General features: G+C 40.4%; 6 protein-coding genes across 15 annotated transcripts in view; 3 read left to right on the forward strand and 3 right to left on the reverse strand.

Moving 5' to 3' along the window:
- Positions 1-6,028: 6,028 nt before the first annotated feature.
- AFF4 (ALF transcription elongation factor 4) lies at positions 6,029-99,324 on the forward strand. Of its 8 annotated transcripts, none has more exons than XM_070234346.1 (22): positions 6,129-6,660; positions 36,134-36,225; positions 36,684-36,810; positions 38,773-39,567; positions 40,933-40,977; positions 44,875-44,961; positions 67,175-67,211; positions 71,138-71,186; positions 73,359-73,413; positions 73,860-73,897; positions 74,314-74,476; positions 76,472-77,389; positions 80,583-80,671; positions 81,296-81,536; positions 85,692-85,786; positions 86,407-86,470; positions 86,583-86,719; positions 86,987-87,058; positions 88,184-88,277; positions 89,323-89,366; positions 90,595-90,815; positions 93,498-99,324. In XM_070234346.1, exons 3-22 carry the CDS (start codon positions 36,688-36,690, stop codon positions 93,623-93,625), a joined length of 3,495 nt encoding a protein of 1,164 aa, XP_070090447.1. In that variant the 5' UTR covers positions 6,129-6,660; positions 36,134-36,225; positions 36,684-36,687; the 3' UTR covers positions 93,626-99,324. The 8 variants fall into 8 exon arrangements, with proteins under 8 accessions (XP_023473468.1, XP_023473470.1, XP_070090449.1 ...); XM_023617701.2 differs by having other exon boundaries at positions 6,270-6,660; positions 80,583-80,695; XM_023617700.2 differs by lacking the exon at positions 36,134-36,225 and having other exon boundaries at positions 6,029-6,660; positions 80,583-80,695.
- A 609-nt stretch (positions 99,325-99,933) lies between these two features.
- On the reverse strand, positions 99,934-101,023 carry LEAP2 (liver enriched antimicrobial peptide 2). The gene is made up of 3 exons (XM_003362819.5): positions 100,874-101,023; positions 100,539-100,678; positions 99,934-100,221 (listed from the first exon to the last, which is right to left on the reverse strand). The coding sequence occupies exons 1-3, from the start codon at positions 100,928-100,930 to the stop codon at positions 100,185-100,187; spliced, it is 234 nt and encodes a 77-aa protein (XP_003362867.1). The 5' UTR covers positions 100,931-101,023; the 3' UTR covers positions 99,934-100,184.
- A 5,169-nt stretch (positions 101,024-106,192) lies between these two features.
- Positions 106,193-107,545, reverse strand: UQCRQ (ubiquinol-cytochrome c reductase complex III subunit VII). The gene is made up of 3 exons (XM_023617706.2): positions 107,412-107,545; positions 107,072-107,248; positions 106,193-106,391 (listed from the first exon to the last, which is right to left on the reverse strand). The coding sequence occupies exons 2-3, from the start codon at positions 107,223-107,225 to the stop codon at positions 106,297-106,299; spliced, it is 249 nt and encodes an 82-aa protein (XP_023473474.1). The 5' UTR covers positions 107,226-107,248; positions 107,412-107,545; the 3' UTR covers positions 106,193-106,296.
- Positions 107,546-108,309: 764 nt separating this feature from the next.
- GDF9 (growth differentiation factor 9) lies at positions 108,310-112,725 on the forward strand. The gene is made up of 2 exons (XM_001504427.5): positions 108,310-110,233; positions 111,414-112,725. The coding sequence occupies exons 1-2, from the start codon at positions 109,837-109,839 to the stop codon at positions 112,370-112,372; spliced, it is 1,356 nt and encodes a 451-aa protein (XP_001504477.1). The 5' UTR covers positions 108,310-109,836; the 3' UTR covers positions 112,373-112,725.
- A 16,880-nt stretch (positions 112,726-129,605) lies between these two features.
- On the forward strand, positions 129,606-137,530 carry SHROOM1 (shroom family member 1). Of its 3 annotated transcripts, XM_070234349.1 has the most exons (9): positions 129,634-129,739; positions 130,171-130,330; positions 133,781-134,797; positions 134,890-134,945; positions 135,157-135,366; positions 135,554-136,126; positions 136,215-136,356; positions 136,463-136,735; positions 136,865-137,530. In XM_070234349.1, exons 3-9 carry the CDS (start codon positions 133,823-133,825, stop codon positions 137,195-137,197), a joined length of 2,562 nt encoding a protein of 853 aa, XP_070090450.1. In that variant the 5' UTR covers positions 129,634-129,739; positions 130,171-130,330; positions 133,781-133,822; the 3' UTR covers positions 137,198-137,530. The 3 variants fall into 3 exon arrangements, with proteins under 3 accessions (XP_023473475.1, XP_070090451.1, XP_070090450.1); XM_023617707.2 differs by lacking the exon at positions 130,171-130,330 and having other exon boundaries at positions 129,606-129,739; XM_070234350.1 differs by lacking the exons at positions 130,171-130,330; positions 135,554-136,126 and having other exon boundaries at positions 129,606-129,739.
- Positions 137,531-142,253: 4,723 nt separating this feature from the next.
- Positions 142,254-143,059, reverse strand: part of SOWAHA (sosondowah ankyrin repeat domain family member A) — a 4,364-nt gene continuing 3,558 nt past the window's right edge. The window contains exon 1 of the mRNA XM_005615173.4: positions 142,254-143,059. This exon is cut by the window's right edge and continues 3,558 nt beyond it. The gene's annotated coding sequence lies outside the window, so the exon portion shown is untranslated.

Raw genomic sequence — 143,059 nt, forward strand, 5'->3', positions numbered from 1 at the left:
ATGGACACTTACGTCACTTTCACCTTTTGGCTATTGTGAATAATGTTGTGAGATGGAAGTTTTCATGAATGAGTACTCCCCTCAATCAGTAGTGAGAACTAAATGGTTTAGAAGTTAGCTTTTGCTGAAGACTCCATAATGCTTCTTAATGAGTTCAATCTAAAATTACAAGGCAAACTGTTTATATGTGAAACTTTTACTGCAGTAAAGTCATTTCAACAACAACTTTTTTTGAGTCACAAGTAATCAAGTTGCTTTATATACTTCCTATGCTGTCAAAAGTTATAATAAGGAGTAAAATGTCTACTACCACACAAATTTGCAGCATATATCTTTGCTGAGCTCAAACTATACTGCCTACAGTGTTTTTTGGACTTCACTTCAGATGTAAAGGAAAATTTCATTTTCAAAATCCACTTAACTGTACAATTAGGGATCCCTCATTCAATCTTCAATTGGAGGTGATTAATCTTTAATGTAATGATATATTCTAAGGTGTATGTCAAGATAAGAATCTAATACAATTCTATAAATTTCTTCCAAGCAATGACTATTCTTTTTTTTTTTTAAAGATTTTATTTTTTTCTTTTTCTTCCCAAAGCCCCCTGGCATAGTTGTCTACTTTTGGTTGTGGGTCCTTCTAGTTGTGGCATGTGGGACGCTGCTTCAGCATGGCTTGATGAGTGGTGCCATGTCCCCACCCAGGATCCTAACCAGTGAAACCCTGGGCCACTGAAGTGGAGTGAGGAAAATTAACCACTCGGCCACGGGGCCAGCCCCACAGTGAATATTCTTAATTAATATCACATGCCAGTGGATTGATATTAGTATTTGGCAGCACCTATCTATATGAAAAGATGTTTCAAAAACGAAATACATAAAATTTCATTACAGATTAGCCTTAACAGAAGAATATTTGAAGTCACTTTTGATGATAGGAAACACTAACTTTGAATCCCAATTAAGTAAAATGTTATCCCCATTCTCCACCAAAAAAGAAAAATTATTCTCATTGGTAGAATTACAAAACTTACTCAATTACTATATTTTTAATTTCATCAAAAAATTTACATAAAAAATCTAAATCTGTTATTATATAAGTACATAAAATCCTTGATTTTGCCACTTGGCCTGCAAAGCCTAAGTATTTACTACCTGGCCTTTACAGAAAAGTTTGCCAATCCCAGAGAGGAAGGAAAGAGCTCAGAAAGAAAAGAGCTAAAGCCCAAGTCTTAGGACACCTCTATTCAGAAGTCAGGAAAAGATAAGGGATATCCTGCAAATGAGACCGAAAAGCAGCAGCCAAGGAGGTAGGAGGGAAACTCACAGAGTGTGACGTCTCACAAACCAAGAGAAGAAAGTGCTTCAAATGAGAGAGAATTGTTAAGTGTGTTAAATGCCACTAAGGTGAAGACAAAGATTCAATTTCTGGATTTGGCAGTGTGGAAATTGTTGGTGATCTTGGTGAGTGGTTTCAGTGGCATGGTGGTAGTAGACAAGACAGAGAGGAAAAAGGTAAAGATTAAATAACACATCTACAGTGTTCAGCATTGTGCCTGGCACATAGTATGTACAGTAATTGTCACTGAAGCAGAGACTGTTGGTGCCCTGTCCTTATCCCTTCACCTCTACCATTTCAGGAATGTCAGTCTGACTTTCAACTGTGCAGATGTTTCTGATTTTATTTGCCTGTAAACTTTCTCTGATTGCTGGAGCCTGCTCTGTTCACATATAACAGGCTGGAGCTTCTGGGGAATTAACATCCCCCAGAGCAGTTCTCAACAGTCATCAAAAGCAGTAGTTGTATAAATACTCCAGCTCCCTTGCCCCTCAGATGGGGTAACTCTGAGGCATGTGTTCTCCAGTTTTCCCCAGAGATCCTCAGCTGGTTTAAGAATAGAAAAACCTGACACTTAGGCAATTTGAAACTACCGCCCCCAGAAATTTGATTTGTAATTGTGACATCCCAAGTAACCGAGAAGGTTTGGATTGATCATGGCCCCAGATGTTAATGGGCTCCAGTCTAGGCTAAAGAATGACTATCAAGTGGGACACTGAGAATTGAAACCAGCTACATCCACAGAGATTACTGTCAATATTAACAAAATTTTACTATTTCATTGTCATCTTCAACACAACTACTATTCCAGGGACATTTTGACCAGGAAGAGAAAAATTGCAAGTATCTTTATTGTTCATTTCAGGAACTTTCAAAACCCCATTTAAATAGACATCAAACTGCTCAACTCTTCAATAGATGACTTTAAATGACTGCTTATACTGTGTGGTATGCAGAATACGGCCCCCCAAAAGTGTTCATCTACTAAACCCTGGAACCTTTGAATATACTGTTACATGGCAAAGGGGAATAAAGGTGGCAAACAGAATTAAGGTTGCTAGTTCACCTGACCTTAAAATAGGGAGATTACCCTGGATTATCTGAGTTGGCCCACAGTCGTCACAAGGGTGCTCATAAGTAGAATAGGGAGGTAGAATAGGTCAGAGTGATATGATTTAAGAAGGACTCAACCAGTCATTGCTGACTTTGAGGTTGGAGGAAGGGGGCAGGAGCCAAGGAATGTAGGCAGCATCCAGAAGCTGGAAAAGGCAAGGAAATGTACTCTCCCCAGAGCCTCAAGAAAGGAGCAGTCTTGCCCACACCATGATCCTAACCCAGGGAAACCTGTGTCAGGCTTCTAACCTACAAAATTATAAGGTGATAAATTTGTGTTGTTTTAAGCCTGCAAGCTTGTGGTAATGTTGCAGCGGCAATAAAAACTAATACACTCTCCAGACTCTTTAAAACCCTTGCCTTGCTGTGTCCACTAATCCTAACCTATTATACTATGATTCTTACTCAGTCCTATTCAAGCCCCCTGAACTGAAAAGCCCACTTAAACCAGACCCTAAAACCTTATAAATATTCCTAAGTTCCCCTTGGAAATGCTACTGAGACTGTCAAGATACGTGTCTCTTTTATCAGTAATAAACTCAGCTTTGCCTTATCAACACATTATTTTGACAGTATTTTTTGGGAGCCAACATTTGATAATTGCTTTATCCATGTGCCTAGAATAGTACTTGCTATATAGTAGGTGTTTAATAAACATTTGATAGATAATGAATAAATTATCTGTTTCTAAAATAATATGGAATAATGTTTAAGGTAGACACACCTGTGACTTGGTATTTCCTATATCTAGATGTGACTTTCAGAAAAATCATTTTAAAGCCTGAATGAAAATTTGTACATAGATGTTTATATCAGCTTTATTCACAATAATTGAAAACTGGAAAACAACCCAAATGTCCTTCAACTGGTGAATGGCTAAACAAGCTCAAGCTGTGTTATATCTATATAATAGAATACTACTTAGCAATAAAAAGGAATAAGTTACTGATACATGAAACAACAATGGATGAATCTCAAAGGCATTATGTTTAGTGAAAGAAGCCAGACTTAAAAGGCTACACACTGTATGATTCCATTTATGTGATATTCTGGAAAAGACAAAAGTATAGGGACAGAAAGTACATCAGTGGTTGCCAGGAACTGGGGTTGTGAAGAGGGATTCACTACAAAGCGGAATGAGGAAATGTTTGCGGGTAATGGAAATGTTCTATATCTTGATTGTAGTGGTCATTACACAACTTTATGCATTTGTCAGAACTCACAGCACTGTACATTTAGAAGGATGAATTTCACTGTATGCAAATCATACCTCCAAAATCTGACTTAAAAAAAACCCCCAGAACTCTACTAAGAATTGCTACTGTTACAACATACATTGAATACTTTGTTAAAATCTTCCATGTTAATAAAACAATTATATTTTCTTTGAGATTTTTTTCTCTTATAGTTTATGGTTGGTATTTTCTGGTATTTCTCCATTCTGTGCAGTTGACTTACCTTGTTCTGGAACATAAAATTAGAGACAGAAAATTCACTTTGCTAAAACAGATGCAACTGATTAAAATGATAGAGTATTAAAATGTTACAAACTGAGAAATAATTGTAGGAATTTTTTCTTTCTCTCATTGCTGCAAGGGAAGGAAATTCTTATTTGCAGAATAATCCCAAGGAAAAGTCTACATTTTCCATGTTCACATCTCCCCTTTTAGGTTTTTAAGTAAGGTCTCATTTTATATTGAAAAATTATCATGATTCTTTATGGAACAAAAAACATTATCATTTGGCTGGCCAAATAACATTTACTCCAACATAAGTAAAGGAACTTTCTTGTAAAGTTTATTCAATGTCTTTAATTTGCATTTTGATACTTCTTGAATTATTGTATAACATGATAAATAATCTTCCTTGTTGCTACTTTCCATCCCCACTCCCTCCTAGTACAATATTGTAAACCTTCCTAGGCAGAATTTGAAAGCAAGCACAACTTCTATGGAGGACAATTTGGCAATATCTATCAAAATTAAAAATACCTTTGCTCTGGGGCCGGCCCTATGGCAGAGTGGTTAAGTTTGCGTTCTCCACTTAGGCAGCCCAGGGCTTTGCAGGTTTGGATCCTGGGAGCGGACCTAGTATAACTCATCAAGCCATGCTGAGGCAGCATCCCACATAGTGGAACCAGAAGGACCTACAACTAGAATATACAACTGTGTACTGGGGGGCTTTGGGGAGAAGAAGAAGGAAAATAAAAGACTGGCAACAGATAGCTCAGGTGCCAACCTTTAAGAAAAACACAAAACACCTTTGCTCTAAAGATTCTAATCTAAGGATTTACTGGTAAAATTGCCTACTGTATGGGGTTGTTAGTTGCAGCTTAGTTATGTAATAGTGATGGTTTGGCAACAAGCTAAATGTCTACCTGTAGGGGATTGGTTAAATAAGTTATGATATTTGCATACGATGGAATATTATATTGCCTCCAGGAAGAAAGAGGCATTTCTTTATGTAGTGATATGGAAGAATATCCAGGATACTTTGAGAAAAGTAAGGAACTTAACAGTGTATATAGGTCATCTTTTGTGTAAAAAGAAGTGTACTATATTTCAATGTATAACATACCTTGGGAAAGATACATTAGAAGATGCTAAGTGATTGCCTCTAGGACTGGATTGGTTGAAGGGCAGGGATGGGAGCGGCAATTATTTTTCACTCTAGTTTGTCATAATTCATTTCGAGTTTTGATTAATACATTTCCTAATTTATATAGACATGCAGATAAAATCTCTATATAGATAAAGAGAATGAGGCTTAAAAGAAATAATAGGAGATCAGTTAGGAATTTTAAAAAGGAAAAATACAATTCTACTGTTGCTAGTGAATTACCAACTTTTAGGGCTGATAAAAACATTTTCATCTGCACATTCCTTATAATAGTTTATCTTCTCAAAACTCCTGAATTTTATTAAAAACCTTTAAAATGCTTGCTTGAAAACTAGTAGAAAGCAAAAAGATCAAAAAAAAAAAAAAACCCAAACCAGCTTCAAGAGGCTCCTTCATAGAAAGAAAATACGTAAGAGGCAGGAGACTATAAAGTGTTTTTCAAATGATGAATTACATAGGTAGTTTCTCTGGACAGTTACCGTCCTGGGTTCTACGAGACCCTTTGAAAATCCGGTCTAGGCTATAACTATTATTTTACTCTCGATTAAATTATAGCTTGCCCTGACTGGCAGGATGTTAAGAGGTGAAGGAAAATGTTCAAAATGATATCCTGAAGAAAAATATTAATGGCAGAAAATGTTTAGATGATGAAGGGCTGGCTTGGCTTCACGGGAGAAGTTCGAGCGAGGCGCTCAGCAGCCTCCCGCAGAAATGCTCGGCAGACTCCCTTTCGACCTGTTGAGGGCCGCTGGCCTCGGGGCTTCAATGTCAGCACCGAGAAGCAGGTCTAGGGGGCTGCGGCTCCGGACAGACCCCCCAGGCGGGGCAGCCGGCCCGATCCCCTCCACCTGAGCCGCAGAACCGGTCGATCCGGCTCAGCCCGGCCCCGCCCTCCCGAACCTGGCCAGCGGCTACGCGCAGGAGGGTGTGCGCGCGGGGCTGTGCAGGCCGGGTCCTGCTCGGCCCGCCCTGTCCGACGCGGCGGCCGGGCCGCGGCGCTCCGGCCTAGGCCGCTCGGGGCCGACGCTCGACCCGCCAGGGGACGCCGGACCCCGCAGCCGCGCAAGTCCTCACCCCCGGCGCCGCCTCCCGGCCCCGCAGGCCCGCCGCCCCGCAGCCCCGCAGCCCCGCAGCCCCCAGCTTTTCTGGCGGGAGGGGCGCCGCGTCGCCACGTGACGCCTCGCCCCCGCCCAGCCCTGGTCACATGGGTGGCGCGGCCGCTGCGTCAGTCCCAGTCCTGGCTGCGGGAGTCGAGCCGCCGCCGCCGCCGCCGCCGCCGCCAGCGGACGGGGCGGGGATCCCGGTGCCAGGTCCTCGTCAGCCCGCCCCTGCCTGCCCCCTCGGCCGTCCCGGGCTGGGCCCACCGTCATGGAGCCGGGCGGGACCTCGGCCGGTGTCGCGTGAGGTGCGTCGCCGCCGCCTGCGCCTTCCGAGCCTCGAACCCCCGCCGCCGCCCGGAGCCCCTCGCCCTTGGCAGCCTGTCGCCGCCCCCCGGCGGGCTCGAGTGCGCGTCCGGTGAAGGTGCAGGCCCGGCGCCGCCGCTGTCGCAGCCGGGAGATGGTTCGGGCCTAGCGGAGCCGGGACTGGAGGTGAGGAGGGCCGACGGACGGACGGACGGACGGACGGAGGCCGGGCCGGGCCGCGGCGGGGGGGCGGGGCGGGGAGAACGGGGGCCGCCGGGGGCTCGGGAGACCCTCCCGGCCGGGCTGCGCGAGCCGCTTCGGGCCTCAGCTTCGCGTTCTACTCCCCCCCATAAATAAATAAACAAATCAATAAAAAAGGCTAACCCAGTCCTAACAAAAATTCCCAGAAATCCATCTTTTCACCGTTTCTCCTTTCCCTTGTTGTTCCTTAATCTGTTCCGTCTCTCAGAAATTCCATCGACTGATGTGTTACTTTTTAATACCTTCTTCAATTTCAAGTTATTTCTAGTTAAAGACAAAATAGGCCTAGATTCTGGCTATCATTACCCAACTAGTTCTCGCTTCTCGCGATCCTGCGCACGTTTCCCCCCCACCCCCCTCCTCTGCAAAAAAAAAAAAAAAAAAGGAAAAAAATTTCCGCCTTCGACTAGCAAAGGGGGATGACTAAAAATGGGAATGTGGGGGTGTAATACTTGAATGCCCCCCATAACTTCCGAATCGGTCTGTTAGCTAGTTATCCCGACAGCTTGTATTTGGATATTGATGTTTAGGCCTTTCCTCCAGCTGCCTGTGCCCGGGGTTAATCTCGTAATTGACGTCAGTGCTTTGTTCCTTCCACTTTGCTGTTCCTTCCACTCTTTGAGGATGGATCGTGAGGTATGGGAGTTTGAGGAGTATCCTTATTGCCTTTTCTTCCCCAAACCACATCATTTATAGGAAGTTGAGAGTACAAATCTCACTGCTTCTGTATGGAGTTCAAACTCAGACGAAGAGTTCCATTTGGGGTTCTCTTAGTCAGTTGCGATTCAGAACTGTGCGATTTCTTTCCTGCTGGCCGTACGGAGATTTTAAACTAAGGCCCTTTTCCAGTGACCGGTACTTTTTTTTCACGGAATCTAAGCTATAGGTGCCTGTGAAGAGGATGTTTGTATATGTGACATTTAAAAGGTGTTGGTTTTTAGGGCTCAGATGTTCAAAGCTGGAAGCTTTGTTTTCGTATTGATTTTGCAAAGCTTTGTAAATTGCTTCTTTTACTTAACTGTCCTTTAACTCATCAAAAGTGAAATATTTATGAGAACTTTTCAAATTTGGCATTTGATAAAGAGCCTTTGTGGCCTGTGAATCTGCCTAGAATCATCTTTGGTCATATATGCATAAAGAAGTGTTGGCAAGCGGCCACTTGGTTTTTAACAAAGCTGGCTTTTTAATATTTCTCAGGTTTATTTTCCTTATTCATCACTGCATCTTTTGGTCTCCAAACATAAAAAAACTGTCAAGTTATTTTTAATTATCTTTAGAGATAATTTACCTAGAAGCAATCAATTTTTTTTTAAATACCAGCTGTTTCATTCAGTTTGTGGTGGCTTGCAGGCTGATGACTTTGGTTTTTGTTAACTCTGCAGGAACAGTAGGCACATTTTACTTTAAATAAGATTTTGCCTCAAGTGGGAACAAGATAGAATGTGAATGACCCAACCTTTACTGTTTGATTTAAAAAAAAAAAAAACAAGCTTAGCTGTGTTAATTGGAAAGTAGTCTACCCTTTTGGGGCATAAAGGTGATTCTACAGTGCTTGGGTGAAGCTGTGTAATTAAGAATTCTTAAAGAGAGAATATTTTCATTCAGATTCACTTTCTACTTGTCAGATGACATACGTTCTTTTCTCTGTGCTCTTCGGTTATTGTATCCCTTTCCTAACAGTTGATCCATTCTGCTTTATATTCTAATTTTCTTATAGGTCTGTTGTGTCTGTAGAGCAAGAACTATATTTATACCTCTCTGTATTCTGCCCAGTATTTTGCACAATTATTAGATTGAATTTGAATGTGATATCCAACCTAAGATTTCACAAAAGGGTAATCTAAAGCAGCTTTATGAGCAAGTGATCAGTAGTTGAAGGGGAAAAAGTGACTATCAGCTGCAGAAGATGACAGAAGATGAAGACTTCTAAAAGTTATGTATCTTACCTTTTTTGAAGAGTTAAGGTAAATGTCATGGTTTTATGTATAAATCAGAGGAACAAAGACAACAGGTATTTCTTCTTTTGTGGCCATCTACTGGTTTAGAATGGAGTCCAAAATGTATGAGGCCTTCTCTTTGTAGTAATTTTCATAAAATCAAGAGACGTTCTTAAGTATTAAAGGCACACCTGGACAGTGACCCAGAAGTGGAGCGTGTATCATAAAAATTGGTGACTTCGGGGCCAGCTCCGTTGGCCGAGTGGTTAAGTTCATGTGCTCCACTTTGGCGGCCCGGGGTTTTGCTGGTTCGGATCCTGGGCGTGGACATGGCACTGCTTGTCAGGCCACGTTGAGGTGGTGTCCCACATGCCACAACTAGAAGGACCCACAACTAAAATATACAACCACATACTGTGGGGATTTGGAGAGAAAAAGCAGAAGAAAAAAAAAAGATTGGTAACAGTTGTTAGCTCAGGTGACAATCTTTAATAAAAAAAAGAAATTGATGACTTAGATTTTATTTTTTATTTTAGCTCTATTCTACAGATAACTTACTATAAAAACTTTCCTATATGATGTAAAATTCTCAGCTTTGAACCCCCAATCCTCATTGCGTTTTACCTTTTTCATTTTTTCTGATAAGTTGGAACAATCATATTTGATTTCTGGGAGGGTTTTTGCCAGTCCCAGTTAATGTGAAAGAAGGTGTAGTCAGTGCCTAAAGACTGCTTAAAGCTAACCTGACCTGTTACCTTGCTTCTTTTTCCTTTGGTTTAAGAAAAGCACCCCTTCTTGTGGTAACTCCCTACACCCGCTCATCTTGGTGGTTTGAAGTGATACTCTAGTGCATGGACGAGGTCAGTAATAAACATCCCAGTTAGTGAGTTTTGGCTGATCATCTGCATTCCTGTTTCTCTTGATGTTCAATTTCACTGGCATCCTATCCTGGGAATTTTAATGGTACTGGCACATAGAAAATATTAGAACCACTGAATTCTTTTCCAAAATATTCCAAAAACATTTTAATATTGGGACCACTTACTAATTCTATTTTTGGAGGGAAAAAAAATCTTATTTACAGTTTACCTGCTTCGTCAGCTATACTTTATTAAAAACTCTGTAACCTGAGGAATGTTCTGAGGGTAGGAACTTCATGTAATTTAATCTCTCTTTGAGTGTCTAATGAACCATAATGGTGGCTTTTAGGTAGGTAGACAAACTTATTAGTGCATACTGTTTTAAACTAATTATTTTGATCATCATTTTCCAGAATAGGTAAAAGAACCTCAAGCATTTTTTTTTTTAAAGATTTTATTTATTTTTTCTTTTTCTCCCCAAAGCCCCCCGGTACATAGTTGTATATTTTTAGTTGTGGGTCCTTCTAGCTGTGGCATGTTGGATGCTGCCTCAGCATGGCCTGATGAGTGGCTCCATGTCTGTGCCCGGGATCCTAACCGGCGAAACCCTTGGCCACCGAAGCAGAGTGTGCGAACCCAACCACTCGGCCACGGGGCCGACCCCAAGCATTCTTCTCCCAAAGTTGTGTGTGGGGAAAAAAAAATCAGGGACTGACATGAATCTATTGCCCTGGAAAGCCAGTATTGTTTGGCTACCCAGATATTGTCATGATCTGTCCTGGGACTGGACTTCCTGGGGCTGCTTTGGGGCTGAATGGGTCTCCCGTGATTTTGTGAATTTCGAGCTGCCTAGTGGGTTATGCCTTTTCATTTTGACTTTTCGTTTTCATGCCCTCGGGTAGGGACAGTTTTATGGAGAGGTAAGTAGAGGCCAATACTCTGCATAGACAGGCCTTCTTACCTCTTTGTAATTGCTTCCATTCCTTTCATCTGGAATATCACTTTTCCTCTGTTGTTCCCTATGTGTTAAAGTTTCATCATCTTTTTATTTTTTGAGGAAGATCAGCCCTGAGCTAACTACTGCCAATCCTCCTCTTTTTGCTGAGGAAGACTGGCCCTGACTAACATCCATGCCCATCTTCCTCTACTCTGTATGTGGGACGCCTACCACAGCATGGCCTTTGCCAAGCAATGCCATGTCCGCACCCGGGATCCGAACCGGCGAACTCCGGGCTGCCGAGAAGCAGAACATGTGAACTTAACCGCTGTGCCACTGGGCCGGCCCCAGTTTCGTCATCTTTTAAGGCCCAGTGCAACTACCACTACTTTCCTGAAGTTTTGCTTGATTCCCCACCCTACTCCAATTGTGACCTACCTCCTTTGAATCCCTGCATCATTTTGTATCTCTCTTAATGATTCGTTGTGAGACTGTAGCCTGCTGGGTGACACTGAGCACAATGTATCAGGGAAGATATGTTAATAAAGTAAAGACTGTGTTACAATCGTGTATTGCTTAACGATAGGGATCCGTTCTGAGAAAGGCATTATTAGGCAATTTCATCGTCATGTGAACATCATAGAATGTACTTAGGCAAACCTAGCTGGTATAGCCCACTATATACTGAGGCTCTATGGTACTAATCTTATGAGACCACTTTTGTATTTGTGATCTGTGGTTGACATAAATACATGTGGGAATGTTATGTGATGCATGACTGTGTACTATTTCATTATGTATCTCTAAAAAGTAAAGATTAAAACAATAATCCAACCTAAGACTTCACCAAAAAAATTAACGTTAATTAATATCGTCACATACCCAGTCTGTTCAAAAAATAGTAATTTTTGTTTTAACAGTTTGTTTGAGTTAGGGTCCAAATAAGGTACGTACATATGAGTCTCACCCCCCCCCTCCTTTTTTTCCGCTCTGTAGGTTCCTGTCTATCTTTTTGTTCTTGTTCCCATACAGTTGGTTTATTAAAGAAACCAGGTCTTTGCCCTGTGAGGTTTCTCATAGTCTGAATTGTGTTAAGTGCATCCTTGTGGTTTCATGTAATATGTTCCTCTGTTCCCTGTTTCTCTTGTCAGTTAGTAGTTACATCTGGAAGCTGCATCCAGTCTAGGCTTGAAACTGTTTTTTTTTTTAAGATTTTATTTTTTCCTTTTTCTCCCCAAAGCCCCCCAGTACACAGTTGTATATTCTTTGTTGTGGGTCCTTCTAGTTGTGGCATGTGGGACGCTACCTCAGCGTGGCCTGATGAGCAGTGCCATGTCCGTGCCCAGGACTCGAACCAATGAAGCAGTGGGCCGCCTGCAGCGGAGCACACAAACTCAACCACTCAGCCACGGGGCCAGCCCCCTAGGCTTGAAACTTTTTTTAATGGCAGGAATACTTCATAGTAAGTGTTGCGCACTTCCTACTCACTCTTAACCCTTCAGCTTGGTTTCTCCTCCTCTATCATGCTGGTGAAATTGCTGTTAGCAAGGCCACCTGTGACTTCTGTATTGCCAAATTGTATGGTCATTGCTTAGTCCTTTACTTCTTTCTATACTTGATATTGTTTTACCGTTTTTCTCCTTGATATTCTTTTCTTCCTTGACTTTTATGACTCTGTCCCCTCCCTACTTTCTTTCTACTAGTTGCATTGCAGACTCTTCGTTTTCTCCTAGCCCCTTGATATTGATAGTTCTGAATTTTAGCCTTGGCCTTCTCTTTTCATTATTCTGGGTGATCGCATTCATTTGTATTGCTTTAGCTGTCATCTCTAAGTGTTTTGTGGGCACCTGAACTCTTTCATCCAACTGAATACTCCCCTGTAGATGTCCAGTAGGCACTTTGTTTTAGTTAGGAGAGTGACACATACCTATCTTAAGCAAAAAGAGGAATTTATTGGCAGCATACTGGGTATCCCACAAATTCTAAGAAAGGCAATCAAGCCATAGGAAGGCAATTAGAACTCAGGAACAGCTGGATCCATGGGCTCCAAATATAGTTAGGAGTATCTTTTTGTCTCTCATGAGATGCTCTTTGTGTGTTCAATCAGTTCTTTCTTGCTGCAGACCAACTTTAACACTAAATCTTCTGAGTTTTAAATCTTAAATCTTCTGTCTTCAGAGAGAGACTGACCTGACTCTCAATCTCAGATCCCAGGAAAGGGATTCATTAGGTTATATGTCCACCTCTGGACCACAACTTTGGCTAGGGGTCTACATTGTAATAACATGCTCTAGGTACAACATCCCAGAGAGAAGTGGAGTAAAGGGCACTTTGAAACGTAGTTGTCTACCTCATTCATTCCATGGCTATTTAGTTCACATACACATTGCTACTTTTTCTCATATATATAAAATATATTTTTTTAATATAATCTAACTTTATATACCAGGAAACACCCTAATCTCTTCTATGGAGACAACCCAAATTCATATCTAGCTACCACATCTGAAAGTCATTGTTCTAAGTCCAGATTCTGAAGGTGATAGCCTAGATATGCTTTGTCATGTGTCTGAAAATGGTGGGCTAAATACTAAATTCAATCATCCTTAACTGTGGTAGGAAAAAACCTTAATATTCTTATGAGGGGAGAGTAGAGGAAGATATCATTGTTCCAAAACTCATGCCATATCTTGCTGGACAGGTACAGTATAAGGTGAATGATAAAACCAGCAAATTGCATGGGCCTTCATTCGTTGCCTTACTTCCTTGCAAATGGAGTAAGTTCTTTGGTCAGCCAAATGAAGATTTTCACTTCTGTCCACTCGGGAGATTTTCCTTGTCTGTTGTGTTAGGTTAAGGTTAACACTGTGAGGACATTTGGAAGGAGTGTTAGGGGAGGGCAGTTCTGTGTTGCCTTAGACAAGGTTTGGCAAGCTATGGTTAGTAGGCCCAACGCTGCTTGCCTTTTTATGCCCTGTGAGCTGAGAAAGGTTTTTACGTTTGCAAATGGTTGGGAAAAATCAAAAGAAGAATATTTTGTGGCAGGTGAAAATTATAGGAAACTCAAATTTCAGTGTCCATAAATAAAGTTTTATTGGAACACAGCATACCTATTTGTTTATGTATTGTCTGTAGCTGCTTTTGCTGCTACAGTGGCAGAGTTGAGTAACTGATTCTGTGGCCTGCAAAGCCTAAAATATTTACTGTGTGGCTTTAAAAGTCTGTCAGTTCCTATCTTAGCAGATTACATGGGCCTTAGTGGATACTTGGGTCTGAGGATTGCCTTAGGGTTGAGCAGTTGGTTACAAGGTCCTTATTTACTGTGGTGGTTATTAGGGTTTTTTGTTTGGTTGTAGAATATGTGTGTATGTGTGTGTGTATGTGGATATGTATATACATAAAACAGGTGGGTTATGGGCATTGGCCTAGCTTTAGTTAGGGATTCAGACTTCATGGGTCAACTGTACCCTGAAGGTAGGATCACACTGTAGGTTACATTGTAACATGGTTGCTCTTAGTACAGCTATGTGAATGGGGGAGATAATTTCCAGAAAACCTGGGGATGAGATGAGGCTAGGAGCTGATTGGATAGTCTCTATAAGTGTTCATTGTGTACAAATGAACTATTCTACTACTTCTCAATCCCCTTACACACAAATCCTACTCTTTTCCTTGCCTTGGAGAATACACCACTGTCATTGTTTTTTCCAGAAACCTGCAAGTTGTCCTTGATTCCTGTCTTACTTCTCATTATCTGGCTGGCCCCAAGGTTCTGCTTCCTTAGCATCTTTGAATCCAAACCTTTTCTCTGCATTCTTACTCTTACCGCCTTAATTTAGGCTTTAATTTCTCACCTGAATTATTGCAACAGTCTTCTCATTTGTTTCTTTATTGCCAGTCTAATCTACTCCACCTTGTACCAGAGTGTTTTCCCTCTAAACTGCAGGTCTGATTTTGTCATTTCTCTTCTTAAAACTCCTTAATAATGTTCCATTTTCTGCAGTATTCTTCTAATTGGGAATTCTTTGACATTAATGAATTTTATATAATTTCTGAAGGACTGCTGCTGTATAGTCACATACTCCCTTGGGTGTTGGTTGCTGTGTTTAGATTTTGTTTATTATTGTGTTTGTGCCAAATTATCATGCATTATGCTAATGATGATTTTTCAGTGGCAGGCAAAGATGGTAAAATTGGATCATATCATGGTATGTGTTAGTATAGGCAGGCCAAACCCAAAAGAACCCTGGCTTAGTAGATGGTGTCATATTTTCACTGTTAGATGTGTCTGGTGGATCCCATCTTTGTAATTAGTCAACATGAAACAATTTGTTTGCAGTATGAGTGTTTTGTTCCAAACTTCAGCAGTGGTTATACTAGATACACATTTAATGTAGATTTCAGTAACGTACTAAACCACAAATGAATGAGATAGATTGCCAGAATTAACAAGTGAGACTTCTTTAAAAAAGACCTTTAAGGACTACTAGCTGGTATAGTGGTATAACATTGTATTTCCCTAAACTAGCAAAGAAACACTCGTGGTTAATAAATCCATTTAGTATAAGCCTTTTCTGCATTAGTATTAGTGAAGTGAAATGACGGAAGTGTTTTAAAATATAGAGCCAGACCTGAGACTACATATTTCTAGGATTGAATGTATCATTGGTCTCGTTTCTACAAAACAACATAATCTGTTACATTAATGTTATTTTAAACTTGTTTTGTATTTAATTTTTAAAGTTGTTTTAATTTTACAGTTGCATAAGAGCCTTGAACATAATGAGTTCCTACTTAGTTTTATATTTATACTATTTTATTAACAATAAAAGTCATCACTCAAGATCTGGGAGATTTCGATTTCTTGAAAAGCTATCCTTATATCTTTGAGATTTGAGAAACAAATCCACAGGGCTAGTCTCATTCCATGTCTCTCTCCAGTCTTGTCTTTTATTTTGCACTCCCCCAACTCTATTTTCCAACTACACTTGATCCACCTTATTCCCTGGGGGTTCTGTGCTCTCTCTTTGGGGCTGTTGCACATGTTGTTCTCTTTGCTTAGAACCAACCAACCAACCTCCTTCCCTCCCTCCCTCTCTCCCTCCCTCCTATCCTCCCTCTCTGCCTCCCTCCCTCCCTCCCTCCTATCCTCTCTCTCTGTCTCCCTCCCTCTCTCCCTCTCCTTTCTTCCCCCTTCCCTCCTGCCACATCTTTCTAGTCAGACTAGTTGTAGCCAAATCTTGGAGATAAGGGTTACTTTTTTTCTTTCTATGAGGAAGATTGGCCCAGAGCTAACATCTGTTACCAGTCTTCCTCTTTTTCTTGAGGAATATTGTCACTGAGCTAACATCTGTGCCAGTCTTCCTCTGTTTTGTATGTGGGACACTACCACAGCATGGTTTGATGAGTGATATGTAGGTCCGCACCTGGGATCTGAACCTGCAAACCCTGGGCCGCCGAAGTGGAGCATGCAAGGGTTACTTTTATTTTTTATATCCTTAGCCCTAGTGCTGTGTTTGGCACAATATATGCACTGGTTAAATAGTTGTTGAATGAACTAGTGTTAACATTGTACCTTATATATAGTGTAGGTCTATACTGAAGAGACAGATTTTAAAATCAGAGTTGTAAAGCCTTAGGAATTCCTTCTGAATTCCTTCTGAATTCTGTTTAAGTATGTTACAAGTTTGAATTAGAAAATATTTTGAGGGGCTGGCCCCGTGGCTGAGTGGTTAAGTTTGCGTGCTCCGCTGCAGGCGGCCCAGTGTTTCGTTGGTTCGAATCCTGGGCACGGACATGGCATTGCTCATCAAACCATGCTGAGGCAACGTCCCACATGCCACAACTAGAAGGACCCACAACGACGAATATACAACTATGTACTGGGGGGCTTTGGGGAGAAAAAGGAAAAAAATAAAATCTTTTAAAAAAAAAGAAAAGAAAATATTTTGAAAGTAAGTTTATTATCACTCACAAATTGGTCTTTCAAAGTAAATATTCTCTGTGCCATAATAAATAACTAATTTGTAATTTATTAGTTTGTAGTCCAATGATTAAAGCCTTAAATGGCCTTAACCTTCTTAAAGCAATATTCTTGTTTACATTTTAGTAGAACTTTGTTAACAGAATTTAGAGTAATTAGCACAGGGGCTGATTTAAGTTTTCAAGCCTTGTGTACATGATTTCTTCATTCAGTACATTAGCATTTTCCCTCTTTTTTTTTTTTTTAAATAGTATTCTAAGGAACTAAATATAGTTCAAGAAATCCAGGTACTTTGTTACCACCTATCTTCCATCTATGCAAATAAAGATGAAATTAATGAGAAATAATTCCTTTTTGGTGTAAACTCTAAGGAGCCTTTGCTGTGTAGTGCTTTTTAACTTTTGTTTAATTTGCTATAAGCATTTTTAAGTAATGAAATTGCTTGTGTTTTGCCATTTGGACTTGTATCATTTTCTCTTGGCTTCCTCAGGTACTACAAGTGAAAGCAATCTTGCAGTGCTCTGTTGAGTAGATCATTTCTTTGTGGATGTTGTAGACGGAAACATTCAGTTTTTACGCCTTCTCAGTTTGCCAAGTATGATTCTGAGATTTTTACAGTCTAGCGCTTATATTTGGTGAACATTTGAGAATACAGCATTTAAGTAAAAATAGAAATTGATCATTTCTGTACATATGTTTTTTTTCTTGTACATATGTTGTTTTTCTTTTAGATAAACTTTTAGAAAAATTGCTTTAAAAGAACAATTCATTTAGTAGCTCTTATGCTTTTATTGGGTTGATAACATATTGAATGTAGAAAAAAGAAGATCTACTCTCTTACTGTTATCAAATATCGCCAAAAGTCTTAGGGAGAAAATGGGAGACTGTCTGTGGATAGAAACTCAGCTTTTAGTGAGCACTCCCGCTGACTGTTTGGCTCTTGAGGCAGTAACGCTACAGTTGTGACCTTTATAAAATTCATCAAGTGTTTTAAGTATCTGTTGTATGCCAGCCACTGTGTTAATCACTGGAGGGGAGAGCAGGGAAGTTAAATTATATCTATAGTTCTTACTGTCCAGAGACTTATGATATGGAGGTGAGTAGGGAGGGCAGATAGAAGAATAACAATAAATAATCCTAATGTAAGGCAAGTGTTAAGTGCCGAATGAGATACAAAGAAATGCTTTCGGAAGTAAGTGATTTCAGTGGCAGAGGAATCGTGGAGGGCTTCTTGGAGGAAGTGGGATATGTGGGAAACTTTGAAATGGATGTGTTTAGAAATGAGAAGGAAGGACGTTCTGAAGTAGAGGGACTAGTTTGAGTAAAGACCTGGATCTGAATGTATGTAGGTTATTTTCAGGGTCAGATAAATCCTGAAGGAAAAGTAGCTAAGAATTGAACTGTGGGCAGCTTTAAATCCTGGAGTGAGAATTTTGGACTTAGATTTTCCGTAGAGCTTTTAGTTATTGATGACTTTTAAGCAGAAGACTGTCTTAATTAGATCTGTTTTATAAAGATATAAAAGTAATCATCAACGTACATGTTATGGAAGTTTCCAATAAGATACCTTTGTGGCCTTTAGATACTTGTATGCTTTTAAAGTAAGAAACTGAGTCAAAAGATTGGTTTCATATAAAAGAAACTGTAAAATTTGACTTTTAACTATTCTCTCCACCCATTTATTTATCTTTCAAGATGAACATTGACTTCTCAGTCTCATTGATTTTTCCATATGCTTTTAAAGTTTGGTAGCAACAATTTTCAAGATAAGTTTAAACCAATTAAATTTGTTTTACACATTTCTCAAATATTAATACAGTCCCAAGAGATATAATTTAATTTGGTTTTCGTTCAGAAACAGCTATATGACAAGTAACCATGCAGGACTATAGGGGCAAGTAGTATTACTGAGAGAAACATTGTCTAAAGGGAGGCAACTGGTTACCAGTAAAATGAATACTTAGATTCTTATGCTTACCCTTAAGTGTGAGCATGCTTGTGTATGTAATAAACATTTCTTCTCTTCAATTGAATCTTGAATTTTCTCTTGAATCTCTTTAAATTTTCTAGTATTTTATTTTATTTTTTTAAAGATTTTATTTTTTTCCTTTTTCTCCCCGAAGCCCCCCCGTACATAGTTGTATGTTCTTCATTGTGGGTCCTTCTAGTTGTGGCATGTGGGACACTGCCTCAGCGTGGTTTGATGAGCAGTGCCATGTCCGTGCCCAGGATTTGAACCAACGAAACCCTGGGCCGCCTGCAGCAGAGCGCGCGAACTTAACCACTCGGCCACGGGGCCAGCCCCCTTCTAGTATTTTAAAAATAACAAATCGGTTTATTAGTAGTCAGTTTGGCAAATACTGTCTCAAATTAGTTATTGAACAATCGAATATCTGCTTAATGACATAATAAACATTGATTGTGATTCTGTTTGGCCTCTAAGATGAGGAAATAAAGTTTTCCTTTATCAGAAAAAGCTTCATGGAGGAAGTGAATTGAGTAATAGATAAAGGATAAGAGTTGTATAGCTTGATAGCTGAGTAAAGAACTATGTTTCAGTTCTAGTCTATCTAAAATAACTGCAAATGTTGAGTCTGCTAAATTAAAATTTGTTGTAGAATGGTGTCTGATTTTAGTGTAATATGAAGTCCTAATTATTTCCATTTTTTAATATTAGTATTTTGTGATATTAAGTAAAGAATATCATGATCTCTAGGTATTATTTCCTGGTAAGTGAGTGAATCACTCCTTTTTAACTAGGCTGTGAAGTTCCTTAATCTACTCATTCAAGTGATTGTCTACTAGGTTATGTTCTAGGTATGCAGTGCTCAACAAAACAAACACATTCCTGATTATTGTCTAATGGGAGAGAAAATATTAATGAACATGAAAATAAATATATTAATATATTAATTGTGATCAAGTATTCTGAAGGAAAAGGGAGCATCTACATGAATTTCCTGAAGCTGGAAAGAGTGCCACAAGTTCAAGAAGCCCCAGAAAGGCCCTTGGAGGGAACTGGAAGGGAAGGTTTATAGTAAGATATAAAATGAATCTGATGAGGTAGGCAGAAGTCAGATCAAGTAGAAAGTCGGATCATGGCTTTGTAGGTCATGTTAAGGACCTTAAAGTTTATCCTCAGGTAAATGAAAAGCTTATTAAAAATTTTAAGCAGGGATTGGGTGACATGATCTGGTTTGTGTTTTATAAAGATCACTTCAGCTGCTCTATGAAATATGGATTAAAGAGAGACCAAGGCACCAGGAGTCCAGTTAGAAGGCCATAGCATTTACCCAAGTTGGAGATAAAATGATGGCTTGTTTTGAACAATGGCAGTGGAGAAAGAAGGGAACAGATAAATTCAAAATATATTTTGGAGGCGATGGTTGTGGATTGGATGTGGAGAGAGGGTGAAGGGAGGATTCAGCAAGAGCAGCTGGTTGGTAGGATGAGGATCACTGGAGCAGGAGTTGTTGGAGGTAGGAGAAAAGAATCAATTCCGGTTGTATTGAGATTGAGATTCCTCGAGACATGCTCAAACAGGTCCCTGGATATGTGGTTCTGTATGTCAGAAGAGAAGGGTGGTGGTGTGGAGCATGTTTGGGTATTTGGGTTGTTGGCATATTGATGGTATTTTATACCATGAGAATGTGGGGAGAAAATGTAGACTGAATCAGAATACGACATGACTGAGCTCAGAGGAGCACCAAGCTTTAAGAAGTCCAGTAGGTATAATGAGAGGAGTCAGAGGTGCTGGGTTAACTGGAAGGGCTGGGTTAGAGAAGCCAAAAGTATATTAAGGAGACATTAGTGGCTAAATGTGTTGAATGGTAGGTCAACTAAAATGATAAAGTGTCTGTTGGATTTAGTAACATGCAAATCACTAGTGATCTTGGCTAGGAGTGGAGTGTGAGAAATTGGAAACAATGTTGGGAAGTTGGAAACAGTAGAATGTTGAATAGTGACTGGATACATTTTGGAAAGCAATTTATCTTTAGCTACTAAAATTAGAGATGTTTACACTCTGCATCCTAGCAGTTCCACTTATAGGTATCTATCCTAGGAAAACTCTTACTTATTGGTACAGGGAGAAATGTGTAAAAATGATCATTACAGGGTTATTTGCAATGGTAGAAAATAAGGGAAACTAACTAAATGACCATCAGTTGGAGAGTGGTTAAGCAATTTGTGTGGATACACAGCAGTGAAAATAAATGAACTATACCAACATGTATCAACCTGGGTTAACCTGGTAATGCTGAAAATTAGAAAGGCTTGGAGTTTTTAGAGTATACCATTTTTAAAAGTTGAAAAATATGCAAAACAACTCAATGTCTTATTTAGGGATACGTACATATATAGTAAAAGTATAAAGAAATCTATGAAAATGATTAACACCAAAATCAGAATAGTGGCTACCTCTTGTAGGGGGAGAGAGCATAGGAGATGTGATCCAGGAATGCTGTATTTCCTAAGGTGGTTCAAGTGTTCACTCTATGGCTCCTTACATCTTTTTGGCTAATTTTTTTATAAAATGAATGGTTGCAGAGTAAGTGGAGAATCACCAACAGTCCTTTTGAGAAACTTGGCCATAAACAACATAGAGAAGAGATAGAGTGGTAGCTAGAGAGAGAGATGGGGTGAAGGAAGATGTTCTTTTTTAAAAAAAGAGTATATTTGAATGCTGATGGAAAGAATTCATCAGAGAGGGAGAAGTTGAAGTTGCTGGAGAGAAGTCAGTAACTGATAAAGTTCTAGGAGAAAATAGCAAAATGGACATAATTGTTCTTTGATAGAGATAGATTTTTTCTTTTTTAACCAGAGGAAAGAAGAGAATGGATACAAATGCTGGTGGTTTGAAAGTTGATGGTTGGTTGATGAGAAGATTCCTCTCTGATTTTTAATCTTCTATTTTTAATCTTTGTCCACTAAGACAAAGGTCATTTGTGGAATGGAAGTTAGGAGGGAGAGTCATAGGATTCCATGAAAATACTTGTGAGGGGGCCGTCCTGGTGGTGCAGCGGTTAAGTGTGCATGTTCCTCTTCCGGTGCCCGGGGTTCCCTGGTTTGGATCCCAGGTATGGACATGGCACCGCTTGGCAAAGCCATACTGTGGTAGGTGTCCCACATATAAAGTAGAGGAAGATGGGCACGGATGTGAGCTCAGGGCTAATCATCCTCAGCAAAAAGAGGAGGATTGGCAGCAGATGTTAACTCAGGGCTGATCTTCCAAAAATAAATTAATTCATTAATTAAAAATAAATGAATTTTTAAAAAAAGAAAATACTTGTGAGGAATAGGAAGGAACATTCATCAGAGAAAGACAGCAAAATTTCTGGGAAGCTTTGAGGGCCTGGTTGAGAGTGATTTATGAAACATGATTATGAGAAATTCAGATAGTATATAAAGATTCAGATTTAATTAATAAATCTGAATTAATTTAATTCAGATATAATTGACGAAGAAAGCAAAAATGGTATGGCATTACTTTTGCTTCCATGTTTTTCACAACATCATTTTAAACCTGAAGGCTGTAGAAGTCTCATAACTAACTTGGGGCAGGTCCTTCTATGCAAAATACTGTCTTGGGACCTGATGTTTTGTTAGTATTGGCTTTGATCTCCGGGTGTACAGCCTTTGTTTCCCTGCCTTGTAGGAAGTGACCTGTTCAGACTCTCTCATGGGTAGAGAAATCCTACCAAATGAGGCCAAGAGGGATTTCTCTACTCATGAGGCTTTTTGCTTTAACATAGTGCATTGTGATAAAGTTACAATTTATTTATTTATTTTTAGTGTTTAAAATTTGTTTTTGTTAGAGAAGAGCATATATTTAAAGTGAAACTTCCTTTCCCTTCTCTCTTATCCCATGGTCTACTCCCAAGCTGTTACCACTTTTAATAATTTCTTCTACGTAATTAACTTTTAAAAGTTGCTTAAATTATTATAATTATCATTATTTTATACAGTGGTTAGAGTTTACCATACTGATGCTATTTCTTTTTTTTTTAATTGCAGTAACATTGGTTTATAATATATAAATATCAGGTGTACATCATTATATTTCAGTTTCTGTGTAGACTACGTCATGTTCACCACCCAAAAGCTAATTACCATCCATCACCACACACATGTGCCCAGTCATCCCTTTCACCCTCTTCCCTCCCCCTTCCCCCTCTGGTAACCACCAATCTAATCTCTGCATCTATATGTTTGTTTTTGTTTTTATCTTCTGTTTATCAGTGAGATGATACAGTATTTGACTTTCTACGTCTGACTTATTTCACTTACTATAATACCCTCAAGGTCCATCCATGTTGTTGCAAATGGCAAGGTTTCGTCCTTTTTTATAGCTGAGTGGTATTCCATTGTGTATATGTACCACATCTTTATCCATTTGTCCCTTGATGGACACTTGGGTTGTTTCCAAGTTTGGGCTATTGTGGATAAAGCCACAATGAACATAGGGGTGCATATGTCTTTACTCATTTGTGTTTTCATGTTCTTTGGATAAATACCCAGTAGTGGAATAGCTGGATCAATATGGTCAATGGATCAATTTTTTGAGGAATCTCCATACTGTTTTCCATAGTGGCTGCACCAGTTTACATTCCCACCAGCTGTGTATGAGAGTTCCCTTTTCTCCACGACCTCTCCAACGCTTGTTATTTCTGGTCTTGTTAGTTATAGCCATTCTGATGGGCATGAGGTGATATCTCGTAGTTTTGATTTGCATTTCCATAATAGTGAGTGGTATTGAACATCTTTGCATGTGCCTCTTGGCCATCTGTGTATCTTCTTTGGAAAAATGTCTCTTCAGATCTTTTGCTCATTTTTAAATCGGGTTGTTTTTTTGTTGTTGAGATGTATGAGTTCTTTATATATTTTGAATATTAACCCCTTATCAGATATATGGTTTACAAATATCTTTCTCAGTTGTTAGGCTGTCTTTTCGTTTTGTTAATGGTTTCCTTTGTTGTGCAGAGGCTTTTTAGTCTGATGAAGTCCCATTTGTTATTTTTTCTTTTGTTCCCTTACCTGGTCAGACATGGTATTTGAAAATATGCTGCTAAGACTGATCTCAAAGAGCAATACTGCCTATGTTTTCTTCTAGAATTTTTATGGCTTCAGGTCTTACATTCAAGTCTTTAATCTATTTTGAGTTAATTTTTGTGTGTAGTATAAGATAATGGTCTACCTTCATTCTTTTGCATGAGCTGTCCAGTTTTCCCAGCACCATTTATTGAAGAGACTTTCCTTTCTCCATCGTATGTTCTTAGCTAAAGTTACAGTTTAATAGCAGTTATAATAAACTATATTCTAAAATAATTGAAATCTTAGCTTGAGTCTCTTGAACTTTTGGAGTTTACATCATTTAATAATCTAGTAATTGAACAGCTTTATTTTCAGTAGAACAGTTGTTCTAAGACATAAATTGAAAAGAAATTAACAACAGATTCTGAACACCACTTGAAGGAGGCAAGTTAAAGGTCACATTTTACTCTTTAAACTATTTTTAAAATTACAAATTTAAAAGATTTTAAAACTAATACATGTGTTTATTAAAAGAATTGTAGAAGATCAATTTCTGGTTCACTGGGAATGTACATTAAAATTTTTTTACTATGTGCTTACTGTAATTTTTTTATTGTAAAATATACAAAACATAAAATTTATCATTTAAGTGTACAGTTCACTGACATTAAGTATGTCTTGTGTAACCATCACCACTGTCCATCTCCAGAACTTTTCATCATCCCGAACAGAAATTCTGACCCATTAAACAATAATTTCCCATTATCTCTTACCCCAATCCCTTTGCAACCACGATTCCTATTTTCTGTCTCTGTGAATTTGCCTTTTCTACATACGTTATGTAAGTGAAATCCTACCGTATTTGTCTTTTTGTGACTGGCTTATTTCACTTAGCGTAATATCCTAAAGGTTAATCCATGTTGTATCATGTGTCAGAATTTCATTTCTTTTTAAGGCTAGATAATATTCCTTTGTATGTATGCACCACATTTTGTTTATGCATTCATTTGTTGATGGACGCTTCCATCCCTTCCACCTTTTGAGTGGTAGAGAATGCTGCTTTGAGCATCAGTGTCCAAATATCTGGCTGAGTCCCTGCTTTCAGTTCTTTTGGATACGTATGTGTATGTGTAATTGCTGGAACACTTGGTAATTCTTTGATACTTTTTGAGTAACCACCAAATTGTTTTCCACGGCAACTGCACCATTTTACGTTCCCACCAGCATTGTGCAAGGGTTCATATTTCTCCACATTCTTGCCAACACTTCTTTTTAAAAAGTTTTTGAGGGGCTGGCCCCGTGGCCGAGTGGTTAAGTTCGTGTGCTCCGCTGCAGGCGGCCCAGTGTTTCGTTGGTTCAAATCCTGGGTGCGGACATGGCACTGCTCATCAGACCACGCTGAGGCAGTGTCCCACATGCCACAACTAGAAGAACCCACAACAAAGAATGCACAACTATGTACCGGGGGGCTTTGGGGAGAAAAAGGAAAAAATAAAATCTTTTTTTTTGTTGTTGTTGTTTTTTTGGAGGAAGATTAGCCCTCAGCTAACTACTGCCAGTCCTCCTCTTTTTGCTGAGGAAGCCTGGCTCTGAGCTAACATCTGTGCCCATCTTCCTCTAGTTTATACGTGGGACGCCTACCACAGCATGGCTGCCAAGCAGTGCCATGTCCGCACCCGGGATCCGAACCAGCGTACCCCGGGCCGCCGAGAAGCGGAATGTGCGAACTTAACCGCTGCGCCACCGGGCCGGCCCCGGAAAAAATAAAATCTTTAAAAAAAAAAAAAAAAAAAAAAAGTTTTTGAATAGCCATCTTAATGGATGTGAAGTGGTATCTCATTGTGGTTTTGATTTGCATTTCCCTAATGATGTTGAGCATCTTTTCATGTGCTTATGAGCCATTTGTATATCTTCTTTGGAGAAACATTTATTCAAGTTCTTTGCCCTTTTTTTTTTTAAAGATTGGCTCCTGAACTAACGTCTGTTGCCAATCTTCTTTTTTTTTTTTTTCTTCTTCTTCTCTCCAACCCCCCCAGTCCATAGTTGTATATTCTAGTTGTAGATCCTTCTGGCTCAGCTATGTGGGACGCTGCCTCAGTATGGCCTGATGAGTGATGCCATGTTTGCGCCCAGGATCCGAACTGGCAAAACTGCAGGCCGCTGAAGCGGAGCTTGAGAACTTAACCACTTGGCCACAGGGCCGGCCCCATCATTGCCCATTTTTTGATTGAGTTTGTCTTGGCACTCTTGTGGAAAATCAGTTATAAATGTGAGGTATATTTCTGGACTCTCAATTTTATTTTATTGATCTATATGTTTATAGTAAGTTTTGAAATTGGGAAGAGTCTTCCAATTTTGTTCTTTTGCAAGATAGTTTTGGCTAATCCATATGAATAGAATGTGAATTTCCAATTCATTTGAATTTCCATATGAATTTTAGCATCAGCTTGTCAATTTCTGCAGAGAAGTCATCTGGGATATTGATAGGGATTGTGTTGAATCTGTAGATCAGTTTAGGGAGTATTTCCATCTTAACAATATCAAATCGTCCAATCCATGGATATGGGATGGCTTGCCATTTATTTAAGTATTCTTTAATTTATTTCAGTGATATTTTATAGTTTTCAGAGTATAAGTTTTGCTGTTCTTTATGTGTGTGTGTGTGTATATATATGTATAGGGTTGGTTTTTTGTTTTTTCTTTTTTTTGGTGAGGAAGATTGACCCTGAACTAACATCTGTTGCCAATCTTCCTCATTTTGCTTGAGGGAGATGGTCGTTGAAATAACATCTGTGCCAATCTTCCTCTATTTTTATATGAAGGACACTGCCACAGCATGGCTTGATGAGCAGTGTGTAGGTCCGTGCCTGGGATCCATACCTGTGAACCCTGGGCTGCTAAAGTGGAGCACATGAACTTAACTACTAAGCCACTGGGCTGGGCCCTGCTGTTCTTTTGTTAAATTTGTTTCTAAGTATTTTGTTCCTTTTGATGATATTGTAAATGGAATTATTTTCTTAATTTCACTTTTGGCTTTTTTAATTGCTACTATATAGAAATACAATTGACTCTTTTTTTAAAAAAAAGATTTTGTTTTTCCTTTTTATCCCCAAAGCCCCCCAGTACATAGTTGTGGGTCGTAATAGCTATAGCATGTGGGATGCTGCCTCAACATGGCTTGATGAGCAGTGCCATGTCCGTGCCCAGGGTTTGAACCAGTGAAACGCTGGGCCGCTGAAGCGGAGCACGCGAACTTAACCACTCTGCCACGGGGCTGGCCATGACTTTTTTTGTATATTGATCTTGTATCCTGCACCTGTGCTGAACTTGTTTATTAGCTCTAATAGTTTTTTGGTGGATTCTTTAGGATTTTCTGTGTACAATATCATCATTTTACATCGTCCTTTCCGATATAAATGCCTTATATTTCTTTTTCTTACCTAATTGCCCTGGCTAGATCCTCCAGTACAGTATTGAAAAGAAGTGGTGAAGGGACATCCTTGCCTTGTTCCTGATCTTAGGGGGAAAGCATTCAGTCTTTTACCATTAAATATGATGTTAGCCATGGGTTTTTCATAGAGGCACTTTATTAGATTGGAGAAGTTCCCTTCTTCCTAGTTTGTTGAGTGTTTTTTATCAAGGAGGGATGTTACAACTTGTCAAATGCTTTTTCTGCATCTATTGAGATGATCGTATGGTTTTTGTCCTTCCTTCTATTCATATGGTGTATTATATGAATTGACTTTTGGATGTTAAGCCAACTTTGCATTCCTGGGATTAAATCTCACTTGGTCATGGTATATAATCCTTTGTATATATTGCTGGATTTAGTTTGTGAGTATTTTGTTGAAGATTTTAAAATTTATATTTTAAGGTTTTCATTAATCTGTAGTTTGGTCTTTTTTTTTTTTTTTTTTTATTCTCGTAATGTCTTTTTCTGGTTTTGGTATCAGGGGAGTGTTACCCTCATAGAATGGAATGGGAAATGTTTCCTCCTCTTCTGTTTTTTTGGGAAGAGTTTGTGTAAAGGATTAGTATTAATTTTTCTTTAAACATTTGTTAGAAATCACCAATGAAGCCATTCAGTTTTGGGCTTTTCTTTGTAGAAAGTTTTTTGATTACTAATTCAGTCTCATTATTTGTTGTAGGTCTATTCAGGCTTCCTATTCTGTTACTTTTTTTTTTTTTAAAGATTAGCACCTGTGCTACCATCTGTTGCCAATCTTTTTTTCTTCTTCTTCTTCTTCTGCCCAAAGCCCCCCAGTACATAGTTGTATATTTTTAGTTGTGGGTCCTTCTGGTTGTGGTGTGTGGGATGCTGCCTCAGCATGGCTTGATGAGTGGTGCCATGTCCATGCCCAGGATCTGAACCAGCAAAACCCTGGGCCACTGAAGCAGAGCGCGAGAACTTAACCACTCAGCCATGGGGCCGGCCCCCTGTTACTTCTTTAATGACGTCATTTTGTGTCTTTTTAGGAATTTTGTCTGTTTCATCTAGGTTATCTAATTTGTTGGGATACAGTTTTTTAATTGTCTTCCCTTATAATCCTTTTTATTTCTCTAAGATTGGTAGTATTGTCCCCTCTTCATTCCTGATTTTAGTAATTTGAGTTCCCTTTTTTTTCTTGGTCATTGTAGCTAAAGATTTGTCAGTTTTCTGGATCTTTTCAAAAAACCAATTTTTTGTTTTATTCATTTTCTTGATTATTTTCGTATTCTCTATTTTATTTATTTGTGCTGTAATCTTGATTTCCTCCCTTCTGCTGTCTTTGGGTTTAGTTGACTCTTCTTCTTTTTAGTTTCTTAAGGTTAGTGTATTGATTTAAGATCTTTCTCTTTGTTTATTATCAGTATTTATACTTATAAATTTCCCCTTAAATGCTGCTTTAGCTGCAGCTCATAAGTTGTTTTTTTTTTTAAAAGATTGGCACCTGAGCTAACATCAGTTGCCAAGCTTCCTTTTTTTAAAATTAATTTAGTGTTTTCTTCTTCTCCTCATAGCTCCCCACTACCTAATTGTGTATCCTAGTTGTGGGTCCTTCTAGTTGTGGCATGTGGGACGCTGCCTCAGCATGGCCTGATGAGCAGGGCCATGTCCGTGCCCAGGATCCAAACCAGTGAAAGCCTGGGTCACCGAAGCGGAGTGCGCAAACTTAACCACTCGGCCGTGGGGCCGGCCCTGCCTTTATTCTTGTATAATGTTAAATCCTCAAATACATTCAAATACTTCTCATCTAATCCCTTTCATCAGATTAGTATGGACGTTTTATGAAAGACAAACCTGAGGTTTAGGGAAGTTTCCTACCTAAGTCATATATCTAGTATGTTATACAACCAGAACTAAAAATCAGATATTTTTAACTGTCCCATTTACTAAATTACGGTGCCCCAACTGTTTACTAAATTACAGTGTCTCAACTGTTCATAATTCAGTTGAAGTTTGAAACTTATGTTACTTTGTTAAGGTATTTAAGAAGTTAATTAAGAGGTAATTGCCTGTGTTGATGTTTGGTTACTAGACATTTTATGTTTGACAATTTTTATTAGCAAGGATACAGTGCTACATCTAGATTATCAAATAATCCTTGCTGATAAGTAAACCACTTGGATCACTTATGATTTGAGGAACCGTGTATTGGGAGATGAAGAGTCATCTTGAGAATTATATCTTAGCTTCTCTGATACTGATTATGGAGAAATAGAGGGGGAGGACCCTTCCTTTTCCCCAATATACTCATCTGGTAGATAGTTATTGCACGTGTACCATATGCTCTGAGTTATTCCTCATGTTCTTCTGAGATTGCTATCCTTAACCCCTCTCTTATTTTCTTCCTTTTTTTCCCAAGAGGTCTTAAGGATCTTGAGAGAAATATAAGTGGCTGAGAAGTGACCTCTTTCTAATTTGTTCGGTTTCTCTGTAAATGCAGTTTCACTTGGATGCATCTGCTAGTACTGGGTGGATGAGACTTAGATTAACTGCAGTGGCTGGCAGAGGCTGCCTAGCAAAGCCAGCCCTTTCCTTCCTTTAGTACCTCAGTCCCATGTTGTCCATAATAGAATTCATTTTGCTCTCTTTGGATACTAGATAACTGAGGAATAAAAATACAAATAGCAGTGTGTCTGTAGCATAGAAATTTAAAATTATTTGTTTAGATTTATTATAGTTACCACCCAGAAATAAAGAATGGAAAACTCCAGAGAGGCTGGGCAGAGGCAGATCAAGGTGAAAGGAAAGAATGCAGATAGAAACAAATCAAGAGACTTGGAAAGAGTATTGCCAAATGTTGACAACTGCGGTGAGGTTTGTATCTTCCTATGAAGGGACTGAGGAGAGTTTAGGCATGGCCTGCCTGTAGAGTTTGGGAGTGGGCCTGGAGAAGGAGGCAGATGGCTTGAAGAAGTGGTCAGTAGAGTTAGGATGCGCAGTTTAATCTAAGATTTAATCCTAACCTTATATTCCTCAGTTAAGATGTGTGACAAATTGGGAAAGCATGGTTATTATGTAATCAAAAGACTACCACTTTAGTAGAAAAATGGACAAAAGACATGAATAGGCAGTTCACAAAAGAAGAAATATGAATGGCTAAGTAAAACATGAAAAAAATGTACAGTCCAACTATCAGAAATTCTGCAGAATGCAGCTGACTGTGGGCTATATAAGGTCAGGGACTATCTATGCATCATTCTCTCTCTTTTTTTTTTTTTGAGGAAGATTAGCCCTGAGCTAACATCTGCTGCCAATCCTCCTCTTTTTGTTGAGGAGGACTGGCCCTGAGCTAACATCCGTGCCCATCTTCCTCTACTTTATATGTAGGATGCCTACCACAGCATGGCTTGCCAAAGCAGTGCCATGTCTGCACCAGGGATCTGAAGCAGGGAACCCCCGGCTGCCGAAGCAGAACGTGTACACTTAACCGCTGCGCCACCGGGCCAGCCCCTATGTGTCATTCTCCATGCCTAGCAATAGTAGATAGGCTCATATGTTTGTTGAGTAAATGAAATAAACCGATGACATTGGAATAACTTTTTTTTTTACCTCTTAGATTGGTGGCACAATTTAAAAAGACTCATAATGCCTGGGATTGAAAATGGCATGGTTAAAGGGCAGTCTCTTACTTTGTTGGTGGGGCTGTGAATTGACACAATTTTTTTGGAAAGCAGTTCAGTGATATTAAAATGGTACAACATATACCCTTTGACTCAGCAATTCCAAATCTAGAAATTTATCTGAAGCTAGAGTGTGCACACATAATACACATTCATTGTAATGTTTGTAATACTAAATTCTGGATCCAACCCAATTATCTATCACGAGCGTTCTGGTTAAATGAGTACTATGCAGTCAATAAAAGAAGGGAAATTCATATGTGTTGATGTGGAACTGTGTTCATTATTTGTTAAATAAGAATTGTGTGTATAATAATTTCTACATGTATATGACTATATGTGACTCCTTACAATCTTATTTGTTTTAGGGGAGTGAAGTTATTGGTGACTTTTACTTTCTACTTTATATTAACCATATTTGAGTTTTTGATCAAAGAGTATTACTTTTGTAATTGGAGAAGCAGACCCATCAAGGTTTATCTCTTTGAAAAATACATGGGTGGAAGAATACTCTTTATTTACATTTACAGGAACAGCCAAATGTTTACTGAGGGCCAAGAAAGAAGATTTAGCTAAATAGGGAGACATCCTACATCTTGTGTATGAAAACTGGATATTCAGATTTCAATTTTTTTGTGTTTAGCTTGTGAGAATATTAGTTGGCACCTTCTGATGCTCGTTGAGTTAGTTGTATCTAATTCTTATCTATGCATTACTCAACACTTAACAGTTCTACTGAGTTTAAAGAAATATTGAGGTGATCAGTCATATTATATACATTGTGTTGCATCTACTTTCCCTCACATAGCAGCAATTATGGAAATTCCTCCAAGTTAATTGACAAAGATCTACCTCATTTCTTGTAGTAAGCTATCATTTATTTAACCATTTCTGTGTTCTTGGGCATTCAGTTGTTTTCACTTGTTTTACCACTAAAAATAGTACTACAGGAAACATCTTTGTAGCTTATGTCTTTTTTTTTTTTTTGCAGAGGAACATTAGCCCTGAGGTAATATCTGTTGCCGATCCTCCTCTCCCTTTTTTTTTTTTTTTTGCGAGGAACATTAGCCCTGAGGCAACACCTGTGCCAGTCTTCCTCCACTTTGTTTGTGGATCACCACCACATCGTGGCTGACCGGTGGTGTAGGTCTGCGCCTGTTATCCAAACCCACAAACCCAGGTTGCCAAAGTGGAGCACACCGAACTCACCTACTATGGCACAGGGCCAGCCCCTGGCCATGCTTTTAATTCTGTGGGATATAGTCCCATGAGTGAGGCTGCTGGGCTGAAGGGTTTGTCTATTTTTTTCTGGCTGAGTTGGAAACATGGCTTCACCATTTTAATAACTGTGTCGTCTTAGAAAAGTACTTGGCTCTTAATTACTGTTGTTATTAGATAGAACATTTTAAATAAAACATTCTTTTCTCACTGAATTGGACTTGTTAATTATTAAAATCTCATTTATCTTTGAGTTTACTTCTGGTCTCTGTTTTTTCATTTCTGTGCTCTACCATGCTATTTTGATAATGGTGATGGCTTTATAGTAAGTTTTAATATCTAGTGTGGCAAATTCTTCTTGTTCTCTCCCCAGTGCTAAGTATATAATAGATGCTTGTTGCATATTTATTAAGTTAATAGGTATACTTAATAAATATTAAATCTTGCTTTAGATGCATTTGGGATGCCCATTTACTTTAGGGAAATGGAAGCTTGCATGTTGATGGTGTTCCCTCCTAGCCAAGAATGGTGCTACACTTTCTCAAGTATAATAAATAATGACACACAGGAGGAGTTGAGGAGAATTGGGTGATCATTGTGAACTTAGAGGTGCACGGGGGTGCACCTTAGGCATGAGAGAAATACTTTAAGCCCCTAGAGAATAGATAGTTTAAATCCCAAGGCTGAAAAATGATGGAGAACACCCATAGTACTCTAATATGTAAACTTTACCACTCTTTTCCTTCCATCTTTTATTTTGAAAAATTTCAAACCTATGAGAAAAGTATAACGCTTCCTATGTCCTAAGAATCAAGGACATTCTTCTCTGTAACCAAATACTGTTATTATCACAGTTGAGAAACTTAACATTGATACAATTATCTGAAATACTGTCCATATTCACATTTCCCCAACTTTGCCAGTAATGTCCTTCACAATGATTTTTTTCTCCCCAGATCCAGGATCTGGGAAGTGAAGGATCATGCATTGCATTTCGTTGGTATGTCTCCTTGACTGTAGAAGAATATAGATGTAATCTCCAGCCTCTTTTTCTTTGGTCTCTCAGTATTAACATTTTTGAAGAGTCCAGGCCAATTTCACAGAACTTGTCTCAATTTAGGTTTGTTTGCTTACTCATGATTAGACTCAGGTTAAATATTTTTAGCAGAAAGAATACCTAGGTGGGGCAATGTCTTCAGTACGTGACATTGGAAAGTACATGTCAGTTTCTCTCATTATTGATGATGTCTGATCACTTGATTAAGGGTAGTGTTTATTGTACTTCTTTATTTTAAAGATTTTTTCTCTGTAATTAGTAGCCTGTGGGGGTGATACTGAATATCTCATTCCTCTTAAATTGTTCATCCATTGAGTTTAGCATCCATTGATGATTCTTACCCCGGTTACAACTTTCGTGGCTGCAAAAAGGTGATTTTCTAATTCTTTTATTTCTTCTACATTTATTAGTTGGCATTCTTCTGTAAAGAAGAGTATTTTCTCCCTGCTTTATTTCTCTTTTTATTTTATTCTTGGCTATGATTATTATTACTGTGGATTCAGGGATTCTTTTTTTCTTCAGTCGGTTATATTCCATTCTGGTCTTTGTTCGTTTTGATGCTCAAGTTCCTAAGTCTGGTGAGAGCCCTTCAGGCTGGTTCCCATGCCCTTTTGATCTGTCTCCATCTGTTTTGGAGCGTTTTCTTGCTGTTAGAACAAGATGTTTTAGGCTCACTTTGTACTTTCCCTGCTGCCTTGGAATTAGCTATTTCTGCAAGAAGCCCTGGTCATTTTTGTGGGGAATGATATTGGAAATCAAAATTTGGGTGCTGAGGGTGCTTCTTTCTGGTGAGGTGTCACTGCTCCTGGACCTCTCAGTGGATAGAGCTGGAGACAATATATATGTAAGTTCATAGCACTGCTTTTAATTCCTGATCCCCAAAGGCTCTTTTTCTCCTTATTCCGTTCTATATTTGTATCTCTCTTGTTCTATGTGTGTGTGAGAGCGTGGTAAGATCCCTGGTTCCCCAAAAGTCTCAATATATTTACTCATTTGCTTAGTCTTATAGCAGTGAAACTGCTGCCTCATTATCACTACCAGTTACAAACCTAAGTAATGTTGAAGATTTCTTTCATTTCTTTTTTTTTTAAGATTTTATTTTTTTCCTTTTTCTCCCCAAAGCCCCCACATACATAGCTGTATATTCTTAGTTGTGGGTCCTTCTAGTGGTGGCACATGGGACGCCGCCTCAGCACAGCTCAATGAGCAGTGCCATGTCTGTGCCCAGGATTCGAACCGACGAAGCACTGGGCCCCCTGCAGCGGAGCATTGTGAACTAAACCACTTGGCCATGGGGCCGGTCCCACTTTCATTTATTTCTGTCCATAGAATGTTGCTTATAATAACTTACCTTAAGTAATTAAAAATTTAATTGGAAACCATCCTTTCTACTTGCTAATTTTCTTTTAAAAATTATTATATCTAGTTGTCCCACAGATTTTGTTCTGATGTAGCAATTTGCTAATTTTAACTGAATCCTATTTCAGTACAGTAGTTGCAAATGTCCTGAGGGATATGCTATAAAATAGTTTTGACTGTCCAGCAAAGATGTACTTCAAATTGACTCATACTTAAATTTCATGTTAATTTTAAGAAAGCTCAGATTACTGGAATTACTGCTTTTGGGGAAACTTTATCTTAGGCAGAAATGTTGATGTTCAGAATCACGGGAGAAGAAAATGGAACTGAAATTAAATGTGAAAATAAGTCAGATCGGAAAAAATTAGAGAATAAGAGCTACAGCTGGGATATTAGTTCTTATAAGCAATCAGTTAATTTAGTTCTGAGCTTCTTGGCAGCCTTGTTAAAAGAGGAAATGTTCAGTTGGATGATTTTCATTGTTTAAGAAAAGAAAGTTTTTTGTTATTGGATTATAGAAGTAATTTTATTGTTTATTCTGCAGTAAATGTGCAGGTGCTTCTTACATGATTATCTTAGTACTGTTGAATACATAAAATTAAATCAGTTTAAAGAAGGCATTTCTGTTTTCTGATCTGTCAGGAGTTGAATTTAGGAAGTGTTAAGGAAATTGGTAGTTAATGTGCCCCTTAGACTCTATGGGATACAAATAACTTTGTTGCAACAAGATAGCTCAAGAGGTCTTTTTGAAACTTGATGGTTAGTGATATACAATTATCAGTTAGTTTGAGTGAACTGGTGGGTAGTATGTGTTCTTTGGTTTTATTCTTTTTTTTTTTAAGATTTTATTTTTCTTTTTCCTTTTTCTCCCCAAAGCCCACCGGTACATAGTTGTATATTCTTTGTTGTGGGTCCTTCTAGCTGTGGCATGTGGGACGCTGCCTCAGCGTGGTTTGATGAGCGGTGCCATGTGCGCGCCCAGGATTGGAACCAACGAAACACTGGGCCTCCTGCAGCGGAGCGCACAAACTTAACCACTCGGCCACAGGGCCAGCCCCGGTTTTATTCTAACTACCAAAGTGTAGATGTTTTATGGTCTTTATTAAAGAAAGATTTGTGTGATTCTATATGGTCCTAAGTATAGGGAGACCGAAGAAAGCACACATTATTTCTATACCTCAACATAGCTTATAGTCTTGTCTAAGTTTATTAGAAAATTGTACAAAAAAGAAAAAACTTGAATATACATTTGGAACACTTAGAACATGTTTTAAAATATTAAATCAGTTTATTTGCATGACAGCTAAATTGTGCAAATCAGGAAGTTTTCTCTTTGAAAGTTTCCTTGCACTGTTCTAACCACCTATGAAAGTTCTGCTGTGCGTTCTGATTTTACAGTTACAGTTTCCCCCAGTCTTGATTGACTTTAATTTTCTGATTAGATTTGATTTATGAATCCTAAGGCTAGAAGTACTTCACAAGTATAACCTGATTTGTCCCTTTGGCCTCCAACAGGACTTTTTTTTCTAAAAACAAAACAAGAGCAGGACAGATGGTTAATCTATCTCTAGGAAGGAGTATTGCAGAATCCCTGGTAATCCCTTGTCACAGGGTTTGACAACTGTTTTCATTTTTATCTATTTAACCAAAATCCCTGCTTCTGTAAAGAAACTATTTGCCTTGGTTTGTTCTTAGTGAAAATACAACATAGTCTCTGTCATGATTATGGAAATGACCCCCTCATTTTTCTCTCCAGCCCAAAAGACTTTTTCTTTTTCAACACAATTTTGACTACTGTTACTAACCCAAGTTAATCTTAGATTCTGTTGCTGAAAGCCTCAGTTTTGCCATTTATTGAGGTGTTAATTGAAATGTTAATATATTTAGAGCAGAAATGTCGTTTTTTAGGGAATCTAGAGCAACAGCAAAGCTGAGGTCAAACTGCCGTAAGGATGGACACCAAGGAAGCTGTGTTTGGGACAGAAAGAAATCAAGATAAGGTAGATGCAAAGTAGAGAAAAGCACTGGACCCTGGGGGGAGGGGTGGCAGGTGGGAGTGGGCTGTATGCCTCTAATGGCAGAATAGTTAGATTTCTGAAAAGGAAGCCACGAAAGGCGTGTAGGAAATATTAAGGATTTGGGTTTAAGTACTGCCTTTCCTCTGAATGTATGAGTTTTAGCTGACTTTTAACCAGCAGAATACTTTAAAGATTGATAGGGTTAAGGGGTGGATTCTAATATTCTGGGCTAGTATTTCCTGTCTGGATAGTTGAGGAAGACACTATTGGTATTAGTTGATAAAACCATTGCCAAAACCCAACTTCATCACTAATGCCTGTTATTACTTGGAAGTTGAAAGGGAATTTCCGATTGAAGCATTAAACTGACAAAATCAGTATAGAACATTTCATTTTTCCTTTTCTTTTTTGTGATGTAAAGATTGTATTTTTCTTCATAGCAACATGAACCGTGAAGACCGGAATGTGCTGCGTATGAAAGAACGGGAAAGGCGGAATCAGGAAATTCAGCAGGGCGAAGACGCCTTCCCACCTAGCTCGCCGCTCTTTGCCGAGCCGTACAAAGTTGTAAGTTAGCCTTTTTTGAGTGTCTTTTCCCAATAACATGACATTTGTGCTTTTAAAATGTTTAAACTTAGAGTTATTATTATGTATACCATTTAACATTTTCTCCTTTCCTCTAGATAGAATGTACTTTTTTGGGGTAAACTTTTCATTGGAGTATAACATGCATACAGAAAAGTACATTAAGTGTTATAGCTTGAAAGAATTTTCACAACGTGAACAGCCTCATATAATCAGTACCTAGATAGAGAAGTGAAGCTGCCTGCTGCTTCCTAGCTTCTTTGGGTGTAATATTAATCAAAGATGAATATTTCATAGATTCTTTTGTTTCTCTGTATTTTTTGCTATTTGCTTACTTAGTTTACTAAATTTCAGTGACTATTAGTATGTTTGAATAAATATATCTTCAGTATCAATCTGATTCTTTTTCTGTTATATTAAACTCTCTGATTTTCTGATGTATTTAAGACTTCTAAGTATCAGCTTTAGATTAAAGCATGTTGTCAGAGGTGTTCAATTAATTGAACCAATTGCTATTTTTACAACTACCATTGTGCTTGATTGAGGATTACATAAAACACCGAATGGTACCACTTCTGATGACCCTAATGTAGCTGTAGTGGCCACAAATGTCTCTGTAATGTTTGATTTGGCTTTGGGTTTCATTTGAACCGTTCCTCTGATTTAAAGGCTTATACTGTGTATAATAGCTATCATACTATGTGTTGCAGCAGTAATGACCATCGTTGGCTTGTAGTATGAGACTGAGAGTGTGTTAGACTTTTTTCTGATGAAATAAATATAAATGTAACAACATATTCTCAGTTTATCCTTATAACATTTGGTGTTTGTAGAAACCATTTATTAGATCTATAAAAGCCATTTATTCAGAGCCTTTAAGGATTTTCCAGTTAAAGGCAGTTATACTGACATCATTAATATGTGTATAACACAAAACCTGGGATTTGGGATTAGGGACTAAAGGCATATTGAAAAAAAAACCCAGGAGTTTGGTCCAGAAGCTTGGACTCATACTACCATTTATTTTGTAATTATATTATCGTGAATTCGATTTGATCTCTGATCTTAATATTGTCTATAAATTGCTATATATTTACCTGTCTTATTTAATAGGGATCAGACTAGTTGTCAAATAATGTAGTCATTATTGATTTCTGCCAACCTCAAAATAGATTGTAATGGTTCAGTCTTGGTTTTCCTTTTAATGTAATGAGTAAACCTTTCTTTTGTGTATGTAAATATGGAAGAATCCTAAACCTTGTAGACATCTGGGACCTGCTTATTATCCAATAATAATTCTTGAAACTTAAGTATGTACTGTTGACTTTAAAAGTTGGAGCATTTATTGGTCAGAATTAATAGCCAAGATTTAAAACTTTATCAGTGGATTTTCCCTGCTTAATTTGTTGTTGGGACTTTAATTAACTTGATGTCAAAGTAACAGAAGGAATTAAAATAAAAAAACAGTCAGTTGGGTATACTTTGTTTCACTAAATTTTTGTTTGTGCTTCCAACCATAATATGGAATTATAAGGAATATCATGCCTTCCTAGGCTGCCAAAATGTGAGTGTTGGCTAATCTGCTGACCTGGAACTTAATTACATAAAGGCAGATTACTTTTCCTACTCTTTAAAAGATTTTTGCTACTGTTGCAGTATATTTCTTGGTGAAATTTGGATTTTTCCCTTCTAGAATCTATTGTATGTATTTCTCAGTGTCCTATAGAATATTTGTGTTAGCATGAATGTTTTTCACTTTCAGTGTACTTTTTTTCACTTTAATAACTATATATTTGGAGTTTGAGATGTTAACCTTATGATATGAGATGAGGCCTCTCTTTGGAAAGCCTCTTTCCATTTGAAGTTTGGAAAGTTAATTTAGAAGCAGCTTTTATTTCCAGTTATGCTAATTGTATGATTTTATTTTGTATATATATTTTGTAGACTAGCAAAGAAGATAAGCTATCAAGTCGCATTCAGAGTATGCTTGGAAACTACGATGAAATGAAGGATTTCATAGGAGACAGATCTATACCAAAGCTTGTTGCAATTCCCAAGCCTACAGTACCACCGACAGCAGATGAAAAATCTAACCCAAATTTCTTTGAACAGAGACGTGGGAGCTCTCATCAGAGTAGCAAATGGACTCCAGTAGGACCTGCACCCAGTACTTCTCAGTCTCAGAAACGGTCCTCAGGCTTACAGAGTGGACACAGTAGCCAGCGGACCAGTGCAGGTGGCAGTAGTGGCACTAATAGTAGTGGCCAGAGGCATGACCGTGACTCATATAGTAGTAGTGGGAGCAGTAGCCGGAAAAAAGGCCAGCATGGATCAGAACACTCCAAATCACGCTCTTCCAGCCCTGGAAAACCCCAGGCTGTTTCTTCATTAAGCTCCAGTCATTCCAGGTCTCATGGGAATGATCACCACAGCAAGGATCATCAGCGTTCCAAATCACCTCGGGACCCTGATGCAAACTGGGATTCTCCTTCCCGTGTACCTTTTTCAAGTGGGCAGCACTCAAGTCAGTCTTTCCCACCTTCATTGATGTCAAAGTCCAGTTCAATGTTACAGAAACCCACTGCCTATGTGCGGCCCATGGACGGACAGGAGTCCATGGAACCAAAACTGTCCTCTGAGCACTACAGCAGCCAGCCCCATGGTAACAGCATGACTGAACTGAAGCCCAGCAGCAAAGCACATCTCACCAAGCTGAAAATACCGTCCCAACCATTGGATGTAAGTCCAATTTAGAGCTTTTAATGTCGTGACTATGTAAGCAATTTACCATGAAATTATGATTTAACTTGAACTCTTTCTTTGTCTTAATAGTAAGGGATCTAAAAGTTTAGAGAAACACTTGTAATTGACTTCCACATGGATTCCGTAGATCTGCTAGCTTCCCCTCTGGGGCGGGGAAGCTGTTTTCAAATATTAGAGTGACGAGTCAGTTTAGAATAAAAGCATGATCTGTCAGTACCTTAGATTTCCTCTTTTTGATTTTATAGAATAATACATCTTGTGTTCTTTTGTTAAAAAAAGTTAACTTTTGTTCTCATAGTGATACGCATGAATAAGATGTTGGCCATGGTTCATTGTGGTAAATACTGGGACATTTTCGGGTCCATGGAGATGATAATGTGTGGTTTGGATGCCTTGATCCTTTTCTCTGGTTGTACTTAAAGGTTTGAGGCAGCTGCTCCGGATTCATAGTGATGGTTTGAAATTTACAGTATTTATAACTTCATGCCAAAGCATGATATTCAGAATAAACAAATAAGTGAGCATTCATTGTGAAATAGCTGAAATTTCATCTTTGAATGTAGTTTTTGCAATGAAAAAAATTTAAAAGTAATATCAGTAGCCAAAACTCAGGGTCAAAAATAACTCATAGCTTAAAATGGTGGGGGAGGGGTGAGGAATAGGTAAAATGCTATTTAAAAATCTTTCCTGTGGCCTTTGGAAACTCATTGTTCATGGCGTTTGTCATCTAATTACTCCTCTCAAGAGAACAGTAAAGTGGTAATTTGTTCTTTCTTCAAGCAATATGATCCTTAGAATTAGACTTCAGTTCAAACTCCAGCTCTCTAGCTCCTGTTTGTGCCTTAGACAAAACAACATCACTTCCGTGATTTAAGAAAGGCTATATGAAATGTACATCGTGTTCCAGACATGTGTCTTTCAATAAGAATGGTTGTATTCTGTTAATGTAAAATGATGTATCTCAATATCATGGTGTATTTTGTATATGAATAAACTTTTAGATTTTTGACAAGTTGCTCACCTGAAAATTACATTTAAAAAATTATTTCTAATCTAAGTATAAGAAAGATAGGATTTTAAATAACTTTTGAAAAATATGAAGTTCTTCAATTCATGTACAGTTTGGTGATTAAAACTTTTTAGTGCTTGAAAAATTTTTATTTAAGGAAATTAAGTCGAAAGATTCTAATTAGTATTCTGATTTAGAGTTGCGGGATCATAAACACTTCTTTAATTTTAATTTCATTTCTAATGATGTTGTTAGATCTGTGCAACAAATGATAAAATATCTAATAATAAATGACTCCAAATCTAATATGTGTTTCTTTTCCCTTTCTTAAGGCATCTGCTTCTGGTGATGTGAGCTGTGTGGATGAAATTCTTAAAGTAAGTTTTTAAAAATCATTTCAGTCTCTCTTATTTAATTATGATGCTCTGCTGCCCCCTGACTCCCTTTCCCCCTGTGTTTCACAGAGGATCTGATGCAGCAGATTGCTTACATGTGTAACTTGATTATATCCATCAAAAATAATTGACTCTATTCTGTTTATATTCATACTTGGGTTCTGAATCACTTGGTTTCTTTACTGTTTTCCCTCAGAGAGCTGGTTTTTTGTTATTAAGTGAAACAAATTCCAATCTTGATAGTTTGCCTTGATAAGAGGAAGAAACCAAATATAACTGTACTTTCTCAGGTTTATCAGTTAATAATTTGAAGTGCTAAAAAACTCAGTAGTTATCAGTCAAACCATTACATTAAAAATAGCTTGGCTTTGTATTCATCTGTTGGTACTGGTCAAATCCTCCAGTGAAAGACCTCCTCTGAATATGCATGTTTTGAGTGTTTAATGGAATATGTTTAAAATCAACACATGACAAAAAAAATACATTCCTCCCTTGGGAAAAGAAAAAGTTATCTGTTGGAAAAACAGAAAAAGTCCAATGAATTAATGAGTGACAATGACTGCTTTTGACTCAATAGAGAAAAACTGTCAGTCACGTATTGCTTGTACTTTCCGCAAAAGCTCATGAATTTTTGTGTTTATACTTGCATTTCACTATGGATACTTTTGGAAGACTACTTGGATTGGCTGCTTCCAGTTTATTCTCTCCTTCCTAAATCAACTATAATGTCTCTTTTACTTCTGCTGTTCTGCTGAACCTGTTATTTTTCCATTCATTGGAGGCTTCATTTGAGTTCTCTAGTCTTTCTGCTGTTTTAAAGAAATTTTATTTTTCCCTTCTGAAAACATTATTTTCCTTCTTTGACCGTTGTTATACTTCATTGTTTTTATTTCCCATCACCTTTCTCGCCTCTCATTCTCTGCCTTTTGGGAACCCATGGATCTTCTCTCTGAAATATGGGTGCATTTTCTAGCCCCTCCTCTTTTCTTTCTGCTCTTTGACTTCCCTTTTCCTCCATTCTTACAACTTTATCTATTAGACAGCTATTGAGTCTTTCTCTTCTGCCTTGGCCTTTTTGGGTTGGTTTATGTCTCTTAATTTCTTCTTAGCTAGGTCTCCATTTGAATTTCTCCTTGCTTCTTCAGACTCAACATGTGTAAAGCCATATTTTATCAGACGTCCGTCTATTAGTAGTATCATCATTCTCCTGTGCTTATAAATGTAGTCCTAATTATCTCCCACTTCTTTCTCTCATATTCTATTTAATCACAAAATTACATGTAGACTTTGAAAATTCCTTGATAATATGCATTCCTTTATTTCCATTTCTGCTGCCTTGAGCTTTAGTAATTGCAGTGTAGAGTTCTCACTCTGCCTGTCTGCCTCCAGAGTCTCCCTGCTTGTCTGTCTTCTGGATTGCTGCCAGATTCTTTGCTCCAATCCCTTGTCTTCATAAATTAATATCCTTTTAGAAATTTTCAGTGGCTCTCTGAGGCCCAGAGAAAAAATAGTGTCCAAATTTAACATTCCAGATCTTCCACAGGCCTAACCTCTCCCCCTACTGATTGACCACTTTTGCCAAACTGGTTTCCCTAAGTCATACACTTTCTTGCTCTTTTACCTTTCTGAAGTAAACTTTCATGGAATGTGTTTCTCCTTCCTCTTCAGTTATACAGTCATGCATCACTTAACGACAGAGATATGTTCTGAGAAATGCGTCATTAGGTGATTTTGTCAACATGCGAACATCTAGAGTGTAAACAAATCTAGATGATATAGCCTACTGTACATGCAGGCTGTACGGTACTAATCTTATGGGACCACTGTCATATATGTGGTCTGACGTTGATCGACATGTTATTTGGTGCACGACTTTATATAGATTGTTTTTGTCTTAGAATCCTAGTGAAATCCTTCTTCCTCTTGTATCAGACCATCAGACCACAGTGATGACTTTTCCTTTGAATCTCATAAAGCATTCATTTTCAGTTGCCAAGTATATAAAAAGTCTAAGGGAGCATATGTCTTTTCCCTTGAATCCTCAAAAATGCATGGTATTTTAATATGGAATAAATCTTAGATTTTCTTGTATTTAAATTATCTCTTTGATGTTACTGACCGTTTATTCTACATTTTAAATATACAGGGCTTGGCACATGGCTTTGGGTGTAATAGGTGCTCAGTCATTTGATGATGGAGAGTTAACTAGATTTTCTGTTGAGAGTATTTTGGTATTTGAGGTGTAAAATGCCAACTCTGAAACCCTGGGGTATGAGTTTCTGTATCCCTTCCCTATGTGCAGTGTGAAGGTGCTTCAAGTCATGCATTTCCTTCATGTTTTCTTGATATTTGTAGTCATGCTATTTCTAGGATCCTCATCATGAACTTAAAGAAAAAAATTTTAATCTAAAACTAATATATGTTTATTGTAAAAAAATGATTTATTAATGTAAGCCTTACTAATTGAGCACCTACTATGTGTCAAGCACTGGAGGTACAGTGGTGATAGTAATGATAATGTTGCACCCTTTGAGATGACATTCTAGAGAAAGATGTAGGAAATAATCAACTATATAGTATTATTTCAGGAAGTGAAATGCTGTTAAAAAATAAAGCATTGCAAAAGGATAAAGAGTAGTTACAGTGCAGGTGGCTGTTTTAAGAGGTTCAAGACTGTGTCAAGGGCTCTTGTCTCTTCCGGCTTCTGTCATTCCGTTGCCCGAAGGTAGCCACTGTTAACTATCTGTCAGAAATTTTTCATATATAAACATTTACTAGGACATAGACTATGATTTATGTTTGTCACTTAACAGTACACTGTGGACATCATTTCATATCAGTAGTTAAATTTCTCATTTTACTGTCTGCTTGGTGTTCCATTGTATGGATGTCTGGTAATTTAATTATTCCTGTGTTGTTGGACATTTAGGCTGTTTCCATTTTTTAAGTCTGAGCCCCTTAACATGCATCTTTACATAACTATGTGGGTATAGCTATAGGGTAAATGCCTAAATGTTATACCATGTTTAATTTATTGTATTTTCTCAGTCTGCCTGATGGCTGACTTTGAACTAAATGCCAGAAATGAAAACACTCCCTCCTTGTTCTAAATCTGATACCTCTCTTTCCTCTGCTCCTCTAACATATACATTGTGGTCTTATCCAAACCTCCACTTAGAAATACTTGGCATATGACTAGACAGAAGCCATTGAATGAAATCAGACGTATGGCCTTGCTTGTCTGTCTTCCTCCTCATGTGCTTTTGATATTTCTCTTCTGATTTCCTCCACGTGACCAACGTTTCTTACCACTTGTGTGGGCTCTGTAGCCAGACCTCCTAGGATGAAATTCTGTGTCCATTACTTACTAAGGGTATGACTTTGCATAAATAACCTCTGTGCTTCAGTTTATCTTACACAGAGTTAGGATAATAATGGTGTTTACCTCATAATGTCATTGTGAGTACTAAGTGAGTAACAAACATGTAAAACACTTAGCACAGTGTCTGGCCCATTAAGGTACACAGTAAATGTTAGCTGCTTTTTTTATTATCCCCTTCCCCCCACTCCCACAGCAAGCTCTTCCTCAGTAGCATTTTACTATATGCCTTACATTTCATTGCAGGCTGATTTCTGTAACTGTTCACAGGTCTCATCATCTTAACTCTAAGCTCCTTGAAGCCAGGGAGTGTATATTATTTATCTTCTTATTACCTACCCTCTAGTGGCTTGCACACTTAATTAATATTTATTGATTAACTATGTATACTTTTCGAGGAGCAATCATGAAACCAGCATTTATAATACAAATCTGGTTTTTAGCTGTGTAATTTTTATCCTTGACTTGGTTGAAAACAAACTGTAATAATTACATTTCAGGAGATGACGCATTCATGGCCTCCCCCTCTAACGGCTATTCATACACCATGCAAAACAGAACCTTCCAAATTTCCTTTTCCAACTAAGGTAAGTAAAATGTGTCTTTGATACTGTGAGAAAACTCTAAATGGCTTGACTAAAATTATATGAATTCAAAATTGTCTTGCCATTCCCATTCTAGTGGGAGATAGACAATAAGTAAGTGGATAAATAGATAAGTTCAAATAGTGATGATTGCTATGAAGAAAATAAAACAAGATAATGGAATTGAGAGCAACTTGGCTTGAGAGGTACTTCAAAAAGCTTTGTAGGCAATATGGGGAGGAGACTTTGAAGTTTGTTGCAAACTATTATGTTATTCTAGGCCACAGGTGGTAAGGGCTTCTCAAACTGTTGTCTGAGGAACTCCTTTCCATAGGACATAGCAACCATACTTAAGTCTTATGGAAAGAGCTTCCTCAGACAACAGTTCCAAGCTCCTCTAAAATCAGCAGATTTGGGTTTTTTTACATTAATTTATACTTACACAAATAATACAAGAACACATTCTTCTTGTGAAGGTTTGACCAGGACCCCTATGTAGCCTCCCTCAGTTCTGCCTCCTCCATCTTAGCAGAGCTACTTTTGTACATACCTTTGCGAGTCTTTTCATATGCGTTTACATGCATATATATGTAATCATTACATACAAGCATTTTTTCATTTATTTTATTTCTGCACAGATATGTTGTTCTGTATTTTTAATCACTCAGCAATAGATCTTAGAGACCTTTCCATATTATTATATATAGAGATTATATATAGATAATATATTACATATAGAGGTATTTCATTTCTTTTAATTCCATCTATAGCATAAATGTATCTTAGTTTATTTAGCTGTTTCCCTTTGGTATTTAAGTTGTTGCCAAGTTTTCATTTCTATAAATATTACTTTAGTGGATATCTTTGTTCAGGCCTTCTTGTGTGCATACGAGTTTCTTTTGGGTAAAATCAAGAAGTAGAATTGCTGAGTACGGAGAGTATATTCTTAATTTATACCCTCAAATTCCCACCATAGTGGTGGTACTAGTCAATACTTCACTTGTATTCCCTGTTATTCCTCGTGTGCACACCATCATGCCACCATTTGTTATTTTAAGCAGCAGTCTTTTGAGTGAAAAATGGTATTCCATTTCCTGTATTGCCAGTGAAGTTCATCATCTTTACACATTTGTCATAAGTTTGATTTCTATGTGGATGAATTTGCCTGCTTCCTCTGCCCTTTGGGTTGCATCTTTCACCTAATGAGTTTTAGGAGGATTTCTTTCTTTTGTTTTGTGGTGTTGTGTTTGAATTCTGGATTCTAGTAATTTATTCTACATACCACAAATATATCTCCCAGTTAGAGTATAGAGAGACAACTTTATGCCTGTATGTGTGCTTTACCACTCTTTTACTTTTTAAATCAACTTTACACATAAAAAAATGCACACATATTTAATGTACAGTTTGAGTTTTGATAGATGTCTACACCTGTGTAACCATCACCGTATTCAAGAATTAGAACATTTCCATCACCCCCAAAAGTTCCCTCATGATCCTTTGCAGTTCACCTCACCCGTACCACTGGCCCCACACAATTACCTGATCTGTTTTATGTCATTATAGATGGTTTTTTTTTTTCTAGAATATCATGTAAATGGAATGCATACAATGTATGCTTCTTTTGTGTATGTATCTACCTTGTTTTGCTCAGCATACGCTTTTGGAATTCTTCCTAGTTCTTGAATGTGTTGGTAATTGTTCCTTTTTGTTCCTGAGTTCTTTTTTATTTCAGTTGTATGAAAATGCCAAAATCTGTTTATCTGTTCACCTGTTGATAAATGTTTGGGTTGTTTCCAGATTTGGGCTATTAAGAATAAAGCCACTTACAAGTCTTTGTGTAGACTTAATGTTTTCTTTTCTGGTGGGTAAATGCTGGGTCATATGGTAAAAAGTACAATTGCTGGGTCATATGTTGAACGCATGTTAAATTGATACTAAACTGAAAACTATTTTCCAAAGTGGTTGTATCACACTCCTACCTCAGCCCATTCCCATCCACCAGCAATGTATGATAGTTTCGTTTGTTCTTCATTGTTGCCTACATTTGGTATTGTCAGTCTATTTAGTTTTAGGCATTTTACTGGGCATGTAGAGGTGTCTCATTTTAGTTTTAATTTGTGTTTCCCTGATGGCTAATGATGTTGAGCCTCTTTTCATGAGCTTATTGGCCATTCTTCTTTTTTGAAGTGTCAGTTCAAATCCTTTGCCGTGTGTGTGTGTGTGTGTGTGTGTGTGTGTGTGGTGGTGGTGGTGGTGGCAGGGTTAGAGGTTGTTGATAGTTTTCTTATAATGTGTTTGGTTTTGGTATCAGGGTAGCGCTGGCGTCTTAAAAGGAGCAAGGAAGTGTCCCCTTCATCGCTATTTTCTGAAATAGTTTGTGGATGATTTATATTAGTTCTTCCTTGAATGTTTACTATAATCTAACAGTGAAGCCATCTGGGCCCATTCTTTATTGAAAAGTTTTCAATTACAAATTCAATTTCCTTATTAGTTATGGAGCTACTTAGATTTTCTCTTCCTTCCTGTGTCAGACTTGGTAGTTTGTTCATGTCATCTGAGTAGTCAAGTTTTTTGGCCTAGAGTTATTTATAATACATAGTTCTTCTTTTAATGTCTGTAGGATCTATAGTGACGCCTTTTCCCCTGATGTTGGTGATTTTGTATTTTCTCTCTTTCTTTGTTTTCCTTGATCATTCTAGCTAAAAGTTTATTGTTTTATTGCTCATTTCCAAGAACCATGTTTTAGTTCTTTTCTCTTTTCTATTTCTTTGATTTTTGCTTTATTATGATTATTCCTTTCTTTCTACTTATTGTGAATTTTGTTTGCTTTTCTTCTAACTTCTTAAGGTAGAAGCTTAGATCATAAATTGTAAACATTTCTTGTTTTAAGTATTTAAAACTACCAGTTTCCTTCTGAGCCCTGCTTAAGGTGTATCTCACAAGTTGTGATATATTGTGTTTTATTATCATGCAGTGCAAAATATTTCCTAATTTCCTATGTGACTTCTCCTTTGACCTATGGGTGATTTAGAAGTATGCAGTTTTATTTTCAAATATTTGAGGATTTTCCCAATATTATTTTGTTATTCATTTCTAATTTATGTTCTTGTCAGAGAATATATGCTGTATAATTTCAGTCCTTTTAAATTTATTCAAATATTTTGTGGCCTAGTATCTGATCTCTTGGGGACTGTTTCATGTCCACTAGACACTGTGTGTTCCATATATATCATTAGTTCGAGTTGGTTGAGAGCAGTTAAGTCATCTATATTTTTAGTGACATTCTGTCTACTTGTTCAATTACTGAGAGTGTTGACACCTACATCTGGATTTGTGGATTTGTTTGTATCTTTTTTTCAGTTTTGTCTGCTTTTGGTTCGTGTAGTTTGGAGCTTTGTTGTTAGGTACACACACGTTTAGGATTGTTATGTTTCTGATGAATTGATCTCATTTTTTCATTATGAGATCTCCCTCTTTACATCTGGTATTAATGCTTGTTCTGAAGTCCACTTGTCTCATATTCAAGTCTACTTTATCTGATATTCATGTAGGCACTCCAGCTCTCTCTTAATTTATTCTAAGCATGGTTTAACATTTTCTATTTTTTTATTGTTAATCTATCTATGCCTTTGTATTTAAAGTGGATTTCTTACAGGCAGTGTATAAGTGGGTCTTGCTTTTTTACTTAGTCTGCCAATCTCTAATTGAGATTGGCACTCTTGGAGTGTTTAAGCCATTTCCTTTCAATGTAATCATTGATATTGTAGGGTTTAAATGTGCGGATTTGCTGTTTGTTTTCTGTTTGTCCCATTGATTCTTTCTTTGTCTCCTTTCTTGAGATTCTTTTAGATTAAATAATTATTTTTTAATATTTTATCTCTTGTATTATGTAATAGCTATACCTCCTTTTTTAATTGTAAAATTAAGGCTTGAGTTTATCAGAAGATTTTGGACATAAATTTGTAATTTTGGCAAATCCCTACTTTTTGGGGGTGAAGGTTTTATTGAGATATAATATACATACCATACAGTTCATCCATTTAAAATGTACAATTCTCTGGTTTTTAGTATATTCAGAGTTGTGCACCTATCACCACAATATTTTATTTATTTATTTATTTATTTTATTTTTTTTTTAAAAGATTTTATTTTTTTCCTTTTTCTCCCCAAAGCCCCCCGGTACATAGTTGTATATTCTTCGTTGTGGGTCCTTCTAGTTGTGGCATGTGGGACGCTGCCTCAGCGTGGTCTGATGAGCAGTGCCATGTCCGTGCCCAGGATTCGAACCAACGAAACACTGGGCCGCCTGCAGCGGAGCGCGCGAACTTAACCACTCGGCCACGGGGGCCCCTATCACCACAATATTTTAGAACATTTTCATCACCCCATAAAGAAACCCTGTACCCTTTAGCAGTCACCGTTCTATATCCTCCACCTCTTCCCCTGCTCCTTTCCCTTAGCACCTAGGCAACCACAATCTACATTGTATCTCTATAGATTTGCCTATTCTGGACATTTCATATAAATAGAATCATACAATATGTGGTCTTTTGTGACTGGATCTTTCACTTGGCATGCTGTTTTCAAGGCTCATCTATGTTGTAGCATGTATCAGTACTTCATCCCTTTTTATGGCCGAATATATTCTATTGTATGGATATATCACATTTTGTCTATCTGTTCTTTAGTTGATTTGGCATTTGGATTGTTTTCAGTTTTGGGCTATTGTAAGAAATGTTGCTGAAAAGATTAGCATAGAAGTGTTTGTGTAGACATGTTTTCAATTCTCTTGGTTATATCCTAGTAGTGGGATTGCTGAGTCACATGGTAAGTCCTTGTTTAATCTTTTGAGGAACTACCTGATGATTTTTCCAAGTGGCCGTTCCTTTTACATTCCTACCAGCAGTGTATTACAGTTCCAACTTCTCCACATCTTGGCCAATTTGTTGTTATCTTTCTTTTTGATTATAGTTATTTTAATGGGTGTGAAATGGTATGTCATTGTGGTTTTGATATCCATTTCTCTTATGGCTAATGTGCTGAGAATCTTTTCATGGACTTGTTGGCTTTTGTATATCTTATTTGGAGAAATATCCATTCAGATAGTTTGCTGATTTTTAAATTGGATTATTTGTGTTCTTATCATTAAGATATAGGAGTTCTTTATATATTGTATAGTACAATCCTGTATCAGATATATGATTTGCAAAAATTTTCTCTTATTCTGTGGGGTGTCTTTTTGCTTTTTTGATGGTGTTCTTTAAAGCACAGAAATTTTAATTTTGATGAAGGCTGATTTATCTATTTTTGTTATTGTTTGTACTTTTGGTGTGATATCTAAGAAACCATTGCACAATCCAAAGTAACAAGGATTTAGACCTGTGTTTTCTCCTAAGAGTTTTATAGTTTTAAACCTTATGTTTAGGTCTCTGATCCATTTGGAGTTAATTTTTGTATTTGATGTGAGATAGGGGTCCAACTTCATTCTTTTACGTGTGCATATTCCAGTTGTCCCTGCATCATTTCTTGAAGAGACTATTCTTTCCTCATTGAATTATCTTGTATCTTGGCATCCCTGTGGAAAATCAGTTGACCATAAATGTGAATGTATTTTTGTGGGCTTTCAGTTCTCTTTTACTGATCTGTCTATCCTTATGTCAGTAGCACACTGTCTTGATTACTGTAGCTTTGTAGTAAGTTTTGAAATCAGGAAGTAGGAGTCTTCCAGACCTGTTTTGTGTGTGTGTGTGTGTGGTTGCTCTAGGCTTACAGTATTACATATCACAATTATTTTAAACTAATACATCATTTTATATATAGCTTAATTGCCTTACAACAGTATAACTTCATTCCCCTCCTTCTATTCCCTCTGCTTTTACCATGTGTTAATTATCTATATGTTATAAACCTCACAATACGTTATTTTGTCTTTTATTTTAAAAAATCAAGTATCTTCTTTTAAATAGCTTTATTGAGGACTAATTGAAATTCAATAAATGGCACCTATTTAAAATTTGACATTTTGACATGTGTATACCTGTGAAACCATCACCACAATCAATATAATTAACATATCAGTCACCCCCAAATGTTTCTTTATGATTCTTTATAATGCTGTTTTCCTTCTGCCATCTGCCCCTCCCATCCCGAGGCAACCACTAATCTGATTTCTGTCAGTATAGATTAGTTGGCACTTTTGAGAATTTTATATAAATAGAATGATACTATACTCTTTTTTTTTTGGTTCTGGTTTCTTTCACTCAACACAATTATTCTGAGATTCTTTCATATTATTGCCTGTATAAATCGTTTTTTTTATTGCTAAGTACTGTTCAGTTTTATGATTATACCACAGTTTGTTTATCCATTCACCAATTGATGAACCCAAAGGATTGTTTCTAGTTTTTAGCTATTAAAAATAAAGCTGCTCTGAGCTCTCTATCAGAACAGTTAGCAAACAATTATAACATTAAAGATCAAGGGAAGGAAAGCATCAAAAATAACTGGCTTCTCTGGAGAATTCTACCAAACATTTAAAGAAGAGTTAATACCTGTCCTCCAACTATTCTAAAAAATTGAAGATAGAACACTTCCTAACTCATTCCACGAGGCTAACATCACCCTGATCCCAAAGCCAGACAAGGACAACACAAAGAAGGAAAATTAGAGGCCAACATCACTAATGAAAACAGATTCAAAAATCCTCAACAAAATATTGGCAAACCGAATACAGCAATGCATTAAAAGGATCACACACCATGATCAAGTGGGATTTACATCAGGGACGCAGGGATGGTTCAACATCTGCAAGTCAATCTATGTGATACACATTAACAAAATGAGGAATAAAAACCACAGGAGCATCTCAGTAGATGCAGAGAAAACATTTGACAAAATCCAACATCCATTTATGATGAAAACTCTCAATAAGATAGGTATAGAAGGAGAGTACCTCAACATAATAAAGGTCATATATGACACACCCACAGTCAACATCATACTCAATGGGGAAAAACTGAAAGCCATCCCTCTGAAACAGGAAGAAGACAGGGCCCCGCTCTTGCCACTCTTATTCAACATAGTACTGGAGGGTTTGGCCAAAGCAATTAGGTAGGAAAAAGAAATAAAAGATATCCAAATAAGCAATTCATCAGTGAAACTCACTGTTTGCAGATGACATGATTTTATATATAGAAAACCCTAAAGAATTGATTGGAAAACTATTAGAAATAATCAACAACTACAGCAAAGCTGCAGGGTACAAAATCAGCTTACGAAAATCAGTTGACTTTCTGTACTCTAGTAATGAACTAACAGAAAGAGAACTCAAGAGTACAGTCCCATATACAGTTGCAACAAAAAGAATAAAATATCTAGGAATAAATTTAACCAAGGAGGTGAAAGACCTATACAATGAAAACTATAAGACATTATTGAAAGAAATTGATGATGACCTAAGGAAATGGAAAGATATTCCATGCACTTGGTTTGGAAGAATAAACATAGTTAAAATGTTCAGGGCCTGGCCCCATGGCCAAGTGGTTAAGTTCGCGCGCTCTGCTTCGGCAGCCCAGGGTTTCACCGTTCAAATCCTGGGTGTGGACCTAGCACCGCTCCTCAGGCCATGCTGAGGTGGCATCCCACACAGCACAACCAGAGGGACCACAACTACAATATACAACTACGTACTGGGGGCTTTGGGGAGAAGAAGGAAAAATAAAAGCTTAAAAAAAAAAAGTCCATACTACCTAAAGCAATCTACAGAGTCAGTGCAATCCCAATCAGAATCCCAATGACATTCTTCACAGAAATACAACAGAGGATCCTAAAAGTCATATGGGGCAACAAAAACAATCCTGAGAAAGAAGAACAAAGCTGGAGGAATCACAATCCCTGACTTCAAAATATACTACAGAACTATAGTAATCAAAACAGCATGGTACTGGTACAAAAACAGACACACAGATCAATGGAACAGAATTAAAAGCCCAGAAATAAAACCACACATCTATGGATAGCTAATCTTCAGCAAAGGAGCCAAGACCATACAACAGAGAAACAGATGTCTCTTCAATAAATGGTGTTGGGAAAACTGGACAGCCACATGCAAAAGAATGAAAGTAGGCCATTACCTTTCACCATACACAAAAATTAATTAAGAATGAATTAAAGACTTGAAGGTAAGACGTGAAACCATAAAACTCCTAGAAGGAAATATGTTCAGTACACTCTGTGACATCAGTCTTAGAAGCATCTTTTCGAATACCAAGTCTACTAGGGCAAAGGAAACAAAAGAAAACAAATAAATGGGACTTTGTCAGACTAAAGAGCGTCTGCAACGCAAAGGAAACCATGAACAAAACAAAAAGACAACCCACCAACTGGGAGAAAATATTTGCCACCATATATCCAACAAGGGGTTACTCTCCAAAATATATAAAGAACTCATACAACTCAACAACAGAAAAACAAACAACCCAATCAAAAAATGGGCAGAGGATATGAGCAGACATTTTTCCAAAGAAGATATACACAGATGGCCATTAGGTACATGAAAAGATGTTTTGTATCATTAACCATTAGGGAAATGCAAATCAAAACTACAATGAGAAATCACATGTTAGAATGGCTATAATCACCAAGACAAAAAATAACAAATGTTGGAGAAGATGTGGAGAAAAGGGAACCCACATACACTGCTGGTGGGAATGCAAACCGGTGAAGCCACTACGGGAAACAGTATGGAGATTTCTCAAAAAACTAAAAATAGAAATACCATACGACCAAGGTATCCCACTATTGGGTATTTATCCTAAGAACTTGAAATTAACAATTCAAAGAGACTGATGCACTCCTATGTTCATTGCAGCATTATTCACAATAGGCAAGACGTGGAAGCAACCCAAGTGCCCATCAACTGATGAACTGATGAATGGATAAAGATTCCACACAATGAAATACTACTTAGTTGTAGAAAAGACACAGTCGTCCTGTTTGCAACAACATGGATGGACTTTGAGGGTATTATGTTAAGTGAAATAAGCCAGACAGAGAAAGACAGACACCACATAATTTCACTCATATGTGGAAGATAAACAAACACATGGACAAAGAGAACAGATTAATGGTTACCAGAGGGGAAGAGGGATGGGGGTGTGCATAAGGGGTAAAGGGGCACATATATATGGTGACTGACAAATAATAATGTACAACTGAAATTTCACAATCTTATAAACTATTATGACCTCAGTAAAATAATTTTTAAAAAAAAGCTGTTGCGAATATTTGTGTACAAGTCTTTGTATGGGCATATACTTTTATTGCTCTTCAGTAAATACCTTTGAGTGAAGTGGTTTGGTATATGGTAGGTGTATATTTAACTTTTTAAAAAAAACTGATACTGTTTTCCAAAGTGGTTGAACCATTTTATATTCCTACCAGCAATATCTGAGAGTTCTAGTTGGTCCACATCCTTACCAATGCTTGGAATGGTCAGTCTTTTTCAATTTTAGCCCTTCGAGCAGTTGTGTAGGGGTGCCTCATTGGGATCTTAATTTTCATTCCTCTGGTGACTAATGATCTTCAGCATCTTTTCATGTACTTACTCGCCATTTGTGTATCTACTTTGGTGCCATGTCTGTTTGAATCTTTTGCCCATCTTTTCATTAGATTGTTGTGCTCTTCTTATTGAGTTTTGAGAGTTGTTTACATTTTCTGGATGCAAGTTCATTATCAGATATGTGATTTGCAAAGTTTTTTCCTGGTCTACAGCTTATCTTTTTTCATTCTCTTTAACAGTGTCTTTCAAAGAGCAGAAGTTGCTAATATTGATGAAATCTAATTTGTCAGTTTTTTCTTTTACAGATCATGTTTTTGGTGTCTAAGAAATCTTTGCCTAATCCAAATTCTCCTGTGTTTTTTCCTAGACTTCTTAAAGTTCTAGGTTTTACATTTAGGTCTGTGATCCATTTTAAGTTAATTTTTTTATGTGATGACAAGATAATGGTTCAAAGTTCATTTTTTTGTATGCGCATATCCAATTGCAGCCTTATTTGTTAAAAAAGCTCTTCTCTCTACACTCAGTTGCCTTAGCACTTGCAGTTTACCATAGGTATGGTGCATGTCTGACTATGTTGTTTCGTTAATCTCTGTCTGTCATGGTGCCAGTACTACCCTGTCTTGATTATCTGACATCAAAAATTATTATATAGGGGAAAAAAAAGAAAAAAAAATTATTGTATAGCCACAGTAATGTAAATCCTCCAATTATATTCTTATTTTTCAAAATTGTTTTGGTTTTTCTTGGTCCTTTGCATTTTCATGTGAATTTTACAGTCAGCTTGTCAATTTCACCATAAAAGCTTTCTGTGATTTTGATAGAGATTGCACTGAATCGATGGATCAATTTGGAGAGAATTAACATCTTAACCGTATTAAGTCTTCTGACCCACGAGCACTTGTCTTCTCTATTTAGGTATAATTTAATTTCTCTACATTGTTTTGTAGTTTTTAATGTCTAGGTCTTACACATCTTTTGTCAGAGGTATCTCTAAGTATTTCATTTTTCTTTTAATTGAGTTCATAATAGTTTGCATCACTGTGAATTTCAGTTGTACATTATTTCTTGTCTGTCACCATAAAAGTGCTCCCCTTCACCCCCTGTGCCCACCCCCAGTCCCCTTCCCCTGGTAACCACTGACTGTTCTTTTTGTCTGTGTGTTTTTTTATCTTCCACATATGAGTGAAATCATATGGTGTTTGTCTTTCTTGGTCTGGCTTATTTCACTTAACATAATACCCTCCAGGTCCATCCATGTTGTTGCAAACAGGATGATTTTGTCTTTTTTTATGGCTGAGTAGTGTTCCATTGTACATATATATATATACCACATCTTCATCCAATCACCAGTTGATGGGCACTTGGATTGCTTCCATGTCTTGGCTATTGTGAATAATGCTGCAATGAACGTTAGGGGTACATAGGTCACTTTGGATTGTTGCTGTCAAGTTGTTTGGATAGATACTTAGTAGTAGGATATCTGGGTCATATGGTATTTCTATTTTTAGTTTTTTGAGGAATCTCTATGCGGTTTTCCATAGGGGCAGCACCAGTTTGCATTCCCACCAGCAGTGTATGAGGGTTCCCTTTTCTCCACACCCTCTCCAACATTTGTTATTTTTAGTCTTAGTGGTTATAGCCATTTTAACAGATGTAAGGTGGTATCTTAGTGTAGCTTTGATTTGCACTTCCCTCATAATTAGTGATGTTGAACATCTTTTCATGTGCCTATTGGCCATCTGTATATCTTCTTTGGAAAAATGTCTGCTCATATCCTCTGCCCATTTTTTGATTGGGCTGTTTGTTTTTCTGTTGTTCAGTTTTGTGAGTTCTTTATATATTATGGAGATTAACCGTTTGTTGGATATATGGTTGCAAATATTTTCTTCCAGTTGGTGGGGTGTCTTTTTTTTTTTGATCCCAGTTTTATTTGCCTCACAGCAACTCTTTAGTCTGATGAAGTCTCACTTGTTTATTTCTTCTTTTGTTTCCCTTGTCTGAGAAGACATGGTATTCAAAAAGATCCTTTTAAGTTTGATGTCGAAGATCAGTATTTCATTTTTTTAATGCTATTATAAATGGTATTTTGTTAGAAAATTTCAGTATCTGACTTTTCCTTGCTAGTTTATAAGACACATTTGATTTGTAATTTTATCTTTTATCTTGCAACCTTGGTAAATTTATTTAATTTTAGTAGCATTTTTGTAGATACCGTAGTTTTTCTAATTAGACAATCATGTCGTTTGTTAATAAAGAGTGTTACAACTTTAATGTTAAACTGGATGCCTCATTTCTTATTCTTGCTTTATTGCACTGGCTAGAACCTCTAATATGTTGAATGGAAGTGGTGAGAGTAGATGTTCTTGCCTTATTTGTGATCATAGAGGGTAAAGTATTCAGTCTTTGATCATCAAGTATGATGTTAGCCATGGGATTTTTCTAGATGTCATTTATTAAGTTGGGGAAGTTCCCCTCTATTCCATTTGCCTGAGAGTTCTTATCAAGAATGAATTTTGGATTTTGTTGAAGGTTTTCTTTGTTGGTATAATAATAGGGTTTTCCCTTTTTTTTTGCTGTGTAATTTGGTGAATTACATTGGTTAATTTTTAATCAATATTACATTGCTGATAAGAACTCAATTTGGTCATTGTGTATCATCTACTTTATATAGTGTTGAATTTGATTTTTAAAAACATTTTCTTCTTTTTAGAATTTTTACTTCTGTATTCTTGATGGATATTAGTCTGTAATTTTTTTTTCTTGTAATATCTTTGCCTGGTTTTGGTGTCAGAGTAATGCTGGCCCCCTAGAATGAGGCGGGGCTTAACTCCCTTCTCCTCCGTGTTCTGGAATAATTTATGTAGAATTGGTATTATTTCTTCCTTAAATGTTTGTTAAAATTCACCAGTGAAGCCCTTTGGGTGTTCAACTTTCTTTATAGGATGGTTTTCAAGTGAAATTAAATTTATTTAATAGATACAGGGCTTAATACATGTTATCTATTTCTCCTTGAATGTGCTTTGGTAGTTTGTATCTTTTGAGGAATTTGTCCGTTTTGTCTACTGATTGTGAAAATTGTCAATATTATTAGTATAAAGTTTTTGATAATATTCCTTATTGTGCTTTTTATGTGTGTTATGATGCTAGGTCTCTTATTATTCTTATTGGTAATTTGTTACTTCTCTCTCTTTTTCCTCTGCCTAGAGGTTTGTCAATTTTATTGATCTTTTTAAAAAACTGCTTTTTTTTTCCTCTCCATTATTTTTCTTTTTTATTGCATTGATTTCCATTCTGATCTTTATTACTTTATGTTCTGCTTTTCTGTTGTTTAATTTGCTCTTTTTTAAAAAAAATGCAAGTGGAAACTAAGGTCATTGATTTGAGATCATTCTCACTTTCTGATATAGACTTCTAGTGCTATAAATTTCCCTCTAAATAATGGTTTATCTGTATTCCACAATTTTTGATATATATTGTGTTCTCATTTTTATTCACTTCAAAATACCTTCTGATTTCTTTTTTGATTTCTTCTTCTGTGGGTTATTTTGAAGTGTCATTTAGTTTCCAAATATTTGGAGATTTTCCACGTATTTTTCTGTTATTGATTTGTGGTTTAATTCCATTGTGGTTAGAGAGCATACTTTGTATGACTTGAATCCTTTTACATTTATTAACATATTTCATGGCCCAGAATATTGTGTCTTTTGGTAAATATTTCACGTACAGTTGAAAGGAATGTGTATATTCTGCTGTTGTTGAGTGAAGTGTCCTGTAAATGTCAACTGGATCAAGTTGGTTTATAGTATTATTCAAGTTTGCTGTGTTCTTACTCATTTTAATTCTACTTGTTCTATCAGTTATTGAGAGTTATAGTTAACCTCCAACAATAGTTTTGAATTTGTCCTTGCTTGTTCATTTCTTCATGCTTTTTCAAGCTCTGTTTTTGAATTCATAAACATTTGGGCTTGTTATCAGCTGTAGATGAATTGACCCCCTTATCATTATGAAATGACCTCTTTTAATCCTGATAATATTCTTTGCTATAAAATTTACTTTCATCTTAACATAACCATTCTGGCTTTCTTTTAATTAGTGTAAGTATTGTATACTTTTCTCCATCCTTTACTTTTTTTTTTTTTTTTTAAGATTTTATTTTTCTCCTTTTTTTCTCCCCAAAGCCCCCCGGTACATAGTTGTATATTTTGTTGTGGGTCCTTCTAGTTGTGGCATGTGGGACGCTGCCTCAGCGTGGTCTGATGAGCAGTGCCATGTCCGCACCCAGGATTTGAACCAACGAAACACTGGGCCGCCTGCAGCGGAGCGCGCGAACTTAACCACTCGGCCACGGGGCCAGCCCCTCCATCCTTTACTTTTAACCTATCTGTGTCCTTATATTTAAAATTCGTTTGTTGTAGGTAGCATATAATTTTATCTTGCTTTTTTGTTTATCCAGTCCGACACTCTCTGCTCTTTTATTGGGGCATTTAGACCATTTATATTTAATGTGGTTATTGATATGGCTTGGCTTAAATCTACCATCTTGCTTTTTGATATCCATTTGTCCCACCTGGTCTTTTTTTGGGGCCTTCTTTTGGATTAATTCAGATTTTTTATTATTACATTTCATTTTTGGCTTATTAGCTATAACTGTTGTTATTTAATGTTTGCTCCAGAGTTTGTAGAATATATCTTTAACTTACCAAAGTCTGTCTTAAGGTGATATTATACTATTCTTTTCTGTTATATAAGAACTTTTCACCATTATGCTTGCATTTCTCCCTTCCCAGCATTTGTTCTGTTGTTCCATACATTTTATGTCCCTGTAAGATATAAACCACACAATATTGTTACTATGTTTCGTTAAAACAGTCTATCATCTTTTTTTTTTTCTTTTGGTGGGGGGGGCGGGGGGGGGAAGATTCACCTTGAGCCAACATCTGTTGCCAGTCCTTCTCTCCCTGCATGTGAGGCGCAACCACAGCATGGCCACTGACAAGTGGTATAGGTCTGCACTCAGAAACTGAACCTGGGCCACTGAAGTGGAGTGCGCCGAACTTAACCACTAGGCCACCAGGGCTGGCCCTCTGTCATCTTTTAAAGAGATGTAAATAATAAGAAAAAAGACTTTTGTATTTCCCCATATAGTTACCATTTTCTTTGCTGTTCATTTCTTTGTATTCACCCAGATTCCTATCTGGTATCATTGTCCTTCTACTTGAAGGACTTGGCTTAACATTACTTCTAGTGCTTGCCTGCTGGTGATGAATGCTTTCAGCTTTTGTATGTCTGCAATTAGTTTTTATTTCACTTTTTTTTAAGGTATTTTTTTCTGGATTTAGAATTCTAGGTGGAAGATTTTGCTTCACTTTCTTCTGGCTTGCATTGTTTTTGATGTGTAATTTATTGTCGTTTTTTCTTTCTTTGTATGTAATGTTTTTGTTTTTTTTTTTTTCTTCTGGCTGCTGTTAAGATTCTTTTTGTCTTTATCACTGATTTTAAACTGTTCAGTTATGATGTATCTTGGTGTGGTTCTCTTCATCTTTCTTGTACTTGGGGTTTTTTTTAGCTTCTTGGAAGTTTATAGTTTTCATCACATCTGGAAAAATTTTGCTATTATTTCTTCATGTTTTTCTGTACTTCCTCCTCCCTTTTAGTCCTCTGTTCCAGGGACTCCAATTACATGTATCTTAGTCCTTTTGAAGTTGTTCCACAACTCAGTAATGCACTCTTCATTTTTACCGTCTTTTATTTTTATCACCCCCACTGACAGGTCTGAAAGAGCACTTTGCAAATGATCAGCAGTGACTGAGAAGTTTAGGAACATATTTGTATATGAGACCTATAAGTTTAGGAACATATTTGGAGAGCCAATTTAGTGAATCCATATCATTTGCTTAAACATCCTTGATCTGTCCCATTTAAAAACAGCACAACAAAAAGACCCCTCTATTCCATCTTAATCTTTAGCCACTTCTCTTTAGAGTTAAACTTCAATTAAAGAGTGGTTCATATTTTCTGTCTATATTATTAACTTTATTCACTCATCAGTCCAATCTGATCGTGCTTCTACCCTTAATACTTCATCGGAACTATTTGCACAAAGATCACCAATGGCCCATTTTGGCAAATCCAGTGAATGTTTTTCGTTTTTTATCTTCATTGGACTTCTCATGAGCGTTGAATTGTTTTAACCTACTTCTTCCTTGTCTCCCACTATACGTTGCTCATCCAGATTTACTTTGTTTCTCTGGCTGCTTCTTTTTCTCCTCTATCTCTGCCTTTACCCATTAAAAGTAAGTTTTCCAGGCATTGTGCTGGGTACTACAAGAGAATACAAAAGAAGAAATATGTTTTGCCTCAGTGTACCAAACAGTTGGTTGTGGAAATGACATAGTACAAAAGAAAGAAAAAAGAATCACATGTTCATGTTTAAATGGATGTGCAGTTGTATGCATCATGCTTAGACCTAAGTTGTTATCTCTTTGTGCTCTATTCCTCTTTACCCAGATATTGCACAGATTTTTCTTTTTTCTTTTCTTTTTTTTTGGTGAGGAAGATTGGCCCTGAGCTAACGTCTATGCCAGTCTTCCTCTATTTTGTATGTGGGACACCACCACAGCATGGCTTGATGAGTGGTGTGTAGGTCTGCCCTGGGATCTGAAGCTGTGAACTCTGGACTGTGAAAGTGTAGCCTGTGAACTTCACCACTGTGCCACTGGGCTGGCCCCAGATTTTTATCTTAATATAAATTTTTATCTAAATTCCGGACCATTTTTGAATTCCAGGTACATATATCCAGCTATATACTTGATACTTCTTGGATGTTGAGTTTCAGGTGCCTTTGAGATATCTTCTGGGGAGAACTCATGATTCTCCCTGCTAGTTTTCAACCAAAAAGCAAAGAGAAAACAAGCATGGTCCTCTTCTACTGTTCCTATCTTAGTGAAGCTAGAAAAACTTGATAGGAGTTATGTTTGGCACTTCCCTCTCCGTTACACTCCATAAACTATCATCAAGTCCTAATGATGTTACCTCCTTTAATCTGTTTTAATTCCATTCATTTTTCTCCATCTTTAATGTTACCTCTGTGGTAAGTCTTCAAAGTGGAAAGCATATGTCCCAGTGTTATATGCATTGGCAAATGGAGTGAAAAATGAAAACTTTACTTTTATTTTTTAGTTCTAAAAATCTCAATTTATTTGCTTTTCAGTCTTAAAAAAATAAAGATCAAATAAGTGTTGCTTTTCTTGATCTGAATGAGAGATGGTCACATTTTACTTCTGGCATGTGAGATACCCGAGAGAGGTTGAGGTCTTCTCAGTACAGGCAAGTTGATAGAATTGCTCTCATTTGTTTGCTCTTCCTAGCTGTGGCATATTACAGTTTTAGGTGTGCTTGGTTAAGATGATTTACAGATTATATTAACTGGTTTTAATTCAACTAATCTTCACTAATGCACAAGTGGCTTAAAAGATATACCTGCACTGAAACTACTGAATGAAAATAGCACTAAAATGCATTTCTGAGCAAACAAGAGAGTTGTCAAACTGAGATTTTCCTTCTTCTAGTATGAGCTCTTTATCTGCCACAGTACAAAGTAGAAACAGGATGCCATGAGCAGAAAAAGGAAAAAAAATCCAGATTATCAACAATAGTTTGAATATGCCTTTCTGTCGTTAACTTTGCTTTATCTGCGTAATGTGCCTTAAGATAACAACTATGAAACTATGAAAGCATTATAATTCATACTCAGTGAAATTTTGAGTTATGTGGTATTCAATTCAGTCCTTAAACGTATATCAAGTTTCATAAAATTTTATTAAAAACCTCTTTTGAGGTTTCTCTCAGTCTTCTATACCTTTGTCCAAAAACTTGGTCTTTCTGTTACAGTGAAAATGACTGGAATCCAGTACAGAGAGAACATACTAAAATGTGTTCCTTTGTCAGGAAACACTATTGCAATAGGCTTAGAAAGCAAAGTTGAAGTTTCAAAAATCAAATATTAGAAGAAATCGTGAAGTGTACAAAGTTAGCTATATATAGATGGATGAAAGTGCAGGTGCTTCTGGTAGTCTCAATTTATGATATTTGTTAGCTTCTTTTTCAGTGATAAAATAATTGAAGAGCTACTTTTTTAAGCACCTCTCAAGGAAAGATATAGCAGAGAGAAGATAACTCTTGAAGTATAAATAATTTCTCTTCCTCCCGCCTGCCTTCTTCTTTCATGGAGAACCTGTGTGGCACTCCCTAATATCGTTTAGACTAAATAGAAGTTGTCTGGTTGTTTGTTTCATGACATAAGAGTTCTCTCTTCAAAATGAGCTGGACACCTCCTTCCCTCCCTCCTTCCCTTTCTCTCTCCCTCTTTCACGCCACTCTCTACACCCCTTTCTTTTCCTCTCTCCCTTCTCTCATACACAAACCCCAGATATGCTCATCTTTTCATAGCATATTTTTAAAAACGTAATAAATGAAACCCCTTGTGCTCTCAGGGTAAATATGATGTTTTAACAATGAATGAAAAAGTAACTAACTGTCTCATGCTAGGAAAACACCATTTAAAAAATAATGTCATCATTATGTATTTTTTATTGTTGACAAAAACTGTGATGACTGTCATATGTGCAAACTTTGAAGATTGGGAAGCAGAATTTTCTTAGTTCAGTGGGTTTTGAACCTACTTGCTAAAAATATTAAAACGCAACCTTTTAATTTATTTTCCTGACAAAAATGATTTATATCAGTGAACACTGGAAATCTACTAGCTCAATTTCAGTAGAAACCTTTGCATAACTAAAGTATAGGATTGAAAATTTGGTATCATGATTTGCTAAGTATAACACCTCTTCTGTTTATATAGCTGTGTCTTGGTGATATCTAATGAAACCAGACATCAAAATAAGCCAATTTAGTGTCAAACCTTTGAAGTACTATATGTGTGTTTGTGTGTGTAAGAAAAGTGTTGTTGCCATTAATAAATATAATTTAAAACTCTAAAATATTATTTATTTCATTTTATCTTAACCCTTTAAAATTTCAGTATTTTGATCTTATATATATTATTGAAATAATAGTGCATACAATATACATATTTTGGAGATAAAAATGCAAAAATTTCTTAGTGATGGGGAGTGCATGATCAAAAAAGCTGAGGGGCCAAATTGTTTAAGTTGTAGTCATCTCCTACTTGAACCAGTGCAATAATCTCCTAACAGATGTCTTTTTACTTCCATTCTAGTTTTCTCAAAGCTATTCTCCTTTAATAGCCAGGGTTGATCTTCACAATATGCAGATGTGGTTGTATAATTCTTCTGCTTAGTACACTGCACACACACACATCTTTAATATGGTCTGTGAGCTGTATGATCTAGCTTCTCAGGTCTTGAGTCCTATTTTTCACCACTGTGCATTTCTTCCTTCTGTGCTTTTTCCTCCCATGGGCTGCCTTTAAGTTGTTTCTACTAGCTGTGTTCCTATCCTATCTTTCTGACCTTTACACATGCAGTTCTCTCTATGCTGAAAACTTAACCTTTCCCTTTCTTTTCAGTTTACTTCCTACATATCCTTTAAATCTCAACCTGAATGGTGCTTACTCAGAGAAGCCTTTACTCATCTTCCTGGCCAGATCTCTCTCTCCCTCTCCCTCCCTCTCTCTCTCATGCACACATAAACACAATTATAAGTTCTTATATAATACTGTGTATGTATTTGCCCTTCATTGCGCTTATCACAATTGCCATTTTACCTTTATTTGCATGAGTAGCTGCAAAGATAATCATCAACACTATTCAGATAGGTGTTAAGCTCCATGAGGACAAGGCCCTTGTCTGTTTTTGCTTATCATTCTATTTTTCCAGTACTTAGATATATGAGTGAATGTCATGTCAAAGACTTTGGGTTTCGTCCCTAGGAAAAACAAAGAGCCTACACTGGGAGCCTCTATGAAAAATTGGAGAGTAATGATGACACATACTAAGACTTGGGTTTTACAAAGTCAGCAGAAGGAGAGAAATAATAAAAATCAGAGCAGAAATAAATACTAAGACTTGGGTTTTAGAAAGGTCATCTAGAGGCTATAGTTGAGTGAAGGAGTAAAGGAGAGAGACTAGAGCCAGGAAGATTCATTAGGGTGGCCATTGTAGGTGAAGACAGGTGAGGACCTGAAGTCTTTGCAGTGTAGATGGAGAGGAGATGGTGTTGCCTTTAGTAGCTGTTTTGGAGACAGAATCCAGTAGGATTTGGTGATCAGCTGACTATTGTCAGAAGTGAGGGAAAGGAGTCAGTATTACTCAAAAACTTGGCCCATTAACTTTTAGGCCATTTACCAGGTAAATGTGTATAAGACAATTAGCAGTTCAAGGGGATGGATGATTCTTTTCATTTTTAACACAATTCACCTCTCGGCCACTGCTATATTTACAGGGCTTTTTTTATGGCTTCATTGAGACATAATTCACATACTATGCAATTTACTCACTTAAAGTGTACAATTAAATGGTTTTGTGTGTGTGTGTATATATATATATATATATATATATAGTGCAACCATCACTACAGTCAACTTTAGAGCATTTTCATCACCTCAAAAAGAAGCTCCCTGCTCTTTACTATAACCCTCTTTCCCTCTTTCCCTGTCTCAGACCTACACAGCTGCTAATCTACTCTGTTTCTATAGAGTTCCCTTTTCTGGACATTGCTTGTGAATGGAATCATACCATATGTAGTCTTTTGCAAATGGATTTTTTCACTTAGCATAATATTTTCAAAGTTCTTCCAAGTTGTCGCATGTATCAGTACTTCATTCATTTTTATGGCCAAATATTTCATTGTATGACTATATATCATGTTTTGTTTATATATTCATCAGCTGATGGACATTTGGGTTGTTTCAAGCTTTTGGCTATTATTGCTGCTATAAACATTTTGTGTGCAAGTTTTCATGTGGATATGTATTTTCATTTCTCTTGATTTTATACTTGGGAGTAGAATTGCTGAGTCGTTGGTAACTGTTTGTTTAATCATTTAAGAACTGCCAGAATATTTTCCAGAGCAGCTAGCTATACCATTTTGCATTCTCGTTAGGCTTCCATTTTTCCCACAGCCTTGTCAACACTTGCTGTTTTCTCTTTTTTTGATCCGACTCATCCTATTGGGTGTGGTATCTCATTGTGGGTTTGATTTGCATTTTTCCTGATGACAAATGATGCCGAACATCTTTTCATGTGCTTATTGGCCATTTGTGTATCTTGCTTGGAGAAATGTCTGTTCAAATCCGTTACGCATTTTTTCATTGGGTTATTTATCTTTTTATCATTGAGTTGTAAGGGCTCTTTATGTATTGTAGATACCAGTCTCTTATTAGATATGTGATTTCCAAATATTTTCTCCCCATTCTATGGGTTGTTTATTCACTTTCTTGATGGTGTCCTTTGAAGCACAAAAATTCTTAATTTTGATGAAGTCCAGTTTTATCTATTTGTTTCGTTTGTGCCTTGTGCTTTTAGTGTCATATGTAAGAATTCTTTGCCAAATCCAAAGCTATTAAGATTTGGCACTACATTTTCTTCTAAGAGTTTTGTAGTTTTAGCTCTTATGTTTAGGTCTTTGATCCATTCTGAGTTGATTTTTTTATATTGTCTGAGATAAGCATCCAGCTTCATTCTTTTGCTTATGGCTATTCAGTTGTCCCACCACCATTTGTTGAAAAGCCTATTCTTTCCCGTTGGATGGTCTTGGCACCCTTGTTGAAAACCAGTAGACCACAGATGTAGGTTTACAACTTTTTTTTAACAGCAAAACTATATTTTACTTTTCATACTGTTTGGGTTTCCTCTTTCACAGATAATTCTGTCATTAAAGGAAGATTGTGCTTATTTGTAAGTAGGCTTTTAGGGATATTTATGTAATTTTAATACTACTTCATCTACCACAAACATAACCTAGAAAAATGCACAATTGCACACATGAAACTGCTGTTCTGATCGTGAAAGTTGAGTTTGTAAAGCTGTGTTTCTATTACTGACGGTGACATTTTAGGTTCCTTTTTCCTGGTGCTTCCGGAGTGCCAGGTACTGTACTGGTATAGGGCTTACAAAGAAGTATATGCCAATCTCTTCTTCAAGTTGCTAATCCTAAGACATTGGGAGCAGAGAGAGGAAGGGAGTAAAATGACATGGGAATAACCATGTAGAATTTTTTTGGTACATAAAAATGATACATTTGGGGTTTTATATAGGTTGTACAGCTGTTTTCACCCTAGTATATGGTTCTCAGTATTACTTTTTTTTAATTAAAATTTTTCTTAAGACCAAGAATCTTGAATTGAAATCACTTGCTTTCCCAGGGTTCTCAGTTAGGATATGAGTACCATGGATGCTACTGAAAATAAATGAAAGATAAAGAAATTAGTATTAGGTAGCTTGATGCTTTTTGTATTAAGCTCTGGGAAGGTCTGTTATTGACCACAAAATTGCTGAGGCTAATCTGATGGGATAATTAAATTCTTTCAGTGTTTTTTCTTATATGCCTTTTTAGGAACTCAATAGGATCTTTCATTGAATTAGCTAGAACTAAATAGTTTAATTTGAAGCATTTTTTACTAATGAATCTTTTTCTCTTAATGTCACTATATAATATTATGTACTTTTTTCTTAGGAATCTCAGCAGTCCAATTTTGGCCCTGGGGAACAAAGTGAGTATGTCTTTTCATCTTGGTTTTCAAATTAAGCTGTTTATTGAGCATTCGTTTTTCATGGTCACATCGTATATTGCTGTAATAATTTTTTTGCATGTCTTATCCCAGTATTTAGGATCTGATGATTAGTAATGGGTTGAACTGAATCTTGGTATACTTAAAAATGAGGAATTATAGATCATTGGAGATCAAAATTAACTATTTTTATTGAGTTTTTGAACTAATAGTTCAAAGTTTATGAATTCAGTTTGATGGGCACCTCATAAACCCAAGAGCCATTCTATTTTTCCGTCTCCTTCATGAAGATACTTGGTTCAATGATGGTAAAACTCCAGGCAGGAAGGAGTTATTGTAGCTTACTCTGACTCTTCTCTTCCTATATCAATATTTATTTATTTTTCCTGGGTCGTTTGGTCTGGGAAGAAAGTCTGCTGTGTGCTACACAAGTCCCCTCCACCTCTACTCAGTTGGCCTCTCAGAAGAACTCGAGCAGAAGATAGCCTTAGGAGATTCAAGGGTGGTCCCAAGAGATCATGGCTGTGTGAATTGATAGTGGTAAGGTCAGGAAACTTTGCAAAGGTCTGGGCTTCCCCATATAGCTCTGTGACAAAACAGTGTTCTGTTTATTAAGAGTAATAACTTCTTAAATAAGATAGATTTAGGCTGGTAGTAACCAGTAAGCTATTTTGAGAGAGAAAAATGTGGAACTTTCTGATCCTTAGTCCCTTGTCTTTAGTGATCTTAAAGCAAAGGCAAAACTAGAAGAATATCCCTCTTAATGTTAACAAACTTTATCTATATATCCATTTCTTAGTTCTGCCTTAAAGCTGTAGTTACAAGAAAAAGGGACCCAACATTGTTGATATGCAGGAAATAGCTAGCTATAGGCCAGAAAGTTTACATTTTCTCTCTTAAAATCTTTTAAGACTGTCATCCTTACTTCTACCCCTTTCCCCTCATTCTCTCTCCTCACAACTAACTATTGGCAAATGTGATCATAAGCTGCAACTAGTCTTTATTACACTTAATTTATTTTAGAGCTGTTTTTATATCAGTATAAAGCTCTGGCTCTTTTTAATATTAAAATTGTGTTATACAGGTTAACCTCATTTTATTGTACTTCGCAGATAATGCACTTTTTACAAATTGAAGGTTTGTGGCAACCATGTGTCGAGCAAGTGTATCAGTGCCATTTTTCCAACGGCATTTACTTACTTTGTGTCTCTATGTCGCATTTTGGTAATTCTCACAATATTTCAAAATTTTGTTATTTTTATGTTTGTTATGGTGATCTGTGATCAGTGATCTTTGTTGTTACTATTGTCATTGTTTTGGGGCACCATGAACCACACGCATGTAAGATGGCCAACTTAATCAATAAAAGTTGTGTGTGCTCTGACTGCTCCACTGACCTGCTGTCCCCCTGTCTCTCTCCTCCTTGGGCCTCCCTATTCCCTGAGATACAGCAATAATGACATTAGGCCAATTAATAACCCGACACTGCCCTCTGAGCGTTCAATGAAGGGAAGAGTCACATGTCTCTCACTTTAAATCAAAAGCTGGAAATGATTAAGGCATGTTGAAATGAGGAAGGCATGTTAAAAGCTAGGCCTCTTGCCCTAAACAATTAGCCAAGTTGTGAATACAAAGGAAAAGTTCTTGAAAGAAATTAAAAGTGCTACTCCAGTGAACATATGAGTGATGAGAACGTGAAACAGCCTTGTTGCTGGTATGGAGCAAGTTCTAGTGGTCTGAATAGAAGATCAAACCGGCCACAACATTCCTTTAAGGCAAAGCCTAATCCAGAGCAGGGCCCTAACTCTTCTTCAATTCTGTGAAGGCTGAGAGAGGTGAGGAAGCAGCAGAGTAAAAGTTTGAAGCTAGCAGAGGTTGGTTCATGAGATTTAAGGAAAGCAGCCATCTCCATAACATAAAGGTGCAGTGGGAAGCAGCAAGTGCTCGTGTAGAAGCTGCAGCAAGCTATCCAGAAGATCTAGCTAAGATCATTAATGAAGGCAGCTACACTAAACAGCAGATTTTCCATGTAGATGAAACAGCCTTATATTGGAAGAAGATGCCATCTAGGACTTTCGTAGCTAGAGAGGAGAAGTCAATGCCTGGCTTCAAAGCTTCAAGGGACAGGCTGACTCTCTTGTTAGGGACTGATGCAGCTGGTGACTTTAAGTTGAAGCCAATCCTCATTTACCATTCAGAAAATCCTAGGGCCCCTAAGAATGATGCTAAATCTACTCTGCCTGTGCTCCATAAATGGAACAACAAAGCCTGGATGACAGCACATCTGTTTACCATGTGATTTACTAAATATTTTAAGCCCACTGTTGACACCTACTGCTCAGAAGAAAACATTCCATTCAAAATATTACTGCTCATTGATCATGCACCCGGTGGTCACCCAAGGGCTCTGATGGAGACGTACAACAAGTTGAATGTTGTTTTCATGCCTGCTAACACAGCGTCCATTCTGCAGCCTGTAGATCAAAGAGTCATTTTGACTTTCAAGTCTTATTATTTAAGAAATAATAAGGCTATAGCTGCCATAGATAGAGATTCCTCTGATGGATCTGGGCAAAGTAGATTGAAAACCTGTAAAGGACTCTCTATTCTAGTTGCTATTAAGAACGTTCATGATTTATAGGAAGAGGTCAAAATATCAACATTAACAGGAGTTTAGAAGAAGTTGATTCCAACCCTCATGGATGACTTTGAGAAGTTCAAGACTTCAGTGGAGGAAGTAACTGCAGATGTGGTGGAAATAGTAGAGAACTAGAATTAGAAGTGGAACCTGAAGATGTGACTGAATTGCTGCAGTCTCATGACAAAACTGTAACAAGGCTTAGGAGGATGAGGAGTTGCTTCTTATGGATGACTGGAAAGTCGTTTCTTGAGATGAAATATACTCCTGGTGAAGATGCTATGAAGGTTGTTGAGGTGACAACAAAGGATTTAGAATATGACATAAACTTAGTTGATAAAGCAGCAGTAGGGTTTGAGAGGATTGACTCCAATCATGAAAGAAGTTCTACTGTGGGTAAAATGCTATCAGACAGAATCACATGCTACAGAGAAATCATCCTTGAAAGGAAGAGTCTATCTCTGCAGCAAATTTCATTGTTGTCTTATTTTAAGAAGTTGCCGCAGCCACCCCAGCCTTCAGCAGCCACCACCATGATCAGTCAGCAGCCATCAACATCGAGGCAAGACCCTCCACCAGCAAAAAGATGACTCACTGAAGGCTCAGTTGATGGTTAGCATTTTTTTAAAAAATAAAGTATTTTTTAATTAAGGTATGTACATTTTTTTAGACATAATGTTGCACACTTAATAGACTACAATACAATTTAAACATAACTTTTATATGCACTGGGAAACCAAAAAATTCCCGTGGCTTCATTGCGATATTCGCTTCATTGCGGTGGTCTGGAATTGAACCAGGAATATCTCTGAGGTATGCCTATATTGTATGAAAGTACCATAACTTATTTAACTAGTCCCCTCTTCATGGACATTTGTTTCCAGGTTTTGCTGTTACAAACCATACTGTAATAAACATCCATGAGTGTATGTTTGTGTGTGTGTTTATGTTTGTGTATTCCTCCTGATACAGCTGTAAGGTAAATTCCTTTCATTATAATTGCTAGGTCCGTGGATACGTGCATTTACAGTATTGATAAGATATTACCAGATTTCCCTCCAAAAAGATTATATGAGTTTATAGTCCTACCAACAGCGTATGAGCGTGCCTGTTTCCACCAGAGTCTCATATTATGGGACTTTAAAGTGTTACCAGTTTGATGGATGAAGAATATCTCATTTTGATTTATATTTCTTTGAGGATATACTGATAGTTTATAATGTAAACTGCCATACTTCAGTTGCTGATTTCTGCATTTTTTTTGTTCTAGAAAGATATAATCCTTCTTCTAAAACTTCAAATGGACACCAGTCTAAATCGTAAGTTTATTGTTTCAGAAGTTTACTATTTGTCTTTTTTTGCTGGAAGTCTATCTGTAGTGTCTGGATGTTTAGAACAACACTTAGAAATATGTACTTAATCTTTTAAGGCAGGGGTAGGCAAACTTTTATTTAAAGGGCCAGTTAGTGAAGTATTTTAGGCTTTCAGGGTCGGATAGTCTCTGTCCCAGCTGCCCAGCTCTGCCATTGTAGCAGGCAAGCAGCCATGGACCCTGGCTGTAGCTGTGTTCCAATAAGACTTTCTTTACAAAACAGATGATCATCTGGATTTGGTTTTAGGTCCATAGTTTGCCTACCCCTGCTCTGAGATTACAGGTTTTTCGTTTCTCAGAGGTGTTTGTGTTTGTGTGTGTTTTGATAGTTTGTTTTTAATAAAGAAAACATTAAAAAAAAAATACAGGATTCTTCTTAGTAAGCCCTCCATTTAACCAATAAAGGTAGAATATTAAAGCAACATAGTTTGTACTGTCGTTAAGGTTTCCTACTTATATTTTGTAGGTAGAATCAGGAATATATTTCAAAATGTAATAGGGTATATTGGATGATAATAAATTCCAGCTTAAAGAATGAACTGAGTTCCTGAGACCAACAGTTAACTCAGTGATTAAAACAAAGTTCTAAAGAAACCACGGCCACAATGCTCTCTCTCTGCGCCATGACTGCAGTCTATACTGATAACCTCAGCCTCTTCAGCTGAACATAGGGAGAACTGAGTGAGAATGAAAATATGTGAATGCAAGAAGTCCACTCTCACTGTGAAGAATTCAAATTATATTCCTATTTATCATATTTATTCATATGCAAAAACTGATGCCAGCCTATGATATATGTGCATGTCACTTTGGTTGCTGAGGGAACAAAAGCATACAGGACTTTCAGCTGTCTGGTAAAAGCTTTGGCATATTCACATGTGTAAACAGGTTCATTGAGCTGCCATTATTAAATCATAAGGGCTGAGAGAATTCAGAGTAAGTACATTTCCTTACAGGAAATGAGTCATAGAGATGCACTAAGCCCTTGTCCAAAAGAAAACTTTTTTTTCTGTCTCAGTTAATTGGGCCAGCCTTAAAACACTTTTCATAATTTGTAATCATCTGGTTACTTTGTTTCAAGGTCATCTTTTATGTGATACTATGAATTTGGGGTCAGATTTAGAAACTCAGGTTAAGCTTTCAGAGAAAAGTCTAAGTAGTTATTGGAGTGAAAGAAGATTTCCCTCCCGGCTGATTGGAGACTGTCCTGAAATTTTAAGAAGAAAGGTAATAGAACTATTGGTAATGAGAAATCAAACATTTTTATAGTTGTAGTTCTTCCTAAGCTTTGTATTAATTTTCCCTCTCCTGTAAAAAGGAAAGGAGTGTTATGTGGTTCATTACTCAGATTTTAATTTTGATTTTATAACCTTAAGAAAATTTAAATCTTTAATTTTACTTTCAAAAACTTGATTCCAGAAACTATCAGCTTATAGTATTTGTGTTTTTTTAATTGATTTGAATTTTGACCAAGAAAGACTTGGAACCTGGAGTTTATTTTTAATTCATATATGGTCATTTCTGTTGAATGGCCATGATTTTTACCCAAAATTGTTTCTTCTACAGAGGGCACTCATCTTTCATAGCAAGGCATTTCTGAACTAGAACTTTGACCTTGTGTTCTGGTTTTCACAATTACCCAGTTGTACAAATCTCTTCATGGAACATTAGAGACAGTGAAAAAGAACTGCTGATGCTTTCATTTTATCTTCCTTCTTTTTAGGAATTATATCTCTCTAGTGGACTGTTGGGTATGAGTATAGTGATTTGTTTTAATAATGAATGAGTGTGTGTATGCAGTTAGAGAAAAATTAGAGATGACAAAAATGAGTCTAAGAGTTTGTAGAAAGTGGCTTTTGTTTCATTAGAAAAGAAAGATGAATATTATACTTACGGAAAAATTAGAGCTTGTGAAATTGTTAAATTGTTCCTTTCTCTATTTTTACTCTGGATGTGAACCAAATCAGACAGAATAAGACTTGTTTCTTTTCTTCATTTTTCAATTAAATCTCTGGCTACCACAGTGATTATTTCTTGGATTGTTGGTAAATGTTTAGTGGTCTGGTGTGCCATTATTAACTGTTCCAACAGTGATCACCTTTCTGCCTTCTCCCTCTAGGATGTTAAAAGACGACTTAAAACTCAGCAGCAGCGAGGACAGCGATGGGGAACAGGTGTGTCTGCTGTTCGTGATTTCCCCAGGCTCATCAGTGGGTTTTTATTGTATTTTATAAGAATTATAATTGAATAATACATATGTGATCCAGTTATTTAAAATAAATTCCTTCCTGCCTTCTGACACTGGAATGTTGTAGTTTTCTGCTCTGTCTTTAAACCTCCATTTTTTTCTTATTTTTTAAAAAATTGGTTTTCCCTTAATACTTGGCGTGGATCAAAACATACTCATGAAGCATGAGATTGTTGAGAAGAAGAATTATTAACAAAGCTTTTCATCTTATCTTGGCAATTCTTTAGGTAAAAACAGTATGTTATGTGTTAAGTAAACCTTGGTGCATATGTTAGAGAACCTGGTTTTTCTACTGAGTTCAGATATTGTTCACATTAAGCAGACAGAGTGCTATTTATTCGTTCACGATTTCCTCTCATGTTTTAATTTTAGGATTGTGATAAAACAATGCCAAGGAGTACACCAGGAAGGTAGGCATCTTTTTATTTCTTCTTTTCTTTGGAGAAGTGGAGTCAACCTACTAACATTGTAGTGATAGAATAATTGAGCTTATAAAGTAAATATTACCGATTGTGATGGCAGCTGTACAACTCTGTAAATTAACTAAAAATCATTGAATTGTACACTTAAAATGGGGGAATTTTATTGCATGTAAATTATACCTCACTAAAACTGTTTTTAAAAGGTAAGTCCTAATGGCTGAGCAGCATATCTGAAACTTTTAAAGGAAGGATTTATTTCATTTATCATGAAGTTCTGGATTCGTAGAATTGTATCAGTTTAACAAATGGTAAACGTTTTAAATAAAGTTGGTTATCAGATTTGGATATTTTCCTGTTGCCAGTGTAAAAACAGCTTTTGGTCATTTATGTTTTGTCTCTTTTAGTAACTCGGAACCTTCGCACCATAATAGTGAAGGAGCGGACAACTCCAGGGACGATTCGAGCAGCCACAGTGGATCTGAAAGCAGCTCCGGCTCTGACTCCGAGAGTGAAAGTAGTTCCAGTGACAGTGAGGCAAATGAGCCATCCCAGAGTGCATCTCCTGAGGTGAGAAGGAGGCGGGGGACCTTCCACAGTCCTGCAGCACCCCTGGTGATGGCTAGTTAAGACTTGATTCAAATATGAAAGGTAAAGGAAAGAAGGTTACATATTCCGGCAAAAAGAAATTAAACTGTGTCTTGGAGGAAACCTAGATACTTCAGTTTCCTTGTTATTTGACCATATAAATTTGGTCAAGTAGGAACTATTTGAGGTCATATTTCGAGTCCCTGAAATACTGTATTTATTTAGTTTGGGTTTTATTTTTATTTTATTTTTTAAATGTTTATTGAGTTAATGATAGGTTACAATCTTGTGAAACTTCAGTTGTACATTATTGTTTGTCAGTCGTGTTGTAGGTGCACCCCTTCACCCTTTGTGCCCACCCCACCCCACCTTTCCCCCAGTAGCCACTAACCTGTTCTGTCTACATTTTTTAATTCCTCATATGAGTGGAGTCATACAGAAATTGTCCTTCTCTATCTGGCTTATTTCACTTAACATAATTCCCTCAAGGTCCATCCATGTTGTTGTTGCAAATGGGACGATTTTGTTCTTTTTTATGGCTGAGTAGTATTCCATTGTATATATATACCACATCTTCTTTATCCAGTCATCTGTTGATGGGCACTTAGGTTGCTTCCACGTCTTGGCTATTGTAAATAATGCTGCAATGAACATTGGGGGTGCATGGGACTTTTGGAATTGCTGACTTCAAGCTCCTTGGACAGATACCCAGTAGTGGGATAGCTGGGTCGTATGGTAGTTCTATTTTTAATTTTTTGAGGAATCTCCATACTGTTTTCCATAGTGGCTGCACCAGTTTGCATTCCCACCAACAGTGTATGAGGGTTCCTTTTTCTCCACAACCTCTCCAACATTTGTTAATTTGTTTTAGTTATTTTTGTCATTCTAATGGGTGTAAGGTGAGCTCTTACTGTAGTTTTGATTTGCATTTCCCTGATAATCAGCAATGATGAACATCTTTTCATGTGCCTATTGACCATCTGTATATCTTCTTTGGAGAAATGTCTGTTCATATCTCCTGCCCGTTTTTGATTGGGTTGTTTGATTTTTTGTTGTTGAGTTGTGTGAGTTCTTTATATATTATGGATATTAAGCCTTTGTCAGATGTATGACTTGCAGATACTTTTTCCAAGTTAGTGGGTTGTTTTTTTGTTTCAATCCTATTTTCGTTTGCCTTGAAGAAGCTCTTTAGTCTGATGAAATCCCATTTGTGTATCCTTTCTGTTGTTTCCCTTGTCTGAGAAGATATGGTGTCCGAAAAGATCCTTTTAATACTGATGTCAAAGAGTGTGCTGCGTACATTTTCTTCTAGAAGTCTTATGGTTTCAGGTCTCGCCTTTAGGTCTTTGATCCATTTTGAGTTTATTTTGGTGAATGGTGAAAAAGAATGGTCAATTTTCATTCTTTTACATGTGGCTTCCCAGTTTTCCCAGCACCATTTGTTGAAAAGACTTTCTTTTCTCCATTATGTGCCCTCAGCTCCTTTGTCAAAGATTGGCTTTCCATAGATGTGTGGTTTTATTTCTGGGCTTTCAATTCTGTGCCATTGATCTCTGCACCTGTTTGGGTTTTATTTTTGTGTCTCAACATGGTAATTCATGTTACGTAGTTATTGTGGATAAAAAGAATAATTTTACTGTAGGTTGATAAAATGTGATTAAAAATTTCTGTCCGTACCTGCATCATTTGTTTACTTTCTGGAATTAAATACACTATATTATTATTTGTAATTTTACCTGTGAAGTTGGATTCCTGACAGGAATATTTAAAGGCCATATTTAACATTAAGCTTATCTTCTTATTTTGGTGATTAGAGCTAATGGTCACTATTCTCAGCTCTTTGCTTTGGTTCAGTCAGAACTATGAAAAACAAATGCCTTTGTGGCATTAGGCCTTGTGTTTTTCCCTCTTCCTTGAGATTGTAAAGGAGGGAGAAAGCTTCAATATTGAAAATGTACTTATTTCTCTCTTTTTCAGCCTGAACCACCACCAACAAACAAATGGCAACTTGATAATTGGTTGAATAAAGTGAACCCACATAAAGTGTCACCAGCTTCTTCTGTGGACAGTAATATCCCGTCATCTCAAGGCTATAAAAAAGAAGGCCGAGAACAGGGCACTGGGAATAACTACACTGATCCGGGAGGCCCTAAAGAAACAAGTTCTGCTACTCCTGGACGAGACTCCAAAACCGTTCAAAAGGGATCCGAAAGTGGGCGTGGGAGGCAGAAGTCTCCTGCACAGAGTGACAGCACAACACAGAGGAGAACCGTAGGCAAAAAGCAACCCAAAAAGGCTGAGAAGGCAGCTGCTGAAGAGCCCCGTGGAGGCCTGAAGATAGAAAGTGAAACCCCCGTAGACATGACTACCAGCATGCCCTCCAGCAGACACAAAGCAGCCACCAAAGGCTCAAGGAAACCCAACATAAAAAAGGAGTCCAAATCTTCCCCTCGACCTTCAGCAGAGAAAAAGAAATACAAGTCAACGAGTAAATCTTCCCAGAAATCGAGGGAAATCATAGAAACGGATACCTCGTCCTCAGATTCGGATGAAAGCGAGAGCCTTCCTCCTTCCTCACAAACTCCCAAGTACCCTGAGAGTAATAGGACTCCTCTTAAACCCTCCTCAGTGGAGGAAGAAGATAGCTTTTTTCGGCAACGAATGTTCTCTCCTATGGAAGAGAAGGAACTTCTTTCACCCCTCAGTGAGCCTGATGACAGGTATCCACTTATTGTGAAGATTGACCTGAATCTCTTGACCAGAATACCAGGAAAGCCTTACAAAGAAACAGAGCCACCCAAGGGGGAAAAGAAAAATGTGCCAGAAAAGCACACAAGAGAGGCTCAGAAACAAGCCTCAGAAAAAGTTTCCAACAAAGGCAAGAGGAAACATAAGGTTTGTAAAGAGTTTTTGTTGTTAAACATCAGAATCTGAAATGCAGTGGAAATCTCAGTAAGCTAAAAAATAATTAGTTGAGTCGTAGCTATGAAGGAAAGTAGAGGGTGAGCCCAAGGCCCCACTGAGGCAACAGACAGAACAGACTCTTGAGGACCTCCATGCCTCTGCTTGTCTCCTTTAGTAACGCAGGAGGGTGTCTAATCAGGTAAGAAATGAGCCAGCACTTCTGTTCAGAGTGTGTGCTGGCCAGTGTAGAGGTGAGAGGGAAGCACAGATTGCACACTGGCCTTTACGACATTCTTAAAATTTTGGTTTTAAAGGTCTTTAGTTGGGATGTGTACTCTCCAGGTTGACACAATCCCTAATACTCTCTTCTCTCTTATAGCTGATCAAGACACACTTTTTAAGTTAATAATTCCAGCTAAAGATTGGCTCACCAGTTTTGACACTTGCTTAAGAATTTTGCCAATCCACTATACATATCTGTGCCCCAGCTTTTTTTCCTTTTTGAACGCCCATATCTGCAAGTTCAGAACTAAAAGCATTTGCTGGAACATAGCCAGCTCTCATCCCTAAATACTTCCAAGATTATTTGGATTTAGAGACGAAGCTTGGTATGTATTTAAGGTCAGCTTTTTTTAGACCCAGGAAATGTGAAAACTCACGGATGACTATGATTGGAGGATAGTAGAGATATAATGAAAAGAGCTGAACAACTTATATATATAGACAGAGATTCTTTGGAAAAAATAGCTTGATCTTTTCAGCTCTAGAGAGGAGTTTTTAAAGCAAAGTAAATTTTAATAATCTGTATTGAAGAATAGTATAATTTTCCCCGATACCTATCTGTGAATATGATTGTAAAATACTTGAAAGTATGAGCAAGTGAACACGTAGGTACCAGAATGGCTGTACCAAGTGGACTCAGAACAAAACCCCAGTCCCAGCTGACCTTGAGAATCTCACATAGGAGAGGAAGAATACAGCATTTTCTTAAAATGAAACAAGCCAGAGGTTTTTCCTCTTTCTTTTTCTTAAAACCACATTACTATGTGCAGATGATGATGTGCATTTGGACAATGTAGAATAATACCTTTTTTTTTTTTTGCATCTTCAAAAGTTGAAGGTTTCTTTAAAATTTGATTTTCTAGAAAACTGAATCCTACTGCTTTCAGTGCTCTAACTAATGAGTCTCATTATTGCAGTACAGGAGTGCTCTGACTAGGAGCGCCGTTCAGGGCTGCTGGCCTCCGTGGCCCGCAGCCGCAGCTTGCTGGGCCTGCTTCTGGGATTTAGTTCCTAGAATTACGTGCAATAAGAGCTTCTGTGTGATAGGCTCTGCTCTTTGGAAAACTAAGGTGTTTCTTATGGAATAAAAAAATGGTCCTTTTGTGGTTAAAAATTATTACATGTTCTTTATAAGATTTTTGAACATTTAAAATATAATAAAGTGAAAATCCTTTTTACTGTTTTCTTTAAAATTTTACAATATATATAACTTGTAATAAAAAAAGCCCCTTTCTCTAAAAGTGCCCCATATCTCCTCCTCTCCCTCACATCTCATTGGCATGTATTCCTCCTAAGTTTTTAATGTCAATACCTGTAAGTCAGATTTTGATTATATAAAATGTTTAACACCATGAAACTTGCTGATGATTTTTGAGATTCTTGGCTTTGATAAAATTAAGCATGAGGGGCAATTCCTGAAGATAAAGCAGTTGCTACTGAGAGGAGACCTAGCTAAGGGTAATGAAAGATGTAAATTCCTTTTTCTCCTGTTTTCACCTGTCCGTCTTTAATCGTTTGTGTGAGGGAACAGATTCTTTTGTTATGGCAGAATGTTTGCAGTCTTGTGCCCTAATATTTAAAGGAAGACTTAGATTCACCCAGGAAAGTAACATTGGCAATTACGGATGTGCCCACAGCTTTTGTTTCAGCAAAAAAGTTTTTCGAAAATCGTTAAGCTTGGCTATAATTAAAAGATGGATGGTATCAAATGTTGGTGAAGATGTGGAGAAATTGCAATTTTCATACAGTGCTGGTAGAAATGTAAAATGACGTAGCTGCTCGGGAACACAGTTTCGCAGTTCCTGAAAAAGTTAAACATAGTGTTACCTTATGACCCAGCAGTTCTACCCCTAGGTATGTACCAAAGAGAAATGAAAATATGTCCATACAAAAACTTATACTTGAGGGGCTGGCCCCGTGGCCGAGTGGTTAAGTTCGCGCGCTCCGCTGCAGGCAGCACAGTGTTTCGTTAGTTCGAATCCTGGGCGCGGACATGGCACTGCTCATCAAACCACGCTGAGGCAGCGTCCCACATGCCACAACTAGAAGAACCCACAACGAAGAATATACAACTATGTACCGGGGGGGGACTTTGGGGAGAAAACGGAAAAAATAAAATCTTTAAAAAAATAAAAATAAAAAAAAACACTTGTACTTGAATGTTCCTAGCAATATTATTCCTGTTAGCCAAAAGGTAGAGACAACCCAAACGGCCATCGTCTGTTGAATGGATAAATAAAATAATATATCCATACAATGGAATATATTCAGCCATGAAAAGGAATGAAGTACTGATACATGGATGAACCTGAAAAATATTATGCTGAGTGAAGGGAGCTAGACAGAAAAGATCACGCATATTGTCTGATTCCATTTATATGAAATGTCTAGAATAGGCAAATCCCTAAAGACAAAATGTTTAGATGAGTGACTGCTAGAGTCTGGGGGTAGAGGGCATGGAGAGTGACTGCTAATGGGTACAGGGTGTCTTTTTGAGTTGATGGAAATGATTCTAAAATTTATTGTGGTGATGATTGTACAACTCTGTGAATATACTAAAAACCATTGAATTGTGCATTTCTAAAGAGTGAATTTTATGGTATGTGAGTTATATCTTAACTATACTTTTATCCCTCCCCTCCCCCAAATCATTAGCCTGGAAAGATGCCACCTAAAGACTATAGGAGACGTATTTGAGTATTTGGGCTCTGTTTATCTAAAATAGACTTTCTCAGCCTTAAAACCTAATGTAGTGAACATTGTTTAAATTAATTCACTTCACATTTATCTTCTTTCTGAAGTTTATCAGGGATAAACTGTTTGTAGGTGACTAGTGCTGGGAACTGAAATTAGATGAATAAAATTCAAACCTAGTAGTTACTTTTTTCTATTTTTTATCCAGAGTGAAGATGATAACCGAGCCAATGAGAGCAAGAAACCCAAAACGGAGGACAAGAATTCGGCAGGCCACAAGCCATCAAGCAACAGAGAGTATGTCCCCAAATCAAGTTACATGTGTGTTGATATGTGTATGTCATTTGCTGTTGGGTACTTTCTAACATGCTCTTAGAATGTTTCTTTTAGTAAGCATATATCATATCCATGTATAAACATACATATGCCAAATAGTGGGAGCTTTTGCTTTTAGCTAATAGGGATGGAAAGCATTTAAGATTCAGTCACTTCTTCTCTTCTTTTTTTAGTGGAGTGGGGGTGAGTTTAGGATAAGAATTAAAGCTTTACAACTTTCTGGCTAGATGACAAGATTATCTATAACTTGCAGGAGACTAATTGCTAACGTACGAGTATTAATATCTTCATTCACCATTCATCTTTTTGCCTATTTATGCAATCAGTATTTATTGAATATTTATTGTGTGGCAGGCCACAGTTTAGGTACTGGGTATACAACCATGGTGGGGGGGTGGCAGGAAAAAGGCAAGAGGCCTGCCCTCATGAAATGTACAGTTTTATTGTGTTTTGTAGAAATCATGTATCCTGGTAATCAAATAGGGAAAAACAAATTTGTCTTGAAAGCAGGCAAAGAGATATGGAACGACATCCGTCAGCCTTGTATGACTGTGGAGAAATGAGGGCGTGTGTTTGGTTTGGCAGGTCATCTAAGCAGAGCGCTGCAAAAGAAAAGGATTTGTTGCCTTCTCCTGCTGGGCCTGTTCCTTCAAAAGATCCCAAAACAGAGCATGGCTCTCGGAAGAGGACTATTAGTCAGTCTTCTTCCTTAAAGTCGAGTAGTAACAGCAACAGGGAGAACAGTGGCAGCAGCAAAAACAGTTCCTCCACATCAAAGCAGAAGAAGTCTGAAGGGAAGACTTCCAGCGGCTCGAAGGAGGTCAAGGTAAGGGGTGGGAGGCCTGAGCCTTCTGAAGATCACTTTCATTGCTGTCTGACTTCTCCAGGTGACACTGTACTTGGAAAATTTTGTAAACATCTCATTAAATTTATAGGCCTGTGCATTTTTACTCTCAAAATGTCTTAATCTTGATGATAAACTTATGCATAAAAACAGTTATCTGGCCACATACATATTAATTGCGATAGAAACCCATAACTGGGAAAGTTGGTTATAGAGAAATAGTTGATTATGATCTAATTATAAATAGCTCCAGTTGCTATGGTTGAGTTCTTGTCTATGGTTTAAAATTGGCTTTGGATTTTTCATAATTAGATTTTACAAGCAAGTTAAATTGCGTAAAGTGGCAAAGCAACCATTTGACTTGAATTCAGGAAAAAGAAAAAAATTCTTTAGCTGAGCTAGCATTGGAATTATTCCTAGAGCATGATCATAATTTAGGGGAATATTCTTAACGTTCATGGATGGGGAATGGGATCACTAAAGCTTGTTAAAGGCTTTACTTTATTAGACCCTCATGCTCAGTTTGTTTACCAGGTTCTTTGCATTGTTTTCTAAACTATTCTGACCGAGAGCAAACTCCCTGACAAAATTTTAAAAATACCTAGATTTTTAAGAATATAATCCACTGGGTTATTATTTGGGACTGAAGTAACCAAGGTTTGAGAATTGAAAAATTACACTATTAAAGGTAGTCATGCTTATTAAATGTGTTAAGTCTTTTAAATTGAGGTAATTTTAATTGTGAACATCTTAAGTTGAGATATACAGACGGCTTTTTCTCCAGCTGGATGCCCTTCTGTAGTAGTTTAGAGAGGTAGTCCTAGGACACTTCAGGAACCCTTCTGCCTGTTGGCCTTCTTCACTGTCCCAGTTATCTATCTACCTGTCGACTGACTCTTTCTCCGTTTCTCATCCTTTAACTATAAGATTTGAGACCTGTATGCTTATTTCTTGAAACCTGTTATCTCTTTTTTTCTTAAATGCTCTCATTAAGTGAGCTCACCTGCTCATTTGGCTTCTGTTATTTCCTAGGTAAAATTCACTGTCCGTCTCTCTTCCTTATTGGTTTGTCAGCTTCTTGAAAGCAGGGATTTGCCTCTTACTTGTTTTGTGTTTTATTTAGTGTTTAACTTACTGGGTAGCCAGAAAATATTTGTTGGATCAGTTGTAGTTGTTACTCTGTTGTTATCAACAAAATATAAAATATAGGTCCTGACCACTTTGATTTCAAGAACTTATAGCACTTAACAGTTGTTGAAATTGTTAATGTAAGAGCCAGCCCTGATGGCCTAGTGGTTAAAGTTTAGTGTGCTCTGCTTCAGTGGCCCAGGTTCAGCTCCTGGGCACAGAACCACACCGCTTGGCTGTCAGTAGCCATACTGTGGTGGTGGCTCACATAGAAGAACTTACAACTGTACACGATCATGTACTGGGGCTTTGGGAGGGGAAGGAAGGGAAAAAATAACAAGGAGGAAGATTGGCAACAGATGTTAGCTTAGGGTGACTCTTCCCTTGCAAAAAAAATATAATACTTTCTATCAATTAAAAAAAGAATTGTTAATGTTAGTCTTGGTAATTTCTAATTTAGGCAATTATATATGGGTTTATTAAAGGAAAATCTATAAGTTAGAAAATATGCTATTTCTTATTAAAGAAAAATTAGATAATATGGAAGACCAAAATTATATGTAAATTTTTATGTTTTTCCAGATATTTGCTCATATTATCAAATCTTTGAAATATATTGGCATAAAGTTGTTCATTATAATCTCTTAGTTTGCTTTTAATATTTGTAACATCTTACTTATGTTCCTCTTTTGTTCTTTTTTTTTTTTTTGAGAAAGATTAGCCCTGAGCTAACATCTGCCACCAGTCCTCCTCTTTTTGCTGAGGAAGACTGGCCCTGAGCTAACATCTGTGCCCATCTTCCTCTATTTTACATGTGGGGCACGTGCCACAGCATGGCTTGATAAGCAGTGCCATGTCCGCACCTGGGATCCAAACCCAGGAACCCAAGGCTGCCAAAGCAGAGCACGTGAACTTAACTGCCTCGCCACTGGGCCGGCCCCCTGTTTTGTTCTTAATAGTAGTTTTGTGTGCCATCTCTTTTTTTCCTTGATCAGTCTTAACAGAGGCTTATTATTTTACTTGTCTTTTCAAAAAATACCGTGTGTTGTTGTTGATTCTCTGTAGTTTATTTTTGTTTTCTATTTCATTAATTTATACTCGTTATGATTTCCTTTCTTTTTCTGTTTGTTTTGCTGTTCTGTTTACTAACTTTTAAAGATGGCTTCTTAGCTCATTAATTTTTGAGTTAATTTTAAGCCTTTTTTCTTTCTCTAATATAAGCAGCTAGATTATATATTTCCCTCCAAGTACTGCTTTAGCTGCATCCTACAAGATTTGGTATATAGTATTTTTATAACTCAGTTTAAAATGTTTTCTGATTTCAACTTTGACCCAAGAGTTATTTAAAAATATGTTACTTGATTTCCCAACATACAGAGATTTTCTAGTTAAAATCTTTGGGTTAGTGCTTCTACCTTAAGTGCATTGGGGCTGGAAAGTGGTCTGCATGGTAGCAGTCTTTTGAAATTTGTTAAGATTTTCCTTATAAGAGAGTATAGTATATGGTGGATTTTTGTAATTCTTGAAACGAATACGTATTCTGCATATATTGAGGACAGGGATCTATATAATTCAATTATATTAATCATATTTTCAAAGCTTCTCTATGCTGACTGATATTTTGTCAGTTTGTCTTACTCACTGAAAGAAATATGTTTCACTTGCCCATTATTTCCACAAATATACGGGATTTGTCTATTTCTTCTTGTAGTTTTGCCAGGTTTTTTAAATTTAAATATGCTTGATATATAATATTACTGTCAGGTGTACAACATAACGTTTTGTTATATGTAAATATTGCAAAATGATCACCACAATAAGTGTAGTTAACATCCATCACCACACAGTGATTTTATGTATCATGCATATCACTTTTATGTAGGAAAAGTGTGTTGATACATCTGGAATTTTTTTTTTTTTCAGAAACTTCAGTTTTCCTTTAATAAATCTAAACTTAGGTACTTGTAGATCTGTGTATAAAACATAGAGGGAAAACTGTTCTAGTAATGTTACATTGCAACATATAATATTCAGGAAGCCGTTTAATGAACACGCAAACTTTACTATAAGGATGTTAGTATTTTCTCAAATCTCAGGACTTTTATTTTTATTCCTTGAAGTAAGCTGTTAACAGGTAGAATTGGAAAAGCTCTAATATATCAGAAAAGAAAAAAAATGGTTACATGGTTCCTTTTAAGTAGATTTTAAGCACAAGTAGTAAAATCATATATTATTGGATTTTCTAATGTTGAAACATTCATGCATTTGTAGGATAAATTCTACTTATTTATGTTTTTTATTATGGAAAAATATGTATTCATTTTACTAAAGATAGGGCTGGATGGGGAATCAGTTGGGAAGACAGAATCATAGCCGTTACTTAAAGGGCTGTGTTGATAGGAGGCAGAATAAAGTTTAAGAAAGTGCCCAGGCTTTTGAAATATGACAGATCTGGATTTAAAATCCAAATTCCAGGAATGCCACTTGAAAGCTGTTTGAGCTTGGGTACGTTACTTAGCCTCCTTGAGATCACTTTTTATTTTATCCTAATATGACATACTTCATAGAGTTGTTGAAGGATTAATGACTGCTAAATACTTAGTTAACTTAGTGCCTGGTAAGTAATAAGCATGCAGTAAATGGTTAGATATTATTGTTGCTGTTCTCATTGACCAGTAATTACCAGTAAATTTTATCTTAAATAGTACTCGTATTTTGATATTAGGTTTGTGATTCTTTATGTTTTAACAAGTACCTAGATTAGTGCCTGGCACACAGTAGACCCCTGATATTAGAATGAATATTCTTGGTTATCTAAAATGGACCTGTTCTGTAAAAAGGGCATTTACCTTCTGAAGTTTAAAAATTTTACAACAAGAAAATTAGTTACCAAAGGCAGTGGAATTTTGTTTCCTTTTTACCCATGGCTCAAGAAATACTTCTAAAAATTAAAAGATTAAAATTAATCTCCTCGCAATTGTCAACCTAGTTATATATTTTTTTGGTCAGGACAAGGCTCCAAATAGCTCTTCTAATTGTCCTCCATCTACACCAACTCCTGATGCTTCTAAGCCTCGGAGAACAAAGCTTGCCTTTGATGACAGGTAAGATAAATATGATTGTTTTATGCATTCAGAAAGTTGTTTCAGTCAACATGTAAGAAACTCATTTTAATTTCTGTCGGTGACCAGAAGAATTCATACTTGTGTTGCAATCCACTGAATATTCAGATATTCATTTGAAAGGCACCCACTAGTCCACGTATTGCTCCTTTAGCTTAGCTCCATGACTCTCATCGGGTACATGACTGATTGCCTTTCAGTAGGACCTTACTGCTGCTGGTGTCTCTGTTTAAATGAGGGGCTTTCTTAAATAAGTAAGAGCAGAGTTGGTTTTATCCTCCATTTTGATAAAAGGTTATTTCTCCTACCCACATTTAATTGACTCTAAATCGTTCAAACAACTTGGGTAAGTTAGTGTTTAATACTAGGGAACTTGATTTCTGTTTTCCTAAGTAGAAAATTTGCCATGAGTCGGTCAAAACAATTTATGCTCTTAATCCAATATAAGCATTTGTCAGAAAAAACTGAATCAAATGTTTAGTAATAGCTCATTTTCTTTACTTTAGAACATGGAAACTGAGGGATGGTAGAGACTACAATGAACTAGTATTATCTTATGAAAGTATTTAACATTTCATTTACAATAAAAATTTACATTGCAGAAATTATTCAGCAGACCATTATTTACAAGAAGCAAAAAAGCTAAAGCACAATGCAGACGCATTGGTATGTAAATATTCTCCTCACTTTATGTATTTAATGAAATGAATCTTCATTTGTTGTTTATTCCCATAGTGCATCAGTTCAGCTCTCATTACCTTTATTATCCTTTCTTCAGTCTGATAGGTTTGAGAAAGCTGTATATTATCTTGATGCTGTGGTATCTTTCATTGAATGTGGGAATGCATTAGAGAAAAGTGCTCAGGAATCCAAATCCCCATTCCTTATGTATTCAGAGACGGTGGAGCTCATCAAGTAAGTAGGAAAACTTGTCACATCATTGGCAGTATTATTTCTCTGGTCCATCTAGGAATGGGCTGATATAACCAATAAAGTAAATACGCAGTAAAGCTAAAGATAATGCTTAATCTTTTATTGTCCTTGGATAAGGAGAACTAGATACTTCAGTGGGTATTTTTGCCTTCATTTAGGTTTGATTCAAATGTTTTAAGCACTAAGGAAGTCATAAGATCAAAGTGAAGTATTACATTTGTGTCATTTCTTTATTATTTTAACACACAGATACACTATGAAGCTAAAGAATTACTTAGCACCAGATGCTACAGCTGCGGATAAAAGACTCACAGTACTTTGGTAAGTGTTGTGTGTTCTAGCTTCTGCTGGATGACAGGCAGTTCCATAATTAATTGTGCAGTGTATGCTCTTCTGAAAGTTATCCTTGAATCCACCTTCCATAATGCAGTCATAAATCTATCATTGATGGATAAAGTAGAAAATAATTCAGAATTCCTACTGAAAGATTTTAGTTGTTGTCGGGTTCTTATCCTTTGCCCTCTTGACAAAAGCTTTGGTAGAATGGGACTGATACTAGAACTGTCCATTGTATTGAGTGGTCACTTTTCCAGCCTCTTCTTTTGGTATCCTCTCTCTCTATTTCCATATACACCTTTCCTTGGGGAGCAAATGTTTAGCTTGCTCAGAATAAAGAATGTGGCTTGCTTGCTTGGTCCCAGGGAGATATTATCAGTTCATTTGTTGTAGGTATTCACCTGGCGCTGTGTTTAACAACTGGGAATATAGCTGTCGACAAGACTGACATGGTCCTGTCTGTCATGGAGTCTAGTGTTTAGTGTAAGGAGACAGAAATTAATCAAAAATCACACAAAGTATATGAATTAAGTACTTTGAAAGACAAGTATATGTAACTGTAAGAGTAGAGTGTAGGGAGACCTAGTCTTCAGGTAGAGGGAACATGTACAAGGGCTGGACAGCGGAGAGAAATCAGAAACTATCAAGGATCTAAAAGAAGACCAGTGAGAAGTGAAAGTGACTAGAGAGGTAGGCAGCGTTGATCATGTAGGGCCTTTGTAAGCTGTGTTAAGGTTTGTATATGTTTCATCAGAGTTGTAATATTTATAGTTGAGTTTCCCGGTTTTTGTTGTTTAATTTAGATTATTTATCATTTGACCTAGAGATTCTGCCCCTCAGCAGTTTTTAATGCTTGTGTTATAATAACATTGTGGGTGACGTTTTGATTTTTGATGTCAGCAAATAGGCGGCTAGCCCTAGGTGTCTTCCCCTTGCTTCCTCTCCCTGCGATGTGTACTGTAATAAGAACACTTCTTTTGGTTTTGCCTAAGGGTAAGTGTTGTTGACCTCATGCGAGTCCTGTACTCTTGCACAATACCAAGGTTGTCTGTGCAGATATGGCTAGAGTCTGCTGTCCTGGTAAATAAGCTGCCCTTTTCCATTGGCTAGCCTACGATGCCAGTCTTTGCTGTACCTGAGGCTATTCAAACTGAAGAAGGAAAATGCTCTGAAGTACTCAAAGACGCTGACAGAGCACCTGAAGGTAAGTGTGCAAAAAAGGAGGGTCCAGGGGCCGTCCCAGTGGCGCAGCGATTGAGTGCACACATTCTGCTTCACCGGCCCAGGGTTCGCCGGTTTGGATCCCGGGTGTGGACATGGCACAACTTGGCAAGCCATGCTGTGGTAGGCGTCCCACATATAAAGTAGAGGAAGATGAGCACAAATGTTAGCTCAGGGCCAGGCTTCCTCAGCAAAAAGAGGAGGATTGGCAGCAGTTAGCTGAGGGCTAATCTTCCTCAAAAGAAAAAAAAGGAGGGTCCATTTCCTAGGAGACGAAATTTGTAAAGTCTCCTATCCCCACCCCAAAATTGCCCTTATTGTTTTACCTGCCATAGCAGAGGCAGAGCTACTGTTTTTTGGGGAAAGTTTTTAAATACACTTAAATCTGATTGTGGAACCTATATCTAACCATATATCTAGTTCTTAATAACATTCCAGTAGATGTAGCCTATTTTTATCATGAAACCTAATTAAGACTTTTAAAATGGTCTTTGTTTTCACTACCACCCTTTCTTAGACTGTTACCTTGGTTTCCTAAAATGTCTTCCCATGGTTTTTCATGACAGCACCACATAAATCTTCCTAAAATTCTGTCATGATTGTGCCTTGGAACCCTTCAGTAGCTTACCGTTGCTTTCAGGGTCAAGTCTAAGCTTCTTTCCCTGACTTGCAAGGCCCTCAAAGTCTCTCTTTCTTGTTCTTTATCTAAATCTTTCCTCCAGGAAAACTGTCTGGGTCACATACATTCTCTTTTCTGTGCATAGTATGACTCACCTTTCTATGCCTTTCCCCTCCTCTTTATCCGTCTGAGTGTTACTCATTCTTTCTTTCTCCCTTAATTCTTCCAGAACACCCCAGCTGTCACCTAAATAATTCTTTCTGTTGCACATTTAGACACACACACACAATTTTGGTTTCTTAAATTTATAAAACTTCTTAAGATCAGTTCTGGCCCAGTGCTTTTCAATATATTTAGTACTTTAAAAGTAGTGTTTTTTTTAATTAAGTACGTTTTATTCTCTCCACAGAATTCTTACAATAATTCTCAAGCACCATCACCTGGCTTGGGAAGGTAGGTAAATTTTATTCTATAAAATATTATTTGTGGCAAGTTATTATTGTGTAAAAGTGGAACTGGTTGAGTCCAATTTCCAAAAATAGAAAGATGACAACTTTTTAAAAAATTAAAGCCATCTCTAATAAGTATTTTTATAAGTTATCATTTTTTTCCTTGTTTATTTTTTTATAAGTTGAAAATATGATAATGAACATAATCTTAGAAAGATTTAAGAGGGGTCATTTCACCTGCAGAAGTCTGAGGTTTTTTACAGCACCTCAGCTCTTCTCACAATTTGATTTCTGTAGCTACTTGAGTTTTTATCACAGTGGACTTACATTTACTCAAGCCTTGACACTGCCACAGTTTAATAACAGTGGCATGATTGTGGTTTCTTCTCCATCCCCACCTCACTCCCATCCCACCCCACCCCCCAAAAGAAGGAAAAACACCAGAAAACCCTTTTTTGTAAGTTTATCTGTTCAGTTATTATGTTTCTGTTAATTAGCATTTTGTCTTTGCCCTTAGGTATTTCTTAACCAAATTTATAGTGCTAAAAGTGCAGTAAAAATATTCTTAGATAGCTTTTTTCCCCCCAACTTTTGTTTGATTTTCCCTTTTATATTGTCTTGGGCATTTCTATAATTTTAGTACTGCTGATATGAATCTGCCAGATCTCAGCATGTATTTTCTAAGAAATATTTAATTGAGAGGAAGCTTGAGATGATTGCTGTTGATTAAGAAAGCTGTACCTCTTTGTCAGCTCTGAATAACTTGGTTAAACTAGGAAAGTACCAGCAATTATAGAGTTTAAAATAACATGTTCCCATCTACTACCACAATTGTTTTTGTATTAAACTGTTAATTCCACTCAACTTTCTACAAAACAGTTTGAAAGTACTTAATTATATGCCTGAATAGGTGCAAAGTGTGTTGAGTTGGGAGTGAGGCAGTCTGGCTTCTAAGTCTTTGAACTTCTGCTAACAAGGTATATGCCTTCCTCAGTTCTTTCCCATCTCTTGTTCTGTTGTCGTTCATTAAAACAAACAGTAGATCATAATTCACAATGGTCTTTAGTGAGCTAAGTACTTATTTAGAAGAAATTATCCTTCTCTGAGAACCCTTCTAGTTTAAAATAATCTTCACAGTTTAAAAGCTTTCATATAGGAAGAGCCAGTAATACACTGACTTCATCACTTTCCTTATCTCCATGTGAATAAACTGCCTGTTTTTCTGTGTGTAGCAAAGCTGTGGGGATGCCTTCCCCTGTTTCTCCAAAGTTGTCGCCAGGCAATTCAGGAAATTATTCTTCTGGGGCCAGTAGTGCTTCAGCAAGTGGTTCTTCAGTGACCATTCCACAGAAGATCCACCAGATGGCAGCCAGCTATGTTCAGGTTACATCCAACTTCCTCTATGCCACCGAAATTTGGGACCAAGCTGAACAGCTTTCCAAAGAGCAAAAAGGTAGGGAGGTCTCTGGAGAAGCTTGGAGGGATGGAGTTGTTGAAAGGAGCCTTTATGATCTGGTTAAATAAGTGCCTTGTCTGCATTTGTTTAATTATCTAGTCTAGAGGTAACGATAATCAGTTTGCTAATCTACAGTGCTTGGCAATCGTACGTAATGTACTGAATTTGGTCAAAAAATGCCTTTCGCTGTGCTGGTGACACAGACTAAACTAAAAATAGTTTTTGGTCTAAGACAAATATGCCTTTGTTCTGGCATATTAAATGCAGCTTATACTATAAAAGTAATAGAATATATGTTCTACTCTAGGATGGTTAACAGTAAATTTGGCTATAGGCATAGGATTAGAGACATTTTGTACATATGAGATGTTTAATATATAAGAAAGCACGTTCAGGATTTATAGGTGTATTGGAAGAAACTTGTGTGATAGACTACAAAATGAATAGATTTCTAGCATTCTTTAATATTAGGTCATTTGTGGCTTTGTACCTTACCTCCCAAACTAAGAACATTGAGAATTATCAAGTATTTAAAGATCTGAGGGAAAAGTGCTATATGAAGACCATTCTGTTTCAGTAGACGGTATTAACAGATGTATGTGCAGCATCTGTTCAGGTAGATCCTTTGTAGAGAAACACTAAAGTAGCCAATCAATCAAATGTCCTTTTGTCACAGACTGCATTTAAATGCTTTTAGTATGAACAGATGATCAGAGGACAATGAAAGATTCCTATCATCAAAGAGGGGTGATGGTGAGAGAAACGTAGAAGGGGAACCCCAACATCTAACATAAAGTTGTGTTTTTAAAAACCTAATTTGTTCCTAAAATTTCAAATATTGTTAGTACCACTCAGGGAAGGTTACAAAGCTGAAATTCTTAAGTTACCCCTAGTTTACTTTCCATTCTTCTCCCTGATGCCAGTTGTCTAGGCTCATTTTCCCTTTTCTTTAATTTTTCTTTTCTTTCTTTTTTTTCTTTTCTTTCTTTTTTTTTTTTTTTTTTTTTTTACTTTTTGTGTGGCAGTTTTCAAACATCAGCTAAAGGGAAGAGAATGGTATAATGAACCCCATGTACTTTTCACTCAACTTCAGCTCAGCAACACAACATTTTGCTAATCTTGTTCCATCTTTCTTTCTCTCTCTCTGTGTCATACTATTCTTTCCCCCTGAAGTATTTAAAGCAAATGCCAGATAATCATGACATTTCACCTGAATACACTTTAGTATGCATCCTTAGGTGATAAGAACTTCACCATCCCTTTATCACAGCCATCAAAATGAACAATAACTCCTTTGTGTCATCTGATACCTAGTCTACTATCAGATTTCCCTACTGTTTCACATATGCCTTTGTTTTTTTAAACAGTTGGATTTGTTTCAAACAAGATCCAAACATTCATTGATCAGTCTCTTAAGTATCAGTCTCCTCCGCTACTTTTCTTTTTGCCATTCCATTGATATTGAGGAGAAACTGGGCCATAGATGTGTCATATTCTGGATTTTACTGATTACTTTCTCATAGTGTCATCTAGCTTGCTCGTCTGTCCCCCTTATTTCTTTCATATTGCTAGTTATATCTTGAGACTTGATTAGATTCACGTTTATTATTTTAGTTAATAATGTTTCATAGTGGTGCTCTATCTAGATTTCCTGTTACATCATTATGAGGCATATAATGGTTATCACTTTTTTAGTGATATTAAGATTTGACCATTGATTCATTCAGGTGGTGTCATCCTGACTTAGTTTGTTGTAACATTCCCTAATAAACTTTAACTCATGCTTTTAGCATCCATTGATGATCATTACTTACATCCATTATTCCATTAGGAAATAGAAAATTCTATTAGGAATTTCCTATTCTGATACTCCTTCTGCATTTGTTAGCTGGGGTTCTATAAAGAAGACCCTTTTCTCATCAACTGTTTGATTACTTCTTGCCTTGTTTGAGTAGGCTGATATCTTTATCATGAGAATGACCCCTTTTTCTCTGCCTGTGTAAAAGCTCTCCTTACTTTCTGAGTTCTGCATCCCTCTATCATCTCCCAAAAATTGCATTGGAATCAAATGTTAGAATACTGTTGTCTCCTCCTCCTGTCTACACCTGACCTCACATGCACCTCAGCCTACATTTGTTCACATAGGAAGAATCCTTTCATTTCCGTTCCTTACATTTTTAAACTACTGTCTAAAACATAGGATTTAAATTATCAATGTTGCATGGCATATGATTACAGCAGAAAGGTTGATGTCTAACCTCACAGGGGTCTTATGGGGAAACATGCAAAGAACAGCCTCTTTTTTTGTACCACTTCCTTCTTATACAAAAACAGTACACAGAGAATGTTTTGTGTAACAGTACATTGTGGCACTGGGTCTTCATTTTAATAATGTTTATGGCATACTAGCAATTTTTCCATCAGTGGATTTCTGCTTATATGTATAACACTTAATTCCTGACCATACAGTCTGTTTAAAATGTTTCAGGACTTAGGGAAAAAATATAACTTGAGAGACTATGGAATAGTTTGTTCTAAAACATGGACAGTTCTCATTTTAGTGCAGGAGGGAGTGTTTTTTGACTTCATATGACTACTATTTCATAGTCTAGACTAAAAATTTTAAAGCAGTGATTCAAAAGAGTACGTGTCATTTAATGAGTGTTTTTGGTTTTCTAGAATTCTTTGCTGAACTGGATAAAGCAATGGGCCCTCTCATCTTTAACGCAAGCATCATGGCAGACCTAGTTCGCTATACCCGGCAGGGACTGCACTGGCTTCGCCAGGATACCAAGTTGATATCTTGAACTGAACATGTTCTCGTTGCCTCTGATTTTCTCCACAACACTGTGTCACATCACGAAGGAAAACTGCCATAATGCGCCACCTAGTCGACACTAAGAATGAGGAATGGTTTTCTCCTCCCTGGTTCATGTGTTGTTGTTTTTTATAACCCAAAGCCATCATGTCAATTGACTCCTTCAATATTCCCAATATGAAAAATTATTGAGATGCTTTTAAATCTGCAGCACACTGATAAGATGGTTTCAGTGATCTGTAATAAGATTGAAATTCTAGTTGTAATTCATAACTAATCAGTTGAAATTCTATTTATTTTAATTTCTTTAAGTTCCCAGATTGGGGCTAGTTTAAAACTTAGTTATTTCTGCCTATAAATTTACTCTGTTGAATATTTAGCATAAATTTAATGAAGGCAATTTTTATTTATATGCTTTGGGAGCTTTGTTACCTAATAATGTCTTTTTGTGGTAACTCTTCTAAGAGTAAGAGTTGGTTCATCTAAAATATGGACATGTTCTTTCTACACCTACTACCTGATATTATTTCAAATCTTAACTACAATTTTATTATTGCAGAATTTATACTTAGTATTAAAGATATTCTTCTACACATGAAAAATCACTTAAATGTGAGAAGAGGCTTTCTATGTGGATGTAAAGTGAAATGTGTCTGATTTGGTATGCATTATTTCAAGAACTGTGAATGTGTGTTAATAACACTATAGCAATCACAAGGTGACTATAACTTGCATTTAATGCATTACAAAAGAGGGCAGGCAAACTTTCTAGGAGAAGCATATCATGTGAAGGGTTTCATAAAAGGACAATCTTGAACTTTATGGATTTTATTAAAACCATGTGTTCTTTTTTGTTGCTAATTATTAATTTGACACTTAACTGAAACAGAGTAAGTTACAGTTGAACAAAGGATGCTCCAACTCTTGAGGGTTGCTGCCTATATCTCTCATTGATGATGTTTGAAGGGTAAAATCTCTCTTCAGAATTCTTATTTAAAAACTGTTTTCTCCACACTAGGTTGTGATGCTCTCACAGGAGCATGCGGGGACTGATGTAGGAATGGGCTGGAGCTTTGGCGTGTGTGCTTTTGTTATATAACTTACAGTTTTAATGCCAGATGTAGAGATGATGGATTTCTCCTTTTAAACCTATCTTGTATTTACTCCCCTTGTATTATGAAGGCCCTCATCAATGATGTATGTTTCTGATGGGATCAGAAAATTCACACTAGGGAAGTACCTATCTTGGTTCAGTGTGAGCTCTCTTGGGAAGGGGAGGGGAGTAGAGTAGAGCTTAAGAAGCCAGCTCTGTAAGAGTTGTATATCAAAGTACCTTTCCGTGTAAGGTGCATATAGGAGTCAAAGGTGAGAAATGTACCCTCTCTCTTTTGTTTTTAGTGCCCCTATCATGTCTGGTGTGCCTTAAATCTTACCTTTAAATGAAGACTCTGTGGATTGTTTACAGATGAAGTTTTACACTAGGACCAGATCGCCCATACGGTTGGTCTTCTGCAGTAATAATGCTAAATTCTCTTTCCTTTTAAATTTTCTTTTAGGTTCACATAAGATTAATTCTTTCAGAAAAGCTAATGCTTTGGTGCATGACTTAGTCTAACTTATTGGGTAATGCTGCTTCAAAAAAATAGTTTGTCCTTCTCCTTAATCCAAAAATGAATCCATTCAGTCAGAAAAAAGGATTGCCCTGCAATTTATAGATAATTTCTAAGGCTTGAAATAGGAAAGAAGGGATGGAAAATCTCCAAGCCCAGTGGTGCAGTGAATCCTCTGTTTTTTTGAGTCTCTTTTACCCTTATTTCTGAAGGTGGTGAACTTTCATTGTCCTGTGGCCTCAAATTCATAGAGTTTTTTAACTGTTTTGTACCTCAAGTTGTTTTTGCATATCGTTGAATATTGAAATCTACAGATTATGTTTAATTTAACCTTTTTCCCTTGGAGAAATTGCCTCTGATATCTTTCTAACTTAATCTTAGCGTGTTTTAGAACAGTTTTCCTTACGAGGACAACTTCTCAGTGATCATGGTAGTTATTCAGTAAGAAACTTGCCACTGTTAGTCAAGTAGATGTATGTCCTGTCCTTCTCTGATTTCTCTGACTTAATTTGCAGTGATATCTTAGAAATGGAAAAAGTATCCTCTGAGCTTTTAGACTTCCAGCAACAGCAGCCAGTGGGGCACCTTTGAGTTCCAGTGTGTTCTAGTCCTTTGTGTGTCCTCAAAGGCAGCAAGAGTCCGTCTCGGGTCACACTGGTGTTTTGTTAAAGCAGAGTTTCCTGCATGTTTTATGGTGCTGCTCTAAGATACTCTCTACCTAAAACTGTGTTAATTCTTGGAGAATGAATTTTTCAAGCTTTTCATTGTGGAGGGTTTTTCCCACTAAGTGGTAATGGGCAATGGATCAAAACCCTGTCCTGAATAATTGAATTTTCAATGTAATAGTCTGTGAAAACATCACTCCCTCTCCTCTGTGTCCATCTCCTCAAAAGTTCTATCTGTGTCTTCATCTGCCCCAGCACATATTTTGGATCCTTTAAAGGTGACCATTCCTCCTTCCTCAATAGGTGTCTTCAGTGTTCTCTAACCATTTAAAACAGAATTTGACAAGCGGCTAAAAGCTCACGTAGTCTGATACTTGTACTTAATATATAGTTAATTATAGAAATAGCAACTATTTAAAAAATTACTCTGTTGACTGCTCTTTAAAACCACACTTGTATGCCAGGAGGCAGCAGCCTACACCATTGGACTCTTTACAGGCAACCAACCAACAGATCGCGGTGGACGAAGTTGTCTCGTAGTCTTGCCCAGCCTGGGCTGGGTTATGGGGAGCACTCCCTTCAAAATGATTCAAGCTTCCACAGTCCAGCCCAGGTCCAGTCTGGCTGGGGAGCATTCAGCCCATGTCTTGCCGCAGTGCCACCTTTTTCTGGGCAAGTAGCCAAGAACGGACTATAAGCAATGAGTACTTCAGATAAATTTACAGTTATAGTTCTTACGAGTGGAGAAGGTTGACCATCACTAATTTAATTCTCCAGTGTAAAAGCAATCTAGAGTAATGTGTGCACGTGCCCACACATGCCTGTGCTCTGGGGAGCTCTCGCATTGATGGATCCATAGGCATCTGGGCTGCACTTTGAATGACACACTTGTGGCTTTATTAGACTCACTGTTGTTTTTTTAATTGTTGTTTGTTTCTTTTCATTAAAGAAAGGTTTAATCAGATCAGACAGCATCATTTTATATTTAATGACAGAAACTTTGGGAAATTACCTTTATTGATTGAGCTCTCATTGTGAAGCAAGAGCCTACAAAAGGCACCTGTTGGAGATGAAAGCTCTGGCTCTGGGGGCCAGCAGCACTGTGTGGAGTTTCAGAGCAGCCTGTGGTCGCTCCAGTCAGTGATACCTAGTTGTGTAGAGGAGAGGTACACTGTGCACTCTTCTAGGTGTGAGGGTATGCAACTTTGGATTTTAAAATTATGTACACATACACACTTTATATATATGTATGTATGTATGTATGAAAACAAATTAGTTTGTCAAAAATGTGTGTGTTTAGTATTTTAGCTTAGTGCAACTATTTCCACATTATTTATTAAATTGATCTAAGACACTTTGTTGTTGACACCTTGAATATTAATGTTCAAGGGTGCAATGTGTATTCCTTTTAGATTGTTAAAGCTTAATTACTATGATTTGTAGTAAATTAACTTTTAAAATATATGTGAGCCCTTCTGTAGTATAATAGGGCTCTTTCAGGGTGGGAAGGATTTTAATTTTCCAGTTGTTAATTGAACAAAATGGCCTCATTATGTATTTTGAATTATAGGAGTTTGCCTCTGGGTCCCAGAACCATCTACGGGGAATGACTCTTTTAGGCAGATTATGATTTTGTTTTTTAAACCTAAGTAAATTGGGAAGCAAAGCATTTCAAGTCCATATTGACTCCTATAACTCATATTCCCTAATTATGTGAAACAGCTCTCATTTTAATTTCAGGTATCAGTGTGTTGGAGAGGCAGACTTTTCCCCAATAATAAGTAATATTGCACATCTAAGATTGCTATTCAGTAAAATAAATAGAAGAGATAAGTATTGAATGACTTGACATATGTAGTGACAAGAGGCCAAAGTGGTCATGTTTGTGAGCAAAATTTCACATACTCACTAATGGAGAAATTCAGTTTAGACCCCTAGACCCTAGAATCAAGCTGGCAAATGACAGGAAATAAGTTATTAATAGTTGGTAAAGCAGATGCTGATTCTGTTCACTTGAACCCTGTGATTAATTAAAAAGAACTTATTCTGGAAAAGCAAATGGAAAGAATATCTAAATCTCCTTTTTGATGGAATTTGGTCAGAGAATAAAGCATTAGAGTTAATCCTGAACCAAGTCTTATAGTAGTTTAAGCCTTCTAAAATGAAATCATCAGGTAATGAAGGTGACTTTCAGGAATGTCAGCATTGACCTCTCCTTGCCACCTTTGCTCAGCTAAGCATAAATTGCTGTTCTTAAGAAGAAACAAACAAAAAAAGCTCTCTAAATGAGCATGGAAGAAAAGCTCCCACCCAGAAATTCTAGTAATACTCAGTTTTGACCTCTTACTGCTTCCACGTGGGGTTTCTTTTCAGCTTTTAACCACTGGAATTTTCTACCTGCTATGTTCCTCTTGGGAAAATATCTATTTGGAAATGCTGCCTTTCAAATCAATGCCATGATTTATCCATACTGTTGAGTTTGTTGTTGCTGTTCAAGAAGTGTCCCCATTTTACACCTTTATGCACACACCTGGCACATCATTGACATGAGCATTCAACAGTACTGGGGGTGGGGTGGGGTGGGGTGGGGCGGGGCTCACCAACAGAGCTGGCCAAATTGGCAGTACCTGAAAAGGCACTGCCTTTGAGGACCAGATGTGGGGTTGGTAAGCACAGTTATGAAAATTTCTATCTAGCCTCCGTTTTGAATGGTTTTAAGAAATTTTGTATATGGAGGATGGAAATGCTTATATATTTATTGAAAATCCTTTTATCTTATTTGAAATTAAAATTATTTGGTGAATAATGGTTTGATATTTGGGGAGGGTTTTGGAGGGGAGGTAAGGCCGCTGATCAATTAAAAGCCTTGTTGATTCTACAGAAAGGTACTGTTAGTGTTTGTTAGGATGCCTTTGTTTTGTACATGATCCAAATCTTTGTTTTACATTTCTTTTATCCAAAATATTTAGGCATCTGACATTTTCAACCAAAATTTCAATTATATACTGTGATTTTTATTTGTTGCAATACGTTAAAATTTCAGAGGTACTTTGGGGCTCAAAAGCTAGGATTTCTAAGTCAGTATGTGCATTTCACATAATAAAGCTGTTAATGGTGAGCAAAGTATTATATACTAACTAGATTTTTCCACATCTGTATAGTATATTATATGTATTTTGTGGTATTGAGATTATAGAAAGTTTAGAGTGTCAAACATGCGTTTAATGTGTATTTTTAAACAAATTTATGGCAATTAAAATATTTGGAGACAAGGGTATCACATTTCAATTTGTAAAGATCTTTTTAACTCTACTGTGTCATTAAGATGCTTTGTATAATGCCAAACCATAGCTGGAGAAACTAAGTTTAATAAATATCAAATAGATTTTCTGTATTAAAGTTTATAAACACTGTGCTCTTTCCACTTCTTCAACTCTGACTTTGCCCTTTTCATGTAGGTTCTGTTTTGTACTTTAGGGCCCAGTGCTACTCTTCTTTAAAAGTCTGGTCCCACCAGTTCAGGTCTCATTTTCTGATTACAGAAATTCTGAACTTGCTGGCCATGGGTCCTTTTGCATAGATCAAAATTTGCCCTGCTCCAACAAAAATCCCAAATCCTTTTTGCTGCTGTTGGTGGCTTGGGGTTTTGTTGTTTCATTAAACTAGATTTTTCTTCCAGTTCTGCATTCTGTTCAGTCATAGACAAGGTTGGGCGCATCACCAAGTAGTGGGTGCCAACATTGCCCTTCTTTGACACCTCACTGAAGAGTTCTTTACATGAAGTGAAGGACTAAGATCCAGGGTCACAGCTTATGAACTTGCCAAGGCTGATCACATAGCTATTACTAAACTTTTGCCTTTAGCCTGCCTTGTGTTTTTTATTTCTTAAAAAAAATGTTAATTCTCACTATGCTTTCCAGATTGAGAAGTTAACACATCATGATTAGGCAATGCTGTTCTTTTCTATAGCATACAAATGAATCCTCCTTTCCCTCAAAACCTTGAATTCCAGACTGCCAGAATTTCCATTTGAGACATTTAATAGTACACATAAAAAAATAAACTCTAAATTGACAAATTTAGTTATGCTTACTACATATCAACATTCTAAGAAGAAACGGAGACCAATTTAAAGCATACATCTGTCTTTAAATATTAAAAACACGATATTGCTTTACTTAAGTGTCTCCAGCCAAAATGCAATTAATCAGTATTCCATAGAATGGAGCATTGTTGTAGGTGAATGCTGTCTTCTTTTCCCCTGGTATGGACATCATTCCTGGGCCACACTTAGGGAACAGCGTCTTTTTCTAAGGAAAGAAAAGGTGGTTTTTAAGACAAAGGTCTAGCAGTGCCGAGCCACCTCTGTTGCATTTCCTCCCTCTGCTTGATCTACCCAGTCTTGGGGTAGACCGAAGAAAAGAAAGGCGTCATTTTTTCATGGTACCTGTGTGCAGCTGTTCTTGGCTCTTAACTCCTGAGAGGTTCTGCTCCATGGAGCTCCCAGCTCAGCCCAGGCAGTCCTCAATCCCAGTTTTATTCTTAGGCCTGTGTGTGTGCTGATCTCTCCTCTGCCCAGCTTCCCAGGCCTCTTTTGCCCAGCCCTGCTCCCAGGTTTGTGGAGTACCTGCATAGCCTCGTGATACATTCAGAATCGTCCCGACAAGAGGCTCCAATGGGCCTGAGGGAAACTGCTCTCCAAAATGGAGTCATTCTCCGTGGCCTTCTCTTTGCTGAACTCAGTTCTGGTATTGGGGAGCCATCTACCTGGAGGGCAAAGACAAATTCACCTCAGATATAGAGGAGTTGACACCCTGCTGCACGCCTTGGAAGAATGATCATCCCCAGGATGCTGTCGACTCAGAGCAGAGGAACCATTCCTCAGGACTGAGTCTTGCTCTCAAGTTCTGCCTATAGTTCCACCATCACCACACATCCACATTGATGTCCTCCTTTCCTTACCTGGCCCCACAACAGCAGGCAGATCATGAGCACTGCGGAGAGTTTCAGGTGCCACATCTTGACAGAGGGAGGATATGGGAACTCAAGACCCAGGAACAGTTCTCACTTCCCTTTATAGACTGAGATCCGCCTCTTATGGTTGCCGGGTGAGATGGGGGCAAAGTTTATATTTGCAATCAGGGTCGATTTAATAAGTTAATGTCTACCAGAGGAATGTGCTCAAGGCCTGCCTTTCAGGCACATTGCTATTTACTGATCCCTCACCTGGACTTTGAATTATGTTGCTGGCTTGGACCCTTTTCGCCCGTTTTACCAAAAGTCAGCACTACTCCCTCCTTTCCCTTTGAAAGCCACGTGAAGCCATTGAGGGAGACCAGGCACCTAGCCATATTTTGATTCCAAAATAGCTCAGTGAGATCACTCTAATCAAAATAGAATTCAAATAATGAAGTCTTCAGAAAGTGTTGAGTCTTTCAGCCTTGTCTAGGAAAGCAGCACTGATCTATTGTGTTACAGGCAACTGGAGAAGGCCCATTATCTCCTTTCTGTGGGAGGACGCTTCAGCACACATGGTCTGCAGTGCCCCAGATACCTCATTTGTATAGATGGACTGTCGCTCAGCCTGCTCCGGGTCATTTCCCTAGAATGGAGACCTAGCTGTGGAAAGGTCAGTCTGGCCTACCCGTCCTCTCCCAGGGGAAGGGCAATCAGGACTGATGTGAGACTTTCTTGGACTACAGGTGAATTGAATGAATAAGTATAGGCTGGTTTTTTGTTTTGTCTTTAAAAACATGAATAAGGAAGTAGCAGGGGCTCCTAAATCAGTAGAAGAGCATGGTGGTGGTGACAAATCATTGCAAGCCTTGAATTATGGCCTTTCCTCCCAGTAGTTGACTAGGATCTTCTACGAAGCATATCCCAGTAGCCTCGGGGAAGCAGACATAGGGCTGAGATATCTCCAAAGCTCAGAACATCCATTGGCTTAAGTAGGAACTCCTGCAGGTTTCTAGATCAAGAAAGGGCATGTATCTAAACCATGAGTAGTTATGAGTACTCATTAAATGACATGGACATTTTAATAAACTTGGGGGGAAAAGTGTGAATTCTGAGTAAGGAGATATAAAGACTAGATCGTCCCATGACCTGGAAGGATACGCCAACAAAACAAATGCAACAAGATTCTTTTTCTGCCTGGTGTCTCCCTGAAAACTTAGCTGATAGCCCTTCCCAAGGTCCTTCTCATCTTCAGAGGTTGCATATTTGGTAAGAGGCTGCCTATTCCCCAAGGAAAAGTGAGGAGATGCAGCACAGCTGAAGGTGGAACAGGATGGTTACCACTGCTCTTGCCAAGGGAGAAAAGGGTGGTATGGTGGACCTCAGAGTTGGGATTGGGCACAGTGTGACTCCACAGATCTGTCTGTCCTGGTTCCAGTCCTCTCAGGACCATGCAGCCAGGCCTGGAAGGAGACAGCACTGTTTGCACTTTAGGAACATTGAGAAGCAGACCTATGCCAAACCCAATCCTGCAGTTTGAGACTGGCTAGCTGCTCCTTCCCTTTACCCCTGAGCTTGGATACTAAATGACCCCAGGTAGGAGCTTAATTAGGAACTTTTGTGGGGTGGGGAAGAGGCTATGTGGTGACCTAGAGAACATTGGGTAAGAACACAAATCCGATTAGATAAGCAAAAGATTGAACAACGTGGTGTCCTAGAGCCAGTTGGGTCTGTGGACTCAGTGCCAGCCTCCCATTAACCAGCCTGGAGTGACATGCCAAATGAGATTTGGAAAATGCTTGTTCTGAAGATGGGTACTTTTCACTAATCCTCCATTTCTGTCTTCCTGTACTCCAAGCAAAACCAAACCAGACTTTCGTGTTAATTTATAAAGCCAATACCACAGCCAAGGGCAGGGCCTGAGGTCCCCAGCTCCCTGTGCATAGGGCAAAAAAGAACCATTCATCATCATCAAGATGACAACACTGCAGAAGCCTTTGCGGCTCAAGCCTCTATCTTATATTGCACCCCCTCCTCCCAAAAGACCCATTAGTGACTGCCTGTGGAAGGAACCACTGTTAGGGAAGGTATTTCAACAGATGTCTACCCAAACTCTGTAGTTGTTTTATTTAAATTAAACATGGAGCAAAAAATCAAATTTTTAAAAGCAAAGCAGAATCCAGACAGCATTAGGCTGAAGTGACAGCAGTTGTCCACAGTTTCCCACACTCTAGCTGTGAAGACCTATTCCTGAAGTTAAAAAAAAAAAAATTGAAAATATCTGGGCTGTCTGCAGTCAAGTATTTTGTTGAATGAACAAACAGACAACTACATGTTCCTTCCTCTAGCAGAAAGGGCCACGCAGGCTTTAACAACTTCAGCCAGAAGGAGAAAGAATGCTTGGCTGGGAGGCAGGAGCCGGGGGTCTAGGTAGGGGAACTGACCACAGGCCAGCCCTTCCCCTCTTTGGGCTTTAGTCTTTTGTCGTGCCAAGGAGATGGGAGTAAATCTCTGAGGCCTCTCGGGCACTGACATTTGGGAGTTCAGATGATTAATTTACAAGAAGAAAATGAGACCGAAGCACATTTGATAGCTTATAGCTTGGTAACTCTGAATACAACTCCCAGGGATTTCCTGCTTCTGAGGCAAGTGCCTAGGATGAAATGGGAGAAAGACGGTATAGCTACACGAGCAGCCGTTTGAAACACATTCCAGGCAGAGAGGAGATCATTAGGGCTTGGCAGTAATTGGAAACTTTTTGCAGTCCCTGAGCAGGAGGTGCCTAATAAAAAATGAAAGACTGTGAAATGGAAAAAACTTTTCCCCGTAAAACTTGAACAAAGGGTTAAAGTGCATTTGCTTTTTTGCTGGCTGGAACTGCCATAGACTTCTGGGCCTGCACTAGGTAGGCCTGCATCTCGGGGACTGCATTGGCAGACTGAACACAGTTCCCTTTGCCACATTCTGTAGCCCAGAGATAAAAAGCCCTTGTGGGGCAAGAGCACTGCTGGGGAAAAGAAGGGCTAAATGAGCAAGTGGTTGTGCCCCAGCAGCAGGTGGAGGAGCCACTCCAGGAGGGCGGCTCCAGGGGATGGGTGACAGGCGCTGAGGCCCACAGCGGCGGTCCCTCTTCCTCCCTTAAGAACTTTACACAAGTTTTCCTTTTCTTTTTGGATTTCTACAGACAGAATAGTCCCTAAAATGATCCCAGATCCCCTATCACGTACAGGAGCACTGAGCTATTACAACTCACCACATTCCATGCCCCCACTGCCTCAGTGCCCCGCTACAGAGCTCCCTGCCCCAAGCTTAGAGAGGGAAGCCCTTTGGTGAGAGAGAGGCTTAAAGCAGCCTTTACCAATTTTATCCAAAAGCAGCAGCTCAGCACATGAAGGGCTTACAGCAGGGTCTTCTCAGCAGGGCACGCCTGGGATAAAAAGGATTCAGACCAACAAGCTCAGTCCTTGGTCTGGGCTGAGAAAGGGTAGGTTTGATTTTGAGCTGGTATTTCCAAAGGAGTCAAAGAACGAGGGAGAAATAGTCTAAAGGTAAAATGAAGTCAAGATGGGAGTGGATGGCCATCTCCCCTAGGAACTTGGGCCTAAAATCAGAGGGAGACAGACAGAAAGATTAATGGCCTATCAAGGCAGTGGTCCCCACCCCAACACGTGAATCTGTTGAAACTATGCAAAGTTAAGGATGGGTGTATTTACACTTTCTTCAGGTCCACAGCTTTCATCAGATTTTCAAAGGAGCCTATGACCAAATATGTTGCAGACCAGGTAGCTAGTCCCAGTAATAAACTTGGACAAAGAGCCAAACAGGAAAATTGGACCATGTTTGGTAGGGCAAGAGTTTTCATCATATAGCTGTCCTTTGTTGAGCCTGCACCACCCTGCCAGACTCTTACATATCACCCATTTCACTGTCACTGCAACGCTATGGCTTTGTATTAACACATCTATTTTATGGGTGAGAAACTCAAAGCTCAGGAATGCAGATTTCTTGCCTGTATCCCACAGTAAGGAAGCATCAGTCAAAGGGTATGGGCCAGGGCCGCCCCCGTGGCCAAGTGGTTAAGTTCGCGTGCTCCGCTTCGGCGGCCCAGGGTTTTGCAGGTTCAGATCCTGGGCACGGACTCGGCACTGCTCATCAGGCCACACTGAGGCGGCATCCCACATACCACAACCACAGGCACTCACAACTAGAATATACAACTATGTACTGGGGGCCTTTGGGGAGAAGGAAAAAAAAAAGAAGATTGGCAACAGTTGTTAGCTCAGGTGCCAATCTTTAAAAAAAAACAAAGGGTACAGACCCAAGTCTGCCAGACTCAGCCGTTCCTCCTTATCCTGCCTCACAATCAGTGCAATTTACCTTACTGATTTTTTTTCTAGTTTTGAAGTATTTTAATTTTGGTTCCTAAAAGGCAACATCAATCATTAGAATAAGGATAGATACAGCCTGGGCTAGAAGCTGAGCTATACTGTGGAAGTTGCTCTGGACCAGCAGGAAGTGTCCTTAGGAGAGAAGTTTCTAGAAACAGAGCAGGGAACCAGAAGCTTAAAGCTACCCCTACCATTTCCTAGTGAAGAGAAAAGGGTAACTTTCCGACTAAAAAGGCAGTTTCAAAGTTCTCTAAAACAGGGGTAAACTTTTTCCATAAAGGGCTAGAGAGTAAATATTTTAGGTTCTCAGGGCCACATATGGTTGAAAACAACTGTTCCAACCTGGTACAAACACAGGCAGTTTGTTGACTCCAGCTCTAGAGGCCAAGGGGTCACCTCACCCACTCCTTTATAGCTGACTTCCCCTCAGGCTAAGGCAGGCCTGCCTTAGGAGGAAAGGCAGCATAGCATAGCTTTAAAAGCATAAATTTAGCGCCAGACTCCATGATTCACTAGCTGTATAATTTTGGGCAAATAACTTACCCTTTCTGCACCTGTGTTCTCATCTGCAAAATGAATGTAATAATGATACTTACTTTAAAGGTAGAAGTTTAAAAGAGCTTATTTGTGTGAAGGGCTAAGAAGAGTACCTGACACACGGTAACTACAACATAGTTACTAGACTTTATTGTTACAGGAGCAGAGGGGCGGGAACCAACACTCCCCACAGTCCAGGCCACCCACAACTGCTCAGCTGCAGGGGGAGCTGCAGCTACTTTCTTGCAGGTTATGGAACAAGGGGTGAGCCCCAATCCTTCACCAAACTCCCAGGCTGGCCGAAACTGTTCAGCACTCATGCTGGAGAGGGGAGTTCATGAACTCGAAAACTAGCAGTCATGCCAAGGACTCTGCTCACAAAAATGCAAAACCACAACAGTGCAGCCCGTAGAAGTTTATTGTGCCTTCCAGATGCGACAATATAGGCTCCTGTCCCAGAAAAAGGTCTTTCAAAGAAAGTGAACCATTATCCAGACGAGTTGCTCATTTGTCATTTTCGTAGGCAGCTGGATTCTTCCTCTTGGATTTCTCAAACTCCTGGGTCCCCCACGTATAGACAAGATAAAACGCTACAAATGCTTTAAAAATCAAAAGTGAGAGTAGGCAGTGAGCACATATGACACAAGGGTCCCAGTCCTCTTTTCTGCCTCACAGCACATTCTGCCCTCCTGCCTCTAGTTTTCAAGAAACCACTTTTAAACCAGATGATCAAGGTTACCTCACACACCCATTTTACAAGTGACCAAAAGAAAGGGGTCTAACAACGAAAACCTGCCACCAAACCTTCCCCATCGCTCCCCTGCGGCACGTCTTTAAATATTTTAATGAGATAATTGGGGTAAAATTCGCATAACATAAGCTTCACCATTTAACCATTTTGAAGTGTACTCTCCGTGGTCTTTAGTAAATTCACGTTATTGTGCAACTATCATCACTATCTCCTGCATTTAACACAAAAGAGTTCATCTCCGAAAAAAGAAGTGGGTAGAGATGACCTCAAAGGGAGACGCTGGAGTCACACAAGTGACCTTGAGCCGGTCACTTAAGTTCTCCATGACTCCGTTTCCTCATCCGTAACACGGGGGGGGGGGGGGGGGGGGGGGATGATATAACTAGATCAAGGGGCTTCAGCAATATTCCAGAGAAAACATGTGCAGTGCCAGCTGCAGAGTGCCTGCCCGACGGCGAGCGCTCACTGAGGGGACCCGTGGTTACTACCGCGGAAGGGAGCCCACCCGCGCCCGGCCAGGGCACTCACGCGGCGCAACGCGCAGGATGCAGGCCCGCGTGCGGCGCAGCACGTTGGGGATGCCCTTGCTGAAGTAGTGCGGGAAGGCGCGCTGCTCGAAGGGCGACAAGCTGTAGGTGATCACATGCCGCATCCGTATCAGATTCCCGAACTCGCGGCCCATGGTGGCGGTGGCGGCGGCGGCGCCTGCAGAACCGAGGGAGCTCAGCCGCCGGGCTCAGCCCCGGGACGCCGCCCCCAACCCTGCGGCCCGCCCGGCGCTCCTCATCCCCTCAGCCCAGGCGGCGCCCCACCCTCCCCGGGGCCACCAAGACCGCGCCACCGGCCCCGGCTCCCGCAGCAGGGTCACCTCGCCCTCCACAACCGCGGGATCCACCGGCCTCCGTCCGCCACTTCCGGCAAGATCGGAAGCCGCTCTGGAGGCCGTGAGGTCACTTCCGGGAAGTACCATTCTCCTGCGGTCTCCAGGGGAAGGCGCCGTTGTCCCCCGTTCTGAAGAGAAGTGTCCAGGCCGGTGACCTTGCCGGTGGGCGGTCTTGGGCCGGGGGCGGGGCCTGGCGGCGGCGGAGAAGCTCTGAGCGGGTTTGGGGTCGGGGCGGCCCCCGAGGCCCTCACCTTCCGCCTCAGCCCTCTGCCTTGTCCTGGAGCCGCAGGAAGGGGCTGGTGTCGAGGAGACAAAGAGGCGACGAGAAAGGGGCCAGCCGACCTCCAGGGCCGCGCTGGCCGAACGCGTAGGGCCTGCAGGCCGCCAGCCCTGGAGAGGGCCCCCGAGGCCTGGGGAGGAGCCGCCGGCCGGCCGCGAGCGCGAGCTTTCGTCCGGGCTTGTCCAGCTGCTGGGACGGGGCTCGGTTATTTTCAGACCGTCCGCGACCCAGTGCAAAGTCAGGGGCGCGCATCTGGGGCTTCCCGCGGCGCCCGCCGCCTTCGACTCCCGGGGCAGGGGGTAGACTTTACCAAGATGGAGTAAAACGTTTCCTCGAATTCAGTCACGAGCGTCCTCACATAATCGTCAGCGATTGCTAAACGGCTGTTAGGGGTGGTAGGAGGGAAGGAAGAGGCTCCCTCCACGGCAGCCCGCTTTCCCCGAGATGGTTCGGCCTGGGGGTCGTGTGTCATGATGTCCCCCATCCTCCGCTCCACTTCCCGGGAGAGAGGGGAGGAAGGTTGCGTGGGAGGCGACCCCGAGTTCTCGGGAAGTGCTTTTACCTAAGGTTCCTGCAGTCCTGTACCGCTGACTGACTTTTTCACTTGCTACAGAGTGTCTGTAAATGTTCTATTCAGGGAGCTGCTGGCCGTGTATAATCCAGGTCTAAGCTCTCATTCAGCAGGTTGGGTGTGTTTCATAAGCCTGCTTACTAACCACGGGCCAGGGAGGCTTGGCAGGCAGTGAATTTAAAATCTGCAAACATACCTCGGTTTTACCAACCTAGGTACAGCACAGACTGATTCTGGGTCTTATCCCATGCGTGTGGGTTGACTTTCTTCCTGCAAATAGTCTCCTTAGGGGTGGCACTGGATATCCCCTCATTTCAGCTATTCATGGTGCACCTTTGTCTCATTTTTCTAAAAAAATCTCTAGCTTGGTCCCAGCTCCAAGGCAAAAACATACATACTCAACAGTTAGGAACAACAATACGCTACAAATTCCGCCACCGTGTGAGTGATTAATAAAAAAAATAAAACTTTCGTTTATTTTCTCGTATCTCTAAACCTTTCGACCAAAGTACGTGTAGATGAATGTGCAGAGCAAACAAAAGACATCAAGATGTTATATACATGTTTTTAGGTGAGGAACATTGGCCCTGAGCTAACATCTGTTGCCAATCTTCCTCTTTTTTATTTCCTCCCCGAAGCCTCAGCACATAGTTGTATATCCTAATTGTAGGTTGTTCTAATTCTTCCATGTGGGATGCTGCCACAGCATGGCTTGATGAGTGGTACATATGTCCACGTGCAGGATCCCAACCAGTGAACCCCGGGGGGGCCACTGAAGCTGAGTGCCCTAACTTAACCACTGGGCCACAGGCCGGTCCCAAGATACTATATTTTAAAATGAGTCAAAGTTAAAGGTGATGTCCTCCTTTTTTAAACATATTGCAGTATTCCAAGTACATATCCTATACTACATGACCTGGGTGAACTGGGTAACAATTCTCTGCTCTGAAATTTCAATGCCAGCTGTGACTTTCTCTCACCCTCCAAATCAACACGTAGTGAATAATTATTCTAAGCACCTGGAAGTGGGAGAAGTGGTGAGGATGGAGAGGAAGAGTAAACCCAATATCGTAAATTGCATACCAACAGATCCGTGTATCATCATGAATAATTAGTTAGCTTTTCCACACACCTTGACAGTTTCAGCAAGCACCTAAAGAACGTTTTAAGAATCCTGATTTCTCTCAGAAAACGGGTGGTTTCATTTTAAGATCATTCCTCAGTTTCACTTAGCCTTTCAGCTACATAGCTAGTCCATTAGTATAATGATAATTTAAGAGGTTTTAAATACATGCCAGGAAAAAGTGAGAGGAAAGTTAATTAACCAAATAAATCCATATCTAATGAGGACAAATTGGATAAATAGAGTGTTATCAGCTGTTTAATATACAGCTGAGAAAAATTACCTTCAGCTAGGCATCCTTGAGGTCTGATTACAGAAGTGAGCCTACCCCACCCACTCACCTAAATTTTATTTAAGAGACCAACCTAGGCTCTTCCTGGCTTTTAGGAAGAAGGCTGGCATGGGGAAATGTGTTCCTTGCTGATTCTTCCAAGCCATGGCGCTTCCCAGCAAGTTCTTCCTCTGGTTTTGCTGCTCTGCCTGGCTGTGTTTTCCCATTAGCCTTGGTTCTCAGGCTTCTAGGGAAGCAGCTCAGATTGCAGCTAGTGCTGAGTTGGAATCTGAGGCTGAGCCTTGGTCCTTGCTGCAGCCTCTCAATGGCGGAAACAGATCTGGCCTCCTTCCTGCTCTCTTCAAGGTTCTGTATGACGGGCAAGGCGGGGCTCCTAGGCTGCAGCCAGACTCCAGAGCTTTACGCTACATGAAGAGGCTCTACAAGGCGTATGCTACCAAGGAGGGGATCCCTAAATCCAACAGAGGCCACCTCTACAACACTGTCCGGCTCTTCACCCCCTGTGCCCAGCACAAGCAGGCTCCTGGGGACCAGGTGGCAGGTGTGTAGGAGCGGATTGGTTAATGGGTGGGAAGATGATAGACGACTCTGCCTTTCAATTGCAGAAAGCTGCCGGGCCTCACTCCTTGCATTGCATTTTACTTTGTGTGATACTCAGTATCCAAATTCAAACAAATCTGGTTCTTGATCTTACCGTTTCTTCCTAATGCCCTCATGCGTTAAGGTGGGCTAATGTGATAGGATTTTAGAGCTAGAAAAGACTTAATGACTTAAAGGAAAGCACTAGTGGAGAAGGTTAGCATCTTGTCCAAGGTCACAAAATCAAGACTGGAAACCAGGTATTTTGACTTCCAGTTGCTTAGTCTGCCCATTCTACCAATGCTGGCCTGGAAATGTGCCTAAAATATCTCATAGCTATTGGTGTGCTTTGTTAAACAGGATGTTTTCCCTTTTTATGTTGCTTTTGTGAGAGGAACAGTAGGTACTTACACAAACTGTTAACAATTTGACTCAGCACCTTGGTATCTTGTGTGTGTGTGCGTGTGTGTGTGTGTGTGAGAGAGAGAGAGAGAGAGAGAAAGCAGCGCTTTAAAAAAAAAATCTATATTCACCAGCTCGTGACTTAAAGAAAATCGTTCTAACCCAACAGGTCACTTGTGGCTGTTTAAAACGTTTCCTCCTTCCTTGATGTCCCATTTTATTATAGTGGTTTTAGAGCCTCCATTTGTCAGTCTCAAGTGTTTCAAATTAACTTAGACCATTAAGTTTTCTTTATTGACTCCATCCATTAGGGCTTAGCATGTCTTCTTAACAAGCCTGTTAAGTATTTTTATTATAGGTTTGCCTCTAGAGACTCTCCAAGAGAAAAATACCACTTTCCTTATTAGCTTCTGTGTTTGGAGCAAATTATTCACTCTAAAACTTTAGAATATAATGATTCCTTGTTGTTTTAATTCACCACCAAAGCTATTATGATTTTCTGGTGATTAAAATATCCTGTTGTAGTTGCTGGGAGTTAGTTATGGTCCCAATTACTGGCATTTTCTGTGTAACTGCGTGCTCCCTCCTCCACACCCCCCCCCCCACCACCCTTTTGAGGCATGAGGAAGTGGGAAAAGAGAAGGGAGAAAGCACATACAAAGTACTAATGTCTTGATTTGACTTCCTATTATGTTCAGTTTGTATTCAAGCACTACTGGTGGACTGTGTTTTCTTCTCAGGAACCCTTCCGTCAGTGGACCTGCTGTTTAACCTGGATTGTGTTACTGCTGTGGAACACTTACTCAAGTCAGTCTTGTTATACACATTCAACAACTCAGTTTCTTTTCCCTCTGCTGTTAAATGTGTGTGCAACCTGGTGATAAAAGAGCCAGAGAGCAAGACTCTCCCCGGAACTCCATACTCATTTACCTTTAACTCACAGTTTGAATTTAGAAAAAAATACAAATGGATTGAGATGGATGTGACCCCTCTCCTTCAGCCTCTAGTGGCCTCCAACAAGAAAAGTATCCACATGTCTGTAAATCTCACATGTGGGAAAGACCAGCTGCAGCATCCGTCAGCACAGGACAGTCCGCTTAACACGACTCTTCTGCTATTCCCCTCACTGCTTTTATATCTGAATGACACAAGTGCTCAGGCTTATCACAGGTGGCATTCCCTCCACTATAAAAGGAGACCTTCACAGGGTCCTGACCAGAAGAGAGATCTGTCTGCCTGTCCAGAGGGAGAAGGGGCTGCTGAGGGTATAACATCTTCCCGTCACCGGAGAAGTCAGGAAGCTGTCAGCTCTGAATTGAAGAAGCCTCTGGTTCCAGCTTCTTTGAATCTGAGTGAGTACTTCAAACAGTTTCTTTTTCCCCAAAATGAGTGTGAGCTCCATGACTTTAGACTTAGCTTTAGTCAGCTGAAGTGGGACAACTGGATTGTGGCCCCGCAAAGATACAACCCTCGGTACTGTAAAGGGGACTGTCCCAGGGCAGTTGGGCATCGGTATGGCTCTCCAGTTCACACCATGGTGCAGAACATCATCCATGAGAAGCTCGACTCCTCAGTGCCAAGACCATCATGTGTACCTGCCAAATACAGCCCTTTGAGTGTTTTGACCATTGAGTCCGATGGCTCAATCACTTATAAAGAATATGAAGATATGATAGCCACTAAGTGCACCTGCCGTTAACACATGGTCCTCTAGACTAACATCTTGAGCCTGTTTGGCAAAGTAAATGCCCTTCGCCTATCTGCGCCTTCAGGAGAAAGCATCATGTGTCAGACCTGTAAATATAATGCCGTGTGTGTTGTGTAAGGAGGAGCCTGTGTGGATTAGCACATTCTGTGGCATCTATCAGTGTAAAGCAATAACATCTGCCTTTTTAATTTCTAAGTGTAAATATAATGTAATTCTTTTGGAGAGCTTTAAATTTTTTCCCTGAGCGATTTTTTTTTTCTTTTCATAGGAGTCTTGTTTTTGATGTAAGAAAAAGTGCTGTAGTCTTGTTTAATGGAAGAATAAATTCTTGTCAGAGGCATAAATTCCCCATGTGTGTGGTTTTTTTAATTAAATGATTGCTTTTAAATGGTCATTTGGGCGGGAGAGGAAGTGTGTCTAAAAGCTAATCTTGGCTCAACTTTTGATCTCTTTTTCAGAGTAAAAGAGAGGGTAACTTCTGGTCCTGAATCCTGATGAAGTGAGATTCCCTAGGGCTAGAGAGTTTGCAACATAATCCATTTCTGTTGTAGCACATGTAGTATGTAGAAATGTAGTACAGTGTACCAACTCTGCTCTTAGATGGCCTCTATACGTCAATTGATTACATCAAACAATGTAACATTTGTCCCATTTATTTATAGGAAATTGCCTTGCAGATTTTTCCAAGAAAATGCAATGTTCAAGATTTTTTAAATGCATTTTCTCTTTTGTATGTTTAAAACCTCTGACCCTATGGAAGGAAGTCAAGGAACGTTTTTTCTTTGTTTCTTTTGTTTATTTGTTTGCCAATTTCCCTCGACTAGTTCCCCTCACTCCACTCCCACAGATTTTTTTCCAGGTGGATTTAGGACTGTTCCCATTAAAGCTGGCAGCAAGGAGGTTATATTACAGAGCAGGCCTTGTTTGGCTGTGAGGGCTTTTATGTGGATTTTTCAATAAATCGACCTCGAGAGAGAGTCTTTGGGGCACAGAGTTAGGGCTGACGCAGTGATTTCTGTTTGTTTCTAAAACGCTAATCTACAAACCAAAAGTGACTCCTAGATGCTAGAAGTAATTTTCATTCTTGTAAATGATCTTTTGTTAGTGCCTAATGTCTAAAGCAGCCAGCTGGGATTTTGACAGGGATTGTGTTGAATCTATAGATGGGTTTGGGGAGTATTCCCATCTGAACAATGTTAAGTCTTCCAATCCATGAACGTGGGATGTTTTTCCATTTACTTAGATCTTTCATTTCTTTCAACAATGTTCTGTAGTTTGAGTATATGTTTTGTACTTTTTATTAAATATTTCTAAGTATTTTATTTTCGATGCTATTGTGAATGGAATTATTTTCTTAATTTCATTTTCAGATTCTTTCCTGGTGCTAACATACACATGACAAACCTGCACACGCTGACATAAATGCTCAGTTATCGGCTCTTGGTTCTTTCCTCTCAAAAACATTTTTCAGAAAAGTGGGACTGAAACAGAGTTTTAGGTGGCCTAGTTTTCAAATAACTTTGCCATCCTTAACTTGGAGTCACTGCTCTTTTTGTAAATGAGGCTGCAAGTCTAAGAGAAATGGTGTTTCAAGAGTTTCGTTAGCTTCTGTCATTCTTAGGAGTAAAAAGTATCTAGAAGGGACAGGGCATGAGTAATGGTGGCAGTGTACAACTAAACTTAGAGGAAGGTAAATCTCCCTTAAATACGGCTGTTTTCAAATAGACTGCGTGGAATATATATCAACTTAAAGGATTCCTCATAGTTCCCCGATTACCCTAAACTGATTTTTTTTTTTTTCTGGAACAAGGGAATTTGTCTTATTTTTATTTTTTTTTCATGGCCTAGTTCTGTGAGTATAGAATGTGGTCTGCAATCTGAAGGTTTTGGAAAGAAGAAACTGAAGGGGTAGTTCTGACAGAAGTTAAGTATTAGGGTCAATGCCAAAACTAGGAGCAGAAAAAATAGCTCCTTCTTACAGGTAAGTTCTAAAACTGACAGACTTGTTCATAGGGTTTTGATGCTACAGCTGAGTAATCATAGCTTGAAGAACTATAAGCCTGGCTTCTGAATTTTTTCAGGCTTAATTTGTAAATCTAGTTTCATTCATAGGGCAGTGTTAATATTCAGGGTTGATACATCTGCTAACGGTAAACTTCAAAGATTCTCTTCTACACAACTGAGGAGGATATACTAGTCTCCCAGCTGCCTCCTCCATAGGAAACCTGTTTTTCTTCAGTTACTCTTTCTTATAAAAGCCGCCACTTTAGAAAATAAATGAGAAAGGACAACAGTGATTTCAATCTGGAAATTCAAGGATGAGGCTACCTCTGCCTTCAATAGCTGCCTTCAGGTTTGGCATTTAGTCCAGATGAGATATGAGGTCACCTAATGTGATGAGTGCCTTAGTACGCCAGGGAACAATGGGGCGTGTGAGGGGCTGGTTTTACCTCCAGCTCTGAGTTTCCTGCTCTTTATCCGTTTAAATCAACTCCTGTGTTTCGTTGGTTGAATACTTTGTGTTTTACTAATCAGCTTCAAGGGCAGCAGCCGCTTGACCTGGTTTAGAGCTAGTTTAGACAGCTTGTGGGAAAAATTAAGTTGCTCTTTCATGGAGTAAACGAGGAAGTATTCAGTTATATAAGTGATCAAAGAAAAAGGCTCAGAAAAACTTCGTTTATATCAAAATTTTAAGTAGTCAATTTTGATTTGTAATTTTGAAGGGATTGTAACTTTTATAAAATGATAAAGTGAAATTAAAACATTTAAAATATTTTTTAGAGGATGTCAGTCCCCAAAACATTTCTTAGTTATCTGGATTAGCTGAATGGATTGATACGATAGAATAGTATGCTGTTTTATCCATTAACTCTTCTCTAAATAGAAGGAAAAATAAACACAACCAGGAGATTCAGACGCTTCATCCTCTACCAGAATCAACAAGTCGAGTAGGTTCTCTTCATGTGCTTAATTACTTCCTGATGCAGCTGGCCTTCCCAAACCGCAGACTGACTAGTCAATTTTTGGAAGGGGCTTTGATTTGTTAGTAAGCCCAGGACTATTTGAGTGTCCATGTAAAGAACAGGATTCTATAGATGGCCTGACAGAGTATTTCTTCGTCCTACCTTACATGTAATGCAATTTGTATGGAATAATTGAGTAATTAGATCTATATGGATAAGGGTCAACTGTACATTTTAGGCATCTTATTGTTTAAGAATAAGTGCTTTGTGAACGATTTACAGAGTCGTTTATAGACCTGTCTTGGTGCTGGTGTCTTTCCACATTGGAATGCTATGACAGGCAGTGTTATGAATTTGCAGCCTGTGCCTGGATGTCATTTTGGTTTTCTCAGAAATAATTAGCTCACTGAATAAATATTTATTGAACACTGACTATGGGCCAGGTGCTATGTGTGGTTAAGAACAGAGTCTGATGTTCTCAGCTCCAGGAAAAATGTCACCTACCAGAAATGGAGACTTCCTTTATTACCCTAAGTTCCATCAGTGAGTATTTGTCACCACAGAACATTCTTGGGGTGGTACTACATAAGCAGACTGCGTGAATATGACATTTTCTTTAGATTAGAATTTTTTAAATTAAACAATTTTAAGATAATGTAGATTCACATGCAATTGTAAGAAATAAGAGGTCCATGTATTTTTTATCCAGTTCGCTCAGTGATAACATCTTACAAAACCATAGCATACTATCACAACTAGGATATTGACATCGAAACAACAGATTAGAATTTTTCACCTCGAAACCTACTTGGGTCAAAGGAAGTGTTGATCCTAACATCAATAAGGTTTTGATATCTCCTGATGGAATTTGCTTAATGGTTCAATATTTTTTCATCTTATACCACTTCACCATTATCCTTGAGCCCTTTCAATTACAATTCTATTAATTCAATAAATATTTGGGCACATACTAGATCTCAGATACTCTTCTAGATGCTAGTATAATAGTGGTAAATGAGACAGACTATGGCACTTGCTCTCATGGAGCTTATATAACAGAGCGGAGAGACAGGCAATAAACAATTAAACAACATGAGCAGCCATATACAGGAACCTCTAGGCAGAACAAACTGAGGTGAGAGCAAACTTGTATTCTAAGAACAGAAAGGACTGGGTGTGCCTGGCAAGTGGGAAAGGAGAAGGAATGAGTGAAGTGGCAAGTGGGGTGGGAGGAGATGAAGTTAACCAAGCAGACAGATGAAATGATACAAAATTTCTTGGCCAGCACAAGGGCATTGGGTTTTTATGCCAAATTCAGTAGGAAGCCGTTGAGAATGTTTAACAAGGGGCCTGAAATGATTAGATTCATTTTTTTAAATCATTTTAAGTGTTCTTTGTAGAGTTTTTTAGAAGAGACTAGCCTGAAGCAGGGTGACCTTTTAGGTTTTGGGGGCTATCATCATGGTCCAGGTGAGAGATGATGCTGGCTTGGATTGTGGCAGTGGAGATGGGGATGCAAAGAAGCAAAAACTTGGAATTTATTTTTGTGGCTTCTCTCTTTGTTGTTTGGCCTTTCTCTCTGAGGTTGTAGGATGGCGACCTTCTAGTAAGAGAAGAAACTTACTCCTTATGGTGAAATAAAAGGATAAAAACTTATCCTGTTACCTGAGGTGCTTCCTAATTATAATTTTTCTTGGTTCTGTTTTCTTCTTGCATTATTTCTTAAAAGGTTTGTTTCTCTTTGTTTTGGTCTTTGCCTTTCATGTTCGAGGCTTTTCTAAAATGCGTTTTGTTGTCCATTTATAAGTGTACGGCCCTAGAAAGCTGTTGGAAGCTCTGAATGAAAAGGTGGGATGTGTTAATTAATGAGCTCTTTGATTTGAGGCTCCTATCAGTTTCCATGGTTTCTCCACAGAAGAATTATCGAATCTTCTGGTGGGAGGAAGATATACACTTACCTGCTGGTTTTAGAGCCCAGGAATTTAAGGGGCTTTCACCTAATCCCTTTTAATCCCAATACAGCACCTCTTCCCCCAACCTCCACCATGCCTGGAGTTCACTTGTCTGGAACCTCTTTGATTCAACTCTTCACAGAATCAATCCCCTGTCTCCAGCTGGGTTGGAGGAGGGTAGTTGCCTAGCTGCTTGGGATGGGGAGCTATACGTTGGGGTCCAATTGTTCCATCTACAGACTCAGCCAATACTCACTTACAGTCGTTGCTGGCACCACTGCCTTCCATGGTACCTGGCATCTTCATTTCCTGAGCTTTCCGGGGATTCTGTGGTATGACTCAGCAAACTACTCACTGACATCCCTACCCCCAGCAGGTTTAAGTTTCCTTTTTAATTAGCTCTGCTTACTCTTCCAGACAATTTCCAGCTTCCAAAACTTTATTCACACTGGTGTGCTATGCTCTCATCTGTTCTTTGCCCTTATGTGGGTGTATTTGACATTCACTTGTTCTGGTGTTAATGGGAGGGAGTAGAGATAAGTGCATGTGTTCAGTTCTCCAAGTGAAAAAGAGGTACTTGTTTAAGCACCATGTAAAGTCCTTGTTCACACCTCTTCTTAGAGAAAATGGATAAGAAAAGTCCACAGCAAATTGTAATCCTTTTGTGACTTGCAAAGAATTTCTACACGTCTTCTATTTGATGGCGTCCTTAAACTTCTCCATCTCATCCTTGTTAGGTCAGTTTTGGGTAAGGAAAGCAGAAGTATTTGTAAGGCAGGAGAACATCCAATATTTAGACTGCATACCACATTTAACATAAAAAAAGTACCTCGCTAGAGGAGGTCCCGTGGTGGGTGATTAAGTTCGAGTGCTCTGCTGGGGTTTGTGGCCTGGATCCCAGTGGAGACCTACACACTGCTCATTAGGCCATGCTGTGGCAGTGTCCCATGTACAAAACAGAGGAAAATTGGCACAGATGTTAGCTCACCAAAAACAGAAGCAAAAAAAAGTACCTCACTAGATAGAATCGACTAGCAGGATCAAGCAACTTGCCAATAAGTAACCCGAGTTTTGCTGAAATGTAGGAAAACTGAGCTCAATTGTACCTTTAGAGAAGGGAAAAACAGACTTAACAGTCTATTAAAGTCAAAATAAAGGTTAATGTGCACAGCTTCCATTGCATCATTTCCCAGGAAAATTTGTGCTGTGAACTTTGCAAACCATTGCATGATTGGAGAAGAAAGTGATCAGGATCACAAATGTTCATTGTGCTCATGCCCTTGACCGTTACCAGTTTGCGAAATATTTGTAAAGGGCTAAAGCAGGGTTGTGGAGATTGAGGAATCTTGGAGATTCACTGAGTTGATGCTGCACGTCGAGCACTTCCTGAAACTGAACAGTCGTGGCTTCATCTTATTCAGCTCCTTCTCCAACGAAACTACATCACATGAGGTAACAAGTATCCCCAAGAGAGCAGCGCTTGGCTTATTACTGCTCATCAAGATCTTACGAGAGGGAGAAATGGTGGGCAGGCCCCCAGAGCTCTGGAACTTCTCTGACTCTAACTTTGGGAAAGTGAGTTAACGTCTCTGACCCAGTTTTGTCACCTGTAAAATGGGGATAATAAGAGTACCTACTTCATAGGGTTGATGGAGTAGTAAATGAGTTAATGCGCGTAAGGAGCTTAGAACCATGTCTAGCAAATAGATTCTTACTAAGTGTTGCTTTTATTATTACCATAACTAAGGCACTCTGAAGCTGTGCTGTCCAATACAGGAGTCACTGACTATGTGTGGCTGTTCAGCATCTAAAACGTGGCTCATCAAAACTGAGTTAAGCTATGAATGTAAAATACACACAAGATCTCAAAGACTTAGTATTAAAAGAAGAATGTAAAATACCTCAGTTTATTACATTGATTACATGTTGAAGTGATAATATTTTGATATAGTGGATCTATTTGGATATATTAAATATGTGTAAATATTTAATATAAAAGTTTATTTCACCTGTTTCTTTTTACTTTTTAAATGTGGCTATTACATAATTTAAAACTATATCTGTGTCTTACGTTGTGTTTCTATTGGACAGCACAGCAGTCTCTTCCTCACAGGATTTCACTCTAACTCCACCCTGATATTGCCCCCCAGGTGGAGCTCATGACACTTTTTTTTTTAAAAGCTTGGCACCTGAGCTAACAATGGTTGCCAATCTTTTTTTTTTTTCCTGCTTTTTCTCCCCAAATCCCCCCAGTACATAGTTGTATATTTTAGTTGTGGGTCCTTCTAGTTGTGGCATGTGGGACGCTGCCTCAGGGTGGCCTGATGAGCGGTGCTATGTCCGCACCCAGGATCTGAACCAGCAAAACCCTGGGCCTCCAAAGCGGAGCGCGTGAACTTAACCACCCGGCCACGGGGCCAGCCTCTCATGACACTTCTAAAGTACACGTTATATATTTATTACTTTAATACATTTCCCTTCTCCTATGCAGTAGCTTTCTCTTTCGAATAATGATACTCAAATGTACTTCTTTCCCGCATTTGAACTGCCCAAGCATGGTGGAATCACTGATGGTAAAAGATGGAACACAGCTCTTGCTGGTGAAAACAGTCACAATTTGAGGAGAGAGGCACAGATTGAGATATATGTGAAACATGCTTTAATTTTCCGTAGCTACCTTTGGAGTGTGGTCCTCAGGGGCTGTCTGATTAACTGCCCTATTCAAGTCAAAGGAACTGAGAGAACATAGAACTCTGCCCACCAGGAGACCTGGACCTAATTCTGCTGAAGTTCTTTTTCTTTCATGAAACTGTACACATGAAGCTGAGAAATACAACGTAGATACACGTGTGGTGTCATGTTTGGGCTACGTCTTGACTTGATAGGTCTTGAGAATAATTTGTGTTACTGTGATTTCAGAGCGAAATTGGTTAACAAGGCGGCACTAAGCTACATACTTTTGAACAGACTCCTTTTGAGTTACCACTAAAGACTCTTATTTTTAAAAATAATTAGTAGACTTTAATTCACCCTCAATAGTAATTTTCAAAAAGTGATGTGACCTGCATGCATTTGAATATTGGAACATGTGGCTGATAGATAAACCTGAAGTCACCCAGCTTGCAAGATGCTTTTGGGTCTGTAGGCAAATGGTGTTCTGAACTAGTGGGTAAATTAGTGCAAGAATACACGAGCTTACTTTCTGCATTTAGAGACACACACTTAAAATGTCAGAGTGGTTAGAGCCCTTGGAGGCCCTCTCTTGCTTTGCATATGAAGATCTTGAGCGAGAATGGGCTGATATCAGCAACAACTGTGAACTGCATGTGTATATCCGTATACATGCACACAGAGAAATTCACATAGCATAAAATTAACCATTTTAAAGTGCCCAATTTAGTGATTTTTAGGACAAATCACAAGGTTATACAACTATCACCACTATCAGTTTCCAGAACATTTTCATCATCCCAAAAGAAACTTCATAGTAATTAATCCTCACTCCCCATCTGCCCTTCTCCCAGCAACTAGCAACCACTAATCTGCTTTCCATCTCTATGGATGTGCTTATTCTGGACATTTCATATAAATAGAATATGTGGTCATCAAATTCTATTTAACATCATATATCATACAATATGTGGTCTTTTTTCTGGTTTCTCCCACTTAAAATAGTGTATTCAAGCTTCATCTATGTTGTTGCATGTATCAGTACTGAATTTCTTTTTACAGCTGAATAATATTTCGTAGTATGGATATGTGACTTTTATTTATCTAGTCATCTGTTATGGCCATTTGGGTTGTTCCCACTTTTTGGCTATTATGAATAATGGTGCTATAAACATTCATGCACAAGTTTTTGTGTAAACACATGTTTTCAGTTCTCTTGGTTATATACCTAAGAGTGGAATTGCTGGGTCATATGGTAACTCAGTTTAATTGTTTGATGAACTGATAAACTGTTTCTGAAGCAACTGCACACCATCTTACATTCCCACCAGTGGTGCCTGAAGCTTCTGATTTCTACATCGTTGCTAACACTTACTGTCTGTCCTTTGATTATAGCCATTCTGGTGGGTGTGAAGTGATATCTAATTGTAGTTTTGATTCACATTTGATGTCGAGCATCTTTTCATGCACTTATTGGCCATTTGTATATCTTCTTCGGAGAAATGTCTATTCAAATTCTTTGCCTATTTAAAAAAATTGGGTTATTTGTCTTTTTATGTTGAATTGTAAGCCGTTAAGCATAGTGAGGTGAATCTAATTTAGACGAAGCGCTCACTGCTTCAGGAAGACCAGAGGGTTGCAGTTTGGCTTTATTTTTAATCCTTTTTAGGTACTTATGAAGTTTTTGAAAAGAATCCTTGTTCACAGACTGTGAACTAGGACGTACTTTCATCACTAATAAAGGTTGTTAATCTAATCCTAAGAACCAATGCAGAGGATCTGGAAACCCAGATGAACTCTCTTGGGAATCCTTGCTCCATCCATGGCAGCAGCTCCCCGAACCCTCTTTGCTGCACCTGAGTGAGTGACTGAAGCAATCTGCTCTGAAAAGAAAGTAACACCTTCTAGTATGGTAAGGCACATCTTTTTGTTAAAACCACCAGAAGGAGAAAGTGAAACAAGAATTGTAGAGACCTGAAGGAAATGACCAGTCCAGGATCTAATGTTGCTTTAAAGCTTGTTCCTCAGTGAGGGCTGACCATAAGTCTTTGCATTGGCAGAGCCACCAGGCCCTCCAAGGGCGCCTGATGCCCCGTAGAGGCATCAGCCAGCAACAGCTCTCAGTGGAAGACAGGATGCAGCTGGTTTCCTTTTGGGTCCTGGCTCCTAGCGTATGTGTCCTCTGCTTCTCACCTTAAGCCATGGGCTGATTGGTACATGGACATGCAGTAATTGCTTGCTGATTGAATGATTCCTTTTACACAATCACTTCCATAGGAGGGCCACTTGGTGCCTAGAATGCTGTTTGTATAGACTCCCCTTTACATCTCTCCCAAAGCGCACTCACAACACTAATCACCAGCTCCTGGAGACCAAGGCCATCCTTGGGATGTTGCTACCAGCTGTGAATTCACAGAATGGAGGAATGACACAGCTGTTCACCTGGGATCAGGTCTCCCACATGTACTCATTCAACAAACACTGATGTTAGTTCTGAGCCTGGTACTGCCAGGCACGGTCCTTTTCTTCAAGAGCTCACAATCTGTCTAATGGGGCAGAAAAACAAGTAAATGGCCATATGTTCTACAAAGTAGTATTAGTTGGAACAGGGAACAATGAACTCTGCCTAGAGATACCAAGGAAGGCTTCACTGAGGAGGTGATACTTGGCTCAGGGGGTGGGTAACTCATCATGCTGGGTCTTTACCAGGGATATTTGCTAGTGGGAGAGGGAAGAAAAGAAGAAACCTCAGCATATGTCCAACCCTCTATGGGGGCCAGCTATGGGACAAGAGCCTATGCTTCTGGGTTTCTGGGCAGGCCCACCTTGGCCTGACATCAGCTTAGTCTTTTGGTCCATGCTGGTGTGAAAAAACAGGTAGAATGCATGTCAACCCTCTTTAGTGCAAGAATAGGAAAAAGCGACTGATCTCCAAATTTTCTTGCCTTTGTTTTTGTGTTTGTCAAGGGAAATCTTGTTTTCATCTTTATAGCAAATGTTTATGACTTTGAACAAGGAACTTGTCTGTCTTGTGTTTCTCCTGCACTGCTTTAGCCTGTTTCCTGAGTTGCTCCTTTTGAGGTTGTGTGAGACTTGTGAGAGGGTCTCCAGCCACCTCAGGGCAGGGACTGCATCCGTTTAGCCCCAGGGCAGCTATGGGAGATCTCTCTTGCCCTCTTGCCTGGTGGTTGCTTCCTCTAGGGAAAGAGTAGGTCGGAACACCCAAATATAGCTAGATTTTCCTCCTGCCTACCACTGGCATCCCAATACAAAAAGGTGTCTTGGCTCTATATAAGAAACTTCTTAGTTTCAGCTGTAGCAACCAGCTCTGCCTGACTCATTCAGAAAAAAGAATGTATTGGAAGGAGGTCTGGGGGTTCACAGAATTGACTAGAAGGCAGGAGGACCAGGCTATGAAAGTAGACAGGAACCCCAGGAGGCTGGGCAGCAAGGGCAGGAGACAGGTTAGGACCACCATGGTCATTGCATCCCCAGACTTGATAGTTTCTCATCTGTCGCTGCGTCTCCATATCACTCACAGGAGAGTCCCAGTCCCTGGCAGGAGCATCAGGTCAGTCAAGCCCAGGTCTCAGGCCTGGACTGTGGCTGGACTGGCTTTCAAAGTGGGAAGAGGGCTCTGTCTCCTCAAGACCTACACAATATGGGATTCCCCCCAAGAAGGAAGCATTCAGATGTCCACTGCAGCCATGTTTGGGGGAGTAGTGAGCCAAGTTTCAGAAAGGAGCTACCAAGAGCATGAGCAACACCCATGGGAGACCCCTGTGTAGAAGGCAAACCTTAGAGAGAAAATTGGGGCTGGGATTTAGTTGAGATTGTATTCCTCAGAGGAGAAGCTGAAATGAGGAATGATAATGATAACATGCCCTTTCTTGATGGCCTACTGTGAGCCTGGCCATCAGGCAATGGCATGTTTCCTGTGCCATTTATACGTGATGAAATCTCATTTAATATTTACCAGGCAAATACGTAGTAGTATCTCTGTTTTACAGATGAGGAGATGGAGGTTCAGGAAGGCTGGGATATCCCCAGGGTCAAAAGCCACTGGTGTTCACACATGGGTCTGCCGGGCTTGGCCTCACACTCTCTTTCTCACTATGCTGGTTTTCCTCTGCCTGGGATACACGGAATCAGAGAACACCTCCCTGTCCCTGTTCCATGGTGAGAAATCAGAGAGTGACCAATGAGCCTTTCTGTGACTCCACTCTGCCACTTCCAGGCAATTGCTGTTAGTTCTTATTTGCCCCAGAATTCTTTTGGTGTCACTCAATTAATAGACACATCTCCATTTCATCTTGCTAGGTGATTTGGTAGGAAGGTCAAAAGTAACTTTCTGCTTTGTTTGTGTTTTTTTAACTCCTCTTCATGCTTCCCTTGAAGCACACAGAGCTGCCAATTAGATTGTGTATGTGTTATGTGAGTGTCTGTGGTCACATCCACCCTGGCAGGGTCCTAAAAATGCATGGACCATGATGGATGTCAGACACATGCATCCATAAGTTTCAGAATGAAGTCTCCTCCCTGTGTGCAACAGACCAGATATGTCAGTTAAAATCAGCAGGATTTTCTGGGTGAATGTTAAGGACATGCATTATCTGCTTCCAGAGCCAACCAGCCAAAATTCATCCCACATGCATTTGGCATGTGGTGATCCAGTCCTGCACCAAGTTCAGCATGCAGCTTCTGTGTACAGCCCTGAGCCCAGAACTCCAGAATTCCAGAATTGGATTGTTCTCCCATTGAAAATGCTGACCAGGTGACTCCTTGGCAAGCAGAGACCTGGGAGGTTTAGCTCAAACAGAAGGGCACTTTTAGGAGAGGGGCTTTTTGGAGACCATTTCATCCCTTTATAAGGGCCTGAACACAGAAGGGGCAGTCTGGCCATTCCTGGACTTAAGCCAGCTGTTGCCCTCTCTGGGCAATGCTGTTGGGAGTCTAGTTCAGAGCCTGAGTTAATTTCTATGCTTGAGAACCAAAATGAAGCTTAGCGGCACTTTTCATCTGGGTCCCAGGAGATCAGAATAACAAAGTAGAGACGCTCACTTAACCACCACTTGTCTGTCCTCTGTCCACTGCAGTAGACAGAAGAGGGGAGAGCCTGTATTTATCTATCTCAGTTATTTTCTCTTGTCCAAGGATGTGTGCGTAACATTTGAATGAAGACAGATCAGGAGAATTGAGTGGCCCCAGGCCTGGGGCTTGGGGTCAGGCCAGAGGGGAAAAGCTAAGTTCTTATGACCAAAGCAAGCAAGCAGAGGCTGAGGTGTCACGCAGTGTCTGTGGGGAAAAGGTGATATATGTGTACTCAGTAGGAATGTGACAGCCCAGCATTCCTTCCTAGGGACTGCTGATCTGAAAGGGGACTTTGGTTCAATTGCTGGGACAACCAGTCCCTACCCAGCCTCGCCCAGAGGGCTGGCCTCTCAGAAGCTCCCACAGGAGAGGGTGAGCTCCATTTTCTCTGCACTTTCTTCCTGTGGCTGCCTTCCTATAAAGCCCTCCCTTTGGACAAGTGTGGCAAATTTAGTGCATAATTAAAAAGCAAGCAAACTTTCCCAAAGGGAACATTTACAGTTTAAGTAGACATTCATGTATAAGCAATGATTCATGCTTTGTTGTATTTCCAAAAATAGACAACATGATTTTGTTGAAAGATTTCTGGCCTCTAACATATTTTAACCAATACGTGACCACCTCTGAATTATTAAGACAGCTATGTGGCTGCTGTCCAAAAGAAAGATACTTCTGCTTCACTCAGGGATTATAGATTCACTGCTACCACGAAGTCAAAAGACACAAACTTGGGAAAATATTTGCCACACATGGGGGAAAAAATGGGAATTGCCTTGATATAGAAATAGATCGTACAAATCAATAAGAAATAGACCAATAATGCAATAGAAAAATGGCAAAGGAAATGGATGGATCACAGAAGTTAGTACAAATGGCTTTCAAATGTACAAAATGATGTGCAATTTCATTTATTAAGAAAGAAATGTAAATTCAAACAGTGAGATACTATTTTCACCTTTCAGATTTCAGAGATCAAAAGTTTGATAATGTGCTGTGTTAGTGAGGATGTAGGAAAATGGACACACTCATATATTGATGGGAATGTAAGGTGGCACAACCTCTTTGTAAGAAATTTGACAATATCAACCAAAACTGAAAATTTATATAGCCTGTTACGATCATCTATTACTGTGTAACAAACTACCCCAAAATGGTGGTTACATATTTACAATTATTTTGGTTGTAATTTTAAGGGTCAGAAATTGAAGAAAGGCCAGACTGGGCAGTTCTTCTCTGGTGCACCCTGTGTCAGCTGGGTGGCTGATGCTGGAGGATCCACTTCTAATTCATCTTTTGGGAAATTATTCTATAAACAGACTTGCAAATGTGATTAGAGCTATATAACCAAGAGTATTCATTAGTTATAGCAAAAGACTGGATTAACCTAAATGTTCATCAGTAGGGGACTGGGTTTAATAACCCAATTTATTTATGCCCATGCAATGGGTAACTATGCACCTGCTGGAAAGAATGATACAGCTCTATGTACTGATGAGCTCCAAGATATAACTTCGAATAAAAAACCAAAGTGCAGAACATTTGGAAAAGGTACCCATGGAAAGACATGTTTTTACAAGCCCTTTACAATAAGCCCCTGGGAACCATATATGTCACAGCCCAGGCGCAGGTCCGACTGTTGAGGACAGACAGAGAGAAGGAAGTCCTGTCTGGGTTCCTGCTGCTGCTCACTTCTCATCTGCCCCACTCACTTTCTAGTCCTGGTCAATCTGAAGTCCAAAGCCTGCTCTCCTAGGAAGGCGGCGTGGACATCCACATCTTGCAGTTCTTTTACTGGTCATGTGAGAATGGCTTTGGAACCAGCCATCGGTGGGGTTAATTTTGCCTCTATTGCTTATGAGCTACATGACCTTGACAAGATATTTAATCTCTCTAAGCCTCAGGTTTTTTCACTTGGAAAATGGGGTTATAATGATACCTACTTCTCAGAAATACCAGGGTTAGAAAAGATAAGTAGAGCACTTAGCACAATGCCTCGCAGCAAAGACACGGTCTTTAGTGTTCAGACCACCGCCACATCACATCACCCAAATCCAAGAGAGAGAGCAGGCATCAGAGCGAGAAACCACAGAGACTTGTGAGGTGGACGGTTGCTGTGGTGTGGTGTCATCATTCAAATTACAAGTGCCAAACCACATGGAATGGAGGCCCACGCCTTCCCAGCCATCAGCTCCTTGAGATGGGGCCTGGCCTGCAGGGGCGAGGTCTGTGGCTCTAACCCTGGCTGAGCCCAGTCACATAGAGGTCTCTTTAAAAGAACTCTCCCAGCCCTGGGAAAGAACTGAGATACTGGGCGGCATAGGCATCCGTCTGTTTATGCAGTAGAAAATATGATAAATATGTGCATGTCTCCATCCTCTCCACAGCCCCCACTCCCCAACCAACACCACTAAAGGAGACTCCAACTTTGCAGCAGTTCCTTCCCCTTCCTCTCCCCCAAGATTCTTCGGGCTTTTGTAATAAAGAGATAGGGCATGCCCATGCCCTCCAGGCAAAGACCAGGGACTCACTTGCAGTGAACAAATTGAGTTTATTGCTAGTTGCAGTGAAGAGGAACACACAGCATGAGGAACCATGGGACATCTCAGTAAGAGGGCATTGGAAAGGACCTACAGGATTTGCGCTTGTGTTAGTGATTTTGGAGACAGTTAAAGAAGCAGGACTTTCTTGGTGTTGGGTGCTGTCTGGAAGCAAGAGTAATTCTACAATCGGATATATTAATAAATCTTATCTAGAAAGAGGAAAGACTAGAACAAGGCTAAAGCTGCAATTGGTAAAGAAAAAGCAATCACTCCCATTAATCAAGACAGAAAGATGTTTTTGTGACTTAGACAATGTTCACAGTTTGTCTCTCTTCAGATATTACAGGATGATCTTGTTTTTGTCTTGATCCATCATGGTTACTGATGGCTTTGTCTGATGTTGATGTCCTGTGAAATTGTTTACGTGCAAGAGGGGAATACCAAGGCCTTGGCTATGAGTGTCAGGTCAGCTCCTAGCAACACTAAGTTCTAGCTGATGAAACCAGCCAACTTCTAGATGCCAGGGGCCACTTTTCTCCTTCTCAGAAAAGAGGAGGCCAGGAGAGAAGTGAGTGGACAGAATTTCAGTTTTCTGGGAGTTAGGCAGAGCATTTTTGTAGTGCAGGCAAGAGAAGTCAGGGGCAGGAAGGTGGAATGGGTTAACAAAAATTGCTGTCGACACTGTGTCCACTTTATGGTTTTCAAGAAATATGTTTTTTTAACAAAACATTTTAAATATAAATTAAAAACCTTGGCAATTTTGAATTGCCTTTTTGGTTGCTGTTTTGTGTTCCCTCTATTGTGATACTGCTCTGAGACCAACCATGTGGATCAGGGTCTTAAAAGGGCAGGGTTTCAAAGTCAAGAGCTTCTGAGCCGTTGTCTGACGGCTGAATCAGGATGGTGTTTGCAGAGGGAGCAGAGCCAGAAGAGCACCAATCAGGAGGCAAGCTCAGGGGCTGAGGCCTCCAGCCACTAGAAAACCCAAGCAGGCTTCCATTGTCCCTAGAAAGCAGCAGCCTTGATCCCTGGTCTGAGTTCTGGTCCTGGTTATTACCACCAAGATACCTTTTCAGCCAAGGAAGGATGCCAAAATCGTGGACAAGGCCCTGGCCTAGGCATGCTGATTCTGTGGGAGAGTGAGGGCAGCCCACACCAACAGCAGAGAGACCTGAGAGCTGAAGGTGCTCAGCAAGGGCCCCCCTAACCCCTTCTAGGGATGGAGCATTTCTTGGCAGAGCCAGTATTCATAGGTTAAAGGTTTGGAAAGTGGAGGCAGGGGAGGCCGAGGACTAGCAGTCAGGAGAGCACAGTAGCAGATGAGTGCACAGCATTCTTTGAAGCATGGAGATCCCCAAAGGCCAGGGCCTTGAGAGCCAGACTCCAGCCTGTGAACACTATCCAGGACATAGGGGATATTCACACGTCCAGCACCCGAAGGACCAGCTGAGGGCAGGTGGAATCAATATCCAAGTCAGCAGCCCCGGTTCTGGCCCAGGTGGCTCCCAGGAGGTCCTAGACGATGCGGGGTAGTGGGAGAAATGAAAACAGATGGCAAAAACGGGAGAAAGTGCCCAAGATGGGAGTCCAAGAGCTGGACGAGTTTTAGAAATGGAGGGTCTGGAGAGTTGGTCAAGTGGTCCGTTCCCATTCGAACCGTTCTCAGAGGGACAGGGACAGAGGCACGAGCCCCTGGAGGGTCTGGTTTTTTGGCCCAGCTTAGAAGGAAAGGAGATGGCCCTCTGGAGCCTCCCCACCGACGGGGTTGTCGGGGCCCCCGGGACCCGGCCGGCGCATCACGGGTGCTGAGGACGCGCCCGGCACGGCCACGCTGGGAGCGGGCTCGCGAGCGCGGAGGTCTGCCTTCCTCCCCTTACGGTCCCACTTCTCCGGCCCAAAGCAAGAGGCCGGTGCGCGGCGAGGAAACAAGTGTACACCCTCTGGGCTCGGGGCTAGGCCGGCGAGCGGACACTGCGAAGGGGCGGGCAGCGCCGGCTCCGCGCTCCCGCCCCCAGTGGCCGGACGTGGCGCCTCCCATGCTGCGACCGGAGCCTGGAGGTGGGGTCGGGAGCCGGAGCCCAGGGCTCTGATGTCACCGCGGGGCCGCGGGCGCCCAGGAGCGCGTCTCGGGCTGGAGCTCAGGTACACGGCGAGGTCGGGGGCCGGGCGGCGGGGGGTGGACGGCTGGGTCGCTATTCCCGGGGGGAGGCCAGGCGAGCCCCGCGGCGAGGGGGGCGTGGGCTGGGGGTAGCTGCCGGGCCGCGAGGCAGCCGTGCGTCGTTCGGGCTCGAGGCGTCCCGCTCCGCACCGAGTCCGGTCTGCGCGAGTTGAGTCGGGCCCCAGTGCGCCTGTGCTCTTGGCAGAGAGGTGGGCAGGACGCCGAGCCCTGCGTGGCCGGAGCTGCGGGGGCGTCCGTGGAGCCGAAGCACGCAGGGGGGGCTCGCTCTGAGACCCCCCCCGCTCCCGCCCCGCGGCCGCCGAGCTGCCAGCGAGTCCGGGTCCCTCCCCCCCAAGACCGCGCCGTCTCCCTGCAAGCGTCCTGAGCCCTCCTTCCCGGACGGTGAACCCGACAGGAAAGGCCGAGAAATGCGCCGGCCAGCGGCCATTCGCTCTCCCGACCTCCCCGGAGCCCCGTTCTCCGGCCGCACCGCGTGACTCTGCCGCCCCCTGCGGGCGCCGGGCCTGTGCCTCTCTCCTCCCTCGCGTGTCTCCTCTCAGAGCTTGAAGCCCCAGGTACGCGGTTCGACCACGACTGCGGCCTCCTCCCGCAGGTGCCGCCAGCATCTCGCTTAGGCTGCGCACGGGGCAGGGCTAGAGTCCCTGGAGACTCTCCATCTGGGCGGCAATGAGCGGAGAGCGGATGCGGCGCCGATAGACCGGGAGAATGGGGGACCGCTGGGGCCCAGGAGAACCGCGGAACTTCCCCAAATGTCTACCCAGCCAGACCTAGTTTGGGGTGCTGGGATTCAAGCAAGACACGGCCCATTACCCAGAAGCTCAGTCTAGCAGGAAGACTGCCACCTAGGCAGCGCCCCTACAGTGAGTTTAGTATTGAGGGAAGACCATGTGGTGGGGTTGGCCTGGACAACCTCTCCACAGATCGCTCAGATCTGAGATGGCCTTTGAAAGAGGTACGATTTAATTCCTGATCGTTGCTGATTATTTGAGGTTGTGTATTCTCCCGCGCCTCTCTGGTCGCCTTACTTGGATCTGCTCCTGATTCCTTGGTGTGATTTTACCCACTGGAAACTGTCTTCATCTATTTCCCCAACAAACTCTAACTAAAAACCTGCCTGCTCGCTTGGTCCATCCTCTCTGCTGAGGTTCAGACCCACATCCCAACTTCTTGCCAGACTTGCCACAAACACTGCAAGGCCCAGAGACCCCAGACGGAATGAGCACTGGACCCCTTGGCCAGTCCCCATTCAGGGTCCTCCTCCCTGAGAATGGCACTTCCACCTCCCAGGCCCCCAGCTCTGAACCCTGAAGTCATCTTTGTCTCCTTTTCCTCTCTTACTCTTTCATTCATGTGATAAGTATATCTTGAGTGCCCCCACCCACCCACCCAGTTCCTGGCAGAACCCCAATATGGTGGTTTTCTAGCAGGGATTCCGTGCTGTTCCCCCTGCTCTGGCAAAGCTTGGAAAAATGCCTACAGAGTTCTTTGAGCTCCAGCCTCTGGACTTCTGTTCAATGCAGGCCGTGGTTCTGCAGTCCAGCCCACAGCTGACACTAACACGGATGCTAGAGCTCCTGGGATGTGCCACCCCCAGCCACAGGGCTGGCTGGACTGCAAGAGGCTCCCTGTAGCCAGACATGTGTGAAAACTCCTTGCTCTTTGTGCTGAGGCCCCCAAAACGCACTAAAGGAGCTAGGCTCTCCTGGTACAGCAGGTTCCACAGAGGGCACAGTGTGAGCATCCTGCATGGGTATCAACCTGCTGGGGCCACCACTGCAAAAGCATCCTTGAGACAAGTTAGGGTCAATAAGAAAGTAGATAAGTACACACATTTTTATTATCTATTCAAGTTGTTTTTATTTAGTGAACTCAGAATCCTTTGTCAAGACAGTAACTCATAAAGAAGATAGAATTTTCAAGGCCTGTTTTGAGGAGACTCCTCTTTGTTTGAGCAATCACCCCTGCGTGGAGATGCAGCAAGCCAACATGGGCAGGCATGGGTGGCATAAGCCAGGGTAAACAGTGCTCCCAAGCTGAGCTCAGAAGGATAGGAAGGGAGGAGGCTAGTGTCTGGGCAGCTAGGGTGGGTTTCCTAGAGGAGGTGACTGTCTTCCCAGGGGCTGCTACTCAGAATTGCTTCTTGTCTCCCTGAAGTCCAGAGAGTGGAGACACTTTGCCACAGAGGTCCTCAAGCCTGAGTGTGAGGACCAACCTGCAGGGCTGGCCTTAATGGGCGTAGAGATGCCTCCAGGTGGGTGATGTCAAGATGTTCTAGTCTCAGGTCAGCTGAGAGCCCCTCCTGGGAAAGTTGCAGGTACTGCTTCTCCCTTTTAGCAAACACCATGTCCTCCCACCACTAACCTCTCTCCTTGCCCTGACCAGCAATCTATAGCATCTGGGTCCTCAGGGAGGGGGTGGAGGGTGACCCTGAGTTCTAAATAGTCTCTGGAAGCTCAGCTGAGTCTGCGTTTCCAGTTCCCACTGCCAGCTGCGGGCCACCTCTGCACTCCCCACCAAGCAGCTCTTGGAAAGCAAGCCAACCCTGCCCCCCAACAAAGTCCCCATAGCCCATAGGGAGCCCCAGGTTCCCAAGACTCAAATCTACTCTTACACCTGACTCAGGTACACCCATTCAGCTCCTCCCCTCGCTCCCCTCCTGGCACTGGGGAGGTATTGATTTCTGGCCGGTCGTGATCCAAGCTGTGCTTGCCTCTCTTTTAGTTCCTAATAATGCATGAGTAACCTGGTCAGGGTCCATGGTGGCAACTGCCTCAGCCATTCTGTCCCCTTCCCCAGAAAAGACTAATAAGGAGAGAAGAGTGGGCAGAAGCAAAAGAGCCCTCTTCCTTCTCCACCAAAGCCACCCCCATCTTACTCCCTGCAAGCCTGCTCCTTCCCCTGCCATTCAACAGATATTTCTTTCACATCCACTACATGCTGGCCACTGAGGGTACAACGATGAATACGTGCAGGGCCTGTCCTCAGGAAGCTCAGGGGTGGGGATGGGAAGAGGGAATCACCAGCAAACCAACAATTACAATGCAGGGTGATGAGTGCTGTGATGGGGGAAGCTCAGGACACTGTAGGGATCCCCAAAGGTCAGCTGAGCCCTACAGGAGGAGTCAGAGTAGCAGGACAAAGAGCGGGGGTGAGCCTGTCATTCCTGGACAAAAGGCAGAATCTCCGAAGCAGGGACCATATTGTTCTGGAATCTGCCAGGACTTTGACTGTTTCCCACAGTGGAGTCTGGGCTTTTTTGGAGGCTTCAGGCCGCTGCGGGGTGGGGGTAAATGGGCTTTCAGCAGGGTTTGCTTCTAGGAAATCGATTCTGGCTGCAGTGAGCTTGGAGGCAGGCCCAGATTTCAGGCAGGGCGCTGCCTCTTACCAGGTATGTGCTCCTGGGCACAACATTTCCCGTCAGAACGTCAGTGTCTTCATCTGTAAATTGCAGACGGCAGTGGCTGAGGACCAAGTATTTATATAAAGCACTTGGAACATAACTGGCACAGAGGGAGGAAGGCTGTGAAGCTGCCCCTGCCACCTAACCTGGGTCTTCCCCTGTCTTTTCTTGGCTCCCCTGTGATCTCAGAACGTTCTCCACCATTGTTTATAAGGGAAAGATCACACAGAGAAGCGAACAAAGCAGCCAGGAAGCAGCCTGGGTGGGACAGGGTTGGGAGGGAAGGAGCACGGGTACATTCTCAGCGCTCCAGGAGGTGGCAGAGTAGAAGCTGGGGCTGCCGGCCAGGAGAGCCTCAGCGGGGAATAGGCTACCTGCCAATTCTGTCCCCTGAGCTAAGCCCTCAAACTCCAGAGTTGCTCCCCCGGGGGGCTGGTCTTACTGCCCATGCCATTACTGGCTCGGGATGAAATGCCAGCACTAAGGATCCTGTGACCAGGGAGGGGATGTGTAAGCACCTGGCTGTCCGTGTTAGAGGGGCTCCCAGGCTGTCCTAACCCTTCCCCCGAGCTCCTCACCCACCACGTCCTCAATGTTCTTCCAGGCCCCACGGAGCTAGCCAGCCCCAGCACTCCTCCGCGCGGCCATGGAGGCCCTGGGGCCTGGGGGCGACCGCGCCTCCCCGGCCTCGTCCACTCGCAGCCTGGACCTGCGGCGGCTGTCCGCGCGCGCCGACTCGGCCTACAGCTCTTTCTCCGCGGCCTCGGGCGGTCCGGAGCCACACACGCCGTCGCCTGGGACTGACCTTCCCTACCTAGACTGGGACTACGTGCGCGTGGTGTGGGGCGGCCCCGCCCCCCCGCCGCCCTCAGCCGGCCCTCGCACGTCCTCGCAGTCCCGGCCTGCGGCCGCCGCACGCAGTGGGCCGCGTCCTCCGGAGGTCCAGGGGACCCCAGGGCCGCTCAGCCGGCAGGCCACCCCGCTGCTGTACGCGCTGGCGGCCGAGGCAGAGGCCGCGGCCCGAGCCGCCGAGCCGCCCAGCCCACCGGCCTCGCGGGCCGCCTACCGCCAGCGGCTGCAGGGCGCGCAGCGGCGAGTGCTTCGGGAGACGTCCTTTCAGCGCAAGGAGCTCCGCATGAGCCTGCCCGCCCGCCTGCGCCCCGCGGCCCCCGCGCGGCCCCCCGCGGCGCACCTGCGCTCCGCCTCGCTCAGCCACCCGGCCAAGGAAGTGGAGCAGGCGCCCTCCGCAGCTCCCGCGCCAGGAACCGCCGGTCGGGGGCGCCTCGCCAACCAGCAGCGGACGTGGTGCTTCTCCGAGCCAGGGAAGCTGGATCGCGTGGGTCGGGGCGGTGGGTTGGCTGGGGAATGCTCCGGCGAGACCTGCTCCAGCTCTGGGCTCTCCAGACCTGAGCCCCAGGTATTGCAGTGTCAGGCCCTGGCAGAGTTCGAAGGTCACCAGATCAACTGGCCGCCTGAGACCCAGCCCAGAGGCATAGAGGACCCAGAACCCCCGTCCCTGAAGTTGGGCAATGCCTCCAGGCCTGCCAGTCTGAGTCGGAGCACTTCAGGTGAAGCCTTGGCTCCCCGAGGAGGTCCAGGAGAGGTCATGCCCATTGTCCAGGTATGGAAGATAGGGCCTGCAGGCTTGGGGTGGGGGGCATCTGGGAGACTGAAAACTTGTGCCATATTTCATCCATCTGTTTGCCTTTCCAGGCAGTTCCCCAAGGAGCAGAAACCCCCAGACCATTGTTTCAGACCAAACTTTCCAGGTGAAAGACATGGACTACTCTGGGGACTGAGTTGGGGGGAAGCAGCTTTCATAGCTCCTGCCCAAGAAAGGAGTCTCCCACCTACCCCAAGTTTAAGCATTGTGACTCTGTCTTTTGCAAACCACATCCCCTACTGCCCACCCCCCAACCCCCCACTGCCCAAGAGGTTCCTTCCTGGTCACTGTGGTCAGTGTGGGGTCCCTGCCTTCAGGTTCCTGACTCAGAAAGAAGCTGCAGTGGTGTGTCCTGCAGAGGGCCCCCAGAGCTGTCCCGCTGACTGTGAGCAGAGGCTCCCAGAGACCTGCCTGGTATCCACCCGGCTCCCATCCCTGCCTGATGATGACGTTTTCCTGGAAGAAGCCCCGTTGGTCAGAATGAGATCACCTACAGACTCTCATGCCCCCGCAGAGCTCCCAACCAGGTGAATTCCCTCTTGCTTCTAAGCAGAGTGAGATATCCCCTTCCCACATGAATCTACAAAATGCTGGAGGGGCATAGAACCCTCTGCCAGCTGGAGCCTGGGAGCCCAGGTGGTCGGGAAGGGGGCAAGGGCGACCACTTGTCTTTGGCCAGAGCTTTTTCTGATTCAGTGTCTCGTCTACTTCCAGTGTCCATGCCTCTGACCAGCAGTATGGAGCTGGCTTGGGCAAAAGGGCTGACCAGGCTACAATTCCCCGAGAGCACCCCCTCCATGAGTGCCCAGAGGCTGCAGGGGCAGATGACTGCTGGCAGGGGGTAAACGGTTCTGCGGATGTCTCCAGGCCCACATGCTGTTGCCACCCTGGGACTGCAAATGGTGACATCCCAACCTTTGACCCCACTGGACCGCTGACCACTGACCCCTCTGCAGCTGCAGAGAGTGACTCCCTCAAACCTCTCCCAGTTGATGCCCTGGGACCTCCAGGCAAGGATACCCCTGGGCCTCTAGACCACAATGCCCTGGCTTGGGGTACTGGCCAGCCTGGTTCCAGGCCAACATGGCCCAGTCCACGCCTTGAGGAGCTGGTTCAGGAGCTGGCGAGACTGGATCCCTCTCTGAGTGACACTCTCACCTCCTATCCCAGCCCAGAGCCACCCGTGGGCCTGCTGGATGGGCTGATTCCTTTAGCCGAGGTCTGGGCTGCAATGAGGCCAGCCTTTGGGGAGGCTGGAAAGGATACTGCTGGTACTTCTGAGCCAGGGTGAGTGAGGGGCACCAAGGACTCAGGGGATTCTAAGCCCCTGCAGTCTGGGGCCAAATAACCCAGGGAGCTCTGGCTTTGTCCTCAGGTCTTGTCTATTTAGCTCCACCCAGCTCCTGCCAACTTCTCAGGAGGAGACAAAACCTGAAAGCCTTACCACTCACCCTGTGCCTGACCAGCCATGTGGCCATGGTCTCCCTGAGCCAAATAACAGCATCCAAGCCAAGAAAGTGAGTGTAGAGAGGCTGGGGGAATTTGGTTGGGGCAAGTGCCAGAGTCTGGGCTGAGAAGTCAGGGGACTGGCCCAAGACTTAAGTACTCACACCTTCCCTGCAGGTGGAGCTGGCCGACCTCCTCCAAAAGATGCTGCGGGACCTGCAGGCTGAGCAGGAGCAGCTGCAGAGGGCCGCCCAGGCTTGGGTCAGGCGCGGGGCTGCCCTGGAGGCCGCGGTAGGCCAGGCCTGTGCACCCCGCGACCTAGAGCGGTTCAGCCGGTTCATGGCCGATCTGGAGCGTGTGCTTGGCCTCCTGCTGCTGCTGGGCAGTCGCCTGACCCGTGTGCGCCACGCGCTGGCCCGGGTGGGTGCAGACAGCGACCCTGAGGAGCAGGTAACCGGGATTCTGGCTGGGGAGAGCTAGACATTGAGGGGCCTGGCACCTCCGGCTGGAACCGGCTGGAACCGTCCGGGAACGGAGGCACCCTCCCCCGGCTCATGGCCCCTCTCCCTGCGCTTCCAGGCCTCTCTGCTGCAGCGACTCGGGCTCCTGCAGCGACAGCAGGAGGATGCCAAGGAGCTGAAGGAGCACGTGGCGCGGCGCGAGCGGGCCCTGCGCGAGGTGCTGGTGCAGGCGCTGCCCGCCGAGGAGCTGCGCGCCTACTGCTCCCTGCTGGCCGGGAAGGCCGCCGTCCTGGCGCAGCAGCGCAGCCTGGATGAGCGTGTCCGGCTCCTTCAGGACCAACTGGACGCCATCAGGAGCGACCTTGGCCATCATCCCCCACCTCCCAAGCCGGCCTGTCCCGCAGGGACCCGTCCTCCCAATAAACCGCCCTTCCCCCCTCCCCTCATCTAGTTACTGGGGTGGGGGGTGGGGAGCACCGACCCTGCCTCTCACCCACATAACTGGGGGTGATGCTAGTATTCCGTGCTTTTCCCTGGAGGTGAGGAAGACCCAGCCGGGCCCTCCCAGGATACTTCTTCCAAATGTTCTCATGTGGTCTTACCCAAGTCTTGTGGATTACTTGGTAATTTGTGGATTTAAAACACTGCAGTATTCCCCCTTTTTGTGATGAGAGAGGGGCTCATCAGGGTTGATTGGATGGAGAGGAGACAAGTCAGAGGACCACTTCAACTTAAGATGCCAAACAGCCTCTTTTTTTCCTCTCAATAAAAATTGATGTGAGAAGTGTGTGTGTCACCTGGAGCATAGCTTGGGGGACGGATCTTGTTTGTAAACCACAGATACCAACCCTGCCTGACTAGAGCAGAAGAGGGATTTGGTGCAGGATGCTAGTCAGGTCTGGGAATCACTAGGAAGACTAGAGACACAGGTTTGAAAAGAGGAAGGCCCAGGGGGATGCTGGGCCCTCAGTTCCGCTGCCACGAGTAATCCCTACCTGTTCTGGTGACTGCATCACTACCACGAAAGCCTAGGCTCGACTGGCTGAGCCCACGTCTCCTTTGCTGATTTTTACTTGGGCGCCCAGCCTCAGTAGTGGAAGTGGGGGTACTGCCTCCCTTCAAGACTCAAGGGGTAGGGAATTTCCCCAAATGGAAGATGGGTTCAGATACTTTGCTGCCTAAAACCCTGATAAATGTCCAGTACAGTTGGACATTAGGGGATATTCATTTCAAGACCCAGAAAGAACTTTCTTCCTCTTCCAATTATGTTGTCAAAACTGAGTTTATCCAGCTCTCCTTTAGAGACCCCTACTGGGTCAGCCAGGCTTAAGGAGGGCAGTTGGGGGTGGGAGCTGAAGGTGAGGCATGGGGGACCTGGAGACCTACCATGTAGGGGCTGAGGACCCGGAGAGGCAGCTCTGCTTGTGTGCTAGAGACACTGATCTGGGGCTGGGCTGGGGTGGCGGGAAACATAGGTCACGCACTCCCCTCTATTTGTGCATCAGCCCTGAGTACACAGAATCAATGCGAGCTTCTTAAATATACATATGGAAATCTGCTTTAATATTTGTAGCTGCAAATGCCAGAGACAGAACATTGTTCATGCAAACATTCAGTGTATTTTTGAAAGTTGGGCACATTAAAAGGCTTGTGTATGTGTATTTAAAGCCAGCTGACCCCAAAGTGAGAAATCTCTGCTTCTGGGCTTGTTTTCTGATGCATATTGTTACTAAGTGCAATTGGTTGAGAATTTTAAATGGTTGTATTCATACCAAAAGCATTAGTTTTAACAGTCGCGCTATTGAACACAGAACAATGCTCACATTGTGCCTTTTTATAAAAAACATATGGGGCCCCTGCTGAGGCAGTTGCGGGTTCTAACATTATGCTTTGCTTCTCTCCTTTGAACACTGTAGGCAGGGCCTTGGCTCCAAGATCCTCAGCCTAGCCTGGCAGCTCCCTTCGAGACACATTCTGGACGGAATCTACTGATTTCTGCCTTTTGGCCTCTACGTTCCCCCTTGCATTCTCCCATTGTGATATTCTTAGAAACACACGTAGTATCCTCCATTAGGCCAGTGGAAATCGTGTACCTATTTCAGACAAAGCACTCCCAGCCCGGGATGGGCATGCGGAGCAGAGTCTGCCCTTGTCCCGTTAAACTGCTCTTTGGTTCTGTGCTGTTTTTCCATGGGGAAACATGAGGCTTCTGTGCTTGTACCTACCTACAGGGAGAGCCCCCCAAAAAGGCCACACCTCCTGCACCCGTCCTTCCACCTAGCGTCTGTCTCCTTCCTGCCCCAGTTTATCTCCCCTCCACACCGTTATTCCTTAAGAGGGGAAGAATGAGCTCACCATAGGTGTTCGGTATTGACACCACAGACCGAGACTTTTGTGGGGAACCAGAAGCCCGGTAAATTCCACCCTCCAGGACACTGCCAGCAGAAGGCACTGTTCTCCTTATGATGAAAGCTTCTGTCTCCACGTTACCACCCGCAGCCTCCCCAGCTGCCAGGCCCTGCGGGCTAGACACTGGGACTTTGCCTTGCCCTGCTGAACGGTGTCCCTGCTGGGCCTGAAGGCTAGGGCTGAGCCTTTTTGCTTCTGTCGGAAAAAAATTTTGGTCAGCCAGCCATGGGAAGGCTGGCTCGCTTTCCTTTGACACTAGGCCTTGGTTGTAAAGTTGTTGGTTAATGAGAAGTGAGGAGGAGGGAAGCCGGGGGTGTTGATCTCGAGTATCAGTATCAAAAAGAGCCTTACTTAGTTCCCCAGGAGGGAAAAGAGCGTTTCATGGTTCTCTGTTGGGGTTTCTGCCCCCAGCTCGTTAAGCCGCCTGCGCCCCCGCCTGCTCATTCCGCCCCCGGCCCCACAGCCTGCGGCGATGCTCCCTGGCGCCAGGGAGGGCAGGCTTCGGCTGAGCTTGTTGCTGGGCAACAGGCAGTCCCGCGGCCGCCTCCCCCGCGCGCCTCATCCCGCCCCCGCGGCTCCTCTTAATATGGATTTAATTAGTGTACTTTTTACCCTCACACTGTAAATTGGAAACGGAATAGGGAAGCGATGTTCCGCGGTGCCGCAAACCAGCGCGCAATCTGTCTTGAACAGCCTGCTCGGCACACCACGTACCTCCCGAGCGGATGGCATAAACCTCAGGGATCCTCCCAGGAACAAATCGCGGGGCTGTTCATGTAAATCAGGAATTTAAGAGGAAGTTTAGGTCTAACGTGGTTGAGGACCGCAGAGACAGGAGGTGACGGGATTGTGGAGGCGGGGGGGGGGGGGGGGGGGGGCGGAGGGGGCAGGGCGCGGGTGGCGTGTAGGGCGGCAATTGCTATAAAGCAATCTTCTCAACGACCCTGTAGTGTTACCGTCACAGGCTGGTCACAGTTTAGACACTCACGATGGGAGTTTACCTGTTATCTTTGAAATTTAAATCAGCACCAACTTCCCATTAGGAGGGCTTTTTTTTTTCCTCTCTGCAGAAGCGGTCTGGACACCCCACCCCACCCTATCGCCCGTGTTTCTCTGTCTTCCTTCTTTCCTCTTGCCTGCAGTAACACCTGAGGTCACCTCTGCCTCACAGGTTCAAGTCCAGAGGTGTGGCAGTTCTGGAAGGGTGAAGCCAGGACAGAAGTTCTGCAGGCAAAAAGCTATCTGGAGAGGAATAGAGTCTATTTATGAAACCATTTTAAAAGGTCTAATAATTTCTTCCAGGAAAAGGCCAAAAAAGGGAGAGAATATGAGTACTGGGTGGGCCCAGCTTTATAACTGTGTGTTGAGGGATGATTTCAGTGTAGCTAGCTCAGTGAAAGCTGTTTAGGTCTGGAAGTGGGGGGTAGGGATGCTAGAGGAATGTACATTAAGACAGACATTGTTATATCTATTTTAACAAAAGTGACATCACATACAGAATATGGGATAACCTCCCTTTTGTGGGAATACATTTTTCCTAGCAGAGTCAATTGTTATTTATGTATACAAATACTAACATGGTAAAAGGATGGTGATTGTGTTAAAGCAAAGCTGCCGATCAGATCTATTTGTTTTTGGAATGCAGCCAGATACCCTTGCGGGACCAATTTGACACCCCTGGTAATATTTCAAGATGTATTACAGTTCACAAAGAGCTCCACTTACTCATTGCCTATGCTCCTCCCTCCCCATAGCCTGTAGGATAGGTACTGCCAGTCTTATGTCCCACAGAGGAGAGAGACGGAGCTGGGAGAATTGGGTGACTTGCCTAAGGTCACTAAATGAGTAAAAGGCTAAGGTGAGACCACCTTGCTTTTCTGCAGCAGGACACTGTAATGGAAGACAGCACCGGGATGCCATCCCCACTCTCACAGCTACTAGCTATGAGGCCTGGACAAGTTACCTGCAATTTCTCTAGGCTTCAGTTTCCTCACTTTAAAATCAAGATACTAACAGTACATATCTTATAAGGTTGTGGTTAATACCTGGCACTCAGTAAACACAGGTCATACATGCATTACCCATAACCTGGTCTCCATTAGGTGAGTGAGACATACTCAAGAACAACCTCCAACCTACTCTAAAGAAAATGTAAAACTTTATTAAAAAGCTTGCTCTGGATATGACTCATACATATCTACATCAACAATTAACTTCTCCCCCATTAAAAGGAGTGCTTTTCTTTCCTGAGACAATTCTAACCAGCTAAATTGCCTTCACCTATAAACAACTATATTTTTTTGGTCAGTTGTTGGAAATACCCTTCCACAGGTGTACCTCCTGCTAGGCAACTTATGGTTCTTAAAAACTTTCATATGCATATCAAACTACAATTTCCAACTGACTTACCTTATAGTTTTAGAAAGTGTTGGCCTGCAAGGAAAAAAGGAGTGGTTTCCAACACCTGAGTTTTAGGCTTATTAATCCTAAATTCTTGCCAAATGTTTTACTTCACTTGGAAAGCTTAAGGTCCACCCTTCTGAAACACGAAGTTTCTTCTGGCAGTTCAAGTAATCCTCTTCTGATTTAAGTGTGCAATAAACATTAGTTATCATCGTTACTACTTTGCTGGTTTAGGTTTTGCCTTTCTCAAGGCAGCTCATACCTGTGTTTGTGACCTTTGTTACCTAGTCTCAGTCAAGCCTCTCTTTTACCATGGAAAATCTCTAATATTTGATTCTGTCTTCTAGACCTTCAGCTACTCATACTGCTATAATTATTGCCTCCCACAATTTTTCTACAGAGGCAGAAGATTTAATTTGCATTTTAAAATAATTTATGCAGCTTAGCTAGAGTTCCAGGCAAGGAATGCGGGAAGGGTCAGATCAGGGCCTACGTATGTACAGTTTTTGGCTACCATATGTGTGTGGTTGACTCCTTTATTTTGCAGAGCAATCCAAACTCTTTCAATAATAGAATGCTTGAAAGAAGCAGAAGAAGGATGAGGAGAAAAAGAAGAAATTAAGTAGATAGAAAAGAAAAATACAGCAGCAAGAGCTGTAGAATGTTTAAGGGAAGTACATCATCGCACAAGCAGGAACAAAATGGGAGGCTGTTTATTTCATTGCTTAAATCAAAACATTCCATGAGGGACTGCCTTAAATAATTTCAGAGGCCTCAGTGATACATATATATGGGAGGGGAACCCCACTATCCTGTACCACAAAAACTATTTGATGTAACTAATGACATGCAAACACAATTTGCAAAAGCAGAGCATTATCACAATATGAATAAAAAGGGGTTGAGTGAGCAAACAGATTCCACATCTTTAAAACAGAAGAGCCATTATAATAACTACACTATGTTGAACCTGGGAAATCTTGGCAGTATCTGCAAACCTGCTCCATTACAGATAGAAGCAAAGGTCCAGAGAAGTTAAGCCAGCCTTCTAAGGTCACTGAGCAAAGAGATTCTGCATTTGCTATTTTGGAAGAAGTTGTCTTCTTTCAAGTGGATTTAAAAAATGGTTATTGGGGCCGGCCCGATGGTGCAGTGGTTAAGTTTGCACATTCCGCTTCTGGGCGGCCCGGGGTTCGCCAGTTTGGATCCCGGGTGTGGACATGGCACTGCATGGCACGCCATGATGTGGTAGGCATCCCACATATAAAGTAGAGGAAGATGGGCATGGATGTTAGCTCAGGGCCAGCCTTCCTCAGAAAAAAGAGGAGGCTTGGCAGTAGTTAGCTCAGGGCTAATCTCCCTCAAAAAAAAAAAAAGGTTATCACATACTTTTTGTTTGTACAGAACTTTCATATAATTACTTCTTTTTACATAAATTTATTTAACTTCATTTAGCGTGGCATTTCTTTTTTCCTCCTCTTTTCCCCAAAGCCCCCCAGCA

This window comes from Equus caballus, chromosome 14 (assembly GCF_041296265.1).
Source record: "Equus caballus isolate H_3958 breed thoroughbred chromosome 14, TB-T2T, whole genome shotgun sequence".
Taxonomy (NCBI): domain Eukaryota; kingdom Metazoa; phylum Chordata; class Mammalia; order Perissodactyla; family Equidae; genus Equus; species Equus caballus.

Excerpts from the sequence above, each read along its gene's own strand:
- GDF9 (XM_001504427.5), top strand. The coding sequence starts at position 109,837 with ATGGCGCTTCCCAGCAAGTTCTTCCTCTGGTTTTGCTGCTCTGCCTGG. Across the intron at positions 110,234-111,413 it reads TCCTGGGGACCAGGTGGCAG|GAACCCTTCCGTCAGTGGAC; the intron begins GTGTGTAGGAGC and ends TTTTCTTCTCAG.
- AFF4 (XM_023617700.2), top strand. The coding sequence starts at position 36,688 with ATGAACCGTGAAGACCGGAATGTGCTGCGTATGAAAGAACGGGAAAGG. Across the intron at positions 40,978-44,874 it reads GTGTGGATGAAATTCTTAAA|GAGATGACGCATTCATGGCC; the intron begins GTAAGTTTTTAA and ends ATTACATTTCAG. Across the intron at positions 73,898-74,313 it reads CCAAGGAGTACACCAGGAAG|TAACTCGGAACCTTCGCACC; the intron begins GTAGGCATCTTT and ends TGTCTCTTTTAG.
- UQCRQ (XM_023617706.2), bottom strand. The coding sequence starts at position 107,225 with ATGGGCCGCGAGTTCGGGAATCTGATACGGATGCGGCATGTGATCACC. Across the intron at positions 106,392-107,071 it reads CATCCTGCGCGTTGCGCCGC|CATTTGTAGCGTTTTATCTT; the intron begins GTGAGTGCCCTG and ends TGATTTTTAAAG.
- SHROOM1 (XM_023617707.2), top strand. The coding sequence starts at position 133,823 with ATGGAGGCCCTGGGGCCTGGGGGCGACCGCGCCTCCCCGGCCTCGTCC. Across the intron at positions 134,798-134,889 it reads AGGTCATGCCCATTGTCCAG|GCAGTTCCCCAAGGAGCAGA; the intron begins GTATGGAAGATA and ends TTGCCTTTCCAG. Across the intron at positions 136,357-136,462 it reads ACAGCATCCAAGCCAAGAAA|GTGGAGCTGGCCGACCTCCT; the intron begins GTGAGTGTAGAG and ends CCTTCCCTGCAG.
- LEAP2 (XM_003362819.5), bottom strand. The coding sequence starts at position 100,930 with ATGTGGCACCTGAAACTCTCCGCAGTGCTCATGATCTGCCTGCTGTTG. Across the intron at positions 100,679-100,873 it reads GCCTGCTGTTGTGGGGCCAG|GTAGATGGCTCCCCAATACC; the intron begins GTAAGGAAAGGA and ends TTTGCCCTCCAG. Across the intron at positions 100,222-100,538 it reads TGTATCACGAGGCTATGCAG|AAAAAGACGCTGTTCCCTAA; the intron begins GTACTCCACAAA and ends TTCTTTCCTTAG.